Raw genomic sequence first — 144179 nt, forward strand, 5'->3', positions numbered from 1 at the left:
TGACAATGTATCTGTAATCGATACACCGGTAAAACTGGCAAGGTAGGTTCCAATCTTATTTGTTTGGTACTTAAAAAAGGTGGTAGTAGAACTAGTTAAAAGCGAAAGTGGTACAACTCTGTGTATTTCGACTTCGAAAGCGCAACCGCTATAAATACATATTTCTACCTGATAACAGCAATCATAGGCACTGCTGGTTATATTTTGAAGGCTAAGGAATATATAATACGAGCTTTTGCCCGCGGCTTCGCTCACGTTACGAAGTAAATTTTCATCCCCTATTTTATCACCTTGGGGGTAGAATTGATCAAAATCCTTTCTTAGCGGATCCCTACGTCATAACATCTACCTGCATGCCAAATTTCAGCCTGATCCGTTTAGTGGTTTGGGCTGTCTGTTCATAGATCACTATGTTAGTCAGTCACCTTTGAGTTATATATATTTAGATGAGGCATTCCAACTTAGTCCTCATCATTTGTTGCGCACCTCAGGTGGAGCTCTACTCCTATGTTGACCGCAGATATACTCGAGTACCAAGACCGTTAATTAGATCACTAACACTTTTTCTTTTCACTTGTCAGCTATGGACGTATGAAACGTGATGGATGAAACTTTTGTGTTTTTATTAAGTACAACAACATCGTGAAACATAAAAACTGAAAATCGCGTACAAATAATTCGCAGTAACAATTTATATACACAATATACTCGTAACACGCTTTAAATTCTTTTAACTATAGGCCGGTGCTAATGACGTCAAAATAACATAGGAATTCGACGTAAGTAGTTACTAGGAAAATCGTAAAGTTACCTATAAACAAGTCATAAAATTACGCGTAAGAAATAGGATCTCAGAACAAAAATATAAAGACTTCTCGAACATAATACAGAAGTAAATTCTGCCGATATACATAGTCTACCCGAATTACGCACATAAAATGGACATGCCAGTCCATCTTTTTGTTTTTTTTTTTTATATTTTTACCACCCTGCATCACAGATCCTGCATATAGATAAGGGACTCATTTCCAGAACAAATAGTCTGAAATTTATTGGCGAAAAAAAAGTTCCTACTGTTTGAAGACTTCTTATTTTTTTGCCCACTCTAAGGGTAAGGGAACCGGCCACTCGTTCCTTATGCCTATTATGTTCATGACGTACACGTCACGTACAATGTACATATGCCGATTGCTATGCTAAGAATCTCGGATGAGTTGTTACTTTGCCATGCAATATTAAGCACTGGAAAAAAAGCAATATGAATTAAAGATATTTTAACCAAATATAATTCAACATCACAACATAAGTAGTTTATTTCGGAAAATCTATCATGATGTTTGAAATCACTTCCACATTTTTTGGTCTGAGAACATTTTAATGTTTACCTTTGAAATGGGATATAGTAAGTATGAATCACAAAGAAATTGTGGTATTTCAACCGTCATAGTCACTCCTTAATGCCTTATTGGGGTCTAACATGTATACTTATGTAACGTGATGTGTCACTTCACTCTCATACAATTGCCTTCTTAAATAATGTCTGTTTTAATATTAATAAACTAAATAATTTATAAAAACCTTGTCAATTATTCAAATGTACGAAGATAGCGCCTCACATGCAACACACTATAAATAAGTGAACTTTCGATAATGATTTACTGTATGAAAGAATGGACATAACATTAGAATTATTTGTCATGGGTGATACAACACAAAGACGAATACAGAAACAGAGAACCCAAAATTTAAATTCCGGCTGTTCAGAGATCGAACCCAACACCCTCCCAATAATATCTTTGATACCACCACGCGCGTCGTCAAATCACCTACATCAATTACATCAGCAAGGATTTGAAAGATAAAAGAATTGATAAATACAGAATATATTTTTATCGCCCATAAAGATAAGTTGAACAAAAGCTAAGCGCCTTTATGTTATCAAGTAATGAGTTATGTTATCAAAACTGTGATCAAGTGAGAACTTATCGCGATTAAACATCGATTACTTAATTGTATTTAAGTCATGACTAAGTTTAGAAATTTAAAATATTATCTTCATCAGACCATTATGTTCGGTTATAAATAAATTATATTCGGCCATGATAACAACTCTTAAAGGTAGGTAGATGTCACATTGAGAACCTTTAAAATGTTTTGGCTTCAACCCTATTTATGTTGAATTGCTCCCTTTATAACCCTGATAATAGAAAAAGAGAATAAGCCTCATAATAATAAGATTGAAAACCTAGTAACTATGAACTTTAAAAATAAATTGAGCATTATGGAGAGCGTCGTCGTCTGCTGTAGCCCGGACGAGTTCATAGCGAAGAGACGGCTTCGTAAGTCTCTAACTTTTAAGTTAAGTTATGATATTTCACTTTGCATCTTCACTTAAAATTTTACAATAGAAAATGTCTTCAGATCACAAGTCGTTGGAAGAGTTTGTTTCGTAAATTCGTAATGCATAATTCGTAAATGCATGCGGGTATCCGTGGTCTAACGGTACCGTAGGTAAAAAACATTGAAGGTATTGTAACCTATGTGGCAAACTAGTAGGTATCACTGACCTTCTTTATCTGTAGTATTGCATGCTCGTTTGCTGTTCCAGTCGATAAAAAAAACCCACGTCAGGCAGATTAACTGTGATCTAGATTCTGATGACGTCATAACACATTAGTATAACAACATAAATATCTCTACATAATATATGACTGAAAAAACAAAGTCCACCAAAAATTGGTTGGGGGGTTATCATTTTGTTGTCCTTGCTGTAGTTCTCCCCTTGTCTGAACCCAAAGACATCTAATTTATCTCCGAGATTTCAATCTAACTGGACGCACAGAAATCGTTATCTCAACTTTGATTTATTTTGTACCAAAGACAGAGACACTCAAGTCTACAGTAGTACAATATTTAAACTTTTCGTACCAACACCAATAGTCATAATTATTTACTGCGTTTAGTTCAAAAACTAAATCCAGAGCAGCTGTTGAAGTAAGGCCTTGGAAAGCATTTCTGAATAAATATACCTTATCATGTAGTTATAAAAACTTTGAACGTGTAGTACAAAGAATAATAATAGGGTTTGTATTGTTCTAGAAATCAAAGTCTAATAAATTAAAATTTATAATAATGATAATGGCAAACGAGTGCATTTCATCTTATGGTAACTGGCTACTGCCTGTCGTGGACGTATCCGGATAAGATTAGTTACATGCGTTGCTATCCTTAAGGACCAATTTCAAATGCCTCGGATAAGTATGCTTCCTTTATCACATCCTTCAAAGAGGAACACGGCAGTTTTTAACGCTGCTGTTGTAACGCAGAAATAAGCGTCGTGCCTCCGAAGTCCGAAATTTTATTTATTTTTTTGTGCATTAGTATTTTTAATGAGTACAGATAAAGAAGTAGTTTATAAATAGTATATGTAAAATTGTACATACTACTTCAAGAAAAATATTACTTAATATTCATGGAATATAATGAGAAATCCATCCAGTATATATAATTCTACGAAAGGAAAAAATATTGCTAACGAAAGTTTTGACCTACTAATAAAGTTGTATTTGAAGCAGAGGATAAATGTTACCAGATAACACATACGAGTCACTGGGCAAATAGTTCAATTATCCTATGAGTTACTAGACCAGTTTATCAGTGGAGGGAAATTAGCACTCTTTATCTATGTTAGTGGGCGTGAGAGTTCTAGAGTGATTACGATTTATCATCTAAGACACAGACGTCTCGACTTAATCTTGAAGCTTTCGTTTTTATCTTTATTTTATTAAAATGTGGAAAAAGAGTAAGTACCTAGTCATGAAGTATTAGCTGAATGGTCTTAGTAATGAAAATCGGGGTGACGCAGGGTTGAATCTCAGGCTGGTTTTTCAAAGCTACATGCGTACATCAAATCAATTGTTACTTACTATACCGGTAAAGGTAAACATCCTACATACTCGACTATTAACTATTAATCGACTTCATTACACGATTATTTTTAAATTCTTAAACGTGTGTGAACTAATAGGCCGCTGATTATGATTAATGTTATTAAATCTGACTTTAGCTCACAAATTGTTGATTAACCAATGCTCGCCCAGTAATAAATCTTCGGCTATATTCATAAATCCATTTTTTATTGGTAACACTAGCTAATTTTCATCCTAATAATCAAGTCCTTTGATTGGCAATAAAATTAAATAATTTGAAGGTTAATGAACACGTAAATAATGTTCAAAAGGACGTCATACCCTAAGTCTAAATATAGTTTAGATTGCAAACTGGAGATCAAGGTCAAAATGCTGGTAATTTTTTTATATTTCTTCTACGGACCTCTGGCTATGACGTGTCTTATGACGTCAGCACATGAGGGAACTAACTAGGCCCGTCATTAATAATATTAATAACCAGTTTATCATTTTTTGCCTATTAATTTTGAAATAATACCGACAATTTCTGCCTACTATAATTTTGTTTTCGATCATTTAATACATTCATTATGCCTAACTAACGGTCGTTAAAGCTAGAATTAAATCTACGAAATTGGCAGCTCGTAAATTTGGTTTGGACCTACCCGCAGTATGCCTTTCTAAATATTTCTATCGATTGCTGGAGTACAATCTACGTGATGCTATCCAGTTTCCACTTTATTTTTCCGAATCACTCTTATCATCTAGAGTTCTTCTAATGAAGAATCGATATTATGATAAAAAAGGGGCTCAAGAACGAAAGTGTCTTTTCTCTATATTAATTTAATTAGTTCAATCATTATAGTTGGGGAGACCAAGAGGGGATTTCGGGAGTGTCTTGAACGCGACAGACTAAAATATGGCAGATACCCTATAGAGAATCCTAAACCATAAATGAGCTTTCTATGTCGGGGAGCTTGCACAGTCTAAAAAATCGATCACTCGACATGCCTGAGTGCGGTCAATTTTCTTTATAATATCAAAGAAATAATGCTAGAAAACGGGAAACATCATAGTCTGCCGATTACCACACGTCGAAGTAGTGAAAAAAAAAAATAGTAATTTTGAAAAAAAAGCACCATGTATTATTATGCTATCTAATAGTGGCACTTATTAGCATGAATGTAGCCTGGGATATATGATGTATCACAAACTAAAGAAAAAGGCTAATTTTTAGGAAAATAAATTATTCTTCATACATTATCATACTACTTCTTTTTTAAAATCGTCAGAATAAAAACACCCCCCGCTGAATCCAACAATATAATTACAATCTTTTCTTAATTTTAACGTCTAATCTACACAATCGTATAGGTCCCAGTGACGCTCGAGTTTGCACTCATTTAGCATCGTGCGCTCCCCTACTATAGATACTACGTGAAATTAATTGAACTGCTAATAATGATAAGTCTGATAATTACGTTCTTAAGCACCAATAATATAGATTCACTGCTTATATATGTCGGTATCGCTTTAATAATAAAATAACGATCGTGTTCGGGAGTTCGATGGGTGGCCACTAGTGGGTACGCGCGTTTACGTGCTCATCGGATGGCATAGATAGATATCGGTTTCCCTATTATAACTGGAGAAGTACCTAATTCTCGATTGCTCACAAAAGTTGCTTCGGAATACTAAGTTAGAACGCTTATTAGACTCCTTGCTAAACATAATTTAAACTAAACGTTTATTAATTTAGTAGTTACTAAATTGGTCATGGTCATATTTAGTGACATGTTTTAATTATATAGAACAGCATAAGATAAGAGGCTGTCCCAATTCTGGCGTAATTATGTGATAGGCAAAAAGTATATGCGCCCGTTCATAACCATTACGTTGAATTAGCAATTGTCGATAAAATATAGTTCTTGGGGATGCCTATTTACGTTGCTAGTGCATGATAAGCAAATATCAGCTAAGTTCAGTTTGTCAGTCACAACATATTAATTATGTTTTCATGATAAAAATAGTATTACCAACATTCTGTCTTCCTGTATCTTCCGGAGTAGCGGTGTACACGCATACACTTTTTTTTATAATATAGTAGTAGCAGACGAGCATACAGTCCACCTGATGGTAAATGGCTACTGCCGCTCATGGACATCTGTAATCAACTCCAGATAGGATTAGATATTCCTACCTGAGGTCGGCTACAGATGCGCAGCTACCCCTGAGGACTAAGCTGGAACGCCTCGGAAAAGTCTGTCCCCTTACCACACCACAAAGGGTTTTACCACCTTCAAAATACCACGACTTATTAATTTGTCGAAAATAAAATTCTCGGTTTAAGCTTTGGTATAGTTTTGTCCGTCGCCAAACCTATTGTTGAAGTGGAAACTTCTTTGGAACCTCGAGCGACTTCTGGAAGGAGAAATACTTATGGGTTCGCGTCACCGACATGATATGTAGTAGTGTGTTAAACTGGCAATGCGAAAAGGTCTGTTTCGTAGTCCTCATAATGTATACGTAAGTATATCTAATTCATCAATTACACTGCGTTCTCTACAATGACTGTTAAATTTGTGTAATTGTGAAATTACCGTGCATAAGTACAAAATAGTTACTTAATATTTTAAAGTAGAAGAATGTATAAATGACGTAGCTACGCTACAAATACTTTACTGCTGTCATAAATAAATAGCAAAGTTCTGTGTCTACAAAAAAACTTACTTCGCAGCTGTGGACAGAGCAAGTTGGAAGATAAATTTCTCCATGAGTAGTAATTTATATAAATTTCCTACTTGTAATGTATTGCTAGAAACATTCATATCACGCATACGTGATGCATCCACAAAGCACAATTCACCAGCATAATAGTTTATTCACAACGCAACTCGTGGAGGAATATAAATTGTATTTAAATCAATAAATAATAGACGTGGTGCCTACGGAAATGTACAACAAATTGTTTGCAAGCAAAGACATGGTAGGCGATAGAATTATATTTTATTACAGGCGCTACGAGGATCCGTAGAATGACAAGCTTACGTAGTTCTCAAAATCATTAAGTTGAAATGGGAATGGGCTGGCCATATCACCCGTAGGGCCGATAACTAATGCGGAAGGAAGGTCCTCAAGTAGCGACCAAGTTTAAGCGATAAGAACAAAGGTTGCTTCCCGACCGCTTAGGTATACCGATGACCTGAAGAAGACGGTTGGAAATCTGAGGTTGGATACATATGCGTTGCTACTTTTAAGCCTCAGATAAGTATGCCTTCTTTACCACGCTTTCAAGACTGATGTGATTGGGCAGTAACAGCTATGGTGGTCGTGATTACGGAGACCTTCAAACCATACGGCCCAACTAAAACTATTTTAGAATTAATATATGAATTTCAATGGGTCCATACTTCAACCCTCATGACCCAACTATGATTACTTTACACATTAAGTCCTCTACTTTAACATAGTAAGAAATACATATCTAATTTGAAATTCATAATTCAAAATGAACATCGTCTAAAACGTTTTAAGTATTAATCCTCTAGGGAATATTTAGATACGTATTATTCGCCCTCGTCATTATACTAATTATTAGAAATGTTTGAAAAATTTGGATAATATTTATTCGCGAGGCTGTATTTGCGTTGATGTAAATGACGTGATTCATAAAAATGAGCGTAATTAGCGAATAACACATTATTAATAATTAATCTATTGGTAGGCAAAATATTGGATAGATTGATAATAATTAGTAATGGCCGTAGGTTATTACTATTTATTATCTATACAATGTAATATGTAATAATATAATTTTATAAGAAATCTTATAAAAATAACATTTTTTTTCTGAGATATAAATATTGATTTCTTTTACTATATTCTAGAAAATTCTAAAATGAATACCATTTTTAACTAGATAATATTTTGAATTTCAAGGTAAGAAAATTAAATACAAAAACAACATTTAAATATAAAAATATTTTTCATAACGCCATCTAGTGACGACAATATGATCAATGTGTGGCGTTTCAGTGAGAACATTTATAATGTATTGTCCATTGAAGTATTGATTAGATATTATTATTAGCTACACATAATAGATGGCGCTGTTAGCATGATTATAATTACGTATAACAAATTGTTTTTTTGGTAATTCCAGATTGTTCGCATCGTTACACAATTATAAATTTTCTCAATCTTTTTCAGATAAGCTAAATACTTACGCTTTTAAGATTTATTATACAAATTAGCGAATTGCAGAATATAATAATTATTTATTACACATATACTTGTTTATTACATTAGAGCCAATCTAAATAAGGAAATATACGTTATGGGAAATATACAATTCTATTGAAATATGAAGTAATTCTACTTGTTTACTGATAATACAATCAATAATCTTGTTTCTATATGCTTACAATTATCCTTAACTTGTTCTATCCCATGAGAATCAGTATGTTAGGTATGTAGGGGAAAGTAGTACCAGTTGATCCCTTGGGGTAAGATGATCCTTTACGATTGTGCCGAAACCACTAACATTATTTAGTCGCTTTCACTGCTTATGCATAGCTCCGGACACCCCCCCGCCTCAGTCAATTCGTAATGGCAGCGTGAGCGATACGTCGATTTTGACAAGAAAAAAGAATTTTTGTGTACAGGTGATCTAAGGTAAAAATGATTTTAAACTTATGTTACTTTTATTTAAACAATGTTAAAGGTAATTACTGTTGTGTTTGTGGCTTTCTAATTTGCTTAATTATAATATTAGTGCTACGTGAAAATAGTCGCGTGTTTGTAGGTTATGTTAGCAACCATTAAATGAAAAAGTAGGACTTGGGTCAAGATGATTCCTTTCTATATGTACGAGTTGATCCCCGGGGATCATCTCGTATATATATATTTTATTATGTATGCAATTTTAATTCCCTTTTTTTCACTGTCGCCAATCCCATCTATGAGCCGTACAATTAACCACAGTGAGACATCGCTTACTAATAATAATAAAGTAAATTTTGCCATTACACCTGCAACATTAAAACCTTTGCCACGAATTGTGGGCAAAAGAAGCACGCTGAAAAAGAAGACCAGTCATATGACTGTTTTAACAAGCACACCGTACAAAAATAATTTAGAAGAAGAAAATAACAAAAAAACAGAAAAAGAAAAAAGAAATCAGAATAAGAAAAAGAACTCACCTAAAAAAACACAGAAAGGCAAAGGAGTAGGTAAAGGGAAGTCAAATAAAAGAAAGAATACTTCATACAATACATCTGAGTCTGAAGAAGATGACACTGAGTGCTTGTACTGCACAGAAAAGTTTTCAAGGGATACCAAGGGAGAAGGGTGGATAAAAGATAAAAAATGATCATAGGGATCATCTTACCCATAGGGGTGTACAAGATGATTACTTTGTAAGGTTTAAAAAATAAAGAAATATTTTAATGAAACATCAATTAATTTTTGGTTTTGAATATGTGGAGAGTGAATTAGATAAATATACTAGCAGTAATCGCCTTTATTTTTGGTTTACCTCGAAAAATATGCATTTTACAGCGATTCCCCCTTAAGGGGATCATCTCGTACTACTTTCCCCTATTTAGGGACTTCCTACCTGACAATGTTTACATTTTATAAGGGCTCTGTCATGTAGGGAGATAGGTAGGGATTATGTGGGCAATTACCCTCTCCCCAGAAGGATCCAAAAAGTTACTTCCCGGATTATAATAACATTCCATTGTATTATATTGTTTATGTTCTAATAAGAGCAGTCTAAGGCGCTACTATGTTCGTTTAGAGGGCATGGTAAAGAAAACATGACTTATCTAAATAGTTTTACTAAAACAAGCACATCAAAAAAGAGAAACGCTTTCTACACTCACAGCTCCACTCTAGGACTCTCTGTGTGGGTGCCATGTACACACAAAGAGACGAACACACAAACACCCAGAGCCAGAACCGAAATCTGAATTCAACATTTAGATGTCTGGGTATCGAATCCCGAACCCTCAGGTCAGACCGATATTGTGACCGTTTCGCCACGCGGGTCATACATATACATACGCGGTCATACATACGCGGTCACACATAACATCTTATCAATTTCATTGAACACATCTACAGAAGTTTGACCCCCAGTTATCGTATTAACGATTACTACTATTATAAGTACTATTTATACTAGTACCCTTCACGTTTAAAGCAAAATGCAAATTGCATCCGTAATGCTTAGAGATGAAAATGGAAATCGAATATTTTTCCTAATCGTAATTAACCTTATTTAACGCTTGTTTAAAGCGAATTCGCGCAAAATCATTATGAGCGAAGCAGACATAAACGTAATATAAATAGTTCATGCGTTTATATCTATGCAAAATATAATAAATTAACAATTCTTATCACTACTCTTACCAGGAGTTTTTACGTTTTGACAAATATGCATCGATATACTACTAAAAAATGTCATTGCAAATATGACTGTTTTGGTATCTGTTTACGTGTTTGCCCATACAATTTCCAATCAGCGCCCCTAGCGGATTGTGTCAGAACTTGGTATATCTACATAATATATCTAATGTTCTAAAATAAAAATTAGCGAAGTCAGATACAAAACCTAATAGAACCGTTTTAAGAATAGATTCTTGTATATGTGATTCTGTTTATCTATTTATTACTAACTAGCTGTGCCCCACGGTTTCACCCGCGTTAAAAAGAAATAACGCGGGTGACACCGCGGGGTACAGTTAGTTCTAAAATATAAGTAGCCTAAGTTACTCCTTATTACATCAGTTAGATGTCAATAAAAAAAATCGGTTCAGCCATTTCATAGATTAGCCAGAACAAACAGACAGAGAGACAAAAATTAAAAATATGTTATTTTGGTGTATGTACCACATGTGCATATGCATGTAGTATGTAAAGCGGTTATTTCAATATTAAAAACAGACACTCCAATTTTATTTATATGTGTAGATACACACAATATTGTGTGTGAATTCAAATCAAACTAAAAAACAAAACAAAATTGCTTATTCTTATCTTTCATAGAATTATATTGAGCTATAATTATTGTCATGACGTCATATTTTCTCAAGTTTGCTCCGTTACTTAATTGTCCGTCCGTTCTGTTTTTTGTTTAATCATCATAGGTAAATCCGGTATAAGGTGAATAACCAATCAGTATTTATTAGTAAAACCTGGGGCTAACCACCACATAAAGGCACAAGAAAGGCCGATTAGATTATTATTCAACCACAACTATTTTCTGTTAGGGTATCATTTTGGTGTTCGGATACATACGCACGGTCGGTGAATCAATTGACGGCATTCAATGATTAACATATTTTGAATCGAAGGTACTAAATCTAGCCCCCGATGTGCGATGACCCCCGTGAGGGAGGGAGAATTCCAGGGTTCGATCCGCGGCCAAACATCTGGTGATGAATTTAGATATCTATTCTGGGTCTGGGTTTGTATATTCGTCTTTGTGTGAGTTCATGGCACCCATGGGACAGGGAATCCTTATGTTGGGCTGTGAGTGTAGAACGCGCCTTAAAAAAAAAGAAGAAAAAAATAGTATTGTACTGCGGTGGTGATCCTGGTATTAAAGGGTTCTACCATCTTTAATTGGTACGATAATGGGTCTATGACACTTCCTACAGATAAACAATAATATTCTGTGGAAAGAACCACGATATATTTTTTAATGCACTCTTACACGCGAAATGATTCAGCAAGCATAGTTCATACACTTTATAATATTGTTGTCCTTTTCATTACCTTCTGAATGGTAGAGATATAATGTAATATTTGCACATCAACTTTAGCTGGATGTTATGAATTCAGAATGAAGTTTTAGTATGTTTCTACACATCTAAGTGACAAGGTGTTTATACTCGTACAAGATGTGGTTGTTTCGTGCTGCCATTGTGTTATTTACGATAAATTTTGTTAAATGTGGTCAGTATTATTTATGTAGAGGATCTTTATAAGTATTTTAAAAATACCTTCCTTATATTTGTTTTTGAAAACTAAAAAAATGTGGACTGATTGACTTGATTTTTATATAGAGCTTCATTTCTATAACTCTATATTTTCTAAGTGTTTATATACCTATATACTTTTGTCCCGTAGTTCCAGATATAACTAATTTTGAAGATGTATCATAATTAGAGTTGACGTTTAAAAGTTTTAAATGGAATATATAAGTTATTTTAGTAATCATAATTAATGATTAATAAGTGTTTAACCAGGTACATTTCTGGTTAAGACATCGTAAGTGGTAATTATAATAACTTATTATTTTTGTTGATTCCTGGTTTGTATTAGAAAAAATAAGTAACGGAACAATAAAAACTAGTTTTTTTTTATTCCGTGCTTGATAAGGTTTCTCACAGAATTGGACGGCTTCATGTTGATCTAATGCAGAATTATAGTCTACAGTTATAGACTTTTTTCAGGGATCACTGCTTCGTATAAATATAAATGAATTATCACTTGCTTTGGTATCTATTTTTGCATACACGAAAATCTTTAAGTCTTTAAAATCTTTAATTCCTCGTCAGACCACTGGTCTCTCACCGCTTAAACTATAATTATATTTATAATTGATTCATTTTAGATATCTGAATCATGAATTTAGATATCTGTTCCGGGTGTGGACGTTTGTGTATTCGTTTTTGTGTGTGTGTCCACGGCACCCACGATACAGGGAATCCTAGTGTGGGGGCTGTGAACGTAGAAAGCGTCATTATCAAGTTTTCATAATTTCCAGCTTGCCCGGGAGTCGTGAGCAGGAAAGCATGGGATGCCGTAAGTCCAGTGCACGTGGAGTACTTGGTCCAACCAGTCAGCATCGTCATCATACAGCATACCGTGACCCCACCGTGTACCACGAGCACCGCTTGCGTGAACAGAATGCAGTCTATCCAGAATTACCATATGGATAACCTGAACTACTGGGATATCGCGTCTTCGTAAGTATTTTTTGTAATATAGCAGTAGTTACTGAGCTGAGATGTCCATCTGATGGTAAGTTGCTACTACTGTCCATGGACATCTGTTATCCCAGATAAGATTAAAGTCCTACCTGAGACTACCTGCAAATGCGTCGCTACCCCTGAAGATTAAGTTGCAGCGTCTCGTATAAGTATGTCTTTTTACCACACCTTTTAAATCAAGACACAGCAGCGCTTAACACTGCTGTTATTAGGGAGACATAGTGGCGGTGGTGCCGCCGGAGTCGAACCACAGAGAGTTCTACCACCTTTAAACTATTTTATTCTTACTTGAGAGCAATATTTTTTTTTTCCGAATTACTTATGTTGTTTTTGTTATTAGCGGTCTTTTGAACTTCACGGAACTATAGAAGCGATCCTGGATATTTGTCAGCTGAGTTAGAAAAGATATGATCTGGAAGGGAACGATGGCTTTGTTCTCCGATTACTAGATTTTTAAACCATCCGTCAATAGAGGGTAAACGCTATTGTTTTAAGTCGAACAGAATGTTTATGGGTTCCATCAGTAATTACTGTTTCCAGTAATAGAAAAATATGTCTTCAAGATATCTATTCTAGTGTCTGATTAAAGTCATAGTTCACCGACCAGTGATAAGACAAACAGGTTATCTGAGTGCACGTCACCTTATCGACATTTGCAACGTCAGCTGTGTGGTGTCTGGCTAGCTATTTTTGTATCTTTTTTGATATACCTTGTTTAAACATTACATGAACCCCAGACAATATTTCATTTTTACATGCACATTACTTGTACGAGTACCTATATAGGACTATAGTGCTAAGCTTTTTGTCTCTGTAGTCGCAGGACCAGAATAGGGATACGGTATCCCCTGTCTGTCGTAAGAGGCGACTAAAAGGGGCTTCCGGGTTGCGGGTGGCAAGAGTGGGAGTTCAAACCGTCCAGCATGCGACCCCGGGAAGGACAGTGGTTTGTGTGGTGGCATATCGCTGTAATCACCAGAGTATGTGAGAGCGTAAATTACTTTGCTCCCCCTAGGGCAGAGCTCGATATGGGTATCGCGTTAGGATTCCGGAGTTCTCCAACAAACGCCGAGGATGGCCACCGGGTTTAGTGCGGTAAAAGTCCCACGTAACCCGACGTCGCTTACATGGCCCCGGGTACTTTTTGAAGGTTTCCCCCTTTTCAATGTCAAAAAATACATAAATAGAAAAAAGGTGATAAGCGTTTAGTGGGGATATTTATACCTCCCCGATCAATTTATATACCTACTCTATCGTGAAGCTTTCTTGCGTTTTATGTAAGGATATCACCTCATTTACCACTTTAGTTTGTAAAAGTTACAACGCATCTGTAATCTGCTTCATTTAAACCAGTTCATATTTGAAAAATTCTTAGAGAATTCTCAGCCTGTTAATTTTGCCATTATATTGTGCCTAGCGCATAATAATTATTAAGAGATATTCCAGCTACTTTTGACTATGTTATAATTACGTGAGAAAGTTTATTTTAATGGATTTTTTATTCGTTCAGGTTCTACGTTGGTGGGGATGGAAAGATCTATGAAGGGACTGGTTGGTTGCATAAAGGTGCTCATACTTTTGGCTACAACTCTAAGTCGATTGGAATCAGCTTCATAGGAAATTATAACAGTGAGTATTACGTTTAGAAGATCGTCTTTGTAATGTGAAATCTTCGAAAGGGCTCTTTGAGTTACTAACATTTAATCAGATAATCTTTTTATTTACGGCACTTTAATAAGTAAACGTTTTTAGGTCTAACCTGTGCTAAATAATTATAGCAAAAGATTCTCTGTTAAATTTAATTTCATATTGAAGTGGAGAAATTATCGAAAATTTATTTTTTCGCGGAATACGAGTATGTACTAAGTCTCTTGTTAAAGTAGGATGAAGTGATTCTTTAAGTAAATTATTGTTATAATGCATTGATGGCTAAAGTATTGAACTACATATGTATCAGAGGTCAACGATTAAAATAATTAACTTAATTAATTAATTATATATGAATTATTTTCATCCATTAAGATAATCCGCTAAAGTTTTTTAAATGCAAAAGTTATCAATTTTATTTTATTTTTATTCTAAATGAAAGTCAAAACAATGTAATTATTAGCTATTTATACTATGGTATGAGGAAATATGCAATGTTAATAGAAAATTGAGACTCTTAGATCTTTCCCTCGTGAAAATCTTCGACTATCGAGTACTAGTTGGGTGTGGGTTCAGAGGAGAACTTTTGGTCTCAGTTGTCAACTTTGGATTTGGATAACAGTCGTTAACCTTGTCAGAGGTTGGAAACAGATTCGTTACTACCCCTGAGGACTAAGTTGGAACGTTTTGGATAAGGCTCCTCGGTTAATAATGCTGTTATTAGACCGAAATAGGTGCGGAGGTGGTGCTTCCGTAGTAGAACTACAAAAGGTTCTACCACGAATGATTGACGCATGCAAGTACGTTGAACAAGAAAGGTTTTTCCAATTTCCGCTGATCTCACTTCGATGTCATTAATTTCATGACGCGTGCAGGCTTTACCGCATGATACGTGGTTATGTTCACGTCATGCCGATTATGAGGCAAAGGCTTTTGTTATGCTTTTAAATTTAGAAAATTTACCCTTTGAGTTCCACCAACAAAGGATTAGTAAATTATGATAAAAATTAAAAAATAACTCCATAAATATAGCCGACGTCGTTTTCACAGTTTTAACGAATTTAGTGACAATAATTTAGATATCTATTTGGATCTGGGTGTTTGTGTACTCTTCTTTATATGTGTTTATTGCACCCACAACACAGAGAGATATCTTAGTGTGGAGATTTGACTGTAGATAGAAACATTTATTTTAATTTCTTTATCTTTTATAGTAATTACTTCTTTACTGCCGTTTAAAAGTGATATTTGTTTTTCAGCTAATGTTGCAACAGATGCGCAACTGGACGCTGTAAAGGAGCTACTTCGATGCGGCGTGGAGAAAGGCTATCTCGCCCAGGACTTCCACGTGGTGGGCCACAGGCAGCTCATAGCTACCGAGAGTCCGGGCAGGAAGCTCTACAACGTCATACGGCGGTGGCCGGAATGGCTGGAAGACGTTAGCTCTATAAAAAACTAGAGACAAACCCGTGACCATAGAAAATAGAGTTCATTTTTAAATATAGCATTGAAAATACTTTTCAGTTAACATTAAGAGCATTTTTCTGTAAAGTAGATTATATGATGATACATTCCGTTTAAAAACTTGAAAGGTACGGACTTTAAAGGTACAACTTTGGGTACGGAACCCTAAAAAGAACAAATATATAGTACAGGTAAAAATACACAGTTTTGATTAATTTCAAATAACGTGTCCTATGGTTAAAATGAATATAAGTAAACATAACTTAGCTCAGTTTGATATACTTATGAGGACTGTTTATTTTTTTTATTTATTAATTATTTAATCAGGACTCGATTGACACTGCCTGCAGTAACTTCACCGTAAAATATCTAGAAAAACTCTTAGATATTTAACATTGTATAACCAAATTAAGATAATGCATGGACGACATCTTGATATTTCGGATATTAATACATACAAGCGGATTCTTTTACATATATGTTTAATTCATATCTACGATGATCCTAATAATATCATTAAATAGGTAATTATCGATGAAAATTCACGGGTTCGTGTGAGACAGGTTATTTATGTAAATATCAAAGTAGACGTCAATTCCAGTTTTAGACTTGACGTTATACGCTAAAATTTTATCGGTCTCACCATAGATTAGTAAAGATTACTCACTCCTAACAAGAAAATGTACCCAGTTTTGAGAATTGAAATAGTTGCGTAAAAAAGATTTGGCACGTCTCCGTGCTAAAATGTCCCTAAATTATTTGAAATAATTATTTATTTATTATGTAAATTACGCAGAATTAGTTGTTTATTCGTAAATTATTTCTAAAAATGTTTTTATTTGTCAAGAATTAAAAAAAGAACTAATAAGCCGTTTGTGGCTTCATTCAATTTCAAGGCGGCGAAGTATCTTTACTAATCTATGGGTCTCACATTAAAATCCCAGCTCTACTGCTCTGGAGCTACATTACCTCGATTGATTTAATATTTTATCTACAGTTATATTTCCCTACTAGCTGTTACCCATGTAGACGAAATAATGCGGATTTTAAACTAACTTTTAAACACAAAATTCCTATAATTTATTATTTTGATTGGTGATTGATTTTGATTGAGTGTTTGATTCCAACAAGAGTCTTAATTAGAACGCGGACAAATATATTTTTATATCTCTATTCCATATTAAATAATTAATTGTTGATATACTTTTCTGAGACATTTTAGCTAAGTCCTCAGCGTTAGCCGCCCACCTGTGGCCGACCTCAGGCAGGAATGTTAACTTACCTGGGTTTAATTACAGATGTCCATGGGCTGCAATAGCCATTTACTATCAGGTGGTAATAATTCACAGGCCAGTATGATTATTGGTCCCTTACTCTGTTTCTAATCCGAATGTCTAGTAGGTACTTTACATACCGTACGAGGCATTAACATACGGGTGTCCCTAATACCTGACGATTTATTATCAGCAAGCGCCAGAGTATGGTGTCTAGACTTCATTAAAGTAATTGTTTTTATGGCCCTCTTGTGCATTATAAAATATACTATAGAAAATAATATAACACCTCATAATTTTGTTCCTTTAAAATGTTCTAAAAATATAAATTGAACTTCCCAAAAAGCTGGAATATACGTAAATCTTAGGTCCTAGGTTTATATGTAAATCCTAAGGAACGGTGATAAATCTGATTGAAAGAAACTTGGCTTGAAATCCGCCTTAATCTCGAGATTTATTTTATCTTGTATCTGGAGACCGACAAAAATTGCTTTTAATTAAAAACACATATAGTAGAAAGTAATCTTCAGTTTCATTTTTACGGCTAAATCCCTAAGCTTAATTTAATTAATTATACACAGAAATAAAATCTGTGAAACGATACAAAAATCATTTCATACTTTATACTTAGTTACATAAAAAGGATATAATAAATTTAGTTACCTACTTCGTTAAAAACCAACTGTTGAAGCATTTTAAGGTTAAAAAACGGTTAATAAAATTGCTGACACGTTACCGCTTGTCAAATATTTTTTATCGAAGTATCAAATATGAACATTTATACATAAGTTAAAAATATGTGTGCCTTAAAAAACCACACCACACATAACAAGGACTTATACGAAAGTTAACTGTTAACATTAGCATCGTATAATTAATTGTAACGTTATATTTGCGAGTATAAGTTATATGAGATACACATAGATTAGTAAAGATTACTCACTCCTAACAAGAAAATGTACCCAGTTTTGAGAATTGAAATAGTTGCGTAAAAAAGTTTTGCCACGTCTCCGTGCTAAAATGTCCCTAAAAAATTTGAAATAATTATTTATTTATTACGTCAATTACGTAATTATTACGTAAATTAGTTATTTATTCGTAAATTTTCTCTAAAAATGTTTTTATTTGTCAAGGATTCAAAAAAAGAACTTACTAAAATAAGCCGTTTGTGGCTTCATTCAATTACAAGGCGGCGAAGTATCTTTACTAATCTATGAAGATACATAAGTACATAAGTTACATAAGATTGATTAAAATATAAAGTTATAATTTTCATGGAATACAATAATAGCAATGAATACATGTTGTGAATAATATACATCCAATATTAATGACATCTAGGATCTCACAGGATATCCGATCTAGGGCTAGCAAGGTTGCTTAGAAAACTTTCAGATGTAGTCGAATTTAGAACCGGTTCGTGAAGAAAGTACAAAAGAACCTACTGAATTATGTGAAAAGTTGTATTTATGAACGTATTTTCGCGAGAGGATATAAAATCGCAATTCGGAGCAAAAATATTAAAATCACATCGCAGAATTGATTCAAGATTTTATGAGTCTACCTTTTGTATTTCTAGATACATTATGTATAAACTTCGTGTGGGAACGACAGCTTATTGGTAAGTAAAAAATAAACTAAGAAAGCCCAGTGGTAGGTAGCATTTATTTCAAGTAGGATGACATCTCACGCTTTGTATTTTGACTATACTTTGTTTTGAATTTTTAGCATTCATTCGTTAAGAGCACCTCTTAGGTTCACTAGTCTAGACAAAACATCAGCTCGAATCGGGTAGTGCGCAATCCGGGGCGGGTGAAGCTATGTAAAGCTTTTAAAGTAAAACATAAATCGAAATGAAATAAGGTACGTAATATAGTCAAGATGACGTCACTCGTTGGTTTCGCAGTGCGGCTGCATTATTTGTCATGACGTGCCGCGTGTCTCTTCCTGCCTAGCGATCCATATTTCATCGGTATTAAGGAGAATTTAAGGATGATGAATGGATGATAAATCTCACGAGTAGCGTAGAGTGTTTGGCTGTTCTGGCAATATTTACGGCAACGCGACGAACAAGTTCAAAAGCAGTGCGATGCACATACTGCGGCTGGAGTATAAACTAATTTATTAAAACAGCTAAAAAGAAACAACCACACACCATAAACGAGGCGTTTATTGCAAATCTCAATCTACCACAATTGTTAAACGTATATCCATCTCACTTGGCACCGCAGGACGAGTATGTTGTCTGGACAAATAATATGTGTTGTCTCGTTCACTCCTCCTGTTCTTCGTGTAACTGGAGTCTTACTTCGTACTGAGACCGGTACCAGATCCACCAGGCTAGCGCGTGGCGGGTGGCGGCCGAGACGATCCAGCAGTAGTAACACACCTGGGAGCAATCTACATTTAAGAGTATAATATGACGCAGACGGGTAGTTTTGAAGGTGATAGAACCCTTTTATGATTTGACTCACGGAGCAATTAAGACTAAATTTTGAAGGTAGAACCCTTTGTGGTTCGACTCCGGCGGCACCACCGTCACACCTATTTCAGCCTTATAACAGCAGTGTTAAGCGCTACTGTGTTCTGGTTTAAAGGGTGTGGTAAGGGAGACATACTTTCCCGAGGCGTTCCAGTTTAGTCCTCAGGGGTAGCGGCGCATCTGTGTCCGACCGCAGGTAGGAGTATCTAATCCTATCTAAGGTTGATTACAGATTTTTGTTTTTATAATATAGGAGTAGCAGAAGACCATGCAGTCAACCTGATGGTAAGTGGCTACTGCCGCCCATGGACATCTGTCATCAACCCCAGATAGGATTAGATATTCCTACTTAAGGTCGGCCACAGATGCGCCGCTACCCCTGAGGACTAAGCTGGAACGCCTCGGAAAAGTCTGTCTCCCTTGCGACACCCTTCAAACCGGAACACAGCAGCGCCTAACACCGCTGTTATTAGGTAGAAATAGGTGTGGCGGTGGAGCAGCCGGAGTCGAACCACAAAGGGTTCTACCACCTTCAAAATTTATAGGTGCCTTTAATTTTAGCTTTATACGCTAAATTGATAAATGACTCCTAAACAACACCTCGCAATAGAAAACGAAATACAATATCAACCTGCTGTATACCATTAACAAAGGCCGAATTCAGTTCGCATTTGGATTTTAGCGTTTGCAAACATATTCCGATATTTATTACTAATTGATGGCAGTAACCTGTGAAATATAGAGATTCGTCTTGTTTATTTGTTTTAGTTGTTACATATTTGGTGTATTTTCAACAGGGAGCAATAAAATTGTTTGTAAATTAATAGCAAAGCTTTGAGACTTACGTCCATTATTAATAATAAATCTAAACAAATTTTGCTTTTCACAATATCGAAATAACGAACGAGCAAGTAGTCCACCTATATGACATATGAAGTAAACCCCTGAGAAGATAAGAATTCTGCTTGAGGTCTGCCTTATATGCGTTGGTAAACCAAAGGACTAAGTTGGAATGCCACGGCTAAGTTAAGTATGTCTTCCTTACCACACCGTGGTATTCACCGTGTACTTTGAGTATATACTTAGAGTTCCACCTTACGTTGGTCACAGACGTTTTCTTAGGATTAAGAAGAGTTTGAGAAGGGTCGCATAAGTATCTGTCCTAGGTCTTAGGTCTTTGTCCCTGTAATTCCGGGACTAGTATAGGGCTACCGTATCCCCTGCCTGTCGTAAGAGGCGACTAAAAGGGGGCTTCCGGGGTTGCGGACGGCAAGAGTGGGACTCGAACTGTCCAGTAAGCGACCTCGGGAAGGACGGCGGTATGTTTGGTCGCATACCGTCGTAAACATTAAATGGTGTGGGAGGAGCGAAAACTGCTCCCCTAGGGTAGAGCCCGATCGGGGTACCACGTTTGGAGGGCTCCGGTTGTGTTCCGTCAGAAAAAAAAGGTCCTAGGTCTTTGATTCTACCATCCTAAAAGCCATAAGCGTAATCATAATCAACTCATTATTGTCCCACTGCTGGGCACGGGTCTCCTCTCCAAATGAGAAGGATTAGGCCTTAGTCCACCGCGCTGGCTAAGTGCGTATTGGTAGACTTCACATACCTATGAGATTCTTTTTATAAATCTCTAAGGTTTCTTCTGATGTTTTCCTTCACTGTTTTAGCAAGTGATAATTAATTTTTAATACGCACATCATGTCGAAAAATCGGAGGTGCGTGCCTGGGATTTTAACCTCGGACCCCTCGATCGAGAGGCTGAGTTTCTTAACCACTAGACTATCACTGCTTTTTATATAAGCGTAAACATAATATTAGATATACGGATTTCTACCAAATCTTTGGAAATTACTTACAAGCGTCATACAAGCGAGGACAAAGGTAGAAGCGAGCGGCCAGGGGGTGATGTTGCTCTCATACGTCATCAGCCCAGCGAGGGTGCGACCAGACAGCCACGCCGCCAGCACTGCGAGTGGTGACATCAGCATTATACCCAACCCGTCCACCATAAGCTGAAACAAATGTTAAAGGAACTTTGTAGTGAATTCAGGTTTACTACTTAAACTAATAATCTCTTGTTTTACCGGTGAAAACGTAAGGAAAACCAGCATACCTAATATTACCAAAAAAATCTCAAAAGGTGTGTGAAGTCTACCAATACGCACTTGGCTAGAGCGGTGAACTATAGAAAACTCAGTCTGAGAGGAGAACCGTGCCCAGCAATGGGACAGTAATGGACTAATAAATAAAGTCTACGTTAAATGGCCTTGTAAGGCCATTTTGCTTTTTGTCTTGTATGACATGAGAATCTTCTTCTAGTATTGATTTTTGACGACCCATGTAGGAGAGCGGTCACAATACCGGTCTGACGCGCAAAGGGTTTCGGTTTCAATTCTCGGCCAGAGCTATATCTAATGAATTTAGATATTTTTTCTGGGTGTTCATGGAACCCACGACATAGAGAATCCTTGTGTAGGGTTGTGAGTAATTAAAGAAAAAATTACGTATTTTATGAAGTTTTTTATTTTGCATTCATTTTCATGTTAAAATAAATAAAAATTGCTCATTAAATTACTAACACAAGTACAATTGAGACATGTGTCGCCTTATTTGAAGTTAAACTGTTTAGTTAGCTGACACAGAAAAAATATGCAAACATTTTGTCAAAAGCGAAAATTATAAAACAACAAACTAGTGAAAATAAATTAATGTCACAAACGTATTGTATCCAACATGAAATGCTTTGTAATTTGAGGAGCATTGCCACAACGACGTTACCCGAATTACAAGGGCACACAAGTGTCACAAATTAAGGGCCTCATGTCACCCGGCGCAATTAAAAGCCTTGATGAATAACCCTTAACCGGAAGCAGTGTAACTGTTTCTTTTATTAGCGCTATATAATTAAAAATATAACATAATTATCAAAAATTACAAGTACACGTTTAAGACAGCACTAGCTGAATTCCTAATATTACAAACGGTATGTGAATTTGTTTGTTTGCTTGCTACACTTTCCTTAACTACGCAACCGACGTTACACACGTTTTCAGGGAAAGGACAGGAAAAGAAACCGAAGAACATAAATACCATTCCTGGCGGGTAGATAAAGTCCTCTGACTTGCTGCAATGTGCTATACATTGTCCAATACGTTGCAATCTAGCGCGCTATATATAAATTTACTGCACAATCACAGGGCACGTTATTTTTAGCAGTTACACGTATATTGCATTTAACACCCACACGTAACATCGTTGTGCCCGTTGAACCGTATCAGATTTTGTCGGCTTAAAAAACCAACACACCTCTACGAACTATTACAAATTATGTTCCGACTCAACTCCTTCAGCTGGAATAGAGTTTTAACATGATTTGTTCCTTTACTACACAATTAATATGCAAACAAAAAACTCGCCTGCCTAATTATATAGCCTAAGTTACATCTTCAATTAAAGATAATCCAATAACACCTCGTATTATAAAATCGGTCAAGCCGTTTGGACTACATGAAGTGCTAAACAATAAGACATACATGAATACTTTCAAAAAATATTATCCGTCGCATAGCAATCTATTATTAGTACGGTAAAATGTCTCTGTTCGTTTCTCATTCAGTGTTGTCTATTCCCAGTATTTGGATTTTCGCTTTAATAAAGTAATTGTTAAGTTTAGATTAAGTATTAACTATGTTGCGATATAGACGGTAACTTCACTATACCATTGTAGCCGCAAATAGCCACAAGACACGTATATCCCTTTAAATATATTAGAGTGAATGTAACACCGTAGGTAATACAGTCTACCTATCAGCCTCATTTTGCTTGTCCGTAAAGCTGAAAGGTATTCGTGTGGGTGTCCACCTACTCAATTACCTTTTGCTTTATAACTTTATAACTTGCAATTGTATTATTAATACTCGACTTCATTTCCGCTTTGTATGAAAGGCTGAAATTATTTATAACTTGTATTGTTTTAGTTATTTACTCATGCTTACTAACTTTCGCCCACGAATACGCGAGAGATTCGGCTATGAGTGGAGTATGTGGATGTAGCAGCATAGTAGTGATAGCCTAGTGATTTAAAAACTCGACCTCAATCGCGGAATCTAAGATTTGAGTCCCAGGCACGGATTTTTGATTTTCTAAGTTACGTGTGAATAATTAATTGTGAGGGTGAAGGAGAACATGGCAAGAAAATCTACACACCGGTGAATTTAAGAAAAAAGTTCCCAAGCTTGTGTAAAGTTCACCCATTCGCACTTGGCCATCGCTGTGTATGATGACCAAAGTTCCCTTCATTTTAAAAGGTACGTGCGCAGTGGTGTCAATAATGAGTTGATGACGAAGTGGCCTTAATATCGTTACTTAAGGCATTCTTTTGATGTGAAACATCTATAGCCGCACGTAAAACCGATTTCTGGCGTGGCGACGCATGCCGTGGCGACGCTATACGGTGGTATATATATACAGATTACCGAAGTCACTGATTAAACGCATTAAGTAGTCACGATTTGAAATAAAGTCGTAAATTTTTGTATTTAATGAAAATAAATGTTTATTCAATAAATAGTCATCGTTATCTGGAAAAAAATCGTAATATTTTATTTTATCATTATGACATATTTAGTTCCTATCACAATATGTTCTTTTCTGCATATTACTTTTACAAAATAATGTCGATGTTTCACATCTGCCAGGCGTCCCGTGACGGCTCACATTTTTTTTCTTTGTGACGACCTTACGTTACTCGTCAAGATATGGAATATATCAAAATCAAAAAAAAAAAAAATCAAAAAAAATTATTTACTTCTCTACAATGTTTTCCTTATATATAAAGTTATTGGAGCCCACCTGATAAGCAATGTTACTTACTTGTGTTAGGTGAGCCCCGCTCTTCCAACATTGCACATAGAAAAACATTGGATACAATAAATATTTAAAGTATTACACAGTGTATGTGTGTGTGAGTTGTGTGTATATATCTATATTATAATACTATACTATAGATATATTTTTGTGATAACTAATTACCATGCAGGCCTGGATAGAAAGCTTGCATAAAGAGTGATCTTTTGCACTTTGTGAGTATCTAATTTCTCTTTTAGCGGTGAAATATCACCCCGTGACATTTGAAGCAAGGGCAGTGGAAAGATACGAAAATATTAATCTTCGTCCCGAGAGCTTAGTAAAATGATTCGAGGAATTTGTGTATTGAAAAATTAATGTGACGAGAGGTCAGTGTCATATTTATATTTTGCTGAGTCATAAACGGTCAAGTATTTCATTGTAAAGGTGAATATTCAATGTCAGATTAATTTCTAAGCGTAAAGTTCTAACACCATTAGCGTGCACTTTAGTTTATGCGTGAACTTCAGATACAGAGACATTTCCCGTCTCCCTGTTACCAATTTGATATGGAATTGTTTAAAGAGTCGCGTGTTAGTACGCGCGTTCTTATGGACGCAAAGTACGCGTAATACGTGCGAGAGAACCGCGTTTAATACCCCCTTTCTAGACATGTTCTTAAATAAATAATAACCAATTCGTATAATATTCTGAATGATTTGTGAGAAATAGAAATAAAAGCGGTTTACTCGATTATTATCTGGTTTACAATCAATACTAAAATAGTGTCTTGTCTCCCGGGACCCCAAGGAAGCTTTTTTTAATTCACTTAATGCCAGACATTCGGATTATATACAAGCTGTGTCTGCGACTTCGAGTGGATTCAGAATATAAAGATACACAACAGTATTTGTCAAGCTCACCGGTAAACTGAAATACTTCACTCTACATACATGATGAGTATTACAAAATAGGCTTTTGACTTTAAACAGTAATAACTTTTGATCGATTTGAATGAAACTAATGAATAAAGACTGAATGGTTCAATAGTAGTTTCGGCTTGATGCCATTATAAGCACACATACAAATAGACAGTACTTAGTTGCTCTGAAGTATAAATGCGTGTGTGACCTTGAACTAGGTTGATATTTCATCAATGTTTATTACACTCGTATGCCATCTCCTTTTCTAAAGGTACCTTTAAAAAGTAAATGAAAAATGTAATATTCGCTTAAATATTTTTGTTTTTAGACCTTTGTGTCCCATTTGCGAATATTACAGAACGTTTTTATTAAAATGAATGAGACAATAATAAAATAAAATAAAATGTCGACGGGTGATGTATATGAGAGTAGAGGTATAAGATACAATAAACACATGTATATGAGCAAGGAGCAAGACAAGGTTTGGAAAAAAAGATATTCAATTAATTTATAGAGTTGTTAATATATAAACAGCTAATCTAGTAAAACAAAATTAACTTACTTGTTTAGCATTTTGACTGAGAACCCACAAAACTAACGCCCTTGGCACTCCGTATCTGTGGACACGCCTTGTCGCGTATCTCGTGCCGCACAGCTCACATCTGGACTTCCCGGACTCCGTCAGCCATCTCTCCAAACACTTTACGTGGACGCGCCCCACAGTACCGCGACACGAACACGCCGATATCATCTGCCCGAGTTCCACGTTTAGCGTGTCTCCACCGTGACAGATCCTACACATATCGTCTAACGTGTGGCTGCTCAGTTGGGACTCTTCTATCTCCTCGTCAACATCACCTATCGAATCTACTTGTACCTCTGATTCGTGATTCCAGTCTATCGGGCTAACTCCAACTGATTTCTTCAGATGTTCTACTTTAATGTGCTCTTCTGGAATTGCTCTTCGTTTAGGACTCCTTACTTTGATTCGGTGTTGACGAGGATATTTGTCTCGTCGCACCGGAGTCTTGTCCCTGTGTATATTTTTATCCTCCTTCCTCCTAACATCTTCTTTCGAAAATGGTATAGTCTCTTTCGATTGGTCCGAAGATAAGTCAGTTGTTGCGTTTAGGATGTTAAACAGGTCAATAGTGCTAGAACTGGCTGTAACATCTTTGTCAACTGCGGTAGATGATTGCTTCTTTACAGTATTTATTGACGTTGTGCTCTCACATTCAGCGACAATCTCTAAAGTAGAGCTGTTTTTTGAACTGTTCGGAAAGTATTTATTTTTGAATTTGCTCGCATTTAGCCCCGCCGAATTTTGAGTTTGTATTTTCGCGTCTTGATTTGGGTCTGGTGGGCTGAAAGTAAGTCGCATGGAATTAAAAAAAATGTAGAAATAATTGTACGAATGAAATATCAAATGCATAGCGTGATATATTTTTTCTGGTGTCTCCTAGTAGTGGGAAAAGATCCGTTCCTGGAAGTGTGACATAAAACGGTAGCAGCAAATTGTAGTATGTACTATTAGTTGAACTATTGATGTTATTCACTTTATTTGTACAACAAATAGACACTGTTTACGGACACAGCATATTGAATTCGTGCATCGCAAACACAGATTTCCGTTTAAAGGAAATGCGCGTCCAATTTGTTATTCAGTATGCTTGCAAACGATATTATTGTGCATGTGCAATTTATTGCTTTATAGCCAGTTAAATAAAATAAAATGCGTAGTTTTCATAATATCAACATTTTAAATGTATCGTACCGATATTTACGTAGTATAATAAACTTATATAACATTGTTAATTACTCAAATTTCCCTTCAAAATGTGTTTTTCTTCATAATAGTGTTTTACCTATTGATATGTATTTGTAATGTATTTTTTCTACCATATTTTGAATGTTAAAAAGTAAGACAAATTAATAATAAGAAGGGTAATGTCTAGGTTTCTATTATTTCAATGTTATTTTTAGTTTCTTTTTTTAAACCAAACGGGTCTATAGCCTAGTTGATAAATGAACCTTCTGAGAACTAAGTTAAAACGCCATGTGTAAGTTCCTCTCTCTTACCAAAAAGAGGATTTATTGATATAATCATAAATAAGCGTGGTAATTGTTCCGAAGATAAAGTAAAACACAAATATAGTACAGGGTCAAATACATACCTGATTTGGGGCCCAGTTTGTATTTTCGTCGGATCCTGACCCCTAATCTCTTTTTGAACAGAAAACCGCCTTCGCCTCGAATTTGGCATTGCACTAAAATTTAGTCCTTTTTATTTAATTTCGAATTTTATTATTTATCCAAAGTTACGAGTTACTCATTCATTTTCGGTGCCAAATATGACATTAATATTTTACTTTTATTTTGTTAATGTAAACAGTTTTTACGTCATACCGCACCGCCTTTTTTGTAGCATTTATATTTTATAAGCAATTTGGAACAAAAGGAAGAGGTAAAAAAAATAGTTGTAAACGTTATTGTCTTTTTATGTCTTTTTATTTTTAATTGGTCCGCACATAATTAGGTCTGTTTCATCTATATAACTAATTACACACGTACTTAATTTAGTAATTAGATCTTAAGCTTTAATTACACAGATATTAATCAAGTCTAGAACAATATGTGCTATACTAATTGGTGATTAATAATTAATAGATAACAATTTTTATTTATATGGCAACACAACGTTTGCCGGGTCAGCTAGTTATTTTATAAAGACTTCAAATAATCTTGTTATTCTATTTCCTATTCTACTATTTTCTTTTTATACAGTAGAAGTAGCAAATTAGTATGCATTCTACCATTAGTATACATTTACCATTCTACTAATGGTAAATGAACACGGCGCCCATGGCACTCACTTCTCCAGGTAAGATTGGAGTCTTATCACACAGGAGTGAGGGCGCTTTTCTTGTGACGCGTCTTAATAAACGCTTAAATAAACGCTTTCTACACTCACAGCCCCACACTAGGATTCCCTGTGTCGTGGGTGCCATGGACACACACATAGACAAATACACAAACACCCAGACCCAGAAACAGAAATCTAAATTCATCATTTAGATATCTGTCTGGCTGGGGATCGAACCCGGGAACCTTTGCGCGTCAGACCGGTATGGTGGCCACTCCGCCACGCGGGTCGTCAAATGCCACACTCTTGCCACTTGCATCATATAGTTCCATACATACACGCATACGTAACGCGTAGGTATGCAGCTCTGTGTTGCAACTAATCAAATAATGCGTGTGGGTGGGGCCCGCGTGCATGCGTTAACACGCGCGACAGGAGAAGCAGCCGAGTTTGAATTCCTTAGGAATGTGTTCTTTACCTCGCCCATAACACAGTGGCGTTTCACAATGCTCACAATATTGTACAATCAAGTATTTTTAACTCAATATAACTTTTGTACTGAATGTTGTTGTTTACAGAATAAAGTTATTATTAGTTATTTTCATAATAGCATCTTCTTTTCTTTATGACACAATATTGTACAATCAAGTATTTTTAACTCAATATAGTTTTTGTACTGAATGTTGTTGTTTACAGAATAAAGTTATTATTAGTTATTTTCATAATAGCATCTTCTTTTCTTTATGACAGCACTCTGAAGGTCTTGTAATTAGTTCCATTATAACCTTTGTCCTTATGGCTACCTGATATGGCGACATTAGCTAACAATTGAACCGAGATATCGGATCACAGGTATAAGGTTACGTATTAAAGTCTCGCTGTAAATCTTTTATATAACATTGCTTGACATTAATCTTTTCACAATACGTAATGAGGAGATATACGATATAACGTACCTGCAATAAGGGTTTAAAACTGTTTTTCACTGATAACAAAAGCGACTGACGTGAAACGAAATGAAATGAAGTGATGCGAATCGAAACGTAACGTAATGAAACGAAACAAACTACATGAAGAGATTTATTTTAACTACAGCACTAATAAATACAATATTTTTTCATATGTTCGCCAACTTCCGAATCACAACATGAGAAGAAGAAGGGAACATCAGAAGAGAAGATGCGACAGAAAACCATTTTTTTCCATTTTATTTTATTTCGTATTTATTATTATTGTTACTTTTTTTTTAGTATAGTTGTACCGCCTTCAATTTTTCTGCACATCCCTAAGGTTGACTAGGAGAAAATGCTATTTAGCATTAAGTCCGCTTCTTGTACCATACTGTTTTTAACATGATCAATAAAGAGTCAATAAATAAAAGCACATTTTTTCTTAATATTAGTAATATATTTTTATTATTTTCTAATACGATATTATTTCTTACATACTAATAAAATAATTCTTGTTCCTTAGCTTTACCCTTGATTAAAAAAGAAAATATCTTGAATGTTACGTACAATCTATTCAATGTTTTGCCTACCTAAGATTAGACTATCTTCGTACTGAACGAGACCTACAATTTAAAATGATTAATTGTTAATAACGAGACAGAAGATGTCCTTGATACCCACGGATTATGAAGATAAATGATAAAAGTAAAGAAATTAATATGACAATATCTTTGGTTAAAACACTTTTCTTAATTGCACTCATTTTCCTTATTTAAAAGAGTAGGAAAATCTTCTTTATGTAAACCTTTGCAAAGTAAATTAACATTAAAATTACAGTAAAAAGCTTAATTAGCGCTGGAGGAAGCCGGTTTTAAAAGCCATCACAGTACACTAATTAAAACAACCAGACATCGCTACGAAAGCTTGGGGCTACCAAAAACACTTCCAATTAGTTTGTTACCTTTGTAACTACTCATTTATGATACCATTGACTTTTTTACACAGTTGATATAAATGTATCTAATAAGAAATGGGTTCATTGACAAATTTAAAACGTAGGAGTTTCGTACGACAAGCGACACATCTTTTTTTAATAATAATAATATAATAATAATAATATAGGATAATAATAATATAGGAATAGCAGATGAGCATGCAGTTCACCTGATGGTAAGTGGCTACTGCCGCCGATGGACATCTGTAATCGTCCAGATAGGATGAGATATTCCTAACTGAGGTCCATAGTTGCTCCTGAGAACTAAGATGGAAAGCCTCGGAAAAGAATTTCTCCCTTACAGCACCCTTCAAACCAGAATACAGTAGTGTTTCAAACCAGACTACACTGCTGTTATGAAGCAGAAATAGACATGGCGTTGGCGGTGGTCTTTTTTGAGGGCGAATCTGTTTCGTTAGAAGGCTATGGATGCTGCCTTACTAAGTTATGATAATAATATTAATTGTAGTAGTTTGGGTAATAATGCTCTATGATCGGCTTCCCTTGTTATATGGAGTTGGAGCTGTTTATGGGCGGCCGTGGTCACTTAAAATTAGGGCAGCATACTCTACTACGCCAGTCTTAAACAACTATCGTAATCGATTAAAGTAGCAACGTCTGGCACAATAGGGTGATGGATGGGTGACCGCTAGTGGCATTTTTAGCGCGCTTCCGTTAACCCAACGACTTCGGTATCGTTAGTCTTTCGACCCTTATCTGCTAACTCGTTTCAATTTTGTTGATTTCTTGTCAATTTTATGAAAATAGAGTATATTTATATTTATAAAGGTCCGTTATACAACAAAGATATTTATACAAAATATACGCTTGTATAGTATTGTAATCATCTCCGTTCCAAAGTAGTATTAACAATTGAGTCACAACTAAGCACATAAATAATTAATTAAATGGTAGATGACTGGAAATCAATTTGTGAGACACGCTCCAATGTTTTAACGTTTTATGTAAAAAAATTACCCGTGACTCGAGCTAAACTTTAAAATTAAATACATTTTTTAATTATTTAATTCGAGTAAGCCAAAAGAGAAGAAACTTTAAGTCAAACTTAGTCTAATCCCACACTATTTAATCTGTAGTCAAAATATTTGTTACGATGTCTATAAAACTTAAATTGCTTTAGTTTTGAAACCATTGTTACACCTAAGTTCTTAAACTTATACTTATTACATTAAATAAGCCGTAGGGTACAACTTATTGAAAGGTTTGAATAATGTCTGAATCAAACTAAGATTAAGAACTGAAATCTTAAATATTAGTTAATTAAAAGTTATCCCTAATTCTTCTAAGTTTTACATTTACGGGTTAAAGACTGGGTATATGAAAATATAAAATGAAATGTTCCTAAGTAAATTTAATTTGTAAAGCACAAGATAAAATGACTTAACTTAAAATGGCATTGAGATTATCGCGGTAATTTTAGCTGGAGTACGAAAATTCCTAATAAACAACAACCCTTCAACCCTTATCGTACAAGTTGGTTTCGTATGGCGCCGGTTCAGTCCAGTCTTTCTGAAAAGCTCGCGACGGGCAGACGCTCCCTGTAAGCGCTGAAAGCTTTCGAACTTTCGTCAAAACTTACATCAAATTGTAATTAAATAAGTTCTAATTCATATGAAGTTGGAATTTTGACGTGGTCAGTGTATTGTGGAGTGGCCATATTGAAACTTTAATATTGTTTGATCAAAGTTGTGATGAGTTGAGCCGGTAAGAACTTTTTGTTTCGAGTTGTTGCTAATTTAATTGTTGGAGTTGCTTTCATTTAGGGACTAACATCACTCTGTTTAAAAGCTTTTGATTAGTTCTACTGTATAATTTTACGGTTTTAATATATAAATAAATATCAATAACGTCCAATTTAATAATTTGAAGTAAGAGTGTCAACACGTTAGATATTATTTTTATAATTATTGTAAATTTTAATTAAAATTACAAAATCTATTAGGAATAAAAGGAACTATATTACAAAAATAATAAAAATCTACTATAGGAACCATCGGTGACCTTGAAGTAAGTACTCAAGTTTTGACACAAATAATGAATTTCTGTAATAATTTCAATTATATTACGTTATATTATTTATAAAAGTAAAATAAATAAAATATATTTGGGACATTACATTTAAAATATTTAATTTTATCTTTATAGATTTGATTTGATGACTTTGATAAATTCTTTACAATTTATTTTATAAGACATTTGGGTAATTTACTTTACTAACTAAAATATTAAGACTCAAAACAAGTTAAACATTATTTATAAACAGAAATATGAAAAATAATTCGTATACGAAATAACAATATTTTTTTTTATTTATTATACAACAATAAACGCATTACATATTAAAAATTACAATTTTTTGGATCATAAACGAGTAATTTATTTTGCAATTTTGAAATGCATTAAAAATTACTATCGACCTCGTAATGATGATGTATGACGTCAAGTAGTGTGACGTCACACTGATTGAGGGTTATAGGCACAGAAGGCTCAAGGTAGTCTGTGCAGCCTTTAGGGCTAGTAATAGATGTGTGGCTGATCTCAGGTATAATTTTAATTATATTGATTAACTTGGTTACGTAATATTATTTATGTCTATGGGCGGCAGTGATTTACTATGAGATCGATGGCTTATCAGATATCGTAACTCTATTTTGAAAAAAAAAGTCAGGACGAAGGAAAAACTGTCTACTGGATGGCTTTCAATGTTCTTATAAATCTGTGTTTTTTTTCATAAATAACTAATACCTTCATAATGTTTTAACTATTTTATGAATAACACCGTTAGTAAATAAAGGGGTACACATTCAATAGTGTAAGCAAAAAGGGTTCATGAGTTCAATGTAGGAAGTATTTACGAAGTATGACCGGGCACAAACCTCCTTTGCGGAACATATTTCATTTATTATCTGTTACAAGCAGGTTTCGCGCGCTATTTCATCATAAAAGAAAACCAAAAATATATTTTCTTTTTAATTATTTCTATTAAAAAGAAAATATATTTTTTTATGAGAATCTGGATTATCTTCGTTATTTAATTATTATTTGTTGTCCTGCTTTGGATTATTTTTTGAGTTTCAGCAGTAAATATACCAAGATTTGTACGTAACGTAAATAGTGCTGATTTTACAGAATATACAAACACAGTAACTGAAAAAATGTCGCACTTATGTCTAAGTATTGTCTATTGTATACTAACCGATACAAGGACACAATATACTCGTAATGTTATGTTCTGTGAATATTTCTACCTAATGCGATTTAAGATATACGGCTCTTTAAACTAAGACAGACCGGCAGTATAGATTTATTAATAGACTTACGCACGGAAACTTCATCATTAAACCCTATTGGAGGCTCATAGGTATGTTTCAAGCCTTCTCAACTGTGGGGCAAGACAGACAGCGGAGGCCTAGTGATTACTAACCATATTGGGTTTCGTTTTTACCCTTTGGGTACGGAACCCTAACTGGACTAGCTATATATAGATGCGCAACGTATAAATTTACGGATTTTCGATACGCCGTTAAATGGGTAATTGCTTGTTGTAATAATACCCAAAAGTAATTTGGAGGATCGCGCAGGATTTACCTGCCTTGCTATAAATAGAATTGTTGATAATCCAATATTTTTTAGGTTTAGGTACCGACTCGTATATTACGGCTATTTTGGATATAAATTGAAAAAGGATTGTAATATTATTTGTCAGCTCATAATATGAAAGTATAACATTATTTTGGATATCTTATTAAGTTATTACCATTTTCACTGGTAGGCATATGTCTTCCTTAGAATGAATAGGATTAACGTCATCAATTGACAAATAGTAGGCAAAAATGATCAAATCTCGAGCTTTGGTTGGTAATACATTGGAGAGATCGGTTATTAATATTGGACGTAAGAAGTTATCATTCATAAAGTCTTTTAAGTCTTATCCCTTTATTCAATTGGCCTTGTTTTATCAATTTAACCCAGTAAGTACTTTCAAGTTAAGTTCGGGGTTATTTTATTACCTTTTAACACGTTTTTATTACGTATGTTACGACCTCAATACAGGTGCTAAGTCCTTGAAATGTTTATGAAATACAGGTAAGTAATAAAGCTAAAAATATACTCATTAACCCACAAAGACTTATCGCTTATGGAAATCTTTTAATTTTTTCAAGTGATTGCTTGGAAGGACAGGTCTTTTTACTGATGGCTATATGTTCGTCCTATGCCGCGGCGTGACTTCACCGCGTGGCGCAAGGTTTACGGGTCTCGAGGAATCCCTCCTTACTCGGGCAATCTCCTCAGTGGGTGCATTGCCCACCGGTGTTGTTGACTGCCGTGAGGCAGCGATGCAGTATTCGATCCTCTATGTGACGTGTGTTTACTGATGGGAGAAACCCCAATGTGGCCGTGGGCACTAAATCCGCCCTGATAGTCGTCCGCTACATAGAGGATTCTGGGATCTCCACCGGAGTCTTCTGAGCTTGGTGCTCTTGAAGAGAACTACCTGGAAGAGCTTTGCGCTCATCCCATACTTTCTTTCGGGCGCTTACGACTGTATGCGGCCACACATACCTATCTTAATTGAAGGTGGCGGTAGCCTTTGTACTTCGACTCCAGAGGAATCACCGCCACTATCACCTAGTAACAGTGTCAAGCGCTGGTGTGTAAGCTGTGTTCTGGTTTTAAAGATTAAAACACATATTTATTTGTTTTATTTATTTATTTTAAAACAGGTTTATCCGATGTGTACCAACTTAGTGCTCAGAGTTAGCAATGCAGCTTAGCCGATCTTAGGTAAGAATCTAACCTGATTAAAGATGTCCATGGGCAGTAGTAGGCAATTACTAACTAGACTGGATGCTTCTTTAATACTTAAATATTATATATGATTAAGGTGGTAGAGCCCTATTTCTGCCTAATAACAGCAGTGTTAGGCGCTGCTGAGTTCCGTTTTGTAGGGTGTGGTAAGGAAGACATACTTTTCCGAAGCGTTCCAGCTTAGTCCTCAGGGGTAGCGGCGCATCTGTGGCCGACCTCAAGTAGGATTATTTATTCCTATCTGGGGTTGATTACAAATGTCCATGGGCGGCAGTAGCCAATTACCATCAGATGGACTGCATGCTCATCCGCTACTCCTATATTATAAAAAATAATAATAAAAAATCCTAACAAAGCAGGGTAGTAACTGTTACGCTACACGAACATCGTAAATAGCTATAACTTTACTTTGATTTTTTTAACAAGAGTACGTAATTTATTTTCTTGAAAGGCAAATATACCAGTTGCTATGCTTTTAAAAGCAAAAAGGGTCTTAATTGTGCGAAATTAATCAAGCTGACCACAGCAAGGAGTTTTTAAGGCCACTAGGGTAGTCGTTCCGTTTTTCAGAAATCTCTAAGAAAACTTTTTACTGACGGAGGGTTTTTTCTGTTAAACTGTACTGTGAATAGAATTCTTAGCTTGGGTGTTTATCAACATTTTAATAATTTGTGTCACTATGGAAGATTTATTGCAATAAAATGTTAACTGCTCTTATTTAATAGTTTGGAATACTTTAGCAACACCGAGAAAAATGCAGTAATTTTATAATATTAGGCTGCTCTAGGAAACTTTCTGGATGCTGGCTATAAACACGCTAAAACCAAACAATGCTACCATTGTGGGATTGAAAGTTTTTGAATTTGCATCGATACCATGAGTATATAATGATATGGAGGCGGGAGAAAAATTATGCCACCCCACCACCTTCTCACACACGCGAAAAATAAATTATTTAACTAGCAGAACCAACATTTATCGATATAAGAGAAATTTTCGCCGACTTGTCGTTTAAGAAAGCTCTACGCTCACTAGTTTCATATTACAAGAGGTTCCACGATATAAAACCTGCTTTACTATTTGAATGTCTCATTTGTATTGTATTAATTTCCGAATGCCAATTCGGGTTAATTTATTTTCTCTTCAATTCAATTGTTAATTAAAGAGGCAGCACGCTAAGGCCACGCCCAGTAGACCGTCAAAGGCTATCCATTTTACCTTCAACTGTGTAACTTTAACTGTCTTATTTATATAATAGTGAAATTCACGTTTCAATTAAACATTTATTGAAAGAGAGAAACAGTGGTTGCCTAGTGGTTAATCAACTCGGCCTCTTGATCGAAGGGTTCGTGGTTCAAATCCCAGGCACGCACGTTTAATTTTTTTTCAAAGTTATGTGCGTATTAAACAATCATTATCACTTGTTTAAACGGCTAAAGAAAACATCGCTAGAAAAGCTGCATACCTGAGAAATAAAAAGAAAAGAAAACGTTTTCAAAACTGTGTATCTGTCTTTTTATTATTCTGTTTTTATAGCTTATGTAAGAATGTGTGTCTCGTTCTACCACGTCAAATATGGACTTTATTTTTTATTTATCGGGTTTTTGTTTTTATAAATTAATTTAATTGTTCGTCTGCTTATTTACAGTGCTGTTCGTAGAAATAGCTTAATAAGTTTTCATGAAAACTTTGATTAAAAATTATTGATTATTCAAGTTGTTTGTTAGGAAATTTATGGGAGTAATATTCTATTAAAAATACCTCGGAAATAGATTTTAAAATGTGTTTATTATAAAAGTGAAAAACTCAAGGGAATATCTTCGTAAAATATATGATCGTTGTATATTAATTTCTATCTACCTTAAGTAACTTATAAAACTTTATTTTTACTCATTTCCTAAATTCCAGCATAGTCCTCAGGGGTAGCGGCGCATCTATGGCCGACCTCAGGTAGGAATATCTAACCCTATTTGGGATTGATTACAGATGTCCATGGGCGGCAGTAGCCACTTACCGACTGCTTTTGTGGTACTCCGTTATTATAAAAAAATCTTTCTAAATATCTTTGTTTTCTGATACGTTTTACGACTTTGCAATACAATTAGTTCTTACCGAAATTTACTGCTAATTTCTTAAAGGATTAAGTTCGATAATTGGTAGAGTTGGAGTTTATATAATCACCTCATGTTTTGTACACAATGCACGTATTATTCAACGTAATTACTTTGGAATCTCTCTTAAATTAAATCTTAAGAGATTAATTATATTGTCACCACTATCCAACAACGTTAACGATAAAGAAAACTCACGTCACACGTCCAAAGGATTAATAAGTTTAATTAAGGACTCGGGTTTATTTAACAGACATGTTAATTTCATTTAATTTATTTCGAAGTAGATATTTACTTTCTTCAACAAAGTCAAGGCCTTTTTCAAATACCTTAGAAAGCAGAATTAATTTTTACGGCAAACTTTTAGTAAATATTAATGTAATTCAAGAACAGTGCGATATTCTCAGAAATACTCGAATCTGGTGTCGTTAAATTTATTACTCTTTTGGGGTTATGAAAATAACAATCAAATAAAACTGTGTTACTTCTAAGGTCCTTGTCCCTCAGGGATATTTACAAGCTATGCGACTGAGACGCGAACCATGCGGCTGCCTATTGATGCTACTTAGTTCATTAAGTTGCCGCAAATAGCGCTATCCAAATTCCATATATTGATTGATTCTTTGCTCAGTCGCGTAGGTTGTTATATCTCTGTGGGAGAAGGACCTTAGTACTTTATGGATCTACCTATAAGTAGATCCATAAAGTTTTAAATATTTTTATTATATTTTTTTTCGCTTCGGATGTACCAACATTTTGTACGATTGGTTGACGCGCTCGGTGCCTTACTAATTGGTTTTTCTCATAACTTTTATTTTAAGACCCTGTACATAAATACTATAATGCCCTTTTAATACGAGTAGAGCTACAGAAAAATGTCAAAGAAAATAGTATTTTATTTATAGTAAACTTTAAAATAATTTCGTAACTCGTAAAGTATAACTTTTTCCCTTTTCAGATAATTTTTATGCCATTTGAGTTTTGTTATTATAATAATTAATTTAATTATGGAAGGAATAGCATATTTATAATATTGGTATACATACCCAATATAGATATTTGCCTCAATAATATATTAGATTTAGGGTATTAGATTATAGATCTACACAGTCTGTTTTAAGCAAGACATAAAGACTTTTATTACAGTATCTAACCGGAAAGCCCCAATCTCTTAAAGTAAGTGATTAAAGTTTTTACATTATTTGGTGTCGAACGAATGGATCTTGTGCTAGTTTGAAAACTTTAACGTTAAGTAGAAACTTGTATAGTTTTAACTTAATTGTTTTTGGTATAATGTATGCCGTTCATTCTTATAACAAGGTTCCAAAGTTAAAAAAATATTAAAAATGTATGATGTATATCGTATCACTATTATATTGTATTGTGGTATTATTGTAGACTTGTAGAGTTTGTTAGAAAATAGTGGCAAATAATATTAGAGAGCAGTTTTTGATCTATATAACTAATATTTCCTAGTTCTGACACAATCCGCTAGGGGCGCTGATTGGAAATTGTATGGGCAAATACGTAAACAAGTACCAAAACAGTGATATTTGTCAAAACGTAAAAACTCATGGTAAGGGTACAGGAAGCAGTGGCGGACTAAGGTCGACGGAGGGCCGGGGCGGAAAGTTGAGGCCCCCAGTGTAAAAAGTTAATTTGATTATTCGGTGCCCTCTTTTTTCGCTGACTGATACACATTTCATAGATTTAGAAATTAAACATTTTAAAATTAATTTAAAATTATTATTAATGAGTAAATGTCATTATGAAATTGACGAGTACCTTAATGATAAACTATCGAATGTATAATGAATATCTTGACATAATTATTTCCACTGTATTAAATTGTTTATTAAATTATTTACAATCTTACATTACAACGTTGCATTCAACAATTACAATGTTGACATTCAATAATAATAGCTGTTACTTCTTAAGTGTATAATGTAATATTTTTCTTCTTTTTCAATCTAATTAAATTATATTTACACTGTAGATTATGGGTTTTCAAATAAAACTCCAACTTGAATCTTCAGTTCTTTCTTCTTGTTTTTATTCCGAGGCGTACACATTTTTCCATACAAAAAGGCGAGCTTAAGTACTTATTTTGGGTACCGCAACAGGCGCAGGCTCAGTCAGCAACCGCGTCCTATTGCCGTCCCTTTCTAACATAGCCTGTCTTACTCTTACAATTCTATGCTTACACTCTATTGCTATCCTACTCTTACATATCTATTCTTATTACGTAGGACTTATATCTATTGCAATAAAATGTCTTATTTACATAGTCTTAATTACATACACAAGTTACATTAATCAACATTTACATTTAAATTCTTAGGCCGTTGTCGTCCGTAATATTCTCCCCCCGGCGTAGATTCTTCGAAGCCTCCTCCATCTGAAGGACGGCAAGCTTCGTCGCTGGCCTCTGGAACACACCTCCCTTTGTGCGGACGTCTGCAGACCGGACGATGCCATCAGGTCCCGGGTGAACTCGCTCGACGACTCCTCTCGGCCAGGTATTGCGGGGTAAGGCGTAGTCGACCACAATTACGAGATCGCCTTCCCGCAGTTGTGACGCCTGTGCGTTGGACGGCCCCCGCGGAATGAGCGTAGGCAGGTACTCTCGCAGCCATCGCTGCCAGAACTGGTCCGCCAGTGCCTGCGCCCTTCTCCACGTGCTGCGGTCCGCCTCGGTGCATGGCCCCGTCCGCGGTAGCCCCGTCGATGAGCCGATGAGGAAGTGATTCGGCGTTAGTGCTTCCTCGTCCTCGGGGTCCACGGAGACGTGCGTGAGCGGTCGCGCGTTCACGCTGTACTCGGCCTCGGTGATTAACGTCTGCAGTACCTCTTCTTTTGGCGACTTTTCTTTGAGCGTGGTGCTTAGTGCGGTTTTTACTGAACGCACTAAGCGCTCCCAGGCTCCTCCCATGTGTGGCGCCCCCGGCGGTATGAAACGCCAGTCGGTGTTGTACTGCAGACCGTAGTCCCGTAGTGCTGCGATCCATGCTCCGTATGTATTTCTCAGTTCGACGTCGGCCCCTCTAAAGTTAGTGGCGTTGTCGGAGTATATGACGCGCGGCCAACCCCTTCTGGCGGCCATCCTTCGCAGCGCCATAACAGCTGAGTCCGTAGAGAGCGACTGGACGATCTCTAAATGAATGGCCCTTGTGGTGAGACAGGTAAATAGTGCACACCACCTCTTTTCGTGTCTTCGTCCGATAGTCACCGTTAGGGGCCCGAAATAGTCCACGCCACAATAGGTGAAGGCGCGGTGCCCCGAGTCCAACCTCACTTTAGGTAGGTCTCCTTTCGGTGGTGTCGTCGGAGTCGCCTTGTACACGCGACAGTATTGACACGCTCGTGCTACTTTCTTGACTGTAGGCCTCAAGCGCAGTATGATGAATCGTTGACGGAGCTCGTTGACGACTCGTTCGTTATTCGCGTGTCCCGCCCGGCGATGATAATGCTCGACAAGCAGGTGAGTAAAGGGATGCTGCCCGTCGAGTATTACCGGCTCATTAGAGTGCGTTGTAGAATAGAGCGCACCTATACGGCCTCTTGCGGTTATTAGCCCGTCGTTCAATACTGCGTCGAGCCTTTTAAATTTGCTGTGTCGTTGTAGCGGCTGGTTGTGACTTAACCGCGCTAAGTCTTCGCTGAAGGAGTCCCGCTGCGCGCGTTGAAACCACCGTCGTTCGGCCGCTTCTAAGTGTGACACTTCTAAGTGTAGAGTCTTGTCTCTAGATCGAAGCTTCTCGACGAATAGCTGAGTAAGTGCCGTCGCCCTTATAAGCTTCAGGTAACTGGAGAACCTTCTAATGTCGGGTAATGAGTCGTTGCGGTCCGAGTCCTCTTCTGAGACGGTGTAACACGTCTCCCCGGTCTCTTCACCTTCCCCGTTCTCCGTAGGCCAGTGCTCTTCTGTGGCTCGTAGGAATTGCGGTCCCGTGAACCACCGGTCCCGGCTGTCGATCCCGTCGGTTTGAAGCCTGGTCGCATCGTCGGCTACGTTGAGTGTTGTAGGCACCCATCGCCAATCCTCTGTATGTGTGAGCTCGGCGATCTCAGCTAGGCGATGTGAGACGAACGGCGTGTATTTTTTCGTCTCGTTTCTTATCCACTGAAGGACGGTGCGGGAGTCACTCCAGTATATGACTCGTTTGGGTTTCCAACAGCTGTGCTCCCTGACTATAGTGTTAGCCATTCGTGCCCCGATTAATGCAGCTTGGAGCTCCAGTCTCGGAATGGTTAGTAACTTCAGTGGAGCCACCTTCGCCTTGGCCATTACTTGTATTGTTTCTATGTGATCGCCGTGTGCGATCCTCCAGTAGGCCACCGTAGCGTAGGCTTGCTCGCTTGCGTCGACAAACACGTGTAACTCGATGTGAGTTTCCGGCGTTACGTTGTAGCTATAGCACCGCGGTATTGCTAGTGCTGAGACATCTGGGAGTCGCCTTATCCACTCGTCGAATAGGTTAGCGTCTTCAGATGGCAATTCCTGGTCCCAATCAACCTTCTTGAGCCACAAGCGTTGTAATATCATCTTGCCGACGATCGTATATTGACTGATAAGCCCCAGTGGGTCGTACACCGACATAACCGCGCTTAGGGTTTCGCGTTTAGTCGGTGCTCTCAACCGCAGTCTGACCTCATCGGGAACCCTCTTGATGTCAGTGTTGAAGGTGAGGGTGTCGGAGCTCGGGTCCCAGCGCAGCCCCAATGTCTTTTCCTTCTGGTGTGCTGCTAACTTTACATTCGCGCTTTCAGACTTCTTATCTTCGGGTATGCTAGCTAAAACTCTCTTGCTATTTGAGTTCCATCTTCTTAAGTTGAAGTCCGCTTGTTGATGGATGTAGGTAACTTCGTTCACCATTTTAATAGCCTCCTCTTCAGATGGGAAACTGTCTAGGTAATCGTCCATGTAGTGTCGCTCCTTGACCGCCGTGGCCGCCTCTGGGTATTTACTTTCATAGTCGACGGCGTTGCGGTTTCTTACGCTGTGAGCGAGGTATGGCGAACTGCTGGCTCCGAATATCATGGAGACCATTTTAAATCTTCTCGGAGGGTCCGTAGGCTTGTCCCTCCATAAAAACATCTGTGCCGGTTGGTCCTCGGGTCTGATTTTAACCCTAAGGAACATTTCTTCGATGTCCGCTGTGACGGCGATTCTCTTTTCTCTGAACCCGAACAATATTCTTGTGAGTGAAGCTAGTAGGTCGGGTCCTTCTAGTAGGAAGTCATTGAGACAGACTCCCTTCACCTTAGCCGCCGCGTCGAAGACCATTCTAACTTTTCCCGGCTTGTTGTGATTGGTGACGGCGAAGTGCGGCAGGAACCATTTTACGTTGCTATCCCTTTCGCTGCCGTCGCATTGCACCGCGTAACCCTTTTGTATAAGGTTAGCGATCTGAGCCGCGTATTCCTTTTTAAACGCCGGCTCCTTAGTCATCCTCTTCTCGAGCGTGTGTAGTCTCTTAAGGGCAGACTCGTAGCTATCTGGGAACGTGGGGTTATCTATCTTCCAGGGCAGACCCACTTCGAAGTGGCCGTCCTTTCTTGTGGCGGTCGCTTCGAAAATGTCGTTGGCTCTCTTCTCATGCTTATTAATTTTTTCTTTAGTCGATACGCCAAGCGAGTCCACGTCGAAATGTGACTCGACGAGCTTCTGTAGTTGGACGTCGCTCGCGCAGATGTGAAGTACGGCCGCCTGGTCTTGATAAATCGATTTCCTGGGTACCGACCCGTGCAGTACCCATCCCAACTTCGTTCTCGACGCGGCGGGTTCATTTCTCTTGCCGGCGCGCAGCTGTCGCGATATTATTAGATGCCAGTTGTCGGCACCTATCAATATGCGAGGTCGAGCTTCTCCCTTACTGATGCTATCTTGTACAACTCGCAGGTGCTTGTACCGTTCTAAGTTGTGCGGTACGCGTTGGTGATGTAGCTGTAGTCCTTTTACTGTGCGGGCTGTCACTAAGTAGGCTTCTTGTTCGTGTACCCCTTTGACACGAACCTTGACCGCTTCGCTGTCGATCCTTCTCTGATCGTTAATACCCCTTATGTTCAGAGGTCGATTCGGTCCGCCGTTAGTGAGTTGCTTCGCTAATTCTTCGTCTATTAGCGTCACAGTAGACCCTTCGTCTAGGAGGGCGTACGTATTTACCTCCCCCCGTGGACCGCTGAGTTTCACCTCGCAGGTTTTGAGCAGTACTGATGTAATAGGCGACCTCCTTGTCGTGACGCTCATTACTAGCGCGGCTGCTTCGTCTTCCCTGCCGTCGTCCGGAGTGCTCACTGTAGTCGTAGACTCCGTTACTTTTTCTTTATGTAGTAGCGCGTGATGTTGGTAGGTACATCCGTGGACTCCGCAGGCCTTGGCTTTGCATGTGAACCTGCTGTGCTTCCTTTTCATGCATTTGAAGCACATCTTGTTGTCCTTTGCCCACTTCCATCGCTCGTTGACGTCGAGTGCTTTGAGTTTATCGCACTCAGTAGTGTAGTGTCCCCCAGTTGGACACATGAAGCATTTTCTTTCTTCCGGTTGATTTTCCCCCGCAGTGTATACGCCCTTGGTAGCAACCCGCTTTGGTGCTACTTCTCTTCTGACGGGTACCGGAACGCTTCGCTTCGTTGTGTGGGTGTACCTTATCATAAGGTCCGCTTCGGCCATTAAAAACTCGGAGAGTACTATCATTTCATTATCTTCCATGATGCGTGCTTCGTTATTGGCTGCGTACTCCGCCCATTTGCTTATGAGATGAGGACTCAGTTTGTCCATTACGTCTCGAACGAGTAGCGGGTTTCGTAGGTAGCCTCTTCTATCTATACTTTTTATCGTATAGACAATATTTTGAATCTTCACCGCGAACTCATACAGATCGGTGCTCGCGCTCCCTAATTTCGGGATCTTTTTGAGCTCTTCCATGGCCCGATCTATTATGAATTCCGGTCTTCCATATTTCATCTCTAATGTGCGCATGATGATATCTGGGTTAGATGCGGTGAATAGCTGTGACAGCACGGTTTCTCTCGCTTCCCCTCGCAGGCTGTTTCGCAGTCGAAGGAGATTTTCCGTTGGAGAGAACTTAAAGAGTCTTGTAGAATCTTCCATGGCGGCCTTATACGGTAGCCACTCGGCGACGGCTCCCGTGAATATAGGTAGTTCCGCTGTTTGGCGAGGCAATGGTCTTGAGGCGACTAGTTTTTCTAAGGTGTCGGCTAGCCGTTGAATGCCTTGGAATTTCGCGTTCTCCCCCCGTTGCTTACTAACGGGAGGGCGAACCTCTTCCGGTTCTTCCCTGTATTTCGTCGCCGTTGGTTGTTCCATGCTTCTATCCACCCAGTCTTGTACCCTTTCGTTGCATGAGCTCGCCGCATATTCAGATTCGGCTTCGATTGCAGTCATTTCGGCGGCTAATCTCGATTTGATTAGCTTTTCTTTCATAAGTAGCCGCTTCTCTTCTATAGCCGCGAGTTCTTTCTCCGCTTCGTATTGTGCCATCTTCATACGTGCGTCGATGCTTCGCTTTGAAGTGTTACTGCGAGCGGTGTGTGCCGGCGACGTAGGTCTCCGCACCGGCGATGTAGGTCTCCGCACCGGCGATGAAGTTTCACGCCTTGGTGGCGTGCTAGCTGGTCGTGCAGGTGGCCCCATGACGGACGTCCGCGTTGACGTCGCTGGTGCTGTCTCTCTCGCCCCTTCTGGCGGAGAGTGCTCCATCCTTTTTTCTTGGGAATTTCCTGCGACCGTCGACGGCGACTGCGGAGAATCTTCATAAATTCGGTGTAGCGATGGCCCTGGCGCACCCTTAGCGCCCGGGGCTGCTTCTGACTCGCTGTACCCCGATTCGGAGCGAACACGACCCCTTGTGTTCATTGCGATCGGCGTATTCATCTTGAGTCTTCTTTAAATCCGGCTTCTCGAAGGACCAATGTAGATTATGGGTTTTCAAATAAAACTCCAACTTGAATCTTCAGTTCTTTCTTCTTGTTTTTATTCCGAGGCGTACACATTTTTCTATACAAAAAGGCGAGCTTAAGTACTTATTTTGGGTACCGCAACAGGCGCAGGCTCAGTCAGCAACCGCGTCCTATTGCCGTCCCTTTCTAACATAGCCTGTCTTACTCTTACAATTCTATGCTTACACTCTATTGCTATCCTACTCTTACATATCTATTCTTATTACGTAGGACTTATATCTATTGCAATAAAATATCTTATTTACATAGTCTTAATTACATACACAAGTTACATTAATCAACATTTACATTTAAATTCTTAGGCCGTTGTCGTCCGTAATATACACCGTCTTAAATATACTTAGTTTTAGTTTAATTCAAAAATCGCATGCCCACTGGGTAACTACAGAGAAATGTAAAACCGTCCAAAAACCTTGTAAACACCTGTATTATGCAATAAATACTGATTACTGATCATTTGGTTCTGACGACTTTTTTTAGCAACTGTGTTTGGAAGCCCCTCAGGACCGGAGGCCCGGGGCGGACCGCCCTGTAATAACTATTAAAATGTAATAAATCTAAAATAACAATAAAGGTTGGTTATTGCTTATTCCCGATACAATCTATAAATTGTTGCTCTGAGAAACAATAAAAGTTTCTGCGTCACGAATCCAGATGGCGTTGCCGTAATAAAATTTTGTGATTGATCATAAATTGACCGATGTTTTATGCTTTAGGAGTATTCAATGTTATTTAGGGAAGTCACCGCTTCAGTATAAAGCCAATTTGACAGTTATTAAGGCTTTTTCTTATCACGTAGGTTTTGATGGTGCTTGTCCCTGTAGTACCGGGACCAGAATAGGGCTACGGTATCCCCTGCCTGTCGTAAGAGGCGACTAAAAGGGGCTTTCGGGGTTGCGGGCGGCAAGAGTGGGAGCTCAAACCGTCCAGCAAGCGACCCCGGGAAGGACAGCGGTTTGTGTGGTCGCATATCGCTGTAATGTGACAGGGGATGTGAGAGGAGCGTAAATTGCTCCCCCAGGGCAGAGCCCGATAGAAGGGCATCGCGTTAAGAGGACTCCGGTTGTGTTCCGTTGGAGATCCCGGAGTTCTCCACCAAACGCTGAGGACGGCCACCCCCCGGTTTTAGTGCGGTAAAAATCCCACATAACCCGGCGTCACTCCTATGGCGTCGGGTACCTTTTGAAGGTTTCCCCCTCGTCAAAAAAAAAAAAAGGGTTTTTGATGGTGCTACTTAAAACGCGTGCCACTCGCACTCTATCGAATATGTTTTTGAAGGTGGGAGAAACCTTGTGATTCGACTCCGGCAGCACCACCGCCACAACCTTTTCTGCCTAATTACTGCTGTGTTAAGACATGCTATATCCTAGTTTATAGGGTGTGCTAAGGGAGACATATTTTTGTGTTCAAACTTAGTGCTCAGGGGTAGCAACGACCGACCTCAGGTAGGAATCTATTCTTATTTCAAGAGGTTGATTACAGACGTCCATGGACATTTGCATTCTTCATTACATTAAAATTGTTTTAATTTTTTTACCCTCTTATATTTTATTTGGAACGTGTTGGGCACGAGTCTCTCTGTGCAAGGGCTTTACAATTGCTTGGCAATGGTACATTAACGACATTTACAATTTTATTAGCACACAGGGGTTCAAATTAAATACTTAAGGTAACTTTAAAATTCCCGTAACTATGTTTGATCTTAATTTTAATTAAAATTTACATGGAATTCATAATATTCAGTACAAGTAAAATTATTTTACCTATCGTGGTAAGTAAACTTGTAGACGTGGTAACACGTCTTTAAATAACACGAAGTCTCAACTAATTTGCGTTGTTATGCCTGAGAACTCAGTTGAAAACTTTTATATAAGTAACTTCGTAACTAGAAGCTACCAAGCATTATATTGTTTCTAGTAAAATGGATATTTGTAAAGGGTAAGGCTTATACGGGGCGTTCCATTGTACTCAGGGATAACAAGATATCTGTGACTGACTTCAGGTAGCACTTCTTTCTGAGGTTGATAACCGAAGTCCTTAGCATAATATAGAATCACTTAACATATTATAAACTACTTTCGCTTTTGATAATTCAATTTCATAAAAGTGAACTAAAATGTTCGCTTGTATCAACATCAGATGTACCTAGTTTTACCTTTACTTTCTATTAAAGTTAGGTTTTATTTTTGTTACAGGTATCTGGACCACAACACAGGACAAAGTACTTTCTTCTGGTCTGATTGGTTGATGTTACGATCACCAACTCAAACCTAAGTTGTGATTGGCTGGAGAGATGTGAAAGTTTGACTCGTTAAATATGGCCAGTGACATTTCTTAAGTTCTTATTTTGAAAATGTATTTTACTTGAATATTGGATCTTTTTATATTTATGATGAAGATAGTGCAGTGTACCAAAAATGGATGTGATGTCTAATATAACGTTAGACAGGGAAAGATTTTACGCTTCTCATGACTTCAAGACTCCAGACAAGATGCAGGATGTAGAGGTAATTATGTTTCCTACTTTTATTACATTTTCTTATTTAACATTGTTAGTTTGTATGCATGTGAGGGTCCAATATTGTGAGTTAAATTTGACGCAATTTCCGCTATCCGATTGAGCTGAAATTTTGCATACAAGTTTGTTGTGGATGACAATGTGTGATAACAATAGCGACGTCTCTCTAAATCCAATATGACGGTGGGTTCACGAGGGCGGATTAATATTTTTTTGTACCTCCATGATATAGGACTCATATTTTTATAATTTAGTAACAGCAAACGAGCTGAGGTCCATCTGATAGTAATAATTAGTTCACCACTTGTTGTTTAATTAAATTTGAAAAATTTCCTGTTATATTTTTAAAATTAATTTTATAATTTGGATTACAAGTACCGCAGATGCCATGGACACTCAAAACTACGAAATCTAGAATAGAAATATAAATTCATTTCGACTGTTATTTGGCCGAAGATTCTGTTTGTATGTTTTCTGCTACGTGGCGTATGGCGTATGTCCAAATTATGTAAATGTAAAGAAATGTTATTTCAAAACTTATTTCAAAGAGAGTTCCCCCAAGTATTAAGTTGGACCTCTTCGTATAAGTTATTACTTACTTATCCCAGTCGTTCCGGTAGTTTGGGAAGTGTGATAAGTCGTAAGATTACTTCCTTTCTCGACTTATCAAGTTTTAAACCGGCGTACTAGCACGTACTTGAACTATTACACATTTCAAAAAGAATATTGCTCGTAATCTACTACTACTCCTGTTAGCTTGGTGGTTGAAACTCGAGCTCTCGATTGGGGAGTCCGAAGTTTGAATCCCAGGCTAGATTTTTCATAATTATTTATGTTATAGTGCCGTTAAGGACAACGTTGTGAAGAAACTTACACGTCTGATGTACACGTATGATAAATTATCAATGGTGTGTCAAGTTTACAAATTTGCGCCTTTCGGTCTAAGCCCCTTCACTCTGAGAGCAGACCCGTACCCAGCAGTGGGAAAATAATGGTGTGGACGACGACTCTATTACTATAAATTGCAGTGTGTCAGTGGTACCGCCGTACTTGGATCACGTTTAAATTGTTCATTAGGCAATTTCGCCCCCTTTCACCCTTTAACTATACTATTAAACTAATGCAGTGGTTGTCACCTGGGTCGTTAATCAAAAAGCGTTGGCGGAAACGGCATTTTAGCGTTTCGAAGATTTCCTTTTACTCACCGGAATGGAGTAACGGAAAGGGATAGCTCCATTTTAGTGTCTTGTATGTCTTAATAACTCCAAATGTTTAAGTGGTTTAAAATATGAAATAGGTCGCGCGTAGGTGAAGGGCTTTCCTGTATTATCTCCTTAATGCATTATTGGCCATCTACGTATGAACTAATTGTAATAATTTTGAAAAGAGGTCTGCGACGAACAGTGGGACAGTGGGTTGATGACGTTCACGTTGACGTCACTTTCCTGTATTATCTCCTTAATGCATTATTGGCCATCTACGTATGAACTAATTGTAATAATTTTGAAAAGAGGTCTGCGACGAACAGTGGGACAGTGGGTTGATGACGTTCACGTTGACGTCACTTTCCTGTATTATCTCCTTTATGCATTATTGGTTATCTACGTATGAACTAATTGTAATAATTTTGAGAAGAGGTCTGCGACGAACAGTGGGACAGTGGGTTGATGACGTTCACGTTGATTTTATAAGGTTTTAACCAAGATTACATTCTTAGTCGCGTTGGTTTAAAAGTAATGTCTGATTCCTGATAGAATTATACGGGTATATGTATACATGTCCGTGAGTCCCAATCAGGTGTACTTTATGTTCATTTAATGCATTTTTTTGCGAAAAACTAATACGCATATTCCACGGTCACTGACGTCCCTTTGGCACAAGATCAGCTTATCGCGTGAGAAAGAAATATTGCCAATGTTCCAAAATGATAATAATATAAGCCTTTAGTCTCGTTTCTTTGTGAAATATGAAACTGATCACAATCTAAGCGAATAAAAGGTCGGAAGTCTTTAATATTATTTTATCAAAATTGAATGCTCGTTTTGTTTGGTCATAGTATCTGTATTGAATCCCTCACACTCATATTGTTTTTTTTCGCCGGCAGTCCTGGAAGCTTGACTTTAAGGGTCCCTTTGACTTTAAGGGACTATGGTAGTGGTACATACAATATTTTTCCTTAGAATTTTAGAGTACACGAAACGTAGGCACCCTAGAGGCGACTAAAAGGAGGCTTCCGGGGTTGCGGGTGGCAAGAGTTCCCACTCTTGCCACCCGCAACCCCGCGGTTTGACGGGCGCCCGTCAGCGACCCCGGGAAGGACGGCTGTATTTGTGGTCGCATGCCGTCGTACGCACCAGACGGTGTGGCTAGCGTCAAGCTCACCTGGGCGGAGCCCGACGGGGCAACGCGCTAAGAGGGCTCCGGTTGCGTTCCTTTGGAGATCCCGGATCCCTCAGCGCAGCGCCGAGGACGGCCACCGGGGGGGTTTTAGTGCGGTAAGAATCCCACATAACCTCGTATCGCTCCCACGGCATTGGGTACCTTTTGAAGGTTTCCCCCTCGTAAATAAAAAAAAAAGCGTAGTCACCCTATATTTATAAGCTTAGGAGGTCCTCATAAAACTAAACGATAGAAATTTTAAAAATCAACCCCGAAAGGAAACAGGGGGATAAAAGCTCGTTAATTAAAGAGCTAATTAATATTTCAACGGCATAAGGTTTCTTTATATTTCAGTGTACTGAGAGTAAATAATTAAATTTTATTTTCCTTAATATTATGATCAAGGTTCGAAATTCCGTTTCATGGAGAAAGTAATTGGGTATTTACCCCATCGTTTTGATGCCATTAAAACCGGCGTTTACTGATTGTAAATAATATGTCGAACGAGTGATCACAGAAGCCCGTTAATGTCCTGTTTAAATTATTGACTAAACTTTGTTCATTTCCCGTTGCCATGCTAGAATTTTCGTTTTATGTTTTATATAAGTGTATGTTGTAATAGGCTGATTGTTAGGATGCTCTTCCGCCAAAGACGAGTGATGTAGCCATGGTATGTATGGTATGGCATGGTATGCATGTATTATTACTTAGCTAAACTACTCGCGATTCTTAGTTCGTATATTTAGTTCGAATTCTAAATTCGCCTCCGTATAAAAAACTAGCTTAGCTACAAAAGCTAAGCTAAGCGACTTAGCTGAGACGGAAACCGTGTATGGTCGAAATCTTCAATGTGAAGTAAAACATAGTAAGGACGCAGGATGATGTACATGATGTACAGAGAATTTTCTAAAAAACTTCTCTAATATGTCATAGTGAATTATGACGATGATAATAACTTTAAATATTCTCTTGTTACTATCGTTTCCTAAGGGGACTTTCTAGACTGATCTTCAATTAATTATATTTCAGATAAGAAACCTACAGTAAAATTATACATGAAATATATTGGAATCAATCAAAGTCGTTTGATATTCTGCCGACATTTGTTCTTCCTTTTGTCAGATATTTTGGGACGAGCTTTAATTAAATTATTTTGGATCAATTTCGTTAAACTGTGAGATGTTTACAAGATACCCAAAATTAGATATGTTTCAAGTGTTTTCTAATCAACAATCTTTACCGTAACTGGAAGATGACAAGGCCCTACTCGACTATACTTTATTATGTATTGGCAGTAGGGAAAATAGGTAAATAAGCCAAATAATAGGAATCAATAATAATACGCGTCCAATCATAATATATGGTCTTTATAACGTTTATCTCTATACTAAACTATTGTACTTTATAATCATCATCATCAACCCATTATTGTCCCACTACTGGGCACGGGTCTCCTCTCAGAATGAGAAGGATTAGGCCAAAGTCCACCGCGCTGGAAAGTGCGTATTGGTAGACTTCACATACCTTAGAGTTTTTTTTTCATAAATCTCTCAGGTATGCAGGTTTCCTCACGATGTTTTCTTCTGCCGTCTTCAACTTCAACTTTGACTTACTTTGACTTCAACTTTAAAAAATCAGAGATGCGTGCCTAGGATTTTAACCTCGGACCCCTCGATCGAGAGGACGAGTTTCCTAACCACTAGGCTATCACTGCCTAAACTATTTTACTTACTTGTATTCAACCTTGTAGTGGCAATTGTTGTGAGAAAATATAAACAAGAAAGGTTTCTTGACATCTTATTAACAAAACCGCGTACGAAAATTTATTGGAAAATACAGAAATAATTTTCCTTTGTATTACTTACTTTGTAGTTGGTAACTTTTGGTAAATATGCTAGATATTCTATGTAAAGTAAATATTGTGAATTTTGTTTTAATATTGACAAAGTCGAAAAATTCCATTTATATTTAGAAGCGTACTTACAACAATAAGTGTTTGTAATAAAACTTTCTCCTTTTTAAAAATAAAGAATATGAAGAAATATGAAGGTCGCAGCCAAGTACTGTAACTATTGGTTCAATTAACAGCCTAGCCTATTCACTAAACAGTCGGAGTGTCTAATATAACATTTAATGAAGTCGCTTAGGCCGTTTTTACAATTTGTGAATTAAAAAATGTTTTCTCAAGAAATTCTAAAATTGACAGACTGCTCAGTTACTTACAAACAAATTATATAGGTACTTACCACTCTTTTTTTTATTGAAGAGGAGTTTTTTTTCGAGCTGTGCGGCCTGCACAGTTTCACCGGTTCTTTGGTGGCGAGCCTAATTTCCCTTTAAAACGCATAAATCTTTCGCCTTTTAACAGGTGGTGTACACGTGGGAGATGGACCTCAACAGGAGCATCCTGGGTGCCGCGACGCTGCTGGTCCCGAAGAAGCCAACCCCCTCTACCACGTCCAGCAACACCATGCCCATGTGGGCTCACAACTCCTGGGTGTGCCTCTTCGCCGCTATGCTCGCTGTTGCTATTGGGGGAAATGCTATCGTCATTTGGATTGTTACAGGTAAACTATATAGCCTACAGTTATGGCTCTTATTAATAAGTAATCTATTTAATGTTTTGCCTAACACAAATCGAAAATTACTTCTAACAAAAAATTGACGAATTTTGATATTTGATGGCAAAATTTGAATTACAATATCATAATATTTTCAATACCTTCGAAGCAAGTCATACTTGATTTTAATACAAACAAAGGAAAAGTTTTTTTTTTTTAGTTTAAAGCCAAATTACATTATCACAACCTTTTTACAAAATGCAGGTCCTATTAAATTAAGTACTGACTTTTAAAAATTACTCAGTAAAATTGTTCTTTAATCTTGCTTATTTACTCGTAGTTTATATTGAATCTAATAGCTAGCAATTTTATTCAAGTAGGTATTTTAAGTCCTTTGTGCTTTAAATTTTCTAAGATTAAACTAAATGTTTGAATGATAATAGGTCGCGAGTTCAATGGAGCATTACTTTACTTTGTTATTAAGTATCTGGGTATGAAAAATGATTTTAAATTAGCTTCGATTTTTCATCTTTACTTTATTTCAAAAATATTAGACCTACTATCATATTAGTTTAATTTCTATGAAATAAAAGTAGCAGCCTAGGTTTTTGAAGGTGGTAGAACCCTTTATGGTTCGACTCCGGCGGCACCACCGCCACACCTATTTCTGCCTAATAACAGCAGTGTTAGGCGCTGTTGTGTTCCGTTTTGAAGGGTGTGGTAAGGGAGACACACTTTTCCGAGGCGTGCCAGCTTAGTCCTCAGGGGTAGCGGCGCATCTGTGGCCGACCTCAGGTAGGAATATCTAATCCTATCTGGGGTTGATTACAGATGTCCATGGGCGGTAGTAGCCACTTACTATCAGGTGGACTGCATGCTCGTCTGCTACTCCTATATTATAAAACAAACACTAATTTACGATAAGCAGACATTGTCGTTCATTGTGTTATCAAGTCCAAAAAGTCCTAATACTTTACCCAGAGTCAGTCACTAATGCATCGCTAGCTGAAGTCTCATTTGGAAATTCACGTTCTAGCCTACCACTTTCAAGCTAGAACTACTAACTATTACTATTGCTAATATTTGCTATGGCTAGAAGTTTGGCGCGGACTTTATTGCGGCTGTCAAACAATGAAAGATTCTGTTACCTTCAAAGAACCAAAGTGTGGATTCATTTCGTAATTGTTTGATAGTGTTACTTAGTAACTTTCTTGACGATACTATGAGAGGAGCTATTATTATACACTTAAGATAACAATATCAATACGAGAATACTTTGAAAGTTGTGAAAACAAACATAAATCTGTGACCGTGCGAGAAAACATGTTTTCGAGTTTGCGAGTGTCTATCACTGCCTGCAAATCGTAAAAAAAATCCCAGGTGTGCCATTTGCACTTGGCTATCATGGTGAACGAGGGCCTTACCCCTCTCGCTCTGGGGGGACACCCGCGCCCAGTGTGGGTCAGTAATGGGTTGATGATGACTGTGATAAGAAGGAAATTGAAATTTGAAATACTGAATGTATGTAAAAATACCCAAATATTTTAAAACGTAACAACTCTGTAAGCTTAAATGTAAACTCACCCAAATCACGTAGGTACCTAAATATCATTATATTTAGAATTACGTAATGTTCTAATAGTTAACTGAATTATTATATCATTTCCAATATTCAAGTACCTAAGTAACGATCACAGTTAACGGGATTTTGCGGAAAGAGTACTTAAACTCTGGCATTCGATAACGAGCACATAAGGCGTAGTACACATCTACCTCTTAAAAAAACTTAAAGTGTACATTTCCAAGAGACGACTGTGGCGAGTTCTCGCTACTCGTCAAGACATGGCGCTGCTGAATCACGCTATCGAAGTTTTCTAAATATCTTGCATATATACAAGTTTCGAACTGAGACTATCGGGGTACGGCCGGTCCCCGGGTATGATCACCTAACCCATAGAGATCTCCCTTTGCCAAACGACGAATGACTCCTTTTACATAAGTCTGTGTAAATAAGCCTTTATCAAATAAGAGAACATTATACGTATATCTAGATCACTTCTAAATTTTACTTCACGTAAACATTATAACGTACATATGTATCAATTATATCTGTGTATAAAATAGATAACAACTAGACGGATTCAGATCTTAAATTGATCTAAAATATATATAAGTATAATTCAAGTCAAGTAAATCGGTAAAATCTCTAATCGACATCGAAAATAAGATCTCTAATGACAATAAGATAAATACTTTTTGTCAAAATATCTCTGTCTTACGATCTTATTAAGATCTTAAAGGTCTTACGAAGATTGATGATATATATTTGTCAGCCAAAATAATAGGATTCGGTGGATAGTTTGCTTTAGAAAAAGGTACTTCAAAAATTTGTAATTCATAGCAAATGAGCGACCGAGGATAATACGGCTAAGCTTAATTTCTCTGAATAGTTTTAATAATATTTCTATTATAATATATATTTATCTACAGTTAACAAGAGGTTAAGTAAGGGTTGGCCTTCCAATTTTGAGGACTACGATACAAATGCGCGATTTTTGGAGGCAAACATATTAAAAAAAAATCCGTTTGATTTAACGGTTAAGGAAAACATCGCGAGAAAGCTTTCTTAACTTCATAATTTATAAAGTTAAAATGTCCGCATGGAGTAGTTTATATTTATTTATTTATTTATTTATTGCACCTCTATAAAAATAAAAAGATACAATAGGGCAAACTTAATGCCTGATGGCATTCTCTGCCAGTCAACCCTGGGTGGAAGGAGAGAATGGCGGCAGGTGTTAATTATATATACATAAAATAAATTATATTATATTATATATATACATAGATATATATAGTTCAGATATATATCAAAATATATACAAATACATACATATTATATAAACTAAACAATACAGATGATTACGATATTGCAGCGGTGTTTAGAAAATGCTCTCGGACAAGTTTTTTAAACATTGTTTTACTTGGTGCTTTCCTAATATGCACGGGCAGAGCGTTCCAAAGCAGTACTGCCTGAACAGAGAAAGAAAAATGAAAAAAAACACTCGTATGCGATGGAATATCTGCCCTTAAGTTACGAGACGACCGAAGCATTTTGTCATGGGTTAAGAACCTGTACTGGAAGTAATCCTTGAGGTAAGGAGGAGTATTATTATCATTCAAGATAGAGTAAAGCTGAAAAAGGATTCTAGAGTTACGCCTCTGACGAATAGTAAGCCACTTAAGTTGGTTGCAAAACTGAGATATATGATCATATTTACGAAGGTCAAATATGAATCTGATAGAATTGTTGAGAAGGCGTTCTAGTTTATTCAGAAGTGCTTCGGTTAGATCTGGGTAGCACACGTCTGCATAATCAATGATAGGAAGAATGAGGGAGTTGACCAGCATAAGTTTGGTCTTAACCGGGAGGAAATGCTTGAGACGGTAAAGAGATCGCATAGTGACGTTAACCTTCCGGGATACTTCAGTGATATGCGGTTTCCAGCTTAAGCAGCTATCGATATGAAGGCCAAGGTTCTTCACGGATTCAGAAAACGGAATATGTGTATATGGTATACAGCAAAAGTTTTCGCTTAATTTATTAATCTCGTACGCAAGTGTGGCTACACCTTATTTCACTCTACAGCACACACTTATGTAAATTTACCCTCGCAGAAGCAATCGAAGCCCAGTTGCTTCGATGGAATGTTAACAAAGCCATTCGCGAAATCGAAGTTATTTTAAACGGGAGTGAAGGAGGCCTTGGAATAATTCAAATATTGACATTTTAATTTCCTGGAAAAGTTATAGCAGTTGAATTTATAGAAAGTTAATATGTTTAAGGGCATATACTTTAAATAACTATGCATGGTGAAAAGGTCGGACTATATCGCAAAGGACTATATCGTTGTGACGCGTAGAGTTCGATCCCTGGTCAGGCAATCGTGTAAATGTAAACATTAATTCTGTTCTCGCTTTTTTTGTATATTTGTTTTTTATATGACTATGGCACCTATGACACGGATTCCATGTGTCATGTATGTCCAGGGGTATGTCGAAATCGTACCGACTAAAACTCCGCGGCGTTCCTCTGGACACTAGGTGCCGGGTCACGAGAAACGTTAAGCATTACATTCGAGGCCCGGCAACGTCGGCCGGCGCTGATGTTAACCACGTCCCGAGAGGGAGGGGCCCCTCTCAGTTATGTCTCTCACACGACACCTCGAGCCTTAAAGATCAGATTTGGATTCGTCCGAATCCGCATCCGAGGGCTCATGGGACTGGGAAAGGGTTGCTTTCAGCGAAAGCCGCCCTTCGGCGTCACGTACGTCTGCGACGAAGTGCCTGGGAAGATGCATCATCGTCCCTGGCTCTTTCCGCCGCCTCCTTTGCGAGCATTACAGCTTCGCAGAAGTACTCGTACGTTACCTTGCATTAACTATGTTCCCAAAGAAGAGTGTTTATCTAGGAACTCTATTTTTATTTTAAATTACGATTGTTTTGTTCTTTTTTCGAAGAATTCATGTTTTACATCTAATACTAAAATGTCAAGTTTCGTTTTTAATTAATTACGGTCGAATTCTAACCATTTTGACGGGTGGCTATTGAATAAGTTTGTGTGACAAGAGTTCTAAGTTTTATACCTCAAAATTTTAAACTAGTACCTAATACTAGTTTTAAATTCTTTGAGGAGGGTAAGAAGTTTTGTACCAACTCAATATTTGTGCTTAAATATTACAGTTCTGCTCTAAATACCTATTTATTTATCATTATACTGTTAATGTTTATTTATATTTGTACATAGTATTTATATTTTTATATACGCAGCCGCACATCGACTAAGTCTCTTTTAATATTTCTAGGAACCTTTAGTAAAGTTAATGTAAGAAATATTGTTTGTTCATACAGCACACAGAAGAATGAGGACGGTGACTAACTACTTCTTGGTCAACCTCTCCTTCGCTGACCTGATGATGGCTTCACTTAACTGCCTCTTCAACTTCATCTACATGTTACACAGGTAAATATTTAATTTTATAAGATTGTTGCAAATAAGCTTGAAGTCCACCTCATGGTAAGTGTTCACCCATGAATGTGACCATATAGAATTCTGGCTGCCTTTGCCTTGCCTTGCTACTCCTTAAAACTAAGGTAGTCGCCTCATATTTCGTCTCCATACAAGACGTCGATATTATGCAGAATTTTTCGGATTACCTATTGAACCGTAATAGATAGACGGTTTATATTTTCGCGATGTATTTACTTTTATGACTGTTAAAATAAAAAATACTAAAAATAAAAAATCAAACGAAGATTTGGTACAAAACCCTCCGTATGCCACTTCAACTCACGCTTGGCAATTTTTTTCGCTTTGACGTACCTTTCATCCAAGTTATACAATAGTAAAATAAATGTTATAAAAGTTAAACTTGACCTTTATACCATCTCAAAGTCAAAGGAAATATAAAATAAATAATTGGCATTAAATTGACTCGCTGTATAAGTATCTCAGGAAATCTCCGCTTTGTAGAATGTTTGTATTTAAGTCAAGAGGTTCCTATCCATTTATTAATCTATTAGCTTTAATAAGTGTACTACTGGAAATCCACTTCCACATTTAGTTGACATGGGGTTTTTGGGTTTACTGGGACCAAAAGATACGACAGGGCACCGATCTGTATGAAAACAAGTATGCCAGTTTTTTCTACTTGCTGTGACGGCAAAAAGATATTTTAGTGATACTTTGCCCAAGTGAAACTGATTCAAAAAGGGATTTCGATCTAAGGCAAATTAATATAGACATAAATTTTAGGGAAAAGGAAAGGAAGGAAATATAAATATCAATATCATTATAATTGTTTTCTCTTTTGATGTGTGATACATACACTTGCGGCGTTTATTTGAAAAGTATGTCTGTCTGTAATGTCGGTGCCGTGTCGTGTCGTCCTAATGATGAAGAGTCTATTGGCTATATATTGATAATGATTATGACGTGCTGATGATGTTATTATCCATTACTTTTTTGGACTGGTATATAGGTACCCATTGAAGTGTGATCGTGATATCTATACAATTTAATCTAATTCAACGCATTTCAACATATTTTATTAAAACTTTTCATAGGAATTTCTAAATTGAACGTAACAGTATTATGAACACATATTTCGTAAAATATTTAACTCAAACTCATGAAATGAGTAGCCGATGTATCCAGTACTAAAACTATTAAAACAAGCTTTGGAATTTAATATCATAATAATTGCTGTGGGTTTTCCGTCTTAGTTTTGAAATGTATTAGTGTCAGACTTCAGAGTTATTATAGTAGAAAGGAGTCTATATTTTGATTTTGGTTCATATTATTTGGCACCAAGGTCACACCTAGTTTTGCCCAATAATTTAGCACTGCTAAACTAGAATAGTTCGCAAAGTACGAGTCAATTCGCACATGGAGGCTTCCGTACCACTCAATATTCATTATATTTTACTTTTTTTATATAATAACCATATTTAAATATGTTTTATTGTTCTTATTTGTATTTTAATAAATATTAATAATAAATAATATTATAATATATTTCTAGTTATAATACCAGTTATAGTAGTAAACGGGTTGTAAAAAATTCAACCGTCTTCCTACGGTTTAACAGTTAGATAGAAAAATGCCGAAAAAATCCGGTTTGTTGTATGAACTTTAATATTCAACTTTATTATATTTGTCGTATTTGTTATTATAGCGGCCACCGTTATGCATCCTCTGTAAAAAAATCATGTGTCTATCTATTAAGGTTCAGGAGATATAGCCCTGTGACAGACGGACAGACGGACAGACGGACAGACAGCGAAGTCTTAGCAATAGGGTTTCGTTTTTACCCTTTGGGTACGGAACCCTAAAAAACAGTGTTAAAAGATTTATACCACCAACCATTAGGTTTCTGACGAGGTTTAATGTGGTTCCCGAACAACGACAGTGCGGAGAAATTAAACTAAGCGGTCACCCATCCAATTGCCGACCACACCCGACATTGCTTAACTTTTTTGTTTTACGATCAACCTAAGCGGAGCTGGGCGCGCTTCAATAACACAGGTTTATTTTTTAGGCGAAAATGTGTATGAATAAGGTTTCTCACGTCATAACACTTGAAGGTCGTAAGCTGTCGTAAAATGATAAAAGCGCGCATGATAATGGAAATCCTGAGACATAGTCTCTTTAATGTTTTTTAGGATATTACATATGTTATGGTTATGGCATATTGCTGGATTTTATGTCGCGGAAATGTTTACAATGTACATATAAATAAACATAAAACGTGTTTGCCTTTCATTCAAAAATATTTTTTGTTCTAAGCGTAAATTATGCGTATTTATCATACGACACCACAATATAAATAAATTTTCTTCTCCTCCTTTTGTCTATCTGTCTGAAATGGCTGAATGGTATTATTTTGAAAAAAAAAAACAGAAACAATCATGTTACATTGCGTTGTTGGTACACTGAATAATTTAGTTTTTTTTTTTCAAACTTTGGGCGTTATTCTTCCTACAATGTAAAAATGTTTACATCTTTATGTAATAGACCGATGTTCAAATAGTATATTATGTACTACTAGTTTATAGTAGTAGTATAAGTTTAAAGTAGTATAAGCGTTTGTAGCTCTGTGATACTAGATTGGTGATCCATTAAGTTAAGGAGTGCGGATTGTATATTCGTGAGTGATCTACAAAGTTCGCTAGTTCAGAACGTACTCTTCTTTATTGAGATGACACGGCATTGGTACGGTACCGGGGGCGATCGCATAACATCGGTAGCTTTTATTCGTTTTTGATTGACACTGAGTGAAGGATGAAGTGTAATGTCGGGGAGAATTTTTATATATTTTTGATAATATTCCGTTAGTTTACTTTAATTTATTTTTAAAAGTCAATAATAGATAGATTTTATCGTATCACTTTCAAATATTAGTGGTTCAAATGATGAGATATTTAAAGCAATTCCATTTTGATTTATATAACATGGTATTGTAATTTATGAAAGAGTTCATGAAGATTGTAAAATACATTATTTAGAAGTCAAATATGTTTTCAAATTGGTTTCATTCAAACATTTTATTATATTTGCAATTCCATTCTAGACATGAATTATTGTGTTCTTTTATGAATTTCTTGGGAATCGTAAAATTATATTACAATGTATTGTACTTATTTTAGTATATTTTCTCAACATTGTCACCAGATCGTATATACGGAGTATATAGGTTGCGTATGATTTTAAATTATGTTGTACTTGTTAGTAAAAATATATGTTAGCTGTAAATAATTACAATACTCGTTTATATCGTTAAAATACATTTAAAATTAAATGAAATTTAGGATTAAATATAGCAGAGTAATATGAGCAGTACCCTTACCATGAGTTTTTACGTTTTGACAAATATGACTGTTTTGGTATTTGTTTACGTATTTTCCCCTTACGGATTGCATCAGAACTTGGATATTGTATGGGCCAATATGTAAACAAATACCAAAACAGTCATATTTGTCGAAACGTAAAAAATCATGGTAAGGGTACAGAGTACAGAGTGCAGATTGCATATTTTACGTATAAACTGTTGTCATTTTTAAGACCTCTCATTTTATCGTTTTTTATTACTTACTAAACAATAACAGTCTTAATTTTAGGTATGGATAGATTTGGATATGTAATATTTTTAGTAGGCTACGTAATTGTAAAAACAATCGTAGTAAATAATTCGAAAAATATTTTTCGTAAAGCTCAGTCTAGACTAGACCCTAAATGCTCATAATTACGCTTGTTATTTCATATCTCTTTGATTTAAATGATCTTAATAACTCTTTATAGTCCCCTATTAAATTAATTACTAGTCATTTAATATATCCCGTTGTAATTATCTTTTAGAAAAAAATCACGTTATCTTTTAGAAAGAAGGAATTACGTTATCTTTTTGTTACAGTGACTGGGTGTTCGGGGTTCGTTACTGTCAACTCAGCAACTTCATAGCAAATGTCACGGTCGCAGCGAGCGTGTTCACTCTAACTGGGATATCTTTCGACAGGTGAGTGCAAAAAAGATATGTCTATGTTTATTTTTAACAATGTTTATTTTTGAAGGTGGTAGAACTCTTTGTGGTTCGACTCCGGCGGCACCATCGCCACACCTATTTATACCTAATAACAGCAGTGTTAGGCGCTGCTGTGTTCCGGTTTGAAGGGTGTGGTAAGGGAGACAGACTTTTCCGAGGCGTTCCAGCTTAGTCCTCAGGGGTAGCGGCGCATCTGTGGCCGACCTCAGTTAGGAATATCTAATCCTATCTGGGGTTGATTACAGATGTCCATGGGCGGTAGTAGCCACTTACCATCAGGTGGACTGCATGCTCATCTGCTACTCTTATATTTAAAAAAAAATAACAAACCATAGTAGAGATATATTCCCGCAACTTGCAGATCATAATCCATCTACAATATCAACAAGCTGAGCTATCGGATGTGATTCTCTGTTTTGCGATTACAAAAACGGTGTGAAAAATAAATCATTGATAGTGCAGCCTAAGGCTCAAAACTCACAGAAAATTTTTAGAAAACAGCGTAGTTACAAAAAGTCTCTAACCATTTGAGTAGGCGTAAAAGCACCCCATGACTCCATTTTCACTTAGTCTTACAAAAAATATAGAAAGATCTTTCAATTCTAAGTGTTTTCAATTAGTTTTATTTGAAAGGAAATTGTATGTTGTCTGAGGAGATTGCTACCATAACTGCACGATCTTGGATCATAGTGGATATAACGACAATGGGAATTCTTGTGTAATGTCGTAAACGTGTATTGCATCAGTAATACTACCAGTAGTGTTGTAACATAAAATATGTATTACAACTCACTCACTTTGTAAGCTGAAGCTCAAATATTTGGAATGTTCCTTTATAATTCTAAAGATGGAACTCTTTGTTGTTCATCCTCATATGTATCTATTTCTTACCAATGCTGTATAAACGCTGTTGTGTTTTGCATTTGTATAATGCATGTCTAATCTGGAGCCTTCTTCAGCTGCTCCTTAAGTTCCCTCTTTCCAGTATGTGGTTTGAATTGCTTAATGCATTCAAAACTAGTTTTCAAGGAAACTAACGCATTTGTTACCCATTTCAGGTAGAACTTGTATCCTGTCAGGAGTTAATTACAGATGTCCATGGCATCCAGAAACTTGAATCAGCAAGTCCATGCTCGTTTTCTATTTATGCCTGCAGTTTTTCGCTTGATATCAGACAACTGTTTTAAACTTAGACTCGACGATAAAGATAAGAATCTCTAACTACCCTACCTCTGATTCTAGCAGTACATTCTCTTATCAGGCGTGTAGGTAGACTCAAATAGAAATTCTCGTAATAGCAACTCCAGTTATTACGTACGGTATCTGTATACAAATACGAGTACCTATCGCGATTAGTAAACAGGCTTTGTTCATTTATAGGGTGATTGTTAAAATGCAATTAATTTTCGTTTCTTTAATTGATGTTACTTCTTTTTCCAAGACTTCGTTTAATCTAAAGTATTAATCTAAAGTCATAAGATTTTGTAGCTCACATATTACAATTAATGAGAAAGAGAATAGAAATATTGACGTTTGTTGAACGAAAATAGTGAAACAGTTCTGAAGTTCGGTGGGAGAGGAAGTATGCCGGTTAGGTTAGATACAATAATATGAGGTGGCCTCATCAAGACCTCAAGAGTGGCATTGCGCCTGTGGTCGGCACCACTATTATTTTTATATTTGAAAAAGACTCCCATTAATTTTTTCATTCTGAGACACAAAACCCACGCAACCGTTACTTTTGAATTTTCGTTTTCAACGCGCGAAATATAATATAAACCGTCATATTGTTAGTTGCGCGTCGACAAACGAGCTGAAAGCACGTCTCTTTTGCCAAAAAAGTACATTAATTTTATGAACGCAAAAAGTATTTTTTCTTTATAATTAACTCTTCTGTACAAAAATGTTATTTTGGTTTGTGGTAGCTTTGAATTGAAGCAGCGATTTGTCAATAGGCGACAATGACCATCAGATGGACTGCATACTTGTTTGTTAAGTATTTAAATTGTATCAAAAATTCTGTTTGTGTAAAGTGAACCTGAACCTCGCTTTTATTATTGTAAATATTCATTAAAATTAACGAGGTAGCGCAAATTGCACGGTAGAAAAAATATAATTGCAAATTGCTGTTCTGTTTACAAGTGTTCTTTTTACTTTTTATTAATTAGCAATGTGCTGATATGGCACTGTGATCTGATGGACCTGGAGAATGGTTTTAAAAACTATATAACAAAACAACGTAACACCATCGGGTTTACTCGTTCGATTCGTTTTTATCCTATAGCCAGTGATTATTGCTGGTGCTGAAAGGTGGCTATGGAAGCTTACTGAACATGTGACGCAAGTCCGTTTTGTAAGTGCTAGTAGAGTGTGTTAACGTTGTCAATTAATCGTATATTTTACCACGAGCACATCACCCCGCGACCACTATGTCAGCAGCCATCCGCATTCTCACCGCGCACTACACTAGACGTCGCTCCATCCCTATGTATTCGTATGTGGTATGACGTATGACGCGTGGCATTAAAGATGCGCTGTTGAGCCATGTCAAGGTCACCAAGTTTCATTCTGATATATGCATCCGTCTATTAGTTAATCTTCAATGACGCGGTTTGATTTTGTTTTAACAAAAAAAAACTAACAAGTTTCATTCTGATACATGCATCCGTCCATTAGTTACTCTTCAATGACGCGGTTTGATTTAAAAAAAAAACAAAACATACTTCTAAATCTATTTTCGAACAAAGTTGAATCTTTGTATAAAACTCCTATCACATTTATTGATCTAGTTTCTAGGATGGTCTTATGATTGCAAATCAATTAGTTTAAAAACCATAGTTTTGTTAACTAAATGAAAAGTTTATCTTAAAAAAAACATTATTGGACTTCAAAAACGCGACTCTATGCCTATGATTTTTCGAGCACACTAGTATTTATAATACACCTAATAAACCTAAGTTCAGTGCACAAAACGCTTAGCTTTTTTGAAAGCTTTTACCGTCAGAGTCTAGTGACGCTAAAATAAATCACGTGTTGATTACCCAGAGGCGTAGTGTCGCTGACAATTCTACGCTTCGGGCTCACAACTTTGCGGTAAATCCCCGAAAGTAATTCTGTTTGCGCGTTTTTATTATTTAAATTAGTCTTATTTTGATATACGAGTTTATTGAGGGTGATATAACATCATAGTTTAATTGGAGACATATTCTACAATTATTTCTCCCAAAAAGCAACGTTGGATGCTTTTAGGTTCCAATTTGAATAGTGTATGAAAATAACACTTACGAGACGGTAGCAAGGGAAGATAACGACGAGGGATTGTTAATAATACTAAGACTGCATCTATGGTATGCGATCTAAGGTGGGACTCCAACCTTATTTCAAGGTAGACAGGAACCAAGTCTAATATATTGATTTGTGAGTTGGTCGTATAAGAGCTGCAGTTATAACATACCAAGATTGCCTGCTAACTTATTTGTTGTTAACTCTAATTCGTACAAGAAAACTTGTTCAAAATATGAAAGTGATTCTTTGCAACATCTAGAATCGATACCATAATTTCAGCCAGCAAATGTCGCATGAAGTTATATTTCCTTTGGCGGTTTGAAAAAAAAAGAAAGTGATTTTTGAAAAATCTATAATCCACTCCATAATTTTGGCTAGTCGCCAAAGTAAAGGCGTAGAAGGCAAGAAGAAAGTATCTAATTTTTAAATTTAACTTTTCAGTTATATAATGCGATCATGTTTTATATACAGGTACCAAGCTATAGTGCGACCCATGAGGCCGCGGATGTCCAAGACCTGCTCGTTAATCATGATCGCCGTCATCTGGGTGAGCGGGATGCTGCTCGCAATACCCTGTCTACTCTACTCCACGACGAAAGAGTATCGGTAAGTTTTAATTCAAGAGGTAGCGATTAATTCAGCAGCGACCAATAAACCGTAAAAAGCTTAAAACGTTGAAAGGTAGAATCCTTTACGGCGGCACCACACCTTTTTGTGACCAATAATAGCAGTGTTAAGCGCTGCTGTGTTCTGGTATGAAGGGAGAGTAAGTGAGACGTACTTTTTCGAGGTATTTCAGCTTAGTCCTCAGAGGTAGCGGCGCGTGTGTGGCCGACCTCGAGCATGCACAAAGGGTCCTACCATATTCAAATGTACCAAATCATGATAGAATTGGATGTATACTTTACTTACATTATGAAATGTATCAATACCACGACAATATCAGTCTATAGTCATTTATAAAAATTGTAAGTTAGATAATTTAAATTTATAATTAACTGAATAGTAACTTTTTAAGAATAACAAAATATAGTTAATAATAACAAATAAATAGTTTGTAGTTGATTAGTCAGTCTCATGCAATATCCAAAAATTATTGAATCGACGGATCGCGTGCAAAGTCTTTCATTTTATGTTTTACTTTTATCTCTTTTTAATTTCACGTTCGTATTCTTTATCATTATTGCTGCAATAAAATAGCAAAGGTCAAAATGGAAAAGATAAGAAATTATATGGCAGCAAATCTTTATGATCTTTATGGTCATAATCAAAATTAATTAAATCATATCGCAAACGCAACTATTTTTGAAGATAGGTGCGTATTTGTTATTTAATTTTAATTAACAAAAGTTTTTGAGAAACATCCCCGAGAGTTTTCCAAAAAAGTTTTCGAATTCAGTGGCTGTGAACACTGTAATAAATGGCAACTTCTGCGCATTGCGCAGAAGTGGAAGCAATTTACCTGAAACATGCAAAAAGCGTAAATCGCAGAGCTCATTAGGTCTAAGCCCTTAGAGAAAGTGCTGACTGCAACATTACGCTTTAAGGGTTATAAAACGAGAACATTAGACATTCACGAAATTTCACAGGAGCCACAAAAAATATTTTAAGTTACATCTGTTTTTACAAATCTACAATGAATTTAAATGATATAGTCCGCGTAAAACTGCCAGTCCGCTCTGGTTATATGTAGAAATGAATCGCGTCGCCATAGCAAATTGTATGACTATACCTGCTCGCAAGAACTTCAGAGCGGACTAGCATTTCGGCGCGAACTATATAATCGAATACCGAGGAATAGCTATCTAAGGATTTATTTATTCAATATTTTTGACATTTAAGTCACCCACAGTATGTGGTCACAGATTTTCACGGTGATAAGACACAAATTCACCATTTAAAGAGACGCAAAAGGAACACCTTAAGTCATTATTACTGAATACGAATCGAAATTACATCAAATTGGATTTAGCGTTACTTTACTGCTTTAAGAATTATTCGTCTCGTGTATTGGCAGATAACGTATTGTATCTACTGAATAAAGACTTCACCTACATCTATATATCGAAGTGACTTAAGTCAGTCAGTGTGCTTTCAAAACGACGTTTGGAGATACACCTGATGCTTAATGTCTATATATACATTACATACACATTTAACACCACTGAAACCTTAGTATGAGCTGGTTGTCTCAAACCATAAGCATTACCATTTATGTAATAAGTAAATTTTAAGGTTACGAGGTGACTTATAAATAAAACTTAGTAGTGAGGCAGGCGGGGTGCCTGAAGGAAAGTAGGCACCGCCGGATAGACATTTGCAACAAAAGAGTGACCAATGCATCAATGACTTCAAGGGAGACCTATTGTTAGACTTTTTTTCTGTATATTACATGGTTTAGAAGTAGGATGTAGTGAATTATTTTAACTTTTTATATCATATTGGTAGTGTATTGTATTTGAATACAATAGAGCAAATTAATTATTTTCGACAAGCCATGCTCTTAACTGCAAACAGTTTAAATTTATTCCTTTCAAAATGTCTGAAGTTGCCTGAATTTTCAAAGAACTGTACCAGACATCCTTAGAGAGTCCTAAAGACTAAAAAGCCTCAGGCAGACACAAGTTAATATTGAATCCAAATATTATCAACAGTTCAATAAGATTATGCATCTGAGTAGGTATTTAGCATATTTTTCAGGTGTTTTTCTAATATTTAAAAAAAAATCTTTATATTTTTCCGCAGTACGGAAAATACCATAGAAATTTATTATTATCGGGATTATAGACTGAAATTATTCAAATAGGTAAGCATAAAACTTACAGACAAAAATTAATTTTATTTACCTATATATAAAATTATGAAGAGTTCATACATTCATAAACACCATTCAAATATTCATGTAGTCATGCAGGTCACTGTTCGGTATCGAACAATCGATAACATATTGAATTTTGCCGGCTCTTCAATACCGTCATGATTGAGCTTATATCAAATTGTATTGTAGCGAAAAATAGAAGCAAAAAAATCGATAGAAATAGAATAATGTCGATTTTGGATCGCAATAAATTTTTTAAACAAATTATTTGTGTATTTTCGAATTTATCAAACCACCAACAAGAAGTAGTGGTTTTATTGCGGTAAAAATGACACATAACCCGGCGTCGCTCCCACGTCGTCGGGTCCTTTTGAAGGTTTCCCCCTCGTTAAAGAAAGGTTGTATATTCGTTTATTATTCGTAGTACTCGTATTTACTTATTTTTTCTTAAAACAGCAACAAGCTACAAAGTATTTCTTATTGCTTGCAATAGTATTTCTAGTTTCACACGGAATTCAGAAAACACGGAATTTGTAGTAGAATAAACTTCCGTTTGAGGCATTCAAGGAACGCTGTAAAATCCTTATCCTAGAAATTGTGCTAGTTTATTTTTATAGCGCTCGTGGTGTTAGAGGACTTCTTTCTTCAATTAATTTATTTTCTCAACGCTATTTCTAAGTTGAAGGTGGTAGAGCCGTTTGTGGTTCGACTCCGGCGGCACTACCGCCACACCTATTTCTACCAAATAACAGCAGTGTTAGGCGCTGCTGTGTGCCGTTTTGAAGAGTGTGAGAAGTGAGACAGACTTTTCCGAGGCGTTCCAGCTTAGTCCTTAGGGGTAGCGGCGCATCTGTGGCCGACCTCAGGTAGGAATATCTAATCCTATCTAGGGTTGATTACATATGTCCATGGGCGGCAGTAGCCACTTACCATCAGGTGGATTGCATGCTCCTCTGCTACTCCTATATTATAAAAAAAGTTACACGGTCAATAAATATCAGGACACAGTATTGCGTTACCATTTCAATATGTAACAATGTTTATATCACATTACATCATCAATAATTAATGACAATATAATAATATTAGTATGCAAGAATGTACTCTCCAATTTATATCGAAACTAAGTAGTAATCATGCGGATCATCGCCCAAATTCGCCGTTTCACATGATGACCGTGTATCGGTTGAGCGCGTTCTGGCAATGTCAGTCATTATCAGTGGTCGGTACCGCTTGGATAAATAATGTCTTCTAGGATATATGTATGGATAAGTATTGAAGGATCACGGATAAGTATTAAAGGATCACAACAAATCCGGATTACTTAGGTTCTAAACGAAGAAACGGAGTCCTTATAGGATTACTCATACGTCTGTTCGTCCGCATGTTACAGCCAATTTGCTTCGAAACTACTGGACCAAAGGGTTTAAATTTGGTAGTTGTATGCTCTACTTGTTTTTGTGATCCTATGATGAAAGTAGAGTTCTACGTTCTATAACACAATAACAAGGAGGGGTGATTTTTGGGGGCGAAATAAAAAATGCAAATAAGCGGAAAGTGGTATGAAACACTTACCACGGGAGTGTAACTCTCACTTGTCTAGTTTTTTTGCCAATGAAGTTTCCGACGCTACCTATATTATATAATAAGGTTTTTGGTGAAAATACCGCGGAAATAGGTGACTTTACCTTAAATAAATAAACTGCTGCTGTCGCTATCTGGATTACCTAATAAATAAATAAAAATTAAAAAATACACATAAATAAACATTAATTGAATTACGAGTATCTCAATATTTATTTGAATGTGTAGCCCTAGGCTATGATTCAACGGATCTGGTTCCGTAGAAATATATGTTGATTTGCATATATGAAATCATTAATCTCCAATGCCGTTCGATCGATCACCATCGATGCAGATTGGAGTGTTTTTCAAGGAGAAGTTTTCCATTTCATTTTAACAACTACAACCATTTAATTCATGATCTAATTTCCAAGCGAGCCAAGTTGTGGACAGAAGCGAGTAGAACGTTTTCTAGCTCAACTAATGAAGCACCATTTACTTCTTCCCCACAATAGCAGTGTCAATTTTAAGGGTGTGCTTCGGGAGATATACTTTTCTGAGGCGTTCCAGCTTAGGCCATATTACAACCACTTAATTCGTGACCTCAGTACCATGCAAGTCATGTTGTAGGTAATCGAGCTTAGTATAAAGAATGAATCAATTTGTGTTTAGATTTAAATGAGTCGTGCTATTCTAGCATTTCGCCAATATGACGTAACAATTTGTCGAAGCGAGCAGAGCTTCGGAATGGAATCAATGTTTCGTCTCCAAACGCTATTTGGACATATTGATTCTCTATTACCATGTTTAGTGGAGGGATTAGGGTTCTTAAGTCTTCAAATATCTTACAAAAAAAAAATTTTGGAATATTTTAAAGTATAGATGGGTGTTATGGACTTTTTGTCTCTTCTGCATAAGTGAACGTAATGGTGGTCATAGTCATTGACATTGGTTTAAAAAATATGTATAGAATTTATTGATTATCAGATTGGAGTAGCAAACAAGCTTGCAATCTTCATGACGGTAGGTGGTCATTGCCATGGATATCTGTGACTAGCTATACGTAGAACGGGAAGTTCTAATTGAAATCCATCACAGACGCGTCACTACTCCTGAGGACTAAGGGCAGACTTGCTTTACGCTAGAAATTGATGTGACGGTAGTACCTCCCGGTAAATCCATACCTGCTCTACTATCTTTTCTCTTTCACTTTCAAATATTAGTAACGCTAGTAATTTGTATCGAAATGTGCAGAGACTACCGTTTAAAGTTATATCGTAAACGTCTAAGGAAGTTATGCGTGATTATGCTCCAAGTTTTATAATTTGCAATCACGAAATTCGTACACACGAAGGTTTCCAAGGTATTTTACGAAAATAGAAAATTGAATACAAATTGGTTATATCGTTTGGGGAAGCCATTGTCGAGAGAAAGCCGAATAATTTGTAAATACTAGCGACCCTCCCTGGATTCGTACGACTAGTGTAACATATACCTATCTCAATACATACATTTTTATTCTGTCGTCTTAATTTAGTATATTGATATCTATTATCCTGTTTCGTCAAGCTTGTGGGTTGTATACATCAACAATCATTGTTATACTTCAGCCAATTTACAGAAAACCTAAATGGCTTATTCCTTTAAACCTTTCTTCGAATCATGTGTACTGAAAACCATATAAAAATTGTGTGATCAATGAGTGACAATGAGTACTAAAAATTAATAACTACGTAATAAAGTTTTACAATAGGTATTATATGTATCAATTAAATTAATGGCTTTTATTTCCGAACATGAAACCAATTTCAAAAACTATTCGATACTACTATTTTATGAATACTCGCGCACACATTAATAACGCTACGGAGAGCACTTAATAAAATCTGTAATGTGCGCTTTGATGTCATTTTCCTTTATTTTTGACTGTTAGCTTTAACTTTTTAATTACATGTAATAGTCAAGTTAGTAGAAGCCCTTGTTATTCGACTCCAGATGCTTATTTATTTAGGGAGACATATAACCAAGGCACCACAACATGTACTACTTCGTCAGGAGTAAGTCTAAGACAATCAGAATCTTATCTAGGATTGATTCCCAATGTCTATGGGCAGTAGCCTTTTATCATCAGATGGACTGCATAGTCGATTGCTAATTGTATAAAATAGGCAACCATTTTTATGTTACACTGCTGGGTTGGGAATCTCTTCACAACTGAAGAAGGCCTGAAGAGTACTCCAGAGCGGATTGTTGACGAGATTAGGGGTAGTGGCTAATTCGTCTCATTCTCGTTTGCTTTAAAATGTCCATCCATCTAACTTCGGACCACGCGCAATGTTGTTTATCTTTTCTGATCGGTTGAGAACTTTAGATGGGTACGAACCTATGGACGAACACGACAAACACCCATAGGCCTCGCGTCTTAGTAGACTAGTTAGTAGTTATAAATCATTGGTTACAATGTACATGACATAACCGTCAAAAGTCAATATGTTGTGAATATGTCAAAAGTTATTTGTACTGTGTTTGCAGATATAATGCGGAACCATTTCCCAATTTTTTTGATGTAGGCACGTAAGCTAACGTCACAGTCGATTGGGAAGTGCTCTAATAGAAATAAGCCCGTCAATGGTTGGCGTACCCACGCTTTGTACCGTACACGTTTTTTTAAAATGGGTTTATCATGCCCTTTGACTTTTGCGGTTATTTCGACTAATTGGTGATTTCTTGTGGTTTCCCATTCAGATATTTTTGAATAGAGTGTAATGCTTTTGTGAACGCTTTATTTTAAATTACTTTAGTTGGGTTTATTAGTGAAAATTAATTTTGTTTGGTGATTAGATAGTATCTTTGAATATTTTAAACTGCTCATTTTTTTATCTAAAAAAAATTAACAATTTTCATGTTTAAGTTAAATAGATAGAACGACTAATTTTAAAGTAAATACTAATTTTCATATCCGTACTGTATACATGGGCTATTTCTATGAATATAATAATAATAATCTTATATATAAAATTCTCGTCTCACAATGTTAGTTACCGTACTCCTCCGAAACGGCTTTACCGATCTTCTCCAAATTTTATATGCATATTCAGTAGGTCTGAGAATCGGCTATTATTTATTTTTCATACCCCTAAGTGATAAGGATTGTTCACCCTTAACATTTTTTTATTTATATGGCAACACAATGTTTGCCGGGTCAGCTAGTAATCATACATAATCTGCGAAGAATCTATGTCGATACAAGTTATTGCTAGAATACAAAGCATTCACCTTTGCATTAGAGTTTATCTACGTCGGGTTGCAGATATTTAAAAATATAAGAAGTCTGTTTAATAACTACGAATTTCATAAAACATCTATAAAGCGCAATAATCTAGTTGTTGTGTTGAAGATAAACATTTTTATTGTAATTTCTAAGAAGTTTCGTTTTCAGACGTTCAATTTAAGTGAAGAATCGCTTAAAGTTCAGGTCGCATCGTTTATTTCAAAGAGCCATTAAAAGCCTTGTAGATGAAATTTAAACCTAAAATATGTATTTCTATAGTTATTTTATGAAAGGATTGAATTGCGCTAAGTACTGTGCCATTAGCTTCTGAAATTTAATTCGGATGCAAAGTGCTTTGAAGTCATAAGGGCACAAGTTAACGATTTTAACCAAAACGATCTTTATGACTCTTAAGTTTTCCTCAAGTTGTTTTTCGTCCCTATTTTAATTATCAATAAAAGCGCTATATACACTCATAGCACTACAGTAGGATTACTATCCATCATCTATTCTAACAATTTATAATACCTAGTATAATATTATGATAATTCACGCTTACATGGTGTCACATAGCTCTAATGAACTATCTTATACGACGCGGAATTTGGGTTATGCAAGATTATATTATCTAAATACCTAAGTCTCTAATTTTACTTGTCAGTATGCATAATATTAGGAAATAATATGAGAAAAGTCAGAAATAAATGCCATTATAGAACTAGGTAGAACTAAAGTATAAGTGGACGGAATAAGTTGGTTGGTTTCGAAAGTTGCTCCATTCCTTGCGAGTTGCGAAGTTGGAAGGAAGTTTTTTAATTATAGGTACCACCGATATTTCCGGCCTCTTAATTGCGCGAGGTTACTAAGTTGTAAGGGATACATACGACATATTAAAGAAGTAATTATGAAGTTATAGTAGCCTTAGAAGTTCAGGGTTCAGTTACATTTACAAACAGATGAGTCAGACGGATGCCGTGACAGATAAAATAGTATTCTCATACATTCGTCATTGGCGCACCTCTGGTGTTGCAAATGTCCATAGGCGACGGTGTCTATCAGGTAGTCTGTCTGCCTAACCGCTTAGGTACAATTATATATAAAAAGGAAGTACATACGTACATACATACGAAGCATGATAAACCTCTCACTCGGCAGACGGGTGAAAATTTCACACTTACTGTTTATTTGTATGTCAACATATTATTACTCTTAACACCCCTAACACCGTCAACTTACCCGTATTTGCTCTAGTGTGTTTACTTTATAAGCCTTATTACAGCTAGATTGCGCTTTGTTTGACTACACCGCTTCCAACTTGTTGTGGTATTTGACAAAGACAAAGGCTGTCATAGGACCCCTAGTATATCTATACGATTCTCTATTAATGTATGCTTATTTTAAGCATTACGTACCTATATAGATATTTACACTAACATGGAATAGCGTATTGGTTATAGAGTAGTGGTTGACAGGTCTCCAGTTCGGGCATTCAAGGTTCAAATCCCAGCAGTATTTCTAGTTTTTTTCTATCATTTATTATCACTTACCTTAACGTTGTGGGAACACGTCTTGAGCATATCTAAATACCTGATTTCTTTAAAAAGTTTTCAAAGTTGTGTGAAGAGTAGCGAAGTATTGTAGAGAAGAAGTGTGAAGTCATGCACTTGGCCAGTGCGGTGCGGTGCGGTGGTACCCCTTATTCGTAAGAAGATCTCTGGCTAGCAGTTGGACAGAAATAGTTTAGTATACGATCCACAACTAAACTGAGGTAATAAAAGTTATTTTCCTGTTTTCATAATTTTTTGGGAAATGATTTTAAAATATGTGTAAAAATTACAAATCATTATATCGACTAATTTTCGACTTTTTAGGGTACTATATATGGCATATATATAAACGCAAAACTGCTAGAAACAAATTGTTAAGCTTGTTCGTAAGTACATGGTGTAGCCGGTTACATACATTCTTACATGGTGACAACAGCGAAACCCTTTTTCAGGTTAGCCTGTGTCTTGTAGAGCCTTGAGAGTTAATGGATAATGATGAATTTCTATTCATTTTTACTTGGAAATCATAAAAATTGAAGTACTATTTTTATCGTGTGCACAGCATTTATTTTCATTACCACTTCATATCATGATTATTTTACTCCATTACTGTTAATTAAATTTCGAATTAATGTGTTTACTGCAGGAAACACCATGGCGATGCCCTTTCAGTACGGTGACGAGTATGTTTGTCCAAAGTTGTCAAAGCCTTTGTGGTAGTTTGATAAAGGGACATACATAGTATGTACTATAGTTTGTGTAGAAACACAAACTTTGTAGTATGGAAAATACTTCATGAGCAAATCTGTGAATTAATGAAGTACACTAATTAGTAACAAAATTCGTCGGAGCTTTGTTCAGGAAAAATGTCAGAATAAGATATTATGAAAAATTACGCTTTCCACACTAATAAACCAACATATCTTGTATTGTGATTTTTTTAGGTGTGATAGAAAAATATAAAGGTCACAAACATCTAGACCGAGATGGATGGAACGAAAATCTTAATTCGTCGTTTAAAAGTTTGCCTGGTTTAGGATTAAAGGTGAATCCTCTGTTCAATGTTAAATGTTCGATATATAATGTCGGTTCAATATGTAAAGTTGTACACCTGTTTTAATAAGGCCATTAAATGTTTTGCAATGGTTATCTGAAATAAACACACACTCGATTTTTATATCAATTGATGCTACAATATTCATTTCAATTAATTAACTCGAGTATTATGTTAACATAAATATTGAAAGTTTAAATTGTTGAAATCTATTGCACATTTTGTTTTCAATTTGTATTTGTTTGTGGTTGACCCTTTGTAAATCTTGTTGATTAAAATTCAGTCATGTGTGTATACGTATAAAAAAAAAAATTAACAAAAAAATAAAACCGACTTCTATGTCACTACAAAGTAAAAAATAATTGAAATAAATGTTGGTTTAGTACATATTTCTGAAGTCGGCGCTCAATATATTTCGTTTGATAACAGCGTGTCCAATATGAGCGCCGACTTCAGAAATATGTACTAAACCAACATTTATTTCAATTATTTTTTACTTTGTAGTGACATAGAAGTCGGTTTTATTTTTTTGTTAAAATTTTTTTTTTTCACCCTTTTTGGTGATGATATGCTAACGTTTGTATTAATATTATGTAAAATTGTATAAATGTGATCATGAATAAAGGTAAGGTCTGAATAGATACGGATTGGACCCACCCGCTCGCAGGGCGCTGCCGCGCCCTTCTCGCTTAGTTTTATATTGTCTTATATGTTCCAACCTAACCTAACCAATTCTTTAAGCTTTATGAGATACTAATTATTGGCTAGGTTAGGTAGGAACCGATAAGTAAATAAATCAAACTAGGTGGTAAAACTCTGCGAGTGAACCGGTCCAATTTACCTTAATTCAATAGTTAAGAAAAGAAAAAGGAGTTGATGGTCAAATTTTTCATCATATATCTCTGTCTAGCTACTTCATTACAACAAATGTCTAATCTATATACTTTACATGGGAGGCACCTCTGCATCATCAGGATTGAAGAATTGAAGGTCATATCTTCCATCATATGTCTCTACTCAAAGACCTTATCATATATTCGTAAGCTTCAAATGCCTAATTTGTATGGTTGAGGCAGGAGGCACTTCTGCATTATCAGAGTTGAAGAGTAGAAGGTCAAATTTTCCATCATATATCTCTACCTATCAACCTTATTGAATATTCATAAGCATTAAATGCCTAACTTGTATGGCTGAGGCAGGAGGCACCTCTGCATTATCAGAGTTGAAGAGTGGAAGGTCAAATTTTCCATCATATATCTCAACTTATCGACTTTATTAAATATCCATAAGTTCCAAATGCCTAACTTGTATGGTTGAGGCAGGAGGCACTTCTGCATTACCAGGGTTGAAGAGTTGAAGGTCAAATTTTCCATCATATCATCATATTTTCTGTCTTTTGTTGGTAATTTGTGTGAATTTGAGTTGTAACAGTCTGCTGATGGGTTGGTGCATTAAATATGCTAGTATATAGTTGAAATTATAATATATATATATTTAAATATTATTATAACACTCTATATTTCATTTATATATTTTATTTTTATGTTTAAAGATGTCCGATGACTCGTATTGTTCCTATTTTTCAGCAAATGACTCTGACATTTCTTATGCTTCCTGTGACGAATCTCTTGACACCAATGTATTAAAAAATCATGTAGATTTCATATTTAAGAACAATAGCAACTGTTTGAATGTGGTTCATATTAATGCTCAAAGTATACCGAGTCATTACTCTGAACTCGAAAGTGTTTTCTCCTGTGATCACATTCATGCCATCCTCGTTTCAGAAAGTTGGTTAAAACCCTCACTTCATTCTTCGTTATATCCATTACCTGGTTTTATTCTTATTCGTAATGACCGAATAGGTAAAGGCGGTGGTGGCGTAGCTATTTATTTGCGAACTTCAATTGCGTATAAAATTGTATTAGCTTCCCCATCGAGTTATTCCGCTTCCGCCGAATACCTATTCTTAGAACTCGATGTAAAGGGCACCAGGGTGTTGCTTGGGGTAGTGTACTGTCCTCCTTCCATTGACTACTTCTCCTGTCTGGAAAGCGTTTTCGATTCTATTGGGTCTGCGTACGCTCATTATATTATAATGGGTGACTTTAATACTGATTTACTAAAGGATTCGACCCGTAAGCAGAAATTGAAAGCCATAGTGGATTCAGTCAATCTTTCAATAGTTCCGTTGTCAGCTACTCACCATAATGTCGACACTGATCCTACCTGGATTGACCTTATTTTAACCGCGTCTCCTGATCGGGTTTTGAGGCACGGCCAGCTCTCTGCTCCCGGTTTCTCTCGCCATGACCTCATTTACGTCTCCTATAACTGTAGACCTCCAAGATATGAACCTGCAATTGTTAATTTGAGAAATTTCAGAAGGATGGACACTGGGAAGCTGCTGAGTGATGCTTCTGGTATAGACCTCCAATCGGTGACTGAGGCGTCAACAATTAATGATAAAATCTCTTACTTCAACACTTCTGTCATTAATTTGTATGATGTCCATGCTCCTATTCACAGCGTGAGGTTGAAGCGTGCTCCGGCTCCCTGGATGTCCAAGGGGATTCAAATGGCGATGAGAAGGCGGGATCGGGCCTTCCGTGTATTCAAGAGGGACCGCACCGATTCCAATTGGTCAACTTTTAAAGCAGCGAGAAATCGTTGCAATCAGATGGTACGAACAGCAAAACGCCGCTATTTTCACGATAACATCTTTAATTCTTCTCCCGCTGAAGTGTGGAAATTTCTTCGCTCTCTTGGATTTTGTAAACCACAAACCTATGATTGCGGTCCGTTTCTCACTCTTGATGCGATTAATGATTATTTTGTCACTACTACGACATTGGACCCTGCAATCAGACGTAAAACTCAGATTTCAATTGCAGCCATGCAATCACCCTGCTTTCCCAGTTTTCAGCTGTCTCCTGTGACCCAGAAAGAAGTGATGACAGCCATTACGTCAATTAAATCAAGGGCCATGGGGTGTGATGACATTAGTAGGACCATGATTTGTCAGATAGTAAAAAATCTTTTACCAACAATTACGCACATTATAAATTTTTCTTTACTATCGGGCCACTATCCTTCTATTTGGAAGAAAGCCTTTGTGCGACCTCTTCCTAAAGTCTCAACTCCTTCCCTACCAAATCACTATCGCCCAATCTCTATACTTCCATTCCTTTCTAAAGTTTTGGAAGTCTGTGTTCACAAGCAACTTTCCTCTTTTGTGTGTAACCATAACCTACTGAGCGTATATCAGTCTGGGTTCCGTCCTGGTCATAGCACCACTTCTGCATTGATCAAAATCACTGATGATCTAAGACGGGCCATGGATAACAGAATGGTCACAGTAATGGTGCTAATTGACTTTTCAAACGCTTTTAACACAGTCGACCACGATATTCTCCTTTCCATCCTTTCGCACTTAAATTTCGCCCCATGTACCCTTAAGTGGTTTGCATCATATCTTCGCGACCGTCAGCAGGCAGTTCGTCTAGAGCGCAAGAGCTCTAAGTGGGCTGACCTTACTGCTGGGGTTCGGCAAGGCGGTATACTTTCTCCTTTATTATTTTCGTTATACATTAACTCCATCACTTCACTTATTAACTGTTCGTATCATCTATATGCTGATGATTTACAATTATATGTGCAGACAAGTATCGGTGAAGTTGACAAAGCTATTCAGGCTATCAACAGTAACTTACAGGCTGTGAAGGATTGGTCTAGTCAGTATGGCGTTTCTGTTAATCCTTTGAAGTGTCAGGCCATTATAGTAGGTAGTTCGAGACTGCTGTCTAAAGTCGACTTTGCGAATTTACCCGCTATTACATATGACAATATCACTATTCCTCTGTGCAATGCCGTGAAAAACCTTGGGCTTGTCATTGATAGTAGTTTGAGCTGGCGAATGCAAGTCACCGAGCTGAGCCGAAAAGTAAATGCCACGCTACAATGCCTATATCGGCTTAAAAATTTTCTGCCGCACAGAACTAAAGTTGCGCTAATTCACAGTCTCGTTCTGCCTGTTATTGATTACGCGGATGTGTGTTATCCAGACCTGACGGATGAATTTCTTGATAAGCTAGAGCGCCTTCTTAATAATTGTATCCGATTTATTTTCAACCTACGTAAGTATGATCATATCTCTAAATATAGACGTCAGCTTAAATGGCTAACTATTCGTCAAAGGCGTAACTCTAGAATTCTCCTGGTTCTGTATTCTATTTTACATGATCCAGCTTCTCCTCCGTATCTAAAGGAAAATTTTCAGTTTCACTGTTCGTTTCACGGCAGTGGACTACGTTCGTCCAGAATTCTTAAAGTCAATATTCCACCGCATAATAGTGGTTTTTTCCAGTATTCCTTCACAGTACAGGCGATACTACTTTGGAACGCCCTGCCCGAAAACATTAGGAAAGCCACTTGTAGGAATACCTTCAAGAGAATGGTTCGGGAGCATTACTTACGTATGTCCTCCAATACTTGAGTCTTTAAACTCTCCTTAATTCACTGTGTTGTATATATTTATTTGTATATATTGTATTTTTATTATATATTTATATATTATTTATATTTATTTATAATTATTATATGTAGATATTGTATGTTTTTTCCATAGTTGTATTTATTGATATTTTATTACTGCTTATGTTTATGCCTACCACATGCTATCGCCATCACCCAGGGTCGACTGGCAGAGAATGCCATTAGGCATTAAGTTTACCCTTTGTAACCCTTAGTTTAAGGTGTACAAAAATAAATAAATAAATAAATAAAAATAACCTAGACACTCAATGTTCATTTTAAGTTTCATGAGAATTGAGTGGGCAGAAGGTAAGTTGTCATAAAATATGTAAAAAGCAGGGGTAGTGATGATGAGTTCCACCCCATAACTTAAATTCTAATCATCAGAGCGTACTAATGTTAAGGTAGGAAAGTACCGCAACGAAACACCCTTTCATATGAAAAAAAGAAAATTAAAATTGGTTAAGAAATACTCGACTTATTAAAGTTTATATGAAATCGGGTTTTTCCAATTTTCCGGGAAAACTGGCGGAAATTTATAAATTTCCTCGAAATGGGACCCCCTGTAAAACTAGCCGCATACAATGGTGTATGAATCATGTCGATCGGTCGCGGCATCGCGAAAAAATCGCCGAACAAACATAAAAAAAAAAAAAAAAAATATATACGGTCGAATTGAGTAACCTCCTCCTTTTTCGAAGTCGGTTAAAAATAATAGTCATGCCGCATGGATTCCAACACACATAAAAACAATTTCCAGAGTACTTTCCTCGCTATCCTTATTCCCACTATCCCCACTTTTTATACTATGCCCATCTAAAAATCTCACAACCATTTTCATTGACCTCCCGCGTGTACGGTGACATATATTATAGAGAGGTCGAGCTGAATCTCTAGTAGCATATTAGCGATTTTTATTATCCTCAGAAGTAGCAAAGCATTTTTAATCGGATTCAGGTACAACCTCTGTTTTATGTGGACTTGGTTAGAGGCGTCCATGGGCGGCAGTGACTATGTATGTCACTTCAAAGTTATCCAAAAAGTGAAAAACAAAACATCATATCCTGTCTGACTGACTGTCACTTTCAGGCTATAGCGAGTTCAAACAAAAAACATTTTTTATTAATGAGATTTATTATTTTAGGTTCTTTTTAGTGTCACTATTTGAAATGTGTATAATAAATGATATTTTTTCTTTGTCACAGATCAAAGGGTACATTGAAAACGGCGTGTCTTCTCTCCTGGCCCGATGGACTACCTGATGTCTCTTACATGGATTTTGTGTGAGTACACTTTATAAGTTGCTATATTCTGGTATGAAGGTCGTCAAATATGTTGTGTTAGGGAAGTTTCTCACAGTGTTTTTTTCTATACCAAAACAGTTTCCGAGAATAATCCGCCAAACGTAATTGACGTCCAAAAATAAATACGTTAAGGTTAAGAGTCTATTTTGCATAAAATATCTTGATTTTGAAGAGAGATTCTTCAATGACTTCAATGACGACCCGCGTGGTGGAGCGGTCACCATACCGGTCTGATGCGCAAAGGGTCCCGGGTTCGATCCCCGGCCAGACAGATATCTAAATGATGAATTTAGATTTCTGTTTCTGGGTCTGGGTGTTTGTATATTTGTCTATGTGTGTGTCCACGGCACCCACGACACAGGGAATCCTAGTGTGTTGCTGTGAGTGTAGAAAGTGAAAGTGTTTATTTATTTTATTCAATCTCTTTCCATGCTTGTAAAATGTATTCTAAATTAATCCTTATGGTTAGCAACGCCTCTTATGTCGACCTTTGGTAAGACTACAGTCTTAGTGGTGGCGGCGGTAACTTTTACGCGAACTGCATGCACTTTACCTTCTTCAATTTGATAAAATAAGTTTGAAAAAAAAGTTAAAGCACTTAAATTATGCAACATGACCAAGTAACATTTCTCGATATAAATCTACATAATTTAATATAAAATTTGAAGCTATTCATGTTTCGTTCTCATAAATCTTAAGTGAAAGATTTATTACTGTAAAACTGTTACGGACTCTAAAGTGCACTTAGCTTGATGTATGTTCCTAAACCACGCTAGCCTTAACTTTGGATGAAAAACCACAGGTGCCTTTTATGATAGGCAAGATAGTGCATAGTGATATATACATATTTTATGTATCTTATATGTATAGATAATTTTTTTACATTTCTTGTAATATTCGACCATTCGATGGTGATGACGTAATAATGGAAGTAGTTTTGTCAAGCTTGCAGGTTTTATACTGTGAGTGCAATATGTCTGAGCAAAATTCGCATTTTTTAAATAGTTTGGAAAAAAATATACAAATTCCAATTAAAACACAGTGTCGCATTTTAGTCACAAGCGCATAGTTATCAATTACAACTGAACGTATATACCCATTTTCAGCCTAAGCCGCTATTCACACATTACCATAGTACCTACAGTCAAACTAAAAATAGCCTTGACTGTAAAAAACTCAGGCAGCAAGTTTAATAAATGCACGCCAACGTCATGCATGCTCATAAAACGAGAAAAGTGCTGACGTATGCTACGAGCGAAATACTAGTAGCTATTAAGCTTGTTTAGGTCTTTCACAAATTTCCAACGTTATCTCAACCCCAAACAGCCTGTGAGGCATCAGCCGAAATTTAAACAAAACACGCTCACGTCAGCCTTCAGCTAGAATGATATACAATGCAAGGTTGGTTTTGCATAATGTTTTGCATAGCGGAAAAGCGTAAGGAAATTACTTGACAACTAAAGATGTTTAATTTTTAATTCAAAATAGGTTCACCACCACTTCACAAGGTGTTTCGTACGGAGCAAAAGCGGCGAAAGAAATTCCATAACACACATCTTTAAAAAAAATGTGTATTACAATGTTAAACTTAACCTAATGTACCATGTGGAGCAGGAACTACTTCAGACCACACTGTTTTGACAGTCAAATTTACTATTTATTACTTGCTTTAACCGTGAAGGAAAACATTGTGAGGAAACCTTACCTGAGAGATGTTTAAAAATGTTCTCAATGGTATGTCTATCAATACGATTTATTTGGCCAGCGCGGTGAACTATGGCCTAATCCGTCTCATTCTGAGAGGAGACCCGTGACAAACAGTGGAACAGCAATGACGACAAACTGGAGATGCTATCTAGATTATAGGTATAGTTTTTGTCGGTTTCTTCTGCCTGTCGTAAGAGGCGACAAAAAGGGGGCTTTCGGGGTTGCGGGCGGCAAGCGTGGGAGCTCGAACCGCCCAGCCAGCGACCCCGGGAAGGAGGGCTGTATGTGTGGTCGCATACCGTTGTCCCCACCAGACGATGTTGCGAGCGTGATGCTCACCTCCTTGGTGCCCGACGGGGCAACGCGCTAAGAGGAGCGCGTAAGCGCTCCGGTTGCGTTCCTTTAGAGATCCCGGAGTCCTCTACGTAGCGCTGAGGACGGCCACCGGGGGGTATTTAGTGCGGTAAGAATCCCACATAACCCTGTGTCACTCCCACGACATTGGGTATCTCTTGAAGGATTCCCCTCAAAAAAAAAAGGTACTGTTTTTGTAATATATGGTGAATGTATTAAATTGCTCCTTATAATCCGTCATTGGACAAAGGTTGTTATATGTTTAAAACAAAGTGGGCCGATTAAATCGAAACATGCTAATGTAAAATTAATAGTCTCCCCATGTATTGGGAATTGTAGAGGGATAATGTTGTTCTGTTGGTTAGCTCAAAGTTACTGTTTCAGATGTAGTCCATTAAAATATTACAATTTTTGGTCCATAGGGTGCAAAAGTCAAAGGATGCAATTAATTTTTGAATAGCAACGGGGAGTTGGTTTGAAACTAAACCCAAATATCGCAGTGAGGTCGCAACTCTTGTCCCTCGACCGCTAGGGTACAAATCGTTTTTAAGCTTTGTCAGACAAACTTTTCGTCGCACAAAAAAATTGTAAGAACAATTATGGCAACTTTACTTCTAATATTTTTTGTTATAGGACCAATTAACACAGTTAACAAAAATAGTTTTTATTCAACTTGAATAGCTTGGAGCTTGTAATGAAATCTAAATAAGCGCAGATGACACGTCCAGATCGACCTTTGGCTTAATTCGCTAATTAGGTGGATTATTCTCTAATAATTAGCATGAACTTCCGACATACTACGTATATGATGTTTATCTATACTTATAATATTATAAAGAGGAAACCTTTGTTTGTTTGTTTGATTGTAATGAATAGGCTCAAAAACTACTGGACCGATTTTAAAAATTCTTTCACCATTCGAAAGCTACATTATCCACGAGTAACATAGGCTATATTTTATATGAAATATATTTGATAAATATATTTTGAGGCGGTACAAAGTTTGCTAGGTCAGCTAGTTATTTAGGTATATAACCGAAATTATACATGTTAATAGGCTTTACATATCTACAGTCAAATGACCATTTACGTGAATAGGTATGCATGATAACTTCGCAATTTGCTACGGTATTGTAGTCGTAGTAAAATTTGCATTTATGGCAACCTTTATGTTAGCTCGTGCACTAAATATGCATAGTCATGCATCCAAATTTGGCCTCCCTTAAAAATTGGTATGAAAAGGAGTTTTATAAATTGTACTTAAAGGCGATAGGTAGAACGAAACCTGTGATAGCCTAGATATTGAATATTGGCCTCTCAATTAGGAGGCCTAAAGTTCGAATCCAGCTACGAACGTCTAATTTTTCAAAGTTTTGTACTAGAAAATAATTTTAACTCATAACGGTAAGGGAAAATATGCTGGGGAAACCTACACGCCCAAAAGTTCTTGAAAAAGTTCTCGAAAATTCGAACTTGGTCAGCTTGGTAGAGTATGGCCTTTGGCCCCAAAACCATGATGGGAGACCCGTGCTTAGCAGATGGACAGTAATGGGTTAGTGACAGAAACTTCGACAAAACCGAAAATATTGGCACATTAGTTATATAATGCGTCGGGATGCAGCAGCCAGGATACAGAAAGACCGAATTACTTATATAAATGTATTTAATCAAAACAGAATGTTACATGTTTTGTATTAAATCTAGCCTAAATTAAAACTACTATCCTAAGTGACTTGCTGGGGCAATGTTAGCGCCCAGAGTGAATTCCCACGTTCGGGACTATACAGTGGAAACGGAGCGGTGGTGCGGCGTCAGCGTTCCCACGGCACGGCGGCGGTGCAGGATCGGATGTCTTCTACATAATTTTGTTAAAGGCATATATAACATCTCCCACCGCAAGATCTGCATCTATTTGAAGACCTTCGTCGAAAATAGTGCAGATAGTAATTTGACTTCTTCCAATTCTATGACACATTTATTTTTGCTTATTTGTGTATTGAAAGAAAACACAACTTGTTGTTACATACATAATACAAACATATTATGTGATGTTAAGCAACCCTTAGTCAACATCTTCAATAACAATGATAAGAATCATTGGTCCTGAGTGGATACTACGATAATAATAAATCACTTAGAGAGGTAATCATAGAAAATGATATACGTCGAAGTTGATATACTCGGAAAAGCAATATTTTCCGTAAATTGCTTACTAAATCAAAGATATAAATGTAAACATACGTACAAATAAAGATCAAGTGTATGTATTTGTATATGTAAGAAAAATAAACCCTTTTGAAAGCAGCATTTGAAAAACTCTTTTGTATTTTTTGTCTTTTTGCCCGGGCTATTCTCAAAATTATACTATATCTACTTAAAGTATAGTGAGAATATTTACGTATAGGCAGGAGTATCTTTTAATAAAGTTGACTGTATATAGAATTTGTAGAATATAGTTGTGGTACGAAGTATAACTTGACACTACGTGTCTAAGTTGAAATACGGACATTTCTTGGAAACTTCAATTATGCAAAACTTTAAGTATTCAACATTATAGTGTTACTTTTTAAGTTTAACTTTACATGGAGTTGTTACTTTACTGTTACTTTACTTAGTTGCATGAATCCTTCCAACCAGCTCACTATCTACTCAGCGTGATTGATTTTGAGTTTACACTTCACAATCTGAGAGTGGAGCTCGGCAGAGACAAAAATATCTCGGTGCCATGCGATGACGTAATAGATCACAAATAAAAATGACATTAATGAATAGATGAATTTTACCAGATACAGAAATATAGGTTGTAAAGCGATTTTAGGTAAGAAAATGCAACTAGTGAACAATGACTACATTATCCTTTTGTTTCAACTACAAGGAGATAATTCAAGTGCTAATAGCTCTATGTACAAAGGCGCCGCGCTCATTTAGAACTTATGATATAGTGAATAACATTAAATGTTGTTCTTTAATAAATATTATACTATTGGATATCATGTCCTTTCTTCGAGAATATTTCGATTGTTAAGATTCGTATAGTGGGGAACCTTGTTTATTTTGCAAGCTTCATTGTAATTTTTGGAGTTATCTGCTAGTATAATATAAGAATAATTAACTAATTAATACACATCTAAATTCCAAACATCAGAGGTGTCATAAAAATTGGCAAAGTGCGAGTCGAACTAGTACACAGCGGGTTCCGAACCATCAAATTTACATTTATTTTTGTATTTTTTCAAAGCAGCCCTAGAAGTAAAAGACTTGTGAAAACTTTTACCTGTACCTGTTACTATTCAATAGGTAAAAGAAAAATAGCGATTTCTTGTATGGCGACCCCCATTTATTTTTAAGCTTTTTTAATTTTTAGTATTTATTGTTAAATTGGCCTTATACATACTCTGTAAAAATTCAAGTACGTCAAGTTCTATCTATTACGATTCAAGAGATAGAGCCCTGTGTCAAACGGACAGACTAACTGGTAGCGGAGGCTTAGTAATAGGGTTTCGTTTTTACCCTTTGGGTACTGAACCTTCAAAATTGCCTACTTACTCTAGACCTGTACAATGAAAAGGCAAATTTTTTACCTAGATTTTATTAAACTACAAGAATCCTTTTAATTCCTTAATAGAGAAAATTCTTCTTTAAAGTACCTACTGGTGAGATTCATGGATATTATTTCACTACTTTTATTGCAGCACAATCTGAGAAACTTCTGAGATAAGTTCTTAAACGTATTGTGTTGGTTTCAAGTTTCTTAACTATCACTATTAAAGTTACTTTGACACCGGAGAAATGTTAAAGTAAAATATTATAATTTGTTGATGCCATAATACTCCATGATAAAACCCTTTTTAAAAGTAACATCTGAAATCTTACCTCTTCCTATAATATTGGGATGAAAGTCAAAGTAAAAACGGTACATGCGTTTTCACGATAAGTGAACACAAAAAAAAAATGTTTTTTTGTCATTATTACTAACACGCTTTTATTAGCTTGGGTTGTATGTATGTAACTACGTAACGGAATCTTTGAACTCGATTTCTATCCACTTTTAACGTTCAGTTTTATTCGTAAATTTTAAGAATTACATAAAACCGATCACAATACACGACTGTATTAATTTTGTATCATTGCCCTTATCAACATCCTTAGGATTAACGATTTTCGAGGCGAGATTGTTCGAGCGCCTTAGAGAAAGTTCATCGCAAGGTTACTTGATTGCAACAATATTGCTTTTAATTTAAAAAATAGACATTTAAATATAACAAACTGGTGGATATTTACACATTTTAAATGATAACATAATAAAAGGAGTAAAGGTTAAATTGCCATTGTTAGTCGTCCTCGGGCGGACTAATGAAATAAAAAATTACTCGTCCTTTAAACGAATAAAATAGTTGACAAAAGTCTATTTAATATGACTTGTAAAATAAGGGCGACTATCATTATGTTATTCGTACGCTGAGCAGCTGACTAGAAATGTATAGGCTAGTAAATAAATTAATCTAAACCCTAACAAATGACCTCAAGTGAACTTAATTTAGTCTATTAGACATTGTTTATTATTAACAATATAATACCTGCTTTCCCAGACGTCGGTAAATATCTAATACCACTAATACCAGCAGGCACAGAATATTAATAATTTATTCTCCAACCTAATAACACCTGCGTCTAATACGTTTGGTCGCGCATAAATATTTAATACGAAATAGAGAAAATTACTTGTTGTTTTACAAGCTAATAACAAGGTACAAGTAACAACTGGATTTATGAGGTGAAATTAATCCAATTTACAGAAAATATATGAGTTGATAGTTGATACGGCTTTATATTTATGTGTTCCTGTAGGTTTGTATTTGACCGCAATCTCATCTGATGGTGACAAACTTGTCTATGAGTTAATTATTCTTTTTTTTTGTCAAATTTGAAGTAAATCATTTGAAGGTGGTTGTGGTGAATAGATTTTCGGATGAACTTAAACTCATATGGAAAAAAATCTGTACTGTTACAGCCGTAAAGGCGTAGCTGCTTATTTTTAACGTGCATCGTAAAAGGAAATGCCCAAAATTTAGATCGAAACTACGAATTTCATGCTAGCAAGATAGTTTCAGATAGGATAACGTCTGCAAAAATTCCCATCGAAGAGATCTTGCGTACCTTTTCTAGTAACTGCCTTTGGGGACGGACGAAACTTTTCCTCGGGACTTATTCAATTATTATTTTTTTTACAATTTCATCGTAACACTGTGTGTTCAATACTGATTATTGATGTGTGATCAATATTGTCGGAAAAAGACACAAAATATCAGTATAAAGTTAAATAAGAATCGAGAACAGCATGTCAGTCAGTCAGTGGGTTTTATTGAGATAATATATATAAATATTCTGTATAAAATTTTCTGATTGAAATCTTATTTTATTTTAATTTTATATTTTAATATAAAAATGTTTCTTTTAATTAAGTTTACGAAAATGTTTATGTAAAAAAAATATGTGGTATTAAATTTCATATTATTATAACCAAATATTTTACCAAAAAAGACACTAAATAACAGAGTAATAAAAATTTTCAAAAAGAACGCGCCGTCATATAAGTAGCAGAGCGTGGTTTCGATCCACGGACCTCTGGGTTATGGGCCCAGCACGCTTCCACTGCGCCACTCTGCTCTGTTAGAATCCGGCGAAATTTGTGCTTATATTGTACCGTGCCCTTACCATGAGTTTTTACGTTTTACAAATATGACTGTTTTGGTATTTGTTAACAGATACGTTAACAATATTTAGATAGGTAGATAGGTGTTAGAAAAAATAAATCACAATGGCGGATTTTTGGCGCGAAATAGTAACGCATTTAAAAAAAATGTTAACCGAACCTATCGAGTAGGGTATCAAATTAAAGGAAAAAAACGGAGATTATAAAAAACATGTTTGTATATATATAAAACAGCAAGTCATTGACTGACTAACGTTTAGTTAAAATTTTAGTTAGACTAACGTTTAGTTAGTCAGTCAGTCAGTCACTTTGATTAATTTATTTTTTAGAAATCAACGTAGGGCCGAAACCACTGAGCTTAGAGTTCTAAAATATTGCACATAGGTTCTCTATATAGTGTAAATAAGTAATAAGAAAGGCCTTTTGGAAAATTTATTCCTAAGACGGTAAAATTGTTTTTTTTAGCTCCTTCAATTTTGAAGCAACTTATATAAAATAGGATAATATTATTGGAACATCTTTTGATTTTGAAGCAGATATCTACTATGAAACTTTATTTGTATTTGGCTTTCTGGATAAAAATATTTAACGCCTATTTCACCGTTTTTGCAAATTCTACTTCAGTTTTTTTTGTCGGTTTCTTGATTTTTTAATTAAATTAGGTACTTGTTTATTATTACTGTGTATATTAAGTTACAGTAAGTTTTATAAATACATGTTTATCACGAAGTGTTCCTAAGTAATTAATAATTATATTTATTAAACTAGGGATTTTCGCAAAGTAAAACTTGAGATTATTACCCATTATATGAAATACGAATCAACTGAATACTGTTTTTTCTCATGCAGGTACCAAGTACTGTTCTTCGTAGTGACGTACGCTGTCCCGATGTTGGGAATGACGTTCTTCTACTCAGCGATGGGTCGTGTCCTTTGGGGCTCGCGATCTATCGGTGAACTCACGCAGCGACAAGTGGACTCGATCCGTTCGAAACGAAAGGTAATTATTTATTTAATACAATTTTACTCACACGGTACATTTTTAAATACAATTGTTGAAATACAATAAATGAGCTACTCGTAATTCGCTACCCTGTGGAAGTGCACCTAAGACACCAGTAACATTGTCTAGCATTATACCGAACATTCTACTTATGCAAGCGTGACACATTTGGAATAGTAACAGTTTATAGTTTATTTTCATTTCATAATGCAACATATTTATCTATAAAAATTAACTTTCAGATTAGATTCGAATTTAACGTTAAGATTCGTGTTAATGCAACTATTTTTAATTGCTACGAATGTTGCGTTCATACATAACTAAAATTACAAAAAGACTAATTTTAAAATTTAGAGAGTTCTTACGGAGAACTGCTGTATTTTGATTTTTTTGTATGATCCTTTAAATAAATAAATATAGTAAAGTAATGCAGAAAGCCAAAATGAATATATAACATAATGTCTTACAATTTATTAAATTAAGAATAAAGACAAAAAAAATCATGAATTATAAACATTCAAAATCATACGAGGTCAAATGTGAAAACAGTAGTCTTTGTCAAAAACCGGGTTATTATACGGGTTCAGCAATGGGGCTCACCTTTTGGGGTTTCAGATCTGTCGGCGAACTTAGACAGCGACAGTTTAAATTGATCCGGTCAAAACGGAAAGTTTATTTTGTAGTTGATCATTCGTATTATAAAACGTATAAAGTTGTTGATCACACATGGATAAATAGCAACCTACGCATTGTCAGTATAAGGGATGAAACTTTTCTACTCGACGTCCTTTGGGGCAATTTATCTACCGGCGAAATCACACATCGACAAGTGAACTGAATCCCTTAGAGACGACGGATAATTTATCTTTTTGGAATTACCATTTTATATAGGTTGAAGTAGTAGAGTATGCAGTTCATTTGATAGTAAGTAGTCACTGTTCCTCCACGGAGATCTGTACCCTTACCATGAGTTTTTACGTTTTGGCAAATATTACTGTTTTGATATTTGTTTACGTATTTGCCCATATAATTTTCAATCAGCGCCCCTAGCGGAATGTGTCAGAACTTGGAAATTGTATGGGCCAGTACTTAAACAAATACCAAAACAGTCATATTTGTCAAAACGTAAAAACTCATGGTAAGGGTACTGTAACGAACTCCATTTAAAACAGGGGTTCTTAATGAACCTGAAGCAGATTAAAAATACTTTGCCAGTCCTGAGGACTAGGATGGTCGCTCATCTTTATGTAAGCTGGGATCGACATCTGTCCATAGATAGAAACGTAAGAACTGCTTAACGCAAGAAATGAGAGTGGCGGGAATCAAATAACTCTCTTCAGTTAGGAAAATGCACTTCCTTTAGTTTATTTAATTTACCGTATAGCATTAAGGAAAACTTGAGCACATTTAGGTAGTTAGGTAACATAATACGTTTGTCTAATTATCTGTCGGGTGTGTGCTCTGTAGGACTGAATGTTTGATATCATTATATTAACTGGAGGTTTACGTAGCGTAATTAACTTTGTCATAATGTTTCTCTGGCGAAATTAGAACCACCAGTGATTTAGGTACCTATATGTATATTTGAAAAAAACTTTTTTAGTTTAAATTATATATGTGATTCTGTGCAAAAATATTAACTACCTGAATACTTTATATTATGAGGTTTATATACCGTCCATCCATTTATCAGCCTTTAACTGTTCACTGCTGGATATAGGTCTGTACTAATCTGTGCCACTCCGACCGGTTTTGAGCCCTTTGAATCTAGCGGTTACCCGCCGTCCGCTACAGGTCATCAGTCCACTTGGACGGGGGCCATCCTGTACTCCTTTTGCCGAGACGTGATCTCCATTCGAGGACCTTCCTACTTCATCGGCCGGCCACATATTTTGTATGACATACAAACTATGTGGCCGGCCTATTGCCACTTCAGCTTGGTTATTTTGAGAGCTATGCCGGTAACTTTTGGTCTCCTACGTAATATACTTTAACATATTATAAGGTTTTTGTTGATGAAAATTTAATTAAAAAGTTTCCTAATATCCGTGATTGAGTCGAGCTCTTTGTTGTCACGTTACTGTTCAAATGTTATATTTAATGAATTACTTTTTCAGAAGCTGACAGCCCTATATCCTATACCAGAGTTCAAATTAACTTGCGAAAGTTTCAAATATAATTCGACATTGCAAAAGTTTTATAATATGATTTCGAAAAGACATGTCTGTTAAATTTGCAGATGTTGTGAATTTTTGTATTATTTAAATCAAACTAGGGTTGTTGGATGTATAATGTTTTGATTGGACCTTTGTTCGATCTATTTACTTAGACTTTGTATTGTGTTAGATGTAATTAAGTTATTTCTTTCTTTATTTCTTATTATAGCTTTATATATATGCCTTAACAAACCAATTTACAAACAATTCGCATATCGTTTTCACGGTCTTTTGCTAACCCTTCCATTGTCTGCCACAAGGTTTTGAAGGCCTACTTGAATATAGATCTATGTGATACTTGCGATATGTTTAGGACGAGCAAAAGTTGATGTAAGACAATTTCGACTACGTTAATTATGTTACTACTCACAAAATTCTTGCATCAATAACTTCTGTTACACGTGGAACAAATATGGAAATTAAATTTTGCAAATTATGACTTCAGTCATAAAACGTTGAAATGATTATATCTGATCTTAAAAATCTTCTATCTTTTCCTTTTGTCAGGTTGTGAAGATGTTCATCATGCTGATTATTATCTTCGGGATCTGCTGGCTGCCTTATCATTCCTACTTCATCTACACGCACTTCAACCCTTCGATCCTGTACATGAAGTACGTTCAGCACGTGTACCTTGGCTTCTACTGGCTGGCGATGGCCAACGCGATGGTCAATCCCATCATTTATTACTGGATGAACGCCAAGTAAGTTTTTAAGACATTCAGTGTCTTTTAAGACATTGCATCCTGTGTGTCTCTACTTAATATAAGTTGCAAATAGTTATACTCTTTTTTACATAATACTCTTATACACTTTATATACAATATTTACACGACCCGCGTGGCGGAGCGGTCTGCATACCGGTCTGACGCGCAAAGGGTCCTAGGTTCGATCCCCAGCCAGACAGATATCTAAATAATGAATTTAGATTTCTGTTTTTGGGTCTGGGTGTTTGTGTATTTGTCTATGTGTGTGTCTATGGCACCCACGACACAGAGAATCCTAGTGTGGGGCTGTGAGTGTAGAAAGCGTTTATTTATTTATTTGATGTAAAATGATCGCTTGCCGTAGATATCTGTCACCGAACCTGAATAGTACCGGGCTCCTAAGGCAATGGCCTGCTTGAAACGCTTCATATCTTTCAAAGTATTTGTTTGTATTTTAATATACCGCTCAAAACAAATCACTATACACCACAGATTGATATGAAAGAAATGGGAGTGTAGGTAACACTTTCAAAACTGAACCATATAAATGTATTTATAATGCTTTGTCCTTTTAGGGTAAAAGATATTATCCTCGATAATATAAAAGGGTTTTCTGATAATAAATTAATGTCCGTTTTACATGAAAAGAAACTGCATAAACTATTAAAAAGAATTCAACAGGCTAATAAGCTTATTTAATTCTTCTCTATCAATAATAATACTTCTGTCGCAGCTAGCTATATTCTTGTTTGTTGAGGACAGTTTTATATTAAAAGGGCATGTGATCGTTTTATATATTTGTGGCATTGTCTTTTTTGCTAATACGTAATAATATAACTCACAAATTGAATATAATGGCAATAATCTGATTAAAATAATTTGTAAGTCTAAAGTCGCTCTTATGCGGTCATGTCATATGTCAGATTATTCCGATTAAGGGTTCGTTGCAAATATTCATTTGAATTCGCATAATATTATTGCTGTAAGTATAAATATAGGTATACCTTTGTTCAGAAATGCATGCCTCTTTGAATTTAAAATTACCCTTTCACTCGAACATGTTGCTGCACTATGCGCCTTTTTCCTGTCCTTTTTCCTGTGTGTTAGACCCGCGCGCGCTGCCCTAATGTACTCAACAATTATTTAATTGTTTATTTATCTGATGCTGCACTGCAGTCTCGTGATCCACGTATATACAAAACGATGTATCGCGGGTGTACAAAACGATAACATTCAAATGGCACGCGTGCAGTCAAGACACGCGTGGGAGAGTGACACGCGCGACAGGAGAAAAGTGCTTTAAACATATTTTCAACTTCCCTAGAATACCTCAGCAGGCGCATTAATCAGACTATAAAACGTTTTCCGAGACAAATAACAAATTTACATCGTATACATATTACATAGTTTCATTACTCACATTATACCGTCGCCAGATGTTACATTTGTCTTTGTCGCGTGCGGCTACTTTATTAGTTCCAATGAGTTGCGTTACATGGAATATCAATTTTTCTCTAAAGAGAAGTTATGGTACTTTTCTGTATTATAATTGATATATCTATATTTTTTAAATTATTAATATTGTGTTCTTTTTTATATTTTATTAGGTAGTAATTAACAAGTCAGTCTGAATTTATGAATCATAATATTAAAATTGAGATCATAAAAAAAATTCATCAATTTGCTTCCGTTCACTATTCACAGTAAGAAGGTAAAGTCAGGAATGTAACTTTTCGTTTGGAACTTTCCTAAACGAAAATTCTAATCTAAACTAGAAATTTAGTTGAAAGGGATATAGATCAACAAATAGTTTAGATTAGAGTAGAATTTCGATCTCAAATTAGAGGTTTAGATCAATAAATAGTTTGAATTACGATACAAATTCTATTCTATTAGAGGTTTAGATCAGTAGTTTAAATTACAATAGAAATTCTACTATATGTACCTACTATTTATTGACCCACACTCGTAAACTTGTAAAATTTCTGAACATTAATAAGGGGTATGAAAGTTCTCCTCGACAAACAGCATATGCTGTAAGGGCTCGTTTACACCAGGCAGTCTGCTGCCTTCAGCAACTACTTCGTCAGTCGAAAGTGGTCGACTACAAGCTTAGTTACATTATATAGCAAGTCTACTGCCTACATCGATCGTCTTTCGTAATTCGACTAACTAAAGCGCTGAACTTCGGGGAAGTTCGGGCGACCGTCGCTTACCAAAGACGCCCAAATAGTCGACGGTCGACTTTCAACTGCGAATAGACGTTGACGATTAGCCGTTTTGGTTGTTGGCAGACTCTGTCAGCGAGCAAGCGAATTCGTCGGACGACCTGATGTAAATGAGTCCTAAACGTAGTTTAATTACTCACGTTGTGCTCGCTACATGTCCTATTTGTCTTTGTCGAGAACTGCAGCTGTTTTATTGGTTCCAACGATGTGTTCCATTATGTAACTAACGTGATTTTTTGTAATTATTTAGTATTGAACTACATTTTACTTGCCATACACAAGTTTGCGATTATTGCAACTTGTTTGAAAGCGTTCTCAGTATTACCAACCTACAAAATAAAAATATAAAATCAGGTACATTTAATACTCAGCCGCAATATGCGCCATTTTTAATCCGTTTTAATTATTAGCTGAGTTATAGCAAACGTAATAATATGCACATTTTCATTAAGGAAAGGAGATTATGCATGCAGTATTACGTACGGGTTAAATTAAATCATTTGATTTTCTTCCCGACTTCAAAAAAGGTATCTTTTGCTGTAGATATATTTTTCTACAATTGTATGCAGCAAAATGCATTCATCGAGTGGGGTATTAAATTAGGTAGTACAATTCTAAATTACAAGATTTTAAATGTAAATCTTTTATAACTAAATAAATAGAATACATTTAATCAATCATAATCAGATTGTAGTATGTTATAATCCATTTTCAGTAATAATCAAAAAAACTTAACAACATTTAAAAGTATTTCATGCCTCGTTATTCATAAATTGAACCACTTATTTAAATGGTAAGACGATATCAGAATTCGATACTCTCAGTAAAATGTCTCTTAAATTGACATTCACCGAAAGTTTTAAGTAATTTTGTTCACGTACGCCTAACTCAATACACAGTGAAAATTGTTTGACAACTTTTAAGCTTGTCTATCTTGTCTATTTAAACTATATTAAGATTTTCCTTCTACCAACAATAAGATTTCCTGTTGAAAGCACTTTGTAAGAGCTAAAATAAAATGGGATATATCTAAAGCATGGATCTCTACAATGATTTTGTAGAAATCATAGTATTAATAATAATAATAATAAATAATAATAATATGATTTATTGCCCAAACACAAGAAACAAATAATTTACAGAAAATAATAAGACATAAATAAAGATACAAGAATTAACATACAAAATAATGACCAACAAAAGCTAAACTAAATTAAACATGAATGGAAGGGCAAAGGAAGTGGCTCAGCATTATGCTGGCTCGTGACGTGGGCCCCGAGCAGCGCTGTTTTTCAGCCTCTCCCTACTCCCTCAGGTGTCGTGCGGGAGCTAATAGTGTTTTTCCCCAATCCCAGCCGACATACAAGAAAAACTTAACTTTGGGTCCAGTATACAGTGAAGAAAAGAAAAAAAAAGAACTTAAATAATTAATAACTTATCTTATATTGTGACTCTTGCAAGCATGTGTGTCTGTGTGTGTATATGTGTGTGTGTGTTTGTGCATGTGGGTGTGGGTGTGAATGTGGGTGTGTGCTAGTGTTGAACTTGAGCGTATGTATGTGTGTATATTGCTTACTGAACGAATCACTTACTCTTAGGCAAAAAACTCCCTTAGGTGCATAGACTTCCAATGCGCATGTTTCAAGTTTTCTGCAGCAAGCTGTCTCCTTAGTAGCGCTGAACTGTATTTGCTTTTAAACGATTCTGTACTCATTTTCTTTCTCAGCGGTGGTGGTAGATCGTTCCATATACTTGCTGCAGCAAACTTGAAACAGCCTCGATATCGTCTAGAACTGTGTACAGGGGTTATTAAAAGATTTTGTATGTGAGAACGAAGGCTGCGATTGGAAATATCCTTGACCCAAAGGAGCTTCTCAAACAAGTATTCGGGCTTTTTGTTCCATATAACTCTATGCACCGTACACGCGTAGTGCAGCTCTCTCCTGGCACGCATGTTCAGTATACCTTTACGATTCAGATATGGAGTAATACATTCTCGCTTGGGCACGTTAAAACAATATCGTATACAGGCATTCTGTACTCTCTGAATTGCTCTCTCTGTGTACGAGTTGATTCTTGGGCCAAAAGTAGAACTACAGTAAATAAACTGCGAAAGTACGAGGGAATCGCACAGTAGCGTCCGTAACTCCTCTCTAATATAGGGTCTAATCTGATAAAGAGTTTTTAGTTTGTAGAAGGCAGTTTTTATTCTGTTATTTGTGTACTCTATAAATTTTTGTTCTCCGTCCAAGATCAAACCCAGATTGCGTGCACTACTCACTTGCTGTAGAACAACATCATTGATTTTAATTTGTATCTCGTTGTCTAACACACTTTTTATTTGCCTCTTCGTTCCGTTGTATTAGATAGTAATTATTTATAAGTACCTACATACCTCACAATTATTTATTCGCAAATCAACTATGTCGTTTTAGTCGTAAGAGCCTGTCTTGTTTGACATAAAAATGTACATTATGGATGGTAGTTGCCACTTAGTATCAGATTGTCCGGTGTTTGATAGATATGTCTACTAAAATTAATGTGACTTTGTAGTCCAGACAGATCCATCACAACAGCTGTCACAATGCGCGTCGGCATAGGCCCACTTTATTTAATAAAGAACATGACGGATTTTGATATATTTATTGATATTAATTTTAATGACATTGACTAAAGCGATTATTTCTATTATCTTGTCTGTTTTGAGTATAGGCCATTACAAGAAAATATTTTTTATCAGTGCTGACGTGCAATTTTATTGTATAATTATTAGTTTAATATGATGATTTAATGTTATAATTGTATCTTTTGTCCTGTTTTAATTTTAATAATTTAGTTTAATTTTAATTAGAGTTTATATACTTATGACATATTTGCACACCCTTTGGGTTAGGATAGGAGCACAAAACTTATGTATTTCACGTATGTATACCACCTTACCCTGCAATAAAGGAATTGAATTTGAATTTGAATTGTTGAGGTTTTTCGAACTTTACACGGCTACGTAGTGCGTAATTCTTCTGTCCAAGCTATTTATAAACCGTGAACTAATATTATACAGTAGAATCTCCTTACATCGGTACGAAAGGTATACAATACAAGCCGCTTTGTCGCCAGTGCTCTTTTTGTGGACTTGGCTGACATGCTGTCGTGTTACGGTGTCTGTAAAATGGAAATATTTATAAATATTGTCAGTACTATTATGTGTTTTCATTAAAATGAAACCTCTTTTCAAGGGGCTTAAAATAGCGCTGCGGTGTTCTGGTCTAAAGGCTTTTCACGTTATCCGGTGTCCATTACGTTATTACCCGTATATTTTCGCCATATATACTACATAGTATTGAATAACTATTGGTATTTCTATGACACAATGAATTATTGATTCACTGCATAACAAATTAATAAAATCATAGAGTTTCAAATTGAATTAGGATATGCTGATAAATATTATAAATTGTTGCGTAAGATAGTTGAGTCGACAAAATATCAATAGAAAATAAAGAACTTTATAACACCATACTTTATTTGCTTAGTAAATGTTGCTTAATACATGTAAAGGATATAAAAAAAATATAATGTGGCTATAGACTTTCAACGGAAGAACGCCTTTAACCTTTGACTGAAGAAAAGCTGTACACAGTAGACCAAAAGGTTCTGGTTCATTCTTGAATTAAAAAAAAGATTTCGAAAATAGTAAAAGTCTTGCACGATTTCTAATCCCACCAGGTTCAGATCATACTTCCGTGCCGCGATCCTGTGCCGCTGGTGCGATGTATTCTGGCGTCGCAAGCGCCCCCTGCCGGAGTCTCCACCGGACTTCATCTCGCAGTCTGGCAGCCGATCCCGCTCAGGTTTTTACTCGTTAACGTAATTATTATTTGAAGTGATATCTTTGGTATCATTTACTTTTGTAGCTTCTTTTTCTATGTTACAGATCGGTAGTTCACTTTCGTTGCTAGTATCACTTCGACTTATATTGCTTCATAGTTGTAGTTTGAACGAAAGTTGGATTGGCAAAGGATTTTGAATCATGCGTTTGTGATTGTTTATTTAATTACTGACTTACTGGTTATGTCAAATGCCGGTATCGCCATGACATGACATCTATCGGAATCATTAGAAGCAGGCGTATCTATACTGTGGTTTCCATACACATGGCACGATGTCCTGAGCGCGCCGTAACGTACCAACGGGACATCAGAGATCATACCCGTATGTCTCTTATTGCTACAGTCGTAATTATTTTTCGGCATGGTCTACGCGACAATATCTAATGTTGTTTTGTGAAATGAAAAAAGTATACTCATACGCAACAAAAAAATAACAATTAGCCTATTCTTTGGCACTTCATTAACATATAATTGTCATTAAATTAATATGTAGTTTCTCCTTTTACATTCTTTCTATACAATATAATATATTTTTTTTATAATTAGCTAATATCCTTTGCCAAACCAATTTAAATTTAAAATATGCCAGAAATAAAATTTTAATTAAAATTAATTACAAAATATTTAAATTTAAAATAATACTTACATATAAATTTTAGCAATAATATAATTATAAATGGGGTATTTGACTTATTATTATGGGGTATTATTTATAAAAGAAAGTATCTTAAGACTCTTGAAGTATTTTTGAAATGAAATTTAATAAAATTTAATCTTGGAAAAATAGTTACTATTATGTAACGATGATTGTTATTCATATCCAGTGACGTCACAAATACGTGAAAATGTGACTACAACTTTTTTAAAGTCTTCATAATGGTTTGTAAGCAAATTGAAAATATTAAATATATTGAACAAAGACACACTTATTCCATTTAAGAATATAAAAGAGAATTTATATATTTATAAAACTCATTAAAATTACTAGTTAGCTAATAATCCGATAAATACCTATATTATTTTAAATTCGAACTTTATTTATATAGTCAAATACCCAATTTACTGATCAAAAGGGATAATTCATGCTTTTACTTCAAAACTTTCTAATGCTTTTCGGAATTCTTCCCAACAATTAGTAGTTTTTTCCTCACAATTTTTAAGAGTTACTTAGTTGAAACATATAGTACCTACAAATCTATTTAATAAGTTATATAATATCAAGTTAGTATTAAACTATAACGTTGGCTTAGAATAGCACTATTCATTCGTCCTCCATGGGTATCATAGAAAGTTACTGTCATTTAACCCTTAATCGGCCATGGCTTCAAACAAGTTGATTTTAATATACCAGTACGAGGTTATATTGAGATTAAAGACTTGAATACTAAAAAAAAAATAGTAGGTAGCAAGTAGTTTTTTTTGCAGTGGGAAATTATTTCCCTATAACCTATAACAGTTATATTTTGTGGGAAATTATTTCCCTATAGCCATGAACATAATAATTTACCACTTGACTAACTTTTGTCAGCGTCTTTACTCGTCGATTTTTATACAGGGAAAAAAATTGACAATGCAACATTAAATGAATTATCTATTATAAGATTAAACAAATATAATTAATCAACTATTTTGTGTTATTTACTTATGATTCTAAAAATAATCAAAACATTTCGTAATCCTTAAGGGTTATAGGGAAACAATTTCCCACTTGAAGATTTCATACACGGCTATAGGTTAATAATTTCCCACTATTTTCGAATGAGAAAAAATATACCAACGTAACTTATTTCGTACGTTATCTTTATAGTAATAGATAAAATACATGTTCTTCTTTACGAAATAAAAATTTTTCTGGGCGTAGTTTCAAAAACTATTTCAAATTTTGGGAGAAAATGACCGTTAAAATGGACTTTTCACTTTGAATGACCATTGACATTGACAGCTGACGTTTAGGAAGTGTTGCTAGAAAAAAACTTAGAAAAACTACCGATCTTACTATACGTTCGATTTATTTTATTACATCTGTAGAAATAAAAAAAGAAAAATAAGTTTGTGGGAAACTTTGAGGTGGGAAATAATAGTCCTATGGCTTATTAAAGGTTAAGATAGGAAGATCAAAGGGTATATCCGCTAATTTATTCGACTGTGGTTATCATTAAGACATGGACATTATGGACATTCATCAAATCAGAGTAATATACCAAAAATATTAAAATATTTTTCTTTAAAACATGTTCGAATGTTACAAAGTAATCATTGAAACCTATTTCTTATAAGCTAGTATCTTAATATGTTAGCATAATATATAACATAGGAGCGTTTTAACATGAACATGGAAAAATATTACTAGTATTTGGGTTCAACGCAATTAAATACTAAAATAATCCCCTTACAGTATTCGTCTCTACAGGTTTAGAGGAACACAGAGACTTAAGAAGAAATGTAGTAGTCGAATGGCCGCGCTCGTCGTATCGGGAGCCTCTCGCCCCGCGGTCGCTGAGACCGCCTTCGCTTGCTAGCTGCCCGCGCTGCCCGCATCGGACCTACTACGATGGTAACTACGCTTTATCCCTGTAGTCCCGGGATCAGAATAGGGCTACGGTATCCCCTGCCTGTCGTAAGAGGCGACTAAAAGGGGGCTTCCGGGGTTGCGGGCGGTAAGAGTGGGAGCTCGAACCGCTCAGCCAGCGGCCCCGGGAAGGACGGCGGTATGAGTGGTCGCATACCGTTGTCCGCACCAGACGGTGTGGCGAGCGCCAAGCTCACCTGAGCGGAGCCCGACGGGGCAACGCGCTAAGAGGGCTCCGGTTGCGTTCCTTTGGAGATCCCGGAGCCCTCTACGCGGCGCCGAGGACGGCCACCGGGGGGTTTTAGTGGTAAGAATCCCACATAACCCTACGTTGCTCCCACGACACCGGGTACCTTTTGAAGGTTTTCCCCCTCGTAAAAAAAAAGAAAAAACTACGCTTGTTTTTAGTTTAAGTTTTTTATTATTGTAAGGCAGTATTTTTAGTCTATTTTAAATTATATTCTTATTTTTAGTTTTTTTTAGTTGGTTAGTTTAGTGCTTGTACATTGTAAATATGATTAAGTTTATTGAAATAAAACGCCCTTTGATTGAAAAAATATCCTTCACTTGCTACCTGATGTAAACGATAACTTTGCTTAGTTTTAGTTTTACTATTCCAATCTTAATTATAAAATACACTTTTAGAGGAGATTGCACATAATAAATAACAAATTTAAACTACATTAAAACTTATGAGATTATCATGTTTAGTTGAATTAATCACAAAAATAATGTTTATTCCAAAGTCGCCTTAAGCTAATGAAATAATTAAATAATAGCTCCTTTAAAGCTACTTAATGTTGAGTTCACAGACCTATATCTAAATAGATGATACATGTACCTTCATTTGTATGAAAACTAAGCGTGCCACTTTTTTCCGATGGACTGACACTTGTCAAGAAGGTTTTAGACATGTGGATGTAGAATTCTCTGTCAGAGAGAAAATCGATTCAAAAGTCGTGTCAATTCTTCTATAACAATCGATTTTTAAATTGAAAATTCGAAAAATTTTAAAAAGAAGAAAAAGTTGAGCAGCAAACATTTCAGAAACGATCGATGATCGATTTTCGAGAAATCGATCGTCTGGATTTATTTTACTAGTGCTCTGCGAATGTTTTGGTAAAAATTCGTCGAACCATCATTACCAAAACCTACCGTGTCCATAAATTTAGTCACCAAAAAATATACGCGACGAATAGATAACCTCTTTTCCTTTGGAAAGTCGATAAAAAATAAAACAAGATGTCTACAGAAAAAAGATTTAATACAAAATAGATATTGCTTAAACATTTGTTACATTCTGGTGTTAAAATCGTCTCTGCATGTCGAAGGATGCCACGTGTGCGTGCCATGTTATACGAATAAATGGTTAATAAATAAAAAAATGCTTTTTTTAACTTTCTTATTTTGTACAAAATTGTGGAAGAAAATAGAAAAGTCTCTCTAAATTCACATTAGAAATAATAAAACCTTACAGTGATTAAGGTGTTTTACTTATATAAATTTAATTTATGTATACAAAGCATAGATACATCAATACCTTATACAAAGTTGTAAAGATATCGCTTAAATCACTTAAAATGAGCAGAACAAATTCGGTTATGTTTCATTGGGACCAATCTTTATGCCCGGTCTTTAATCCATCTCTCTTTAACCTTGGCATCACTTGGAATCTGTAAATTTAATGGTAAGTATTTTGAACAAAATAGCTAAACATAAACATTGTAATTAAAAAATACTTAAACGTTACACGTTTAACAATTCAGTGAAATAGTTACGAAATAATTATTAAGGAAACATTATTATTCATCCATTTCCAAAATCGATTAAATGTACGAGAATAAGAAACTGGCATGTACAACACCAGTTAGTCAATTTGAAATAACCAATGACAATAGTCTTTGAGCAACGAGGACAAATATCGATCGTTTTACTTTTCATTGCGGGTTTTAATACAGAACCCTAAAACTTTATAACCAAAATTAGCAATGTACTATAAATTATGAAAACACACACTCGGTTACTAGTTGTCATTGTAAAACCACAATAAATTTTAAATAATTAATTATAAAACATTTCACACATATTTTAAGAAAAAAATTACTTACCCGGCTAATATTTTCTTTATCGCGGCAATATTTTCTTGTGGAATTTGTACAATTTATTACCGCGCAAATCGGCATATTTATTGATGTTTATTGACATCCGATGTCAACAAATGTTACTTTCGGACTAAATGACATTTCATCAATGTGAGTTGAATCCACCTCCTTTAACCCGAGGTTTAACCATACTAAATACTAGAGATGCGCCGAATAGTGGTTTCACCGAATAACCGAATACCGAATAATATTCGGTTTAACCTTTACCGAACCGAATATTCGGCCGAATTATTCGGTTAACCATTTCTTTATTGTCAGTTTGCCAATTATGTATGTTCATTAACACTTTAAAATGTTGATTTGAGTGAGTAAAATAAATACTGATTTAAGGTTTAAAATAAAGCTCAGTATACTAACTATAGATTAAGTAATAAATGTGTTGACTTGAGGTATTAAAATAAATGTTGATTTGAAGTTTAATAGCTTTATTTTATTAGCTTTATTCGACACATTCTTCATAGGATTTGAGTTAGACTTGTAATATAATATAAATCTTACTTAAGAAGTTTTGTGTTTTAGTCCTGTACCATATCGTGTACACAAGAAAATAGAAATACTCGAACCAAATATATTCGGCACCAAAACCGAATAATTCGGCCGAATACAAATAGCAAAAAAGATGCCGAATACGCCGAATACGCCGCATCTGTATTTGTACCAACCGAATATTCGGCGCATCTCTACTAAATACGTACACATGCGGGATCTATTGGGTACAAATACAGGTCTGTGGTTGAGTTCGTTTACAGGAAACTTTAATTGGCTTTTAATATGCGTCCCTTAAATAACTTTGAAGTTAGCAGAGTTACCAATTAAAATTTTATTTAAAATTTTGTTGAAAATTCTTCAAGCAAACATTTATACAACTCGCGTAGCGCCCGATATTAGCAAAACTATGTTGTACAAAGGCATGTTTTAGTTTTCATGTTGATGTTAAACTCAAAATTAGACGCTTACAGTGATGCCTCTCACAACTATAACATATTTTTTAGTCTGTAAAGTAATATTACATTTGTACCCTGTACCTGTGGAAAGTAATGTTTTTCAAACGTATGTTGGTAATATATGTATTAAAGTATTATACATACATGTATAATACTTTGGTATAATCTTGCAACTTTATACTCGTTACGAAATAAGAAAATGATGTTATATTTTCTAATATATAATTTTGTTCCAGCTTTCATTCACGGGCGGAAGGTGTAAATTTGAAAATATAAAATTAATTAAACACTCTCAATGGACATTATATTTTTAAAAAGTTTTGTGTATTAAAATATCGAAAATAAACTATATGGTTTTTCATATAACATACTAGTGTAATAATTGAAGCAAGCTCAAAAATATACGGAGTGTCTCAAAGAATAACGGAAAAATCAAAGGTGATAGTAAAAATATTTTGTAATATGACAATATGTGATCAAGATCGAGATGCGTGACGAGCATGAGACGTATACTGTAATATAATGGTCGTTTTATGTCAGAAATGTGTAATATAATATTTTGAAGAATATTTGGGACTCTCTCGTACAAAATTCACACGTAAGTAGAAATTATTTTTATTGTAAAAAATTTCGTATGTTACGTGAAAATGTAGTTACGGGCAAGATTCAACTGAACGTACGTAACGTACAAACATAATAAAAAACTGAAAAAAAAGATAAAGGTATACAGTTTTTAAGCAAAACATTTATCGAGGCTTTATAACGATGAATTATATTGTTTCCTGTATCTCAAGAAATCCAATTAGTGTCTAAGATTGCATAAGTAAATATGTTTAATTTTTACTTAAAAAACGTATCATCAAAACCCAATTATGTTTGCTCATTATCGTTCATTCCGTTCAGTCCAGGACATTCTGTATATAGATTTATATATGTTAGTGATGAAAGATGTTGACCAAAAGAAACGGAAGTTTTTGTGTAGGTTTTAATATTATTCGTATCATATTAAAATTTATTTAAGTATTGGTTTAATGTATGTGTATAGAAAACATTTTTTTAATTCAGAAAAAAATCTGCAGTAATTTAAATAATAAAACTATTTAGTTAACCTTAATTATGCATGTTTAGTGTATTATCTTCCTCAATAATAAATCGTTCATTCGTAGATATTGGTACTTCTCAAATGTTTAATTGAAGTGCAACAGACGCGTATCGATGCCGTGTACGTATACTTGTCTGTGTGCGTGAGCTTTCTGTGTGGACAAGTGTTAAAAAAGGAATGTCATCGAATTAAGTTAATATGTTATGTGTGTTAAGATTTAAGAATTTTTGGTGTGTAAAAGTAACAACTACATAATGTAATTCTATTAAGCCATACAATGTAAATATTAATCATATCTATACTTGTAAGTGCAGAATCGTGTGTATACACATACGTGGTAAGGTTTACAATCTGGCGTGGATGGCCAAATCATTCCAATAAATACTTAATTTTTTTAATGAGAACGATAAATATTATTTCCTCGTTCCTCGTTTCAAACTAGCCCATCCCTTCAATTTCTTATTTATCATTATTTTTCACAATTAGATCCTTAAAAGCGACACTATCCGATCAGATACTACTAATTTCTACTAAGAAGAAAATAAAATATCAGATTATTTGTATTACAATTTAAAAAACTAGCATTGAGGCATCGTGGTAGGGCGTATTCTCCCAGTTTTATGGAAAGCTGGAAATTATTCTACTAAAAAAACCTGACATAATTTTCTTCTTCGTAGTATATAAATATAACACTAAAAATGTAATTACTAAAAGTGTGTTCATTGTATAGACACACACAAGACCATACTCTAAGTAAAGACTTAGGTGTTTCTAAATGCGAGTCAATTTTGGTACTCTATACTCTATTCCAGTATAACATTAAATTATTTAATTATTGTTCATGATAATGGAAGTTGGTATCATCGCAAAGCTGGGAGAAACCTTTTAAGCACATTAAGTTTCGCCTAATTAGTTTTGAGCTAAGACAAGTTGTGGGTGAGAATTGTAATTCGTTGTTCTACATGGGAGGTGTACCGTAGCAAAACATTCGCCTAACAACGAGCAAACCCCTAAGGAGCCATTAGGTTTATGTCAGATTTAAGAGATTATTTGGGAGAACACGTCATGCACATAGAGTCGTAATAAAAATCTTAATTTTATATCACAAAGAACGTATGTGGTTTCATGTAGTTTTTCTGATAAAAATATGTAAATACTTCCTTGCGCAAGATGAGCATGTCGAGCTGGAAGTCCCGGATTTTGCCGGACTTTTAATATAAGCCAGAGATCCCTGCTGGTCATAATATTGGATGAAATCAAAGCTTACACCGACTCAGCAGTGGGACGTAATATTGGGTGTATAAAAAGTCAACTTTTCCTTAGTCACGTGTAACAGGGTTGTAGGCTAGTTGACTTTGTTATAAGCGAAGCTAATTTCAAGCGTATTGTGCGTTGGTACTCGTATTTATTTAAGCGTGAATGTAGTTAGTTTTAGGGAATCCAGTGAGCCTAGTCATTTATTCCTTCGTTTTGGTCATTATTTAATAATTAAATAAGGTTAAGTTGTATTTTCCGATTGAGCAATTTCTGATCACCATGTAATGGTCAATGGTCCACGCCTAATTATAAGCGTGACTAATTTTTAATCTTTTTTTAATTAGACTTTTGTTTGTAAAAAAATATTCAAATATATAGTTCGATATAAAAACGACATAAATATTTCTACATATATTTAACAGACACCGGATATTTATTCTAATAATATTTAAATATTTTATGTGTTTTATTATACTTAATGTCATGTAATGATGTGTGTATATACTTAACTCTAAATGTTTAATGTAATTAAGTTAGTAAATGTCAAATGATAAGACATAATTGTTCGCTATCATTTGTAAAATTGAAAGATATTTTTTGACCATTAAAATCCGAATTCAAATTAATGTATTTTTATTTCATGTTCTGTCACAAGCCTCGCCATTGGGATTAAATATGATTAATAATTAAAAGGGGACAAAAACGTATTAAAACGTAATTCTCGAGTTGTATGATGACTGACATATTGCCGAGCAATGTGTATATTTCATGAAGCATTTAATTTGAGATGTTTTTGCCGGTGGAAAGAAAACAGTTATTCATGCATACATATGCATCATCAGACCATCATTCATCATTGATGACTCGCGTGGCCGAGCGGTCAACATATCGGTCTGATGCGCAAAGGGTCGCGGGTTCGATCCCCGGCTAGACAGATATCTAAAAGATGAATTTAGATTTCTGTTTCTGGGTCTGGGTGTTTGTGTATTTGTCTATGTATGTGTCCATGGCACCCACGACATTAAGATTCATGATTGATAAATATACGAAAAAAAATATAGAATGACGTCTAAAATTATTTTATACTTAGCTTTTACATGAAAGTTTTGTAATTATTAAAACACCAATAAGTTGAAAATTCAATTAGTTAGTCAATTTATACCATTTGAATTTAAAATTACCTAATTCGAATATTATAGTACATATAGAATAGTAGTGTAAGTACACTTTCCTAAGAATTAAGAGAAGTAACGTAAAGTAATGTGTGAAGATAGTTTTTGTATGAAAAAAATAATAATTTTATAGTGACTGTTAATTGCTGATATCCACATACATAGTATTCCACAAACAGAAATCATACCTTACAACTATATTACACAACATACATATATCCATGTTCTATCAACTTCTCTATTTGGAATACATCCGAATGCGGTATAAGTCACCGCTTGACGTGCACAGGAAATTTTGTAAACAATGTTCTTTGAATGAAAATATTTTTATTGAACTTGCGGTGAAGGTCTACCGGAGAACGGATATTAAACAACAAGCAATTCAATGAAATAAAATATTCAGAACGAACTGGAATGCATCTGCTACTTTAGATCAAAAAAGAAGACTACGACTCTAGAATAAAATATTGATAGTTTCGATTAAAAAAGGAGACTACGACTCTAGAGTATAATATTGATTCTTACAAAAAGTTGCTTATTACAAATACATGTACCTACTGCTACAAATAATTCCAGTTGCGTGGCATATAAAGCCGATCAATTAAATAAGAACAATAAGATATCGATAGTGAAAGCTTGGAAAAAAATATGTTCCTAAGTTTACCAAATATAATTCGACAATATATGAAAAGTTTAGAAGTAGCAGACGAGCATGCAGTCCATATGATGGTAAGTGGCCACTGCCGTCCATGGACATTTGTAATCAACTCCAGATAGGATTACATAATCATACCTGAGGTCGGCTACAGATGCGCCGCTACCTCTGAGGACTAAGCTGGAACGCCTCAGAAAAGTATATCTCCCTTACAACACCCTTCAAACCAGAACACATCAGAGCTATTATAAGACAGAAATAGGTGTGACGGTGGTGCAGCCGGAATCGAATCACAAAGGGTTCTACCACCTTCAAGGTACTTACAAGGTCTCAGGTACTTACATAAAGTACTTAAATACAATCTATAGTAGTGCTTTGTCCTACATTTTAATTTGGTCTCAGTGCTTATTAAGTATCTGTTAAACGTGCATATTTATTTTACTTTACTATGTTTCTGTAAAGGATTTTCGCTACACACGTAAGAGTCATAAATAAACTAAATCCGGAATTCTAAATTGACACAAACAACATTATGAAATTGTTTATTTTTCGAGTCGCTTCTTTGAGTAAATAAGATTATACCATTAATGAAAAAGATTGTTTTAAAATAAGAAGAAAAAAAACATTTACAACAAGAATCGTTTTATCAATGAAATCTGTGATAGCTGGATATCAATAAACAAGCCCAAAGGATTAAAAAGTTAGTAAAGATTGGTAACAGATGTTTTTACCTCTGAGGAATAACTTAGAATGTCACATTGCGTCATAAAGCCGAAATCCCAACTATTATATTCCTGGTGATACACCAATCAATGAATCAACTGTGAATCAATCAACACCAGGGGGGCACAGACTCGTTTACTTCTTTGGTATTTAATTAAAAAGTGCTCTATCCATACTCTCTTTCTTACACCACTTACAATATGAAACATGATTCTCTGCATCGAAGATGCAAGAAAAGAAAATGACCAGAACAAACCCGGACCTAGATTAGAAATAACTAATGTTGATTAAGCTGTCTGCTCAGCCGGGTATAATCCGCGCCATACTATACCGCTCTGAAGTTGTTGCGCACAACTACAAGCATATATTCCGTAGCAACTTAAGGGCATACTAACGTAGCTATATACCCATGGGTGTGAGCGGGCAGCGGATGGGTGCAGGACACGTCCCGCGCTGTCTTCGTCCCGCTAATATATAATTTGCTATTCGATGCGACTCGTTTTTATATTCGGAGCAAAATAGCAGTTTGGCGCGGACTATATCTGACCGTCGACCCTCCGCGTAACAGAAAGGCATAGTGACCGCTCCGGACGGTCATTAAGTATCCAAGTTAGTAGTAAGAAACTGAAATTCCATTCTCTAAGTGGTTAAATCAACATAAAACTTCTGTTGACAGAGGATAATGAGAGCCCTTTAAGCAAACATCATGTTATCTGGGGTCACGACCGCAGCAAATCGACTAAGCAAGCATGCTAATCTGCTTTGGAAATTTTGAGTCCTTAAATTATCTTCGTTATCTTCAGCGGTCATCACACAGGCGCTGACGCAGTGGGTTCCGGGTTTGATCTTCGGTCAAACAGACATCTATACGATGAATTTAGATTACTTTTCTGGTTTTAGTCTTTTTGTGTTCATGGCATCCACGACACAGGAAAAATTCTAGTGATGGGCTATAAGTCTAAAAGCGTTGTTTATTTTTTGTTATCAATATATACCTGTTTCACTGTTAGGTCTTCCCTCAAAATAAAAGCGGTTTAGAGAATCGTTAGGCAAGCGCAGATTGGGACTACATACCCTTTTGTGAACTTTCTGTACAAAACTCGCAGGCATGCTTCCTCATATTTTCTTTCACCAACAACAACCACTAAACATTAACTATACTAAGTAATTTCCTATTTTCATATCTACCATACAAATAAAAAATACTATTTCTGTCTTTTTTTATTGCCTACTTATAATTTTCTTCCTGTAAAAAGTATAAAAATATATTATTACAATTACTAGGTACTCATAACACACGCACATGTTTCATTCATCCACAAATTAAAATACAGAGTGTAAGATCGACAAAATCAGTAGCAGTTCAAAAACAAATTAGTTATCAAAGGGCTTTGAAAAATGCGTCTTATTCAATTTATGAGGCTTCAAAATGGAGTCACGTCGGCAACACGTATTGACCCAATTTTACTTTAGGCTAAATTTTATTTACGATAACATTAAATCTATATAAGAACATAATGTAAAAAGCGACTAAGATGGACTTTTAAAATAAGGCGGAACCCTTATTCATCAAATTACAATATTTAGGAAGATTGCTCGTCGTTTTTAGGGTTCCGTACCAAAAGGGTAGAAACGGAACCCTATTACTAAGACTTCGCTGTCTGTCCGTCTGTCCGTCTGTCACAGGGCTCTACCGCTTAAACCGTAATAGATAGACACATGAAATTTTGACAGAGGAGGCATAACGGTGGCAGCTTTAACAACAAATACTAAAAATAAAATAAAGTTGAATATTAAAGGGGGTCTCCATACAACAAACCGGATTTTTTCGGCATTTTTCGATCATACTGTTAAACTGTACTAGGAAGACGGTTGAAATTTTTACAATACGTTTACTACTATAACTAGTATTATAATAAATACAAATAAGAACCATAAAACATATTTTAATATACTTATTTTAATTTTATTATACTTTGATTACGTATAATCGTCGCCCCATCGTCACCCCAACGCCATCTATTTGTGTGTTATATAACTAAGTATTGTTGAAAATCATAAAATGAATTAAAATAATGAACATTTGGTAGTACGGAAACCTCCATGTGCGAGTTCGACTCGTACATGGCGAATTGTTTATATAATAATTGAATGCACTCCCTAATCATTAGTTGACTATTAGCCGTTTGGTACTATAGTAGAGGGATACAGACAGATACATAGGTTTTGTTTTTTATTTTAATTTTAGGTTATGGAACCCTAGAAACATAAAACTGACACCCTGTTAAATATCACCTAGGCTGCTATTGAACTATTGACCTACACCTAACCTAACCAGACGGCAGACGGGCTACCTGATGGAAAGCAGTCACCGTCGCCTATGGGCATTTGCAACACCAGAGGACTCGCCAATGCACCGCCGGCTTTGAAGGAGAGTTCTTTTTAAACCCCTCTTGAAGATCCCCATGTCATAGTCCTGAGGGAATACCTCAGGAGGAAGTTCATTCCACATTTTGCACGTACGTGGTAAAAATGATATTCATAATATTATTATTCTTTTTACGCCAAAGTAAAGTTTTCCGAATGAAGAATTTGAGCTTCAATTTACCAATACCAACGACCTAAGCTTCCCAAGTGGAGTGACACCAATACCCAAGAGATTAAATCTGTAAGTAAATCTCAACTTTCAAAATATTGTTTTCTCTGAAACATTGTAGCAGACATAAACAAAGGTGAAGAACATCAACGTATTGAAAGTTCGCTTAGTAGCAGACGACACATGTCGTTCCATTAAAATGTGTGGGCTCATGTCAGCATCGTACTCGTATATTGAATATCTTTGCAATAAGTTTACGTGACGTGTGTCCAAAATTTGCTTATTTGGTCGCCGTAACAAATACCTTTATCCGCGTGATAGATGGCGCGCGGAATCAAAATTCAATGAATAATAAACGAATTGAGACTCCTATGCATTAATTTAATACTGGCACCCAGTTTTAATTAAAGCTCACTGGGTAGTAGATAGGATGCGTTTATAGAGAAACTATTTTTAAACAGCTTAAAAACTTGTTTATTAATATTACATTGAAGTACATAAGATTGAAGTCCTATCTGAGTTCTTTTGAAGATAAGGTTGATACTTATCTTGTTAGTGATTTTTATACATGCGTTAAATCAAATCATCTAAACAATCAATTAAACAACCATCTTAATGTGTTCCACATTAAGACTTAATAATGGTTGTTTGTCATTTTTAAGGCGACTGTGCTAAGTGTAAATGAAATATATCAAAGGCAAAGCTACTCGAACGAAGTAGTATACACATTTTACGCACACATACGAGTACAATACAAATAATGTCGATTGTGTTCAGTAGAAAGCAGAATTTCAGATTTATATATGGGGTCAGTTTGATTAGTTGTATCATTACTATTGTGTTATGAATAATAAAATAAAATCGTCTGTATTACGTGTTGACTCGTGTGCAGTATCAAATCTTAACCGTTATGAAACTGATACATCAACGACAGTAGCTAATGTTTACGACCTTTACCAATTATCTTGCAAAGAGGGAGGGAGTGCTGTGTTCTTGCAGAGGGATGAAATTCAAGTAGCGCTATTTCTTTATTGAAGTGAAAACTTCTTTAGCAGCGTTGTGTACTTTTTGTGATGGGTAAAAAATGTTAAACTCGCGTCAGGACACGTGGCCTTATGGTAAAACGGCAAAAGAAACTGCAACAGTCAAGATGTCATCCAGTGTCAGGATAGAAAAAAATGTCAATCTAATATATAAAATTCTCGTGTCACAGTTTTCGTTGCCATACTCCTCCGAAACGGCTTGACCGATTTTGATGAATTTTTTTGTGCTTATCCGGTATCTATGAGAATCGGCCAACATCTATTTTTCATCCCCCTAAGTGATAAGGGTTGGTCACCCTTAATTTTTTTTTTATTTGTTTATTTGTATGGCAACACAACGTTTGTCGGGTCAGCTAGTAGGTTATATTATTCAGGTTAGTTTACGCAAGTTTTCACTTTTGCCGGTTCTCCGGGAGTGCAACCAGTTGATTTTATTTCGTAACCAGTTAACAATACTTGCAATTAGTTTTAAAATCAGTGGGATGTTCGTTTGCTATTTATTCCAAAAGCATCTTTATAAACGGACCCATTTCAAATACCAAACAGGATACCGGATATGATCGTTTTACATATGATATATTTAAAATGTTCCAATATTCAATATTGCGTGTGCCGTTTACAGATTTTTCAAATTTTGTTTTGACGATGGATGGAATATTTCGTTCGGATAAACCACTTTATCCTTGTAACAACATATGGAAATATTTTTGGAATATCACGAAACATGAGCTTTTGTATTTATTTTCCTTTTCAATTAATGTTTTTACAATGTTTGGATTCGTGATGTGAGATAATTAATATTCACCAAAGGTTTTTGTTTTAAAATTGTTTAAGAGATCGAGATGTATTATTTATTCACTTTCACATGAATCAAGCTGGTTGCTTCCGTCTGTATTCTTTTACAATTATAAGTATTTCATTGAACCGCTCGCCACTTTGATTTTTTACGAGTCTGAGAGACTGAATATTTGATTGAAAATGTAAATTTAGTTACTTTTAAATTGTTATCGTTCAACTCCGAATGCAGATGGCACTACTTAGGATTTAATATTACCACATTCAATACCGATTATAAAATAGAACTAGATAAATGTTAAACGTTGCTGGTTTTAAAGGTGCGGTATGGGAGATATACTTTTCCGAGGTATTTCAGCTTTGTCCATAGCGGTAACGAAACGTCTGAACCATCTCAGGTAGGCATCTTAGTAACTTTGAAGGTGGTAGAACCCTTTGTGGTTCGACTCCGGCGGCACCACCGCCACACCCTTATAGCAGCAGTGTTAAGCGCTGCTGTGTTCTGGTTTGAAGGGTGTGGTAAACGAGACAGACTTTTCCGAGGAGTTCCAGCATAGTCCTCAGGGGTAGCAGCGCATTTATGGGCAACCTCAGGTAGGAATATAATAATTATGTGGGGTTGATGACAGATGTCCATGAGCAGCAGTAATTCCTTACCATGAGATGAACTACATAGTCGTCTGCTACTTTTATATTATAAATAATTAATTATCAACTTCAGTGAAGGCGTGGGGCGATTCGAGCAATCGCCCCCGCAGCTTACACGTGTAGTACTTAAGAAGGTTGTAAGCTACCTATAAAGTTGATTAACGAAAATTTCATGCTATATAATTTCATGCGAAAAGTTTATACGAGTAGCTTTCCTTACGTAAACTGTATCCATATTAAATTTCATCAAAATTGATTCAGCGGTTTAGCCATGAAAGTGGCGCAAACTGACACCCAACATTATTTCTGTATATACTATTAGTATGGATGGCTGACTACTAATAGTTCACAACTGTATTAAAACTTTTCATGTCTCCAAGTAACCCCATAAATCATTCATATGACGTTGACACGACATGCAACTAAAGTCTTCAACTAAGTTACACAGTTACCGGTTAGTATACAGCTTTGCTTTGCGTTGACTTCACATATTACAGTGACAACTTAACCCTTAATCGGCCATGGCTTCAAACAAGTTGATTTTAATATACCAGTACGAGGTTATATTGAGATTAAAGACTTGAATACTAAAAAAAAATTAGTAGGTAGCAAGTAGTTTTTTTTGCAGTGGGAAATTATTTCCCTATAGCCATGAATATATAGTTTACCACTTGACTAACTTTTGTCAGCGTCTTTACTCGTCGATTTTTATACAGGGAAAAATATAGACAATGCAACATTAAATGAATTAGTTATTATAAGATTAAACAAATATAATTAATCAACTCTTTTGTATTATTTACTTATGATTCTAAAAATAATCAAAACATTTCGTAAACCTTAAGGGTTATAGGGAACAATTTCCCACTTGAAGATTTCATACACGGCTATAGGTTAATAATTTCCCACTATTTTCGAATGAGAAAAAATATACCAACGTAACTTATTTCGTACGTTATCTTTATAGTAATAGATAAAATACCATACATAAAAGACCATTGACAGCTAACGTTTAGAAAGAAGTGTTGCTAGAAAAAAACTTAAAAAAACTACCGATCTTAATATACGTTCGATTTATTTTATTATATCGGTAGAAATAAAAAAAAGAAAAATACGTTTGTGGACAACTTTGAGGTGGGAAATATATAATAGTCCTATGGCTTATTAAGGGTTAATGATACAAAGTTCGGTCTTCTGTGGAGGCAAATAAAGAGATGACTTGTTGTAATTACTACTAGTGGAGTAGAAACATCATCATAACCTGCTTTCAATGAAGTTCTGGGGTTCTGATTGGCAGTCTAAATATTATTACTTATAATGATTATGAACGACGTACAAACCCTCTAAATGATTTTTACTCCATTCATATTCTCCGGTTAATTACAGTCTATGAGCGTCAGCGGTGAGTTGCCACTTACTATCCGATAGACTTCTTTCTAATTTGATACTTCTTTAAACATATATGTATAAAAATCCTGAAAAATACTTTGGACTTTTTAGTACCTTATGTAGATATGGAATTAAATTGAAGTAAGCTTTTAATGATCCTCTTTCCAAGCTCATAATATACTATACAACACGCGATGAGACCAAATATACGTTTTTTAAATTTTAGCGGTCATAAAAATAAGTACTCAAGCCGGAACCACAAACGAAAGATCGTAAAAGATAAATAAAACATTGTCATTCCCTTATGTTATAAGGTATCTTCAAGTCCCATATACATGTACATTGAACTTAATACGTACATAATACGAGTAATGTGGTTCGATCTCCATGGGCGGCAGTAGCCACTTACCGTCATATGGAGTGCAGGCTCGTCTGCTACTCCTATATTATAAAAAATACTTAAAGTTATAATACAATTGTTTACTGCTGCAGGTCTCAGCCGAGACGAAGGGTAACGACCTGTTAGCCCTCCGTTTACAGAAACCGAATAACCAGGGTGAAAATAACTATTTTTCTCCTATCGTAGACATTAACATTTTTCTATTTTAAGATTTAATATTGTCTCGAGATTTGGTGAAGCAGAAAGTCGTTAGTCCGTTGTGTTTAGAAACTGGATATTTAGGGTGAAAATAAGTATTTCTCAGTTATTGTTGTCTTAGATATTTTATTAAAACACTTCTATTTTAAGTTTTGATTTACTTGGTGAAACTGAATGGTGAAAGTCTCTTAGCTCTTGGAAATAGGAACTGGATACCAATTATTTATCTCTTGTCCTTATCCGAGATTTTATGTTAAAAATCTTCTATTTCAAGATTTAATATAGCTACTGTTTATTAACTATCGATTTTAAATAGTGTTTGAATGACCTTACTATTTATAGGTATGCCATGCGCCAATTTAGTTACTTATAATTTTTTGTGTTTTTTAAAGAAGTGTTGCCAGATGCACTGTAATTACAGTAGATTTACTGTAATTTTGCTTTATTTTACTGCATTTACTGTGTAATGTATTACAATTTTACAGTATATTTGACTAAAAACACTGTATTTGACTTTATGATTCACCCTATTTTCTTGCCGATCTACTGTATTTTTTTCATCAGTGCACTGTAATTTTACAAATGTGACCTGGCAACACTGCGCAACGCTCAAGCGATAATCTTTAATGATCTTGTGGCATGTCGATCGCCTATGTTACTATGGCTGGCTAATACTGTTGTTAAAAGGCATAAACAGGTGTACCTATAGGTGGTGGTGACTTTGGATTAAAACCAACATGACGTTTGTCATTCTAATTTTATAAATAAAAGGAATTTCGTAAATACAAAGTATGAGTACAACAGCTGCGATAGGTACTGCTACGTCCTAAAGGAAAAACGTTCATTTTGTTATACGTTGCCATGTCTATGGCAGCTACATTTAAGGGCAAATATAATAAATTTCCTTTGACAAAATAATAAGATTAATTATTTTATTAGACCAATAGCGTCTCACAACAAAGACAAAGGAATCACTTTCAAAGTATCTTCTTGTTAAGAAGAATAGAGACGATTGAAAATCGCTTCAAAGTAAAGAATAATATTATTTGAATATTGGTTACACAAATAATTGTAAAATACATTCCTGAATCTTCTTTGTACTATAACTGGTGGTTTGTATTATATTATGACTGTACTGCACACGTCCTGCCGCGAAAACATTTTAACATATTCACAACAAGGCCACGATTACTTTCAAAACTATTCTTGAAGTTGGAACTAAACATGATTATTATACACTCACAACATTTTCTTTAGTGTGTACGAATACAGCGGCGCGTGATTCTTAGATCTTTAGATCACGAGTTGCTGTATTTATTTATTTACTAGCTGACCCGGCAAACATTGTGTTGCCATATAAATAATAAAATAAGGGTGAACAACCCTTGTCACTTAGGGGTATGAAAAATAGATAGTAGCCGATTCTCAGACCTACTGAATATGCATATAAAATTTGGTGAAAATCGGTAAAGCCGTTTCGGAGGAGTACGGTAACTAACAATATGACACGAGAAGTTTATATATAAGATTTATTTATATATATGGAATTATGCATAGAATAAAATCTGTAGCTTTTTCTTTTTGATTTTTTAAAAGTGAAAATGTCTATAGGTACTTTTTTAGTAGAGTAAAATGACGTTTGTGGTAAAATCTTACGGAATCGTGACAAGAAAATGCTAACGTTTAAGGTACACCATATAATGTATTGTAATTATGTTTATTCACTTGTATTTATACTATAAAATACTGGCTTAATAAAACCATGATAGGTTTTAAATAATAATAAATAACAAATACATTTTGAATTTTTAATGTTCAATATACAAACATTTTGAATATTCAATTGTTTTAAGTTTTCACCTCCGTCGGCACTCCTCATCGGGCTCCTCATGCCTCCGCTTTCTTTTAATATCATAACTATTGAAAAGAATCTGTGTTATGAAAAATGTGAAAACGTTATAAATAACTTAAAGTAAATGAATGATTTTATGGCCAAATCAAAACTAAAGGAATATTTTTACAAAGATACGAAAATAGTACATAATAAAATGATATTATTGGTACGTTACAAAACCATTTTGTTATTCAACAAAGCCTTACTAATGGGGTGACTGAAGCATTTTCCAGGTAGCGTACCGTTAGTGGAATTTTCCATTGAAGGATTTTTTATCTGTACGAACGATAGAATTTCCGGGAACTATTCCGTTAATTGGTATTGGCATTGGTATGGGGCATATTTATAATCCGACCAACATTTGTATCTTTTTTTTTTTTTTATAATATAAGGGTAGCAGACGAGCATGCAGTCCACCTGATGGTAAGTGGCTACTGCCGCCCATGGACATCTGTAATCAACCCCAGATAGGATTAGATATTCCCACCTGAGGTCGGCCACAGATGCGCCGCTACCCCTGAGGTCTAAGCTGGAACGCCTCGAAAAAGTCTGTCTCCCTTACCACACCCTTCAGACCGGAACACAGCAGCGCTTAACACTGCTGTCATTAGGTAGAAATAGGTGTGGCGGTGGTGCCGCCGGAGTCGAACCAGAAAGGGTTCTACCATCTGAGTGCTGACTTACATATTACGCGACTATGTTAGTCCTCAGGAAAAAAATAAATTGTCATCGGCTTAAGGGGGAATGCGAAAGGGGGAAAATTCACTATAGAGTTAGCCTGGTGATAAGCGGCCACTGCTGCTTAAAAAGCATCAATAATCAATCCAAGAAACGACTAGTATTCTACTTGAAGAATAAGCTTGAAAGCCTCTTATTAGTATGTCTCCCTCATTACATTCCTCTTTTTTATTTTTTTGTTTGGTTATATAATCGTTGTTATTTTGGTGACGATATCATGTCGACGACAAAAATACGTCGTATAAAAACGACAGTCTTCACACATTTCAGTGTCTCGATATCGATATTTACGTCTGCGACATTTTATCGTATCGGACAATGAAGAAAGACTGTAATATCTTTATCCCAGAGTTTTCAGATAATGCGGCTGAATATTCCCTAGACGCCAAATAGGTATAAAATTGCCTCTCGCAATGTATGAAATAAACACAAAGGATTGATTTTTAAGTTAACCATTGACGAAAGAATAAATTTAATGGCTGTCTTCGCCTGTCTGTTGCATCCTAACTCTGAAATGGGTGGACTGATTTGAATGCGGTTTTATTATAAAGCACTCTTCAATTATTACTCTTCGCTACGCAATGGAAATTTATAAAGGCGGTTGATCGCCTACAATGTAACATTATCATATAAGTTAGATAGCAGAACTCAAACACGTGAAGAACTTAAATAATGTTTTTCAACTTTGCCATGTAGAATTTAAACAAGGCAGCAAGGAAATTAAGTAGCAATTGATAGTCGATAGTAATTGATAAGTCAACTGCACAAGAACTGTAATCAAATTGAAATTTTGTTGTAAGCTTGCAAATGCGACCGTCTGCATAAACATTAAACATCTCCATAACTTATAGCATGACTCATCTTTATTTGCGCAGCTTGGGTTTAAAACGCCCGAGGCAAAGATTGAATTTGCAGCCCGGGGGTTAGTTTAAAAATGGAAAATGTTCTTGTAGGTAATTAAGACCACTAACACTTTTCCACTACCCGGGGAAACAAACATCTAAATGATGGATTTAGAATTTTTCTAGGTCTGTGACAGTCTGTGTGTTGTGTTATCATCTCTGTGTGAGTGCATAACACTGATGATAGCTACAGTTAAAATTGTAACGTGGAAAATTCTTAGCTATAAATGTAGAAAGCGTTATTTTATTTATCGTTTATTTTTGATATTCTTTTAAATATTAGGCATCTATTCAATTTTGATTTATGAATTTCCACGCGCATTTATACGCTAAGCCTCTACATAACGTTATTATGTCGTGCTATTCATCCAAAGATAGACCAAAATGATATGATCCTTGGATCGTACAAATTATACGTAACATGAAGTATCGCATGAGAAATTCCATTTCCAGTCAATTGTTATTTTCCAGTTCAACGGAGTATACAGAATTACTCCACGAGAGGAGTTAACAGTTACTAACAATGTTTACAAGCGGATTTATTTGGCAATTATCCATCTGTGTTTTCCAGTTCGGATGTGGTGAAAATATGTTTTTATGAGGCGATCCCACTTAGTTCTTACCGAGTAAATGCTCTAATATACATATAAACAGTGATAGCTTTTGAATCTCGCCCGTTCTCTTGAAAACTACTAATTTCTCAACATATTGTTACACGGTACCTAAGTACCGATATATTGCAAATTGCTGGAGTACGTCATAAACAGAGTCCATTATAAGCGCAAACTTTATTTATCTGAATATTTGTATAGAATTGTGTACCTTACCAACTTATATTTCAATATTTTATTTTTATTTTGTAGTGAAACTGATTTACTTGTTGATATTTTCGCTCCACTTATTCATATTAATCAGATTAACTGACAGACAGCCAACAGCCAACTCACTGACTGCACAGCTTTGTTCGGCGGCATTGGGTATTAACATGATATTATAAAATATATTTTATACAACGAAGATTAGCAAGAAGAAAAGTCTTGAAACTTTATCCGCTTATAGGGGTAAATAAACCTGGATTAGGATTAGATATTTTTTATAAATAACAGGTCCCTGTGGGATTATTTACGATGTTCTCTTATTTGGATGTATATGCGCAAATGTCTAGACTGTAACACATTATTATTTAAACTAAGTTTTGAACAATATGTCTATTGTCGTTTTACGTTCGCATACGGTGCCTTTGGGATACATAACTTTAGAATACAGTAAATAATAAAGTATACAATGCTATGTGTATTGACATAATTGTGCCTTCTAATTTGAGTTATATTTATTTTTTCAGCATAGTAATCTATTAGAAATTTTGTTTGCAGCTGACTAACAAAATTATTTATTAAAGAAATCTGAAATTTGCATTATTTTTATAAGTGGTAAATTTCTAAATCTGGAACTGTTATTCGCCAGCAAACATAATTTCGGTTACTTGACGGTTTTCCTGATATATTTACCTACATAAAAAAGTGATAACCAAACGGCAAACTCTTAGGTTAATTGAATCTCGTCTCTAGCGCTAACCACATTTTATTTTATGCGCTAACGTTGCAGTGATTGAATCCCAGACCAGGAAATTTCAAGTTACTTATCAAAAGTTATAAGGGTTAATTAAACATCGTGGAAAAAATTAATGAGTGACTTTTTTTAAGGATATCACACCCATTTCTAGGGGGAAGACAATGGATAAATGAAAAGCAAACGAAGTTACAGGCGAAGGGTAGTTAATAAAGAAATTAGACATTTATTTTGAAAAATGATTTTTACAGAATCTTTACCATTTTTATTGTTTAATGAACGTTATCATCGGCACGCATCTTCTCTCGGAACGGGCAAGTCATAATCAATTTTAATAATTAGAGGTGCGTGGCTAGGACTTGAATCTCAGACATTAATTGCGAGGCTGAGTTTTCAACTACTAGTCTATTACTGCTATATTTTGAATAATATTATTATCGTGTAATATTTAATACCTCAGCACTCTGTCCAACCTTTGGCTCCGAAATATTAATGAGGGCATATTAATTAAGGGAGATTTCGCTCATATGGCGTCTCGCCCGCAAGGACAAACTGACAGGAATTTCACATTAAATGACGTTTACCTGTGTTTGAAGATTAATATTTGGACGACAAGCTCGTCCAACAGATGTTTGGACGAGCTGAAACAGTAGTTTGAAAATTAAGTAACAGACAAGCTGAAACGGTAGTTTGAAAATTAGGCATATAGACAAACCTGCTTCGAGATTTTTGGACCTATTTTTCGCCAATTTTCAACTTATTTCTAATTTTACTGTCTTATAAAAAGTTAAGGATTTTTTCGACATCACAGTCTTCGATCCATCTAAAGAAATTCCTAGATTCACCAGTATACACACCCTTAAAAAAATGACTAAAATCTAGGGATATATCGTGGAATCCTTTAAATATATGACCAGAATGGTGACCGCTCCGCCATACCAGTTCCTTTGCGTACATTTTGTGACAAGATAAATCATCAAATACTGTGTATTTGTTGAAAATATGGACTATGTTAATATGAAAATGTAGTTTCCAGAATACATTTCAATTAATATTCGCAATACAGAATCAATTTATGAAACAATAGGTACTGTCATGGTTGAAATAAGGTACGGAATATTCAATGAACCGAATCAAAATATGCCCACGCACCGGTCAGTACAGTATGTTCCTTTAGCTCTGTATGTGTAGTCATTAATTTTTGGGACATTGTGTGAAAAGCGGTATCTCATTAAGAATAAAAAACTTTCGGTAGAATTCGATTATATAGTTCTGATTATAGATGTCCATTAGACATGTGCCGAATTAGGTCGACTCGAGTCAGTACTCGAGTACTTATATAAACTCGCTACTCGAGTACTATTAAATGGTACTCGAGTAGCTAGTACTGATGGTACTCGTACACTGACTCCAGTCTTATGTACCTTATATAGGCAAACGAGTGAATGCAGCAGGATTCGTGCCAGCAACAACTTGTTTCATTTTGTTTAGTGAGTGCCTTTTTTGTTGTTGCTTTTTTTGGTCTTTTGTAGACTGTGTGTTACAACGTACTCGAGTACTTCACTACTGACTCGATTCTTTTTTATATGAGTACTAAAGTATTCGAATACCAAAAATGGCCGACTCGGCACATCATTAATGTCCATGGACAGCAGTGACGTGATAGGTGGACTGTATATTCGTCTACTAATTCAATATGCATATGAAGATCCGCGTGGAGGGTCGGTCACCATACCGGTCTGACGCGCAGAGTATTCCGGGTTCGATCCCCGGCCAGACAGTTATCTAAATGACAAATTAGGTTTCTGTTTCTAGGTGTTTGAGTATTTGTCTCTGTGTGTATCCATAGCACCCACGATGCAGGGAATCCTAGTGTGGGGCTGAGTGTAGAAAACGTAGAAAGCGTTTAAGTGTTTATAATATCACAGACCTGTATTGAGAGATCTGTATCTAAATGTTTATGTATAGAGATAAAGACATAAATAATATACATCGTTAGCTTTAACTGTAAAGGAAATATAGCGAGTGTGATTTGCCTGAGTAGTCTATTATGATGGAAAAAGTATATAAAGCCTACGAATGTGTATTCGGCCTATATGGACGCAGGTCTCAACCCTTCGCAGTCTGAGGAGTATCGCCTACGCAATGTGGTATTGAATTTTAAAACATTAATGTTGAATTTAGAACGCAGTTTTATTTATTATTAAAAACAAAAACATAGTGGACTGCATAAAAATAGTTACTTGAAAAGGACAATAATGGAGCTTACGAGTATGTCACTCTCACAATTTAGATTAAGCCCTTTGGGTTTGAGGGCGTATTTTTAGGGCGCAAAGAATGAGACGTAAAATATGTACATACATAAGTTTCGTATATGTTCGACTGTACGTATATATAAATTTACATTTAGATGTATATATTTGTACATAAAATCGGTACCTACTACCTAGGTCTAGACCTAGACGCTGAAAACCAATATCCGACACTACATTTGTATTAGAACTCGAGATCGTGTCAATAAATAACAGGAATTCCCTTTACGCATTTCAAAGGCGTCTACGGCAGCGGCACATATTACGTGCCGACCCCTAATAGGGAGATTTAGTTAGACTTAATTTAGTTTGTTATTCCAGTATCTATATATGCGTATATTTTTCTTATTATAAGCTTTTCTATTACTTAACGTGTTTACCTAGTAGTTCTAAGCTACAGCAACATTAAATATTTTTTAGTTTATTTCTTTATATTCATAATTTTCTGCTTAATAAAACCAGTCACAAGCGCTGCTCACATTTAGTTTGAAAAGTGTAAATATGGAAATCACTGATTTAACGCATTCCTACTTAACCTCTCATGATTAGCATCACATCCGTCGTTGACCGTGGTTAAGACTAGACTTTGTCAATTATCCAATAATATGGACGTAATCACACGTCGAAGGTTCCACCCGGATTATGGCTGTTCTCCGAGGATCGGTGTGCACGCTCTTTTTGCTGCGGCCGTGCAAATAATGGAAAGAACATCCTCCCGAAGTATTCCTAATGTAATGACCATGGAACAAGTAAAACTACCTTGTACCGTGGTTATGACAGAGAGTTCTTCAAGATAGGTTCTTCAAGCTTCTTTACAAAGCCAATGGCGAGTCCGCTGTGCAATTGTCCATAGTTGATGATGACTGCCTTCAGGTAGCCTAACATAAGCATCAGTGTCCACAGTCATCAGTTTGATTGAACAAGTATCACTAGACTATATCTATCACTATTAGCGTTTGCGTCATCATTTATATTCGCAGTGGTTATTGTAGCCCATTAATTCGGACATCTAAAGCCAAATGGGATAGACCGGGTAACAGATGCGGTATTATTCATAATATTCATGCTGGAGAAGCCCGGATTCTGGATTCCTGTAGGAATATTGGGATAAAGAGTATATAAATCCACTTATACGTAAAAATGAGATATGTAAAACTTCAAATCAATTAACTACGTTTCGACTTAGCATATGGAAGTTAAATTTTTTCATCACTGTGTGATCACTTTCCACCTTGCAAAGAGACGGCGTCACGTGTTTCTGAATCATGTTAACAAAGTTTTCTCAACATCCTACATATATACAAGCCTCGCACTGAGACAGTTGGCAATCCGATAAAGCTGTGCAGACCACTAGGGCCATCAGTAAGTACACAATTCGAAAAAAAAAATAACAGTTGGAGCACGGCCAATCCCCAGACACTAACACCTGGCCCGGCAGGAGATCTGCCTTTATATATACGAGTATATATTTGTATGTATATAACATCACTAAATTATTATGTATAAAGATGTATTTTAATGGTGTTATTACGTAGCGTCATATAATTTTATGACCACTTAAGAATTAGGAATCCACTTGACGACATGTTGAGAGTCAAACTTCTATATTAATACCTATTTAACTTCCACCCCATTTTCATATATACTAGAGGTTATAAAATAGTAAATGTTCGTTCTATGTCCAATTAAAATAACAGTGTAAGTAAATTAAAACAGCTTGCACACTACTACAAACAACTTTGTAATGAAAACTATATATCACGGCAGGAAAAGTTGTGTCATTGGCACACATAAATTTTCTCGTACAGAGAGTTTCCTTATTACAGTGTGGTATTAAGCACTACGCTGATTTTCTGAAAGTGACACATTTTTATAATAATGTTTTCAAAGGTAGACTGAACAAGTATAATTTGTCCGGGAGGCTACCACCGCCACTCTGTTTTTAGCGTAAAGCATTTTTTGTGCTGCCATGGAAGAGTGTGAATGTCGGCAGACATACTCATGGAACATAATACGACCACAACCCGCGTAGCGGAGCGGTCACCATACCGGTCTGATGCGCGAAGGGTTCCGGGTTCGATCCCAGGCCAGACAGATATTTGAATGATGAATTGACATATCTATTCTGGATCTGGGTGTTTGTGTATTCGTCTTTTTGTGAGTCCATAGCACCCACGATAAAGGGAATCCTAGGTTGGGGTTGTGAGTGTAGATAACGCTATTTATTTATGATAAAAGGCGATCATTTTAGTCCTTATGCGCAAGCAACATATCCGTGATCGGCTTAAGTAGAACTCTTAATCTACTCGTACATGTAGTTGGTTACAAGTGTATATGGCTGGTAGTGATTTCAATCTTATAAAAAATACACCCAAAACTGCACACTACGCCTATAATGGATGATAAGCACACACAAATATTTACTCCACGTTTAAAGTAGTACTTGGCGAATAAAATCACTATCAAATTCTTTTGCTATTCTTGAAAACTATAACGACTGGGATAACTGTCACACCCTTCAACCTTAACATACATTTAACTTCCTGACTCGTTCTATTTTTGAACCATCCTGTATAAGGTTTAATTTGTTCATGACATCGACCTTGACTTAAGCCCTCGCAGACACTGACCCTTTTCTGTCAAGGGCTCTAAACGTGAGGACTAACCTCATAGACCCATAAAATTATATGACGTCACCGAATTGTTACGTGGTCATCTTTTCGTTTTATGGCGTCCACATGCCTCCACAATCGTAAATACAGACTAGGTATTATTTTGTAAGTCTATCGAAGATATATTTCACATACAGGTAGAGCCTTGGAGCGCACTTAGTCTCGCGGCTTTTTTCTCTATTCTACAAAATGAAGAAACGTGGGATGCGATCAGCATTTTGATGGGTGACCATTAGTTGCTAAATTTCGTGCACATTGCCGTGCTTCATAGAGCTCAAATAAGCTGCCAAGGGTAGCGGCGCATCTGTGGCCGACCTCAGGTAGGAATATATAATCCTATCTGGGGTTGATTACAGATGGCCATGAGCGGCAGTAGCCACTTACCATCAGGTGGACTGCTCGTCTGCTGCAATATTAAAGTAATCTGCAATTGTAGTACTTTCAAAGTTTTATATCATTTACAGTTGCGATATTTTGATCACAATCCCGATGTCTATTATTTCACAATTCAATACTATAATACTATTAAAATAAAATACCAACGCAGTCTTTGAAGCTAGTGGAGGAGAGTTTTGAACGAGAAAAACATTCTGTCCGCGAAACACATTTCGAGACTTACCGTTTTAAATTCGATTCGAGCGTGTCGCGAAAACTAATTTGATCGCGACTTGAAAATATTGTAGAAATATATTTAGAATCACGGAAAATACGCTAAAGTACGGCTAAATCTGATGTTTTACATTTTGTTTAGGTGCTACAAACTCTACTTGGGGCAGGAATCAACACTGTCAATCTAGGTAGATGGTTGGATATCTAATTAGATATTTTTTAGGAGTGAACTAATAAATTAGCTTGCAGTTCACATTATGGTTAATGGTTACTGCTAGCCACATATGCTTGTGGCTAACTGAACGAGTCAGAACCTGAAGCCGGCCACTGATGTGTTGCCGCTCCTTTGGTCGTCTTAGGCCTCGCTGAGTCACCTCATATGTAGAGCCAATTTTTTTTATGAAATTAAACAAATAAAAGAGCTTGTAATCCGTGATGACCAGAGATCACTGCTGTAGGTAAACATCTTTAATCTATTCAAAGTAGGAATAGACGTGACACGAGTACGAGTTTGGGTTACTGTTTTAAAAAAAATAAAGGTATTATAGTATGAGACGTTTATAACGTCTTTGATGTATACTTTAAGAAGTTTATATACATTTCATTGAGTTTTCGATGAAAAAGAAGTTCGTGAACTTACACATTTACTCATCATTTTCACAGTTCGTTTGACTACTAAAAGTTTTTCGTATAAAACGCTGAGGTAAGAGAGTGCTCGTTAACAACTACACAAAATTAAATGAGCAAGTATTAATGTGGAGTGTAGATGAGCTCTTATGTTGTTTCTTAATTTTTATATTATTTTTGCTCCGTTTATTTTGTTGTTAAAAACGTTATAGTAAAGTATGTATTGAATGGTCTCCTGCAGTTTTGTGACCAGAATAGAGCTACAGTATCCCCTGCCTAAATGGATTACCGGGGTTATGGGCGGCAAGTGTGGGAACTCGAAACACCGGGCCAGCAACTACGACAAGGACGACGGCATGGCCGCACACCATAGTAAATACACGAAGGTATTGTGAGCATAAATACTCACCAAGGGAGAGCCCGACCGGGGCACGCACCCAGAGGACTCCAGTCGCGCTCCTTTTGAAAATCCGGATCTTTCACGTACCGCTGAGGACGGTTACACATAATAACTCAATGTCGCTTTGATAAGATTGGGTACCTTTTTGAGGTTTCCTCCTAGAACACAAAAAAGGTGTGAAAAGTTTTATCGACTCCTTTCCATAAAACGAGACCCCACACACCGCTCATACATCACACAGATAAGTCACATCTTTTTCGATTTCCAGTTGAACAGATACCAAAAAGATGGTCATCTGTGATAAATAGCTGGGACTTCCGCACGTATCCGCGGGACCCACGCTATAAAAATTCGTAAAGTTATTAGTTTGAATCTTTATTAATATTTGTACATTAATGCTTTAAAACTTGTCTCCTAGTTAATAACAAAATATATCTTTACAATGTAACTATACAGAATATTCTATCCGATCAGCAGCCGATGAGGTTAAAATGGTGTACGAGTAAAACACAATCAGTACTATTTGTAATTTATTTCTACTATAGGTCATCATCGTCGCGGTGTGACGTCGCCGTATGAGAAAAGGTGTTCAGGACACGAGGAACCCCACCTTATCTGGGCCAACAGCCGTTGGTCTTCGGCATATGCCAGACTGTGAGACTGCATTGCTGATTTAGTTCTCCTGGTGCTCGGTGGACAGTGTGGACACCTGACCTTATAGTTCTCAAAGAAGTAGTGGACCACCACGTAGTCGAGCGTTAAGGCACGAAATCTCTCAGATGGGTGAATGGTGTGTTGTCACGTGCTCCTACATATGGCGCGCCAACCCGTGTAATTTTTCTCCAACCAATATGAGTAACAATCAAGCATATTTTTATGTTAACAAAGTGCGAATACGTGTATTAATGTTAAAATAAACAGCCAGTAATGGATACTCGGCATTCATATTTATGTTGCGTTTTCACAAAGTTATATTACATTATGAAATAAAAGAAAATGAATATAAAACCCTTTTTAAATTACATTTAAATATTAAATGCTCAAAGCTTTACTTCAAGTGCAATGAGCCTCCGGCATCAAGTCTTAAAAATACAAGATTGCTTTTATAAAGTTTCTGAGTTTATTATATTTTGAACTTTTAACATTTTTTGGAATATAGTCTGGGGATATAATACTTGTAATTTCAATTAGCCCTACCAAGACGAATTTATCTTGTTTTCATCGTGAAAAGTTCTTTTGGAAATCTTCTACTGACTAGCTCAATGCATTTTGTTGTATTAACACTAAAGTTACAGATACAACGTTGCATCACACTTATGTTTTGATCTCAAGGGCTCCTAGACATTGCCTTTCTCCATCGTAGGTCTTCGATACGCATACGCGCAGCGCAAACGCCGCGATTACGACACGTTTATACGATACTAGTATAAGGCAGTATAAGGTATAAGGCAGTGATAGCCTAGTGGTTAAGAAACTAAGTCTCTCGAACGAGGGGTCCAAGGTTCAAATCCCATCTCTGATTTTTTCAAAGTTATGTGTGTATTATAAATTTATTATCACTTGCTAAATGGCAAAGGAAAACATCGTGAGGAAAGCTGTATACCTGAGAGATTTATAAAAAAAAAACTCAAAGATATGTGAAGTCTACCAATACGCACTTGGCCAGCGCGGTGGACTATGGCCTAATCCTTCTCATTATGAGAGGGGACCCGTGCCCTGCAGTGGAACAGTAATGGGTTGCTGATGATACGATACTAGCGCAGAGTCATGAACTTTCATGTCTGTTATGATATTATATTTATAAACAAGTAATTAATTTAAAAAATCAAAAACCCGACTGCACCAAAAAGGCTGAAGTAGAATTTCCAAAAGCAGTGAAGGCATTTCATTATTTTTATCCAGAAAGCCAAATACAAAGTTTCATAGTAGGTGTCTGCTTCAAAAACAAAAGATGTTCAAACAATATTATCCTATTTTTTTATCCTCGTGGTACTCATTTACGCTATATAAAGAACTATGTGTAGAATTCCAGCACGCTTAAATTCAGCAGTTACCCTTTGCGTTGATCTATGGCACAGCAACTCACTCATTTAGTCAGATAGTCATCTCGATGTGTACATACGAGTAAATATGTACTAGCAAACCCGGCAAACGTTGTGTTGCCATATAAATAAAAAAATGTTAAGGGTGAACAACCCTTATCACTTAATTTCCTTTATTTTGACACCCTACTCGATAGGTTTGGTTAAACTTTTTTTAAAACGTGTTACTATTTCGCGAACAAATCCACCATTTACGGTCTATAAAATATATAAGTTCAGTAAATCAAAGTTTCGGTCATTATTTTACCTCGTTAGAGGTAGAATTCCATTATTTTTATCCAACAAGCCTGATACAAAATTTCATAGTGTTTGCTTCAAAATTGACGATTGTTCAAATGAACTTTTTAACCTTATTTTACCCTCTACGGGGTTGATTTTTCGGAGGGGGATAAATAAGTGCGTCCTTGTTCCTATCCAGAAAGCCAAATACAATTTTTTATAGTAGTTGCTTCAAAATTAAAGGATTTCAAAAAAACTATTTTCCCCTATTTTACCCTCTTAAGGGTAGAATTTCCAAAAGGCCTTTCTTAGTATTTATTCACGCTATATAGAGAATCTATGTGCAAAATTTCAGAACTGTAAGATCCTTGGTTTAGGCTGTACGTTGATTTCTGTAAAATGAAAAAGTCATTTAGTTAGTCTGTCAGTCAGTCACCCTGCTGTTTTATATATATACAAATATGTTTTTATAATCTCCGTTTAATTTCCTTTCATTTGATACCCTACTCGATAGGTTCGGTAAACTTTTTTTTTTAAATGTGTTACTATTTCGCGCCAAAAATCCGCAATTTTGATTTTTTTTTACTAACACCTATCTAAGGACACTCGGGTCATTGAGACAAATATAATGACACCTTAACTGTTAAAATTCATCCAGCCGTTTGTTAGATCGGATCAAATAAAGAAAGACAAACATACAAGATACGCGCGAAAAACATAACCCTTCCTTGGCAGTCGGGTAAAAAAGCCAACAGCAATATTTTCTCTTCGGAATCAATTTTGTTAACGTACATACGCCGTGCCCTGATGTAGCGTCTGCGGTCTGCGATGCTGCTCTGAGTATACGTTTAAGAAAAGTCTACGTCTCTAAAACACTAGTGTGTAGGAGCTCTTAAAGCTCAAAACGGATGCAAAATTCAATGTGCGTTATTACATCACTCGTCTTAAATAAATTTAATTCAATAACATCTAATTAATTCTCTACATCATAATTAATGGGGGCGGAAGGTCGTTTCTATTTCTAATTGCACCCTTAAAGCATAGTTTATTACCCTACAGATATAGGTATAATTTTCACGGCCTCTCTCACTTCAAAACTTAATTGTTACCTTGAATATGAATGGAAGCAATCGTGTATGCTAATTAATTAAAGTGTTGTTAAGTGATATGAATTTAGTAATATGAGTTTTAAGTGTAGCTGTGCTTAGATCCAAGGTTTGAATTCATGTTTTTTTTTATAATATACATCTGTAATCAACCCCAAATAGAATTAGATATTCCTACCTGAGGTCGGCCACAGATGCGCCGCTACCCCTGAGGACTAAGCTGGTACGCCTCAGAAAAGTCTGTCTCCCTTACCACACTCTTCAAAACGGAACACAGCAGCGCCTAACAGTATTAGGCATTGCTGTGTTCCGTTATTAGGTAGAAATAGGTGTGGCGGTGGTGTCACCGGAGTCGACCCACAAAGGGTTCTACCACCTTAAGTTATTTTTAACATACGAAAGCTTAAATCTTACGTAAGATGGTTGCACTAAAAGTAATTTCACCACTCATATGTCTGCCAAATACCAACAATATTGAACTATTTTTTTTTTAATTTGAAAGGTAAAGGAGAGATTTTTATATGAAACTTTCCAACATAGTCCTCAGGGATAGCAATGCCTCTGTTGATGATCATCAGAATGCTCAAAATAAAGTTAATGGGTGGTACATACATACGAGTACATACTTCTACATTGATTTATACAAATTTTTCATTCAATTTCATACCTCGATAGTATATCTTGTATTTTTTATATAAATGTTAAATAATTTGTTATTTCCACAAGTATACATATAGGCGCTATTTTTGTACATTTGAAAAACATTTCAATACCTATTCGTAATCATTGAAGGAGGAATTGTCTCGTGTTCGCAATGTTATTGGACAATTCGCCTTCGAATAAACAAGCCGCCCACTTAAAACATCTATTCTTGTAAAGGTGTCTTTACAAATACAATGTTGTATTTATGGCCACACAATTTCTCTCTGTCGGTTCAAAAATCTATTATTGTGAAGCTTCGATGACTACGAAGATTTATTTGGACAAATGTATATAATATTTGGAAGGTGGTAGAACCCTTTGTGGTTAGACTCCGGCGGCACCACCGCCACACCTATTTCTACCTAATAACAGCAGTGTTAGGCGATGCTGTGTTCCGGTTTGAAGGGTATGGTAAGGGAGATAGACTTTTCCGAGGCGTTCCAGCTTAGTCCTCAGGGGTAGCGGCGCATCTGTGGCCGACATCAGGTAGGAATATCTAATCCTATCTGGGGTTGATTACAGATTTCCATGGGCGGCAGTAGCCACTTACCATCAGGTGGACTGCATGCTCGTCTGCTACTCTTATATTATAAAAAAAAATCACGCTCTGTAGTCAGACGCAGCATCGATGCGATCGCCAAAAACGCCAATCGCTCACGCTAAAAGCAGTATCTTTGTTAAGACCATTAGGTTTTGGCAAGTTTAAGTTTAATCAATTTTAGTTATTAATTTTACCAATAAAATCAAATTGGTAATTTCTAGGCAAATTATTGGGATTGAGTAGAACAAAATGATACTGTCACAATTCTCATGGGAGTAAGCGGGAATATTGATTACGTTTATTCATTTTGATACTAAATGTCTTTTGTTTTATATTATTAATGATTATATTTTTAAAATAAATTTACATTTTGATATTAATTAAGGCTGAAGCTTGCAAAATTTTAAAGTAAATAATCCAATCCAACATTATTCATAATTAAACCTTTATTGTTCGTGTATTAAGCTCGGATCTTCTCAGAAGGCGGTTTGGGGATACAGAACTTTACAACAAAACAAAACAAATATAAATATTTATATCCATATACATAAAGGTTAAGGCCGTTAAAAATAGCGAGGTCAGTTTAAGTCAGTTTAAGGCACAGAATGCAGGTAGAGATAGTTCGTAAAAAATAAATACGGAATCAATTATTTACTATACTTTTACATACAATTAATTCAAACTATTTTATTTCCTAGCACTTTATAGAGAATAAAATGTAATGTGTGGTATCTTGCCGCTCGCAATAAGTGCCAACTGGAGTGATATACTATACTACACCTATAGTCGATACTGCCTTGATTCCATCCAGCGGGATTCCATCTGTCAAGTTGTCACAAGAAACAGTATTAGACTTCCGCAATTCAAAACGATACTCCACTCACATTTTGAAGCTGATATTCACAACCCTAGTCCGTATGTAAAGGCAAATTACACAAAGACGCATTCTCTCAACGACAATAGAATTGGAGACTATAGTAGGTACTGTGTCAATATGTTTCTCCTCGGACAGTTACATACGAGTAGATAGTCGATTTTGGCAGTTTGAAATGCATTCCATTATATAAGTTTCATCCTAAGCCTGAGGCTACTTCTTAAGCAACTACTATTTTCGATTGTGGACTATAGTTCTCTTATGCACACTTTTATTTTTGATTTAAGAACTTAACCTTTCTCTTATTACCTGTAATACACACCGATTATAATTTTCTTTGTTCAGTTGTTCGACCTATGCTTATCGTATATTTAAATGTCTTGTTAATACGTATATAAAAATACTTGCCTTATGAAAATACACAAAATTTAAAACAGTATTTTTATCAGTAAGTTTAAACTAATAATTTTGGAGATATCTACAACATATTACGATCTGCGGGTAGATAACCTAAGAAATGGATATTTGAACACTAGAACTGTCTGCAAAGAACTGTCTGAAAGGAACTCTAAGGGCAATAAAACTGCCGTAAACTGTTTCTGTCGGGAGTTCTTGAAAGCAAAACGATAACGTGAACATAATAGTGTTTCTTCTTTGTAATATTATGGCCCTATATACAAGAGAAATTTCCAATTTGGGGTTGTTGAGCTTAAACGAATAAAGCTCTGTATCCACTTAAAGTGTAAGTTTTTTATAATGTATTACTAATCTTTAGTACAAACTTTAAATTGCCATGTTGATTCGTTTGACTGTGAGAGTTAAACTCTAAAAAACTGCATGATTAGTTGACTAATGTTATTCTGATTCCAATATAACGGACAAAATGAAGTTACTAAGAATATGTAACATATTACTCGTATTATTAAATTTGGAAGGCTAACACTTTAATGTCTTTGATTTCATTAAATATAATATCCAAAGTATTAGGTTAATGTAGGTATTGAATATTAGATCGTTTTTAGATCTAATATTCAATACCTACCTAATTTATATTCACCCACCTTTTATAATACACATCTTATCTATATCGTATCAGTATCGAGTATCAGCTTATCTACAAGAGTCTTAGAAACAAGAAAGAACAACAAAAAAGTAATTCATTTTTTTGCCACGAAATGCAAATAGGATCAAAAAGGCATTTCAGTGCGCTTGTAACGACGTTGAAGTGTGATCAAAACAAAGTGCTCTGCATATTTCCAGTCTGTCAAATCCTAGTAGCTGATCCCGATAATTCCCTGAGGTCATTGACCCGCGTTCAGCTGTCTGCTCGCCTGATAAATAACGGATTGAGTGATCACAGTCTATCTTCGGTGATTTATTAGGCATAAAAGTGATTTTTGCATTTTTTGTTGACTTCAGTGCACTTTGCAGACTATGCTTTATATAATAGGACAGAGGAATGACCGCTGTACTATATTGGGTTTTACCCTTTAAAGTCCCGCGCTTGGGCTTGAAGAGAAAAGTGCAACACAGGTTTTGCACTTTTCTCTTCCTCGATGAGAAAAGTGCAAAACCTGTGTTGCAATAACCTATGTACGAGTATGTATGAAGCTGTTTCATGTGACAAAATTATGCAAATTTTACAAAAAATGATCAAAGATTACAGTATAAATTATAAGGTTGTTGTGTTGATTCCAATGTCTATGACAAAAAAGCTTATAAAAAAGTTTGTGACCCCGACATTTATGTCTAAGTCAATAATAAAAGCTTATAAAAAGACCCTCTTCCTCTAACGTTGGGTTCAACATAAATTATTGTGGGCAGGTAAAAGTTTTCCAGTTAGCCGACTATGACATTAAAGAGTTAATTAGCGTTGTACCGCTTCAAACTTTGTATTTATTACCGCAGCCACAACAAGTTTTAATATTAATTGCCTCATATTTTCACTTGTATGACGTTAGACCAAAAAGTTCAAAGGACTGAGGAAACTTGAAGTACTTTAAGAATAAGTTGCAGCGTGTGCGAGATTGTATATGTGTGAGTCTGTCACATGTCTGTATTTGTCGTAATATAAACGTAATAATTATTTACATTTATGCTCGCACTTACGAACGTACCACTGTGTGGTTCCACCGTGTTCCACCGTGTCTACATACGTGTGCATATGCGTGTAATTGCTTTAATTGTAATTGGTATTAGATTAATTTTCCAATAGAATGCTGATTAATTAATCCGTCTTCAAGCGTCGCGTCGTTTGATGAGGGATGCTGCCCAACTTCGACTTAAGGAAGTACGTGATATAAGTAAGTAAGACTTACAAGTAAGTGATTGTTCATTTCAGTAATATACAACCTTACATTAGTGCATATAATTAATTTATTATGAAAATTATTGTGACATATTATCTAGATGCACGGCCGTGCGTCCACCATATTCAGGAAAGGGCGACGCTATTTATTTAACAAGAATAATTTGTGTAGATAAAAGTAAATGAAATTGAAGTCATCATGTATTTCAAAAATACGCCATGGTAAGTATATTTTTAATTTTTAGTATGATGTGAATATTTAAGCTGTCTACTGATTACTGCAAAAATGCTGAAAATATCTTGTATGGCCAGTCCTTATTATTTTTTTACATTTTTAGTATTTTTTTTAATCTTTTATAGAAGTTAGAGTAATACATACCTACTCGGTAAAAAACATAAAGTTTCTATCTAATAAGGTTCAAGAGATTAAGCCCTGTGACGGAAAGACAGTGGAGGCTTAGTAATAGGGTTCCGATTTTACGCTTTGGGTACGGAGCCCTAAAATTAATCTTATGTTTTATGGTGTATTGCGATATAAATATAACAATAAAGTACGCATCAAAAATACATTTTCCAATTCCTCTCTATGTCTATTTACTACCTCACATACCTTCTTTGTTCAAATAAACAATATTACTATTCTTGACTAGCCACTGTTTCAATAACCCAAGTAACCTTATATTCAAATTGTGACATCGTGATAAGGGTTACTGTATAATTTTAGATGAAAATATACTGTTCTGCTCCGAATACTAAGGCCTAAATTCCTACAAAAATGCCTAAGTTTTAAGCGAGGAGAGGAGAAAGAGGAGCATACTGATAAAGGTCTTCTCGGCAGAACGCAGTCTATCCACATAGACAAGGCGTTGAGGTGATGCACGCGGTGTTTCCATGTATCCCTCCAAGCAGCAGGAATAGAGAAGCTAAAGCTCCAGCTCCAACTGAGGCGAAGAATCCCGAATGGTCTACGTCGCTGGGTCTACAGACGAATGGGCACTATAACGAAATAAAAGGTAAGAGTGAAGTACTAGGTAAACGTAATTAAGTACCGATAGACATTAATTAAGTTACTAAGAGTCTAGACTGTGACATCACAAACCCAGAGAGAATTGGGTTTGTGGAAAACGTATAATAAATCTGATTTAAGACTTAACCTAGTTGACTTTGTCGATTTTAATCGTAATTATTCTGACGCAATGTCAAATTCAATTCAGATTGAACTACATATTTTTATGTTCCGTTTTATAAATATGATGTTTAGTGTGCTTGAGCATAGATGGCAGGGACCTCTGGACATCAGACTGATGCAGACCATCATCTGACTGCATGCTCACTTTTAGTAAAAGCAGAATTTTTATGTAATAATGAAATAACAACGGAGCAATCCATCTGATGGTTTGTGACTTCCGACCGCCCATGGACATCTGTAATCGACCCCTTTTGAGATAAGATTCTTACCTGAGGTTGGCTAGAGACGAGGTGCTATCCCTGAGGACTAAGTTGGACCGTCTCGGATAAGCATGTCTACATTTCAAAGAATAACGATAGAGTTACTAAATCATGCTCTAAAAGTATTTATTCCCATTAGGTATTGACTGTATAAGGATCCGGTAATCGGTCACTGGAGCCTAATTGAATGACTCGAGTTAGGGATTCGACACACGAAGCGATAATTAGGTTAGGTAGGCCTGTGTCACTCGAGCGTGAGCTGAAAAGGACCTTTGTGATCTTCTTTAAAGTTTTTTCGTATAGTTGCCATATGATTCAACGCGTTATGGTTCTTATTTTTTTATAATATAGGAGTAGCAGACGAGCATGCAGTCCACCTGATGGTAAGTGGCTACTGCCGCCCATGGACATCTGTACTCAGCTCCAGATAGGATTAGATATTCCTACCTGAGGTCGGCCACAGATGCGCCGCTACGCCCTGAGGACTAAGCTGGAACGCCTCGGAAAAGTTTGTCTCCCTTACCACACCCTTCAAAACGGAACACAGCAGCGCCTACCACTGCTGTTATTAGGCAGAAATAGGTGTGGCGGTGGTGCCGCCGGAGTCGAACCACAAAGGGTTCTACCACCTTCCATGTTATGATGCTAGAGTTCATTATAAAAGTAATGTAGTTGAGGTTAAAATCACTGTTCTTCTGGCTGATTATATACTGTGACACACTTCATAATATTATTATATCATTGAAATTCTTTCTGTACTCTTAGGTTTCCTCGGGCATTTGTTCTCCATATAATATTTCATGTCTACCTACGCACATAAATTGATAAGGTGAATAAGTGTCTGAGAATAGAACCCTGGTACCATTTTTTGACGAGGGAGAAATCTTCAGAAGGTATTCGATGCTATGAGAGCGACACCAGATTATGAGGCATTTCTACCCATTATATTTCATTTTTAGTGGCCTCTTATGACAGTCAGGGAACACTGTAGCCGTATTCTGGTAGACCACAGAGAGAAAAACCCTGACACATCGCGCGAGAGATCAACTTTCCGATCATCGATCACCGATTTGACTATCAAAGCATTATTTCACATTTACAACGTTTATATCGTTAAAAATAAGAAAATTCTTCCGGTAAGTTAAGTACGATCCATAAACGGACAAACACTAATAGCAAAACAACGTTTCTGTGCTTCAGAATGGCAGTGAGACGATCAATCTTCCACGCTACTTGTGTTAGTATTAGGGTTGAGACAGCGGTGAATTATGCTTCAAGCGTGCCTAAGTTCTGAAGTAGGTGAACCTTTTTGAGTAGCTTCTTTGCCTTTATAGGCTGCATTTCTACCAGAGATCTGAGATGCTAAGCGGTAAGCAAGGTCGCAGCTAAGTTACGCTAATTGACTAAGCTATGCTAAGCATATATCCATATGAATAGTTTCGTAACTTGCTTCGACTTACCAAAGTTCGGATTATGATAAGTTCGGATAGTTAGGATATGATATACTTAGCACTGCGTCTGCTTTGCACTGATTACTGATATTTAGCTCATATCCTACAGTCCAAATCTTAACATGTGTCCTTCTATATAAAAATCACAGTTTTATTAAACCTATTTTTACCAGTATAAGCATTAGAAAACAAACAATACTATTAGAGGATTTTCACACACTTCCTTGACGCTTGACTTACTCGCACATCCCTAATGATAAAACATCCATACTTGCCACTTAACTGACCTGCCTAATAGTTATGCAGGCTAGGGTCTAATTGAATTAGGAATACATGCGCCTGTTTGTTCTTAATGAAAAAGGGATCGTACGTTTCAGTGCCAATCTATCCCCTATAGCTCACTTTACGACTGTTACTAACGTCTTTATAAAAGTGCCTTTATACGAGACGTGACGACTTTCATCATCACGCTATTTAAAAGTTTTAAACGTTATTCCAGTTTTAAATTACACAGACATATACAGTTTTACATAAATCGTGTGTTTAGGAAGCACCATACGCTGACCACCCATTTACCACTACCATTCCGTCTGCTAAGAATATAATATTAGAATATCGATGTTTAATAAAAATAATAAATTATTTAATACTCTAGTCTATGCGCCACACTTAACGAATCTAAAAAAAATTTCAACCGTTTTGATTTATAAAACGATAGCAAATTATAAAAAAAACATGATTTCTGTTACATAGAAAATAATGTGACTCTTCTAAAATCGTGTCGAATCTGTCTTGTTTAAAATAGTTTAGACTGAGACAGCCGTAACTAAAGGACATAGCTAATTCTCTTAACCCTTAAATAATCGCGTTGGAGACATCAACAAGACCGCCTTGGTGCTTTAATGAATTCTAATTTATGACTTGTTCCATTAAATAATGTAATTTAAATTGGTAACGTGTATATGCTTTAATTTAATAAAAAAACAATGGGTTGCACTCCGGGAGTGATGGCAGAAGCGAAAACTTTCGAAACCTAACCCAATAATAAAATATAATAAGTAAAAAATGAAACTGACACCCATTGACATATTTTTTTCTATGCTGAAACCGGATGACATCTTGATTTTGCAGTTTGCTTTTTTGTTTTACGGATTCACGATCAGGCTACGTGTCCTAACGCAAGATTGATTTTTTTTACCCATCACAAAAAGTGCACAACGCCACTAAAGTAGTTTTCACTTCAATAATTTACATATTTAATGGTGCTACAACCCATGGATCATCGTCTCATCTAATTTTGCTTAATAATAATAGCGTTTAGCAAGCTTTTTTAGGTTTGCAGGCTGTGAGGAAGTTTCTTGCATGAAACTTTTTATACGACATCGTCTATAGTCCGATTCATAATTCGGTGTCCAAAATGTAAACAAAGGTGTTGACCTATCAAGAAAATATGTGTCAAATGGCAGTTTCTTATTTTTGACAATATTAAATTAAGACATCGATAATAAAATAATAATCTAAATAAATTAAAATCAATTCACATTTTCCAATATTTATATTAACTCAATTTCATTTCATACAGTAATAATAATAAACAAGTAATTAATTAAAAAAATCAAAAACCCGACTGCACCAAAGAGGCTGAAGTTGAATTTCCAAAAGCAGTGAAATAGGCATTTCATTATTTTTATCCAGAAAGCCAAATACAAAGTTTCATAGTAGGTGTCTGCTTCAAAACCAAAAGATATTCAAACAATATTATCCTATTTTATCCTCGTAATGCTCATTTACGCTATATAAAGAACCTATGTGTAAAATTCTAGCACGCTTAAGTTCAGGAGTTTCCCTTTGCGTTGATTTCACTCGCACAGCACAACAACTCACTCATTTAGTCAGACAGTCATCTCGATGTGTATATACGAGTATATATGTACTAGCTGACCCGGCAAACTTTTTGTTGCCATATAAATAAAAAAAATGTTAAGGGTGAACAACCCTTATCACTTAGGGGTAAAAAAATTGATAGTGGCCGATTCTCAGACCTACTGAATATGTATATAAAATTAGGTAAAAATCGGTGAAGCCGTTTCGGAGAAGTACGGTAACTAACACGAGAATTTTATATATAAGATATATTATATAATGTATGTGTAATCTCCTCCTAATTTCCTTTATTTTGACACCCTACTCGATAGGTTTGGTTAACTTTTTTTAAAACGTGTAACTATTTCGCGAAAAAATTCACCATTTACGGTCTATAAAATATATAACTTCAGTAAATCAAAGTTTCGGTCATTATTTTACCTCGTTAGAGGTAGAATTTCATTATTTTTATCCAACAAGCCTGATACAAAATTTCATAGTGTTTGCTTCAAAATTGACGATTGTTCAAATGAACTTTTAACTCTTATTTTACCCTCTACGGGGTTGATTTTTCGGAGGGGAATAAATAAGTGCGTCCTTGTTCCTATCCAGTAAGCCAAATACAACATTTTATAGTAGTTGCTTCAAAATTAAAGGATTTCAAAAAAACTGTTTTCCCCTATTTTACCCTCTTAAAGGTAGAATTTCCAAAATGCCTTTTTTAGTACTTATTCACGCTATATAGAGAACCTATGTGCAAAATTTCAGAACTGTAAAGTTCTTGGTTTAGGCTGTACGTTGATTTCTGAAAAATGAAAAAGTCATTTAGTTGGTCAGTCAGTCAGTCACCTTACTGTTTTATATATATACATATATGTTTTTATAATCTCCGTTTAATTTCCTTTCATTTGATACCCTACTCGATAGGTTCGGTTAACTTTTTTTTTTAAATGTGTTACTATTTCGCGCCAAAAATCCGCCATTTTGATTTTTTTTTACTAACACCTATCTAAGGACACTCGGGTCATTGAGACAAATATAATGACACCTTAACTGTTGAAATTCATCCAGCCGTTAGTTAAATCGAATCAAATAAAGAAAGACAAACATACAAGATACGCGCGAAAAACATAACCCTTCCTTGGCAGTCGGGTAAAAACAAGATTTATGAGAAAAAATTAAATTATGAGAATTGATAATGGTCACACAATCGGCATCCAAAACATTTTTTGTGCCGCCATTTTTATGTTTCGTAGTTGATATTATTCATTTTCGTGATCGTGATCGAACTCGAATTTTTTCTAGTTTTCATAGCGCATTTTTTTTATAATTGTGTGCAGTTATTAAGTTTTTGTTTTATGTTGAATTTTGTGAAAGTTTTCGTTTCATGTTCATTTGTTAAGGTTTGCAATACCTGTCATCGAATTTTGACAATGACATTTCTTTGTTTACATTTTGGACACCTAATTATGAATCAGACTATACATATGTAATGCATACATCTATATTTTGTTACACGGAGGCGCCCGCGATATTAATAAATAATTTTACTTATTTCTGCCTAATAACAGTAATACTTTTCCGAGGCATTTTAGCTTAGTTCTCATGGGTAACGGCGTATCTGTAGCCGATCTCAGGTGGGAATCTAGTCTGGGGTAGATTGTAGATGTTCATGGGCGGAAGTAGTTATTTAACATCAGGTGGACTGCATGCTTATCTACGATTGTATGGAGTTGGATACAAATTGTCCACCAGTGCAACAATGGCCGAGATAACTGCGCAGGCATCTTTAAGATGTCTACTATATTTTACCTTCATATTCTACGCGTCTTATGATCCTAAGCCTAAGGTAGGAATAGCCACTTACCATCAGGTGGACTGCATGCTCGTCTGCTACTCCTATATTATATATAAAAAAAGCCAGTGTCCATCAAAACTCACTAGTGTTTGAGTAATATTTGGATCAATAAATAGAAAGCTTCGTAATAGCAATTCGTTTTGAAGTGAATAGAACCGCCGCTATTTTAGATTACAATTTTTTTGAAGCAAGTTATACCTAAAGAGCTTAATTGTTATTCGCCTGCTTTCAATTAAACAATAGCTTCAAGTAACAAGTAAAGTGAGGTCAATTAGGAGAAATTTATACAAATTGTTAAATGACGTTCTGTTTTGAAGGAGGTATATAACACAATAAGTTGTTTGTTTCTTACCTCAAATTATTAGTATTGATCTATTTACGTACCTTTCGTTTGAGGTGGTTTGTATAAGAGTTGAAACGCCCTTGTAGATAAATACATAGATAAAGTAGTAAAGCAGTAGTAAGCAGTGGTAGTGGTAGCCTAGTGATTAAGAAACTCAGCCTGTCGATCGAGGGGTCCGAGGTTCAAAGTCCAGGCACGCACCTATGATTTTTCAAAGTGATGTGCGTGTGCTGTATGTTCAGAGAAGATATAAGGGAATGCACGTCAAACAAACTCGCCGGTTGGTTGCACACTGATTTATTCACTTCTACTTCCGACTTGCGGGACGCAGCCCGCACTAATACATAACATCCCTTCCCCTTATGCTAAGAAATACAATAAAAATATTAATCTAAATATGCCTTAATAATTCTTTATCCGATAGTAGCCACTATTGGTTGGTCAACATCGTCATCACTGTAAGTGGTCTCTGTAGGTGTCGAAAAGATGGGAGTAATCGCCCGTCGCCGAGATGTAGCGGTGGCTATAGTGCCCTGCGGAGTTACTGGCGTACTTGACACCGTCGATCCCAGTCCCGGACCTGTTACAGCCCCTTCCTCCCCCACCGGCTGTTCCCTTGACTCGGAATGAGTAACAGCCAACGGCGCCACGTCGGGAACTACGTCCGGGTCCCAGTCCTGCTCGTCACTCGGCGAAGAATCCAATCTTTTCCTTATTTGATCGATGTGTCTAGTGACTTCATATCTGCCCTGTGGTACATATACCACGTACATATTGTTTCCAATTTTCTTTTTAATTATGCCTTGAATCCAATAGAATTTTTTGTTATTCGTAAATTTAGTTATCCAAACATTTTCGTTTTTTAGGAAATCAGCTCTATGTTTACCGCGGTAATATTTAGCCTGTAAGGACTGATTATGTTCGACGGTTCGCATGAGGTCTGTGGACGAGGGTGA

General features: G+C 35.8%; 3 protein-coding genes and 1 non-coding gene across 4 annotated transcripts; 2 read left to right on the top strand and 2 right to left on the bottom strand.

The window, feature by feature from the left end:
* Positions 1 to 11760: 11760 nt before the first annotated feature.
* Positions 11761 to 16601, top strand: PGRP-S1 (peptidoglycan recognition protein S1). The gene is made up of 4 exons (XM_073083479.1): positions 11761 to 11870; positions 12685 to 12886; positions 14421 to 14539; positions 15817 to 16601. The coding sequence occupies exons 1-4, from the start codon at positions 11816 to 11818 to the stop codon at positions 16014 to 16016; spliced, it is 576 nt and encodes a 191-aa protein (XP_072939580.1). The 5' UTR covers positions 11761 to 11815; the 3' UTR covers positions 16017 to 16601.
* Positions 16602 to 19447: 2846 nt separating this feature from the next.
* Positions 19448 to 27917, bottom strand: LOC140750329 (uncharacterized). The gene is made up of 4 exons (XM_073083787.1): positions 27720 to 27917; positions 26108 to 26909; positions 21634 to 21789; positions 19448 to 19684 (listed from the first exon to the last, which is right to left on the bottom strand). Exons 1-4 carry the CDS (start codon positions 27806 to 27808, stop codon positions 19568 to 19570), a joined length of 1164 nt encoding a protein of 387 aa, XP_072939888.1. The 5' UTR covers positions 27809 to 27917; the 3' UTR covers positions 19448 to 19567.
* Positions 27918 to 31898: 3981 nt separating this feature from the next.
* Positions 31899 to 106318, top strand: NGR-A32 (neuropeptide receptor A32). The gene is made up of 12 exons (XM_073083567.1): positions 31899 to 32077; positions 47475 to 47786; positions 52545 to 52743; positions 57649 to 57760; positions 61710 to 61811; positions 65595 to 65729; positions 81115 to 81192; positions 89837 to 89987; positions 92714 to 92910; positions 98868 to 98992; positions 101442 to 101585; positions 104943 to 106318. The coding sequence occupies exons 2-12, from the start codon at positions 47697 to 47699 to the stop codon at positions 104966 to 104968; spliced, it is 1359 nt and encodes a 452-aa protein (XP_072939668.1). The 5' UTR covers positions 31899 to 32077; positions 47475 to 47696; the 3' UTR covers positions 104969 to 106318.
* TRNAM-CAU (transfer RNA methionine (anticodon CAU)) lies at positions 88870 to 88941 on the bottom strand. Its single transcript has one exon. It is a non-coding gene; the product is annotated as a tRNA-Met (tRNA).
* Positions 106319 to 144179: the final 37861 nt, after the last annotated feature.

This window comes from Epargyreus clarus, unplaced genomic scaffold (genome assembly GCF_041222505.1).
Source record: "Epargyreus clarus isolate Ecla_fem2 unplaced genomic scaffold, WU_Ecla_fem_2.2 ptg000019l, whole genome shotgun sequence".
Classification (NCBI taxonomy): domain Eukaryota; kingdom Metazoa; phylum Arthropoda; class Insecta; order Lepidoptera; family Hesperiidae; genus Epargyreus; species Epargyreus clarus.

Excerpts from the sequence above, each read along its gene's own strand:
- PGRP-S1 (XM_073083479.1), top strand. The coding sequence starts at position 11,816 with ATGTGGTTGTTTCGTGCTGCCATTGTGTTATTTACGATAAATTTTGTT. Across the intron at positions 11,871-12,684 it reads GATAAATTTTGTTAAATGTG|CTTGCCCGGGAGTCGTGAGC; the intron begins GTCAGTATTATT and ends CATAATTTCCAG. Across the intron at positions 12,887-14,420 it reads TACTGGGATATCGCGTCTTC|GTTCTACGTTGGTGGGGATG; the intron begins GTAAGTATTTTT and ends TTATTCGTTCAG.
- LOC140750329 (XM_073083787.1), bottom strand. The coding sequence starts at position 27,808 with ATGCCAAATTCGAGGCGAAGGCGGTTTTCTGTTCAAAAAGAGATTAGG. Across the intron at positions 26,910-27,719 it reads CAAACTGGGCCCCAAATCAG|CCCACCAGACCCAAATCAAG; the intron begins GTATGTATTTGA and ends ACTTACTTTCAG. Across the intron at positions 21,790-26,107 it reads TCAGTCAAAATGCTAAACAA|CTTATGGTGGACGGGTTGGG; the intron begins GTAAGTTAATTT and ends CATTTGTTTCAG.
- NGR-A32 (XM_073083567.1), top strand. The coding sequence starts at position 47,697 with ATGGATGTGATGTCTAATATAACGTTAGACAGGGAAAGATTTTACGCT. Across the intron at positions 61,812-65,594 it reads ACTGGGATATCTTTCGACAG|GTACCAAGCTATAGTGCGAC; the intron begins GTGAGTGCAAAA and ends TTTTATATACAG. Across the intron at positions 89,988-92,713 it reads CGATCCGTTCGAAACGAAAG|GTTGTGAAGATGTTCATCAT; the intron begins GTAATTATTTAT and ends TCCTTTTGTCAG.